At 34.8% G+C, this 144,179-nt stretch overlaps 3 long non-coding RNA genes across 4 annotated transcripts in view; 2 read left to right on the forward strand and 1 right to left on the reverse strand.

Moving 5' to 3' along the window:
• The first annotated feature begins 511 nt into the window (after positions 1-511).
• Positions 512-92,388, forward strand: LOC116231063 (uncharacterized). 2 transcript variants are annotated; one of them, XR_004167349.2, is made up of 7 exons: positions 512-554; positions 54,318-54,448; positions 65,983-66,084; positions 66,731-66,826; positions 81,656-81,723; positions 89,513-89,628; positions 91,640-92,388. It is a non-coding gene; the product is annotated as an uncharacterized LOC116231063 (long non-coding RNA). The 2 variants fall into 2 exon arrangements; XR_016466424.1 differs by having other exon boundaries at positions 89,513-89,618.
• Positions 92,389-95,428: 3,040 nt separating this feature from the next.
• LOC149918182 (uncharacterized) lies at positions 95,429-98,187 on the reverse strand. Its single transcript, XR_016466428.1, has 3 exons — positions 98,147-98,187; positions 97,274-97,366; positions 95,429-96,109 (listed from the first exon to the last, which is right to left on the reverse strand). It is a non-coding gene; the product is annotated as an uncharacterized LOC149918182 (long non-coding RNA).
• A 26,172-nt stretch (positions 98,188-124,359) lies between these two features.
• Positions 124,360-144,179, forward strand: part of LOC149918183 (uncharacterized) — a 22,763-nt gene continuing 2,943 nt past the window's right edge. The window contains exons 1-2 of the long non-coding RNA XR_016466425.1: positions 124,360-124,422; positions 137,014-137,100. This is a non-coding gene — a long non-coding RNA (uncharacterized LOC149918183). The remainder of the gene's footprint in view (positions 124,423-137,013; positions 137,101-144,179) is intronic.

Raw genomic sequence — 144,179 nt, forward strand, 5'->3', positions numbered from 1 at the left:
GGAAAAAAGAAAGAAAAGAAAAAAAAAGGCATTTTTAAAAGTTTTCAGATTCTACAGAAGTTTCTGGATGCTTGCATTCAGCTGGTCTGAAAACCAGCTGAATAGAGGGTGCCAATTACTCCCTGCTTGTTTGCTCAAAGGAAGCTGGAAAAAGTGCGTGCCCTAAAACTCCACATGTAATTGTCAGTGTTGTTTATTGCTGGAAGAAAGTTATGCGTGTGTGATTGACACAGGGAGAAGAGTTATTCAGGGAAACAGCATTATTAAAATAGGATAAAATTATTAAAAATAGGCTGTTGAACTTGCTATACTTAGGGGAACTGTTAGGTCAGGGTTTGAACTGGTGATTGAGCCCCTGCTAAAGGTGTGTGGCTGGCCCAGGGAGCAAGGGCAAATTGTTTGCACCTGTGCTCTCCACCTGATCAGAACAGGTGGACCAGGGTTGAGCCAGTCTGGGCTCATTTAAGGGCCAGCCACTGACAGGAGGGTATCTTTTAAACATGGGTTGTTTCTTGAGAAGGAGTGCTGTATAGACAGAGATCTTTACCAGTTGGGTGAGTTCTATTCTTCTTTCTATATCTGATTATTGGCCTAACCATGAATATTTTGCCTGTTGTTGCAAAGAGGCTGCCAGAAACAATTTTGCTTCTCTGGAAGCAGAACAATATATTTATATATATTTTTCTAAGAAGTTTCTCTGACCGCTTGCTATATTCAAGACATCAAATCATTCTGTACTGTTAATTGCAGAAATCTTTAAAGATGTTCATGGAAAAATATGAGTTGAAATGAAAAAAAAATAACATTAAAAAAAAAACACCATTATTTCTGTATTCTTATAATTACAATTTGTTGTATTCAGAAATATGTACATTATTTTTTCTAGTGCATATATAGCATTCATCCTAATTGTTACAGTTGGATTCAAAAGTTACTTGCTTTTAGTAGAGACTGGACAGCATTCCTTACTCTTTCAATAGTGTAATTTTGTAATTTAAACTAATTGTTTGGAACTGAGAGGATATAGGTTGGTTTTTTGTTTTTTTTTTTTCTGTTGTTAGTAATCCTTTCCTCATGTATATCTACTTTTATGAACTCATGGGAGATCTTTAAATGGCATTCTACACTGCTTCATAATTAAATGCAGTCTTTAACTGTTCTGCAGCTTCTAGAACTTTAAAAAAATATATATATGAATTGAAGTACTGAAGCAATTATTGGTTTTGGAAAGAAAGATGTATGTTTATTTAGATACATGACAGTGCATATTTAATGACCCAGAAATCATTGGTCTGATTCTATGTCCTTAGGAAAGCAGAATAAATTCTCAACAACTTTCTAAAGAGGATTATATCTAGTATTGAATTAAATTATCTTATTACATGTATTTGTACATATAAAAAAAAGTAGATATTCCATATTGTTTTGTTGGAGATCATTAGGTCTTGTAGTAGATGATAGATGGTAGATGATTAGTCACTTAGACTACTACTCATGCATTATATCACAACTTGTTGAAAGGCAGAAGAATGGATAGGTCCTGCATAATGGAATGAAATGAGAAAATCAGTTCAGATGTTTCCTTTACACATAGGGAAGTAGACAATTTAAACCTTGTTCTGTTCAGCACTTCACAAAGGCTGGTCACTAATCGGTGATTGCTGCGATTAATGGAAATATTTTTCTTGATCTTAAGGAGTTTTGTGTCATATGTTGAGTTTAATAGATCCCGTATGAGTGAGTCAAATTCATGAGAGAGAGGTATTTTGTATATTTTGCTAGTAGCAAGTAGAAAATTCTTATTAGTTTTAGAAATTTTGCAAGATCAAACAAGAAATTTGAGAAAATAAGGCTTACTGAAATGGATACTTTGAACCTGATACTAGACTTTTTCTTCCTTTCATTGTGTAGACAATGTTACTAATCCACACCCTCCATAGTTGTGCAGGGGTCTTGCATGTATTGCTTTCTTGTATGTTTTGTCTAATGCGTTCCTTATTAAAATGTTTTGATATGATTTTTAATTCCTTGTAATTTGTTTGTTGGGAAACATGGGTACCTATTAATGAGTGTAAAAGAGTGGCTGTTGCAGAGGGAAGGCTAGATTCTCTTGGTGTATTTATTATGAATAATTTTGATCCCTTTTCTGTTTTCTCAGTGTTCAGGCTAGCAAAGCTGCTAGTAGAATACTAGAAAATACTACTATTTCTTTTTGTGTGTGTGTGTGTGTCTTAGCCTTAATTATAGTGGAGGAAATAAAAGCTATCTTCATATCCAATAAATTAAATGCAGAGGCTTGGGAGTAGAACCAGATCATTATTATTATTGTGTTGTTTTTCTTTTTAAACTTTGATGCATTTGTATTTTACTTACAAGACTGGAAGTGGAAGCTTCCTACTGTTGTGCAAACCAAAATAAATTTCTTTGTACGTTGTTCGATAGAGCATTTTGGTATGAATATGAGGTTTAGGTGTTGATGTGTCAACTTGTATGTCTGTATTCTTCCAAATGATTATTCTTATTTAGATGACAGCAACAATTTATCAAAGGTATAACAGATTGAAAATAACGTGAGTTATCACGCAAGCAGATGGTGCACAACAGTAACTATGGTTAATAAGGCATTTTTCCCCCTGAAATACTCATGTTAGCAGATGTGTCCAGACAAGTGAGGAATAACAAACCTGTCTGAAAGGCAATTTCATCACAAATTTGGTCTGAAATGAGCTATTGAGTGTGATTAGAACATCTTTGAGGTAAGTTCCTTGCATATTACTGAAGCTTACTGGTGATTTTAGTGGTTTGGCTGTGTAGAATACAACCAGCGAAAATGTGCTGTAGTGCGTAGTGAAAGAATGAGTGGCATTGAACCCAAATTTATAACATGAGAGATTTTTAAGTATGAGGAAGAACTCTTTTATCACAGGGAGGGTGAGTACTGGTACAGGTGCCAGAAGAATTATAGCATCAGTATTTGGAGAAGCATTTATTGTGTTGAGCTGGACAAGCCCTGAGCATCCTGATCTAGCTGGTACTGCTTTGAGTATTGAAACTGAGTTAACTGGCTTTCCGAGTTGATCTCTCTCTTGAGTGAGCCTGTGATTTAAAAACAAACAAACAAAAAACCCCACAAACCTGTATGCTGAATTCCTCAGCAACACTGACATGGAAGTCTCTAATTTTGAAAGGTTGAAAATAGAGTTGGATTTTTACACATTTGTTTTGAAGTAAGGGCTGTGTGTAGGAGTTTTGAGTAAATCATACAGTAAAATTAGCTTTCAGATTTAGAGAATTTAAAACAAAAGCAACTTCCATCTGATGTGAAATGTCAATTCAAAATAAACTCAAACACTGGCTATAAAATGTTGAAATATTTTTGATGTGCTAAGTTTTTGCTCACAAGCTTTATGTTCATTAAGGTAGCACTGTCCAACCTTTTCTTACTCTACTCTGAATCGTGCATCACTTGTCTTCCTGTAACTGCCGTAACAGTGGAATGAAGGTATCATGAACTCCCTGTCTATTGTGGCAGACTTTAGAGAAATTTAATCCAGTTCTCATATCTGATCTTGATTGTATTTCTATTTCTTTGTAGTCGGAGGAATGTATTAAATTATGGACCAACCTGGTTCTACTTTGAGTTTTCCTTGAATGTCTATAGTGTTTATTGTGAATTCTTACAACCACTTAATCATCTAAAGCCCAAAGTACATATATGAATGTGAGCTTCAGTCAATAATAAGCCATTATAAATCTTTGAAGATTGCTATTAAAGATGTAGTTCTCTATCCTTTAGTTTTCTGAAACAAATTTCCTCATGTTCCCTTACACAAGCTAGTGAATAGTGTCAGGTTTCTTTGCTAGGAGACATGGATGTTCTAAGGGTTAGCATTTAAATGAAAGCAAGAGAGTTCAGTTATGTATTTTGTGTTCAGTGGGTGATTACATAAAGGCAACTTAACGTGGTCATTTAATTGTATAATAAGTCTGGATTGATATTGATCATGGATAGCAAAGGCACCTGAAAATGCCAGAGAATTCTATTGGAAATCCAGAGAATAGGTATGAATGCAGTTAGAAGTAAGGCAGAGAAGAGTATGTTGGTATGATTTCTTGTTTGTTTCTGAATTCATTGTGTAGGCTAAAACGTAGAGTGATTGCTTTTGAAACTCCTTGTAAGGTTACACAATTCTTTTTTTCTTACTACTTAAATTTTTTTCAAGATTTTATTTCTGCTTTGTTGTATATATTCAAATTTATGTAATTTGAATATAATATTGAATATTAAGTCTGAACTCTGATTTTTCTGAAGTTATGAAAAATTTCTTCTAGTGATTGACTGTATCAAGGCTGATCGTATAAAAACAGCAAAAATAAGTTTGTCACTTCTATCATTACTCAACTATTGACCTTAACAATAATTTGAATAAATACCCTTCTCTCAGTATCATTCCTATCATTGTATCTTGAACTTGTAGTAACTTGTTTGTCACCAGTATGGAAGCTGAAGTTTTTTTAAAACTTATTTTAGGGTTTGTGAAAAGTTTGTATTCTTATCTGAGTTGACTCCATTTCAGTAAACTATAAACAAATCTAAAACCCAAAAAACTCGGTATCTGTAAAGATAGGTGGCAGCGGATATAGTTGCCCTAAACCAGTTTTGGATCACAGAATCAAAGAACTGTAGGAGCTGGAATGGACTGCCAGAGATTGAGTCCAATCTCCCTGCAAAGCAGGTCCTCTACAGCAGGCTGCACAGGCAGGCATCCAGGTGGGTCTTGAATATCTCCAGAGGAGGAGAATCCACCAATCTCCCTGGACAGCCTGTTCCAGTGCTCTGTCACCCTTACTGTGAAGTTCCTTCATATGTTGATATGGAACTTCCTATGCCCAGGCTGTTCCCTGCAGAGCTCCTCTCCAGCAGGTCGTGTCCCAGCCTGTACTGATACTTGTGGTTATTCTTTCCCCTGAGCAAGACTCTACACTTGTTTTAGTTAAACCTCATTTGGTTTATGGCTGCCCAGCTCTCCAGTCTGTCCAAGTCTTGCTGAACAATCAAGAACACTGTCTTCTGGTGTGTCAGCCACTCCTCCCAGCTTTGTATCATCAGTGTACTTACTGAGTGTGGGCACTATCCTCTCATCGAGGTTACTGGTGAAGATACTGAACAAGACTGGACGCAGCACTGACCTCTGGGGAACACCACTAGTCACAGGTCTCCAACCAGACTGCCTCACTGTTTGCAACCCTCTCATCTCATCCCAAGAAAGGCAGTCACAGTCTGGTAATAAAGAAGAAATTGCTTATCCCTTCATGAGAATCAGGGCTCCCTAAGCTCCAGAGGAAGCGATCTCTAAATAGAGATGATTCCCATGTGGCTGCCAGCCCTTAAATGAGGTTAGAGTGAGGTGGACCCTGGGTTTCACAGGTAAATTGCTTCCACCTGTGTTCCCAGGGCTGGCTACACCAGGTGCTCAATTACAGGTTCAGGCTATGACCAGATAGACACTGTATAGAAACTATTATTTTAAATCTTGAGAGAAATACAGTCAATGAATGGACTGAGGAATTGAGCGCGTCTTGACATTATCAATTTGACTGAGCTGTTCTCATTTCTACAGTTGCAGCGCTATTTTCATATGCTTTTAAACAATGATTATAACTCTTCCCAGCGTTCATATTGTTAAATATTGTGCTGCTTAAAATCCACTAATCATCCTCTTTAATAGTTTGTTACTTTAAGTGACATTTGCTTAAATAATAGTAACTGATCTATTTTACTTAAGGAGAGATATTGGCATATTGTTTTGTCTTTGTGATTCAACATATCGCTTCTTGAAAGTGTGCTTTTGTCAATGGTTTCCAGGCTGGTTTGGCTCGGTTGTGTGACTAGTGGGTGGGGGGACCCACAGACCCACACCCCAGGAAAGGGGAAAAGGAGAAAGAGCTGGATCTGGCTCTGGGCATCCTGATCTAGTGGTTGGTGACCCTGCCTGTGGCTGGGGAGTTGAAACTAATAATCTTTGGAGTCCTTTTTAACCCAGACTGTTCTATGATTCTATGAAAGGATAGAGAGATGGGCCTAAAAACAGAACAGCAACAATGGTCTGGGGAGAAACAAATGGATTTACTAAGTAAGATATTGAAATGCAAGGTAACACAATATAATACAGTATAACACGATATAATTGGAATTGAAGATAATAAATAAAATGAGAGGAAGTGTACAAAAACTGAAGTCCTCACTCTAAGTAAGCTGAGGTGAACACAAAGAGATAAGACAGGAAATTGGAAGAGGGGGAGGGGGATGTCTTGTGATCTGCAAACAATTTTTATCTTTCCCCCGAGCGGAAATGGTAACAAAACAGTGAACAGTCCTCTGGGAGTGTTGTTGTTCTCTTCTGGGATAGGTACCTGGAACTGGAGTGTTAACTCTAGCTTCTTTAACTCTCAGTGTACTACATGATGTTATGATGTGGAATACTGATAACCAAAATCATAAAACCATGACAGCATTTTTTTCTGTTGCTCTTTTAGAGAAGTCCTCCCTACCTCAGGGTGTCAGCAAACTTTGGATACTTCATCTCTATAATTTTTCTGTTGCTGAATGTCTTTGTTCAGTACAAATATGGTCAAGACTATGTGACAAGTGCTTATTTCTTAGTCTTTAGCTGATAATAATCAGAAGAACTATACATAATTTATGGGGTGATACAGGGAGTGAATTGGGAGTACGTGGACAGGATGTATTGCACACAAGTGTTATATGAGCTTGGCATTCCAGGGAGGGTTGGGTACCTTGAAAAAGGTAATAAGACTGTGAAAGGCATTGAAGTTAAAATAGGACATAGAGCAGAATAATTTTAAAGTAGAAATTTAGTAGTGAATTATGTTGTTTATTTTAAAATTTCAGTGAGGCAATATGCCTTGATAATCCAATGAGGGGAGAGAAATAAGGGGCAGAAGGGGAGATAATGCTTAGAAGCATTTCTACAATGTTTTTTTTTTTTAAAAAAAAAAAAGTGAAAGAGCAAGTCCATGTCTTTAATGCCCACTGGTGATGGAATTGTTCATTGGGAGAAAAAGGGGTTAAGGCAGTAGAAGTGGACAAACATGGATTTTCATATCTTATGTTTGTTGCTGACCAGTTCTTTAGTCCAAAGGTGGACTTACATCACAGTATTTAAGGGTTTGTAGTAAGTTCTCAAGAGTAGTTTCATTGCTTTCTGTTTTACTTGAGTTTAAGCATGCTCAGGGATTACTCCCGTGTGTCTTTTTCTAAAGAAGTTGATTTTAAAAAAAGGCATTTAAAAAAAAAAAAATTGTTCTCACTGATCAAGTGAAATCCTAGATATTTTAATTTCAATTTTGTTTTATATTATTGCTTGTCTCTTAAGTTGTAAATAATTCTACTTTGGAGTCCTTTTACATGTATTACACTCTCCAGGTGATGCAAAGGGCTTTTCTATGTGGATAAAAGGAAAGTTAGATGAAGGTTTCCACCTGGGAATGTTTTGTTGCCAGTTGGTGGAGTTAGTGACCATCAGTCAGATCTGTCATCTATTTATTCTTATTGGGCATGCAAAGCACAAAATGTGAAGGCATTATACTGGTTCAGTGGGATTTTACTGGACTATCCATTAAAGTCTGTTTTAAAATCCCATCAGAATACAATTCATGCTTCAAACAAGGAATGTGAATCATCCAGCGGGAATACAGACTTTGTTTCAAGCTTCATTTCTTGAACTGAGAAGTCTCAACTAAAGCTTTTATTTCTAACTGTACAGAGCAACTGACGATTTTCTTCTTAGAAGCTATGAACTGTAACTATTCACATGTAAAATGTCTTGGAGCATCTGAGTTGTGCTTTAGGGGTTTCTTAAGTTACAAGTCAACATCTCCTCTGTGCCTTTTTTTTTTTTTCCTCCCCCCTATACTTTGGCATTTTAGGCTCCTTGATCTACAGCATTTTTGCAGTACTTTTTTTTTTTATTATTGAGGAACTCAATTGACTGACATACTACAAATGTGTGCACTCTCTGATTGAAAGCATGATTTCTCTTCATTGTAAAGTCCCCTCTAGATTTCTCTCATCTTCACAAAAATATTTCCCTGGCTTTGATGCTGTTTTGGGGTTTTCTAATTAGGTCCACAAGCAGTAGTGATAGAGTCTAGAGAGGATATTTTGCTTTGCAATCAAGTTGGTGTAGTTCAGCACAGGCATAATTAAACAGCTGTATATAATCTTTGCCTCATATGGGCACTACTTTATTTCCTAATTTATGGAAAAAAAAAAATCACATTTTCTTCCAAATCTAGAAGCTAAGCCATCTGTGTGGCATTTCCCCCTTCTTGGGCTTATGTTGGTAATGTCTAGTTTCTACTCCTAACCTGCAGTCTTTAGTCCTGGTCTCTCAGTTCTTTATTTGTGGTCACAGCAGCCCACTGATCAGTGCTTTTTCTTTGAGAGACTTTTTTTTGTTTGTTTCTTTTTTTTTCCCCCTCCCTCCCATATCTTTCAGTTACATTCCTTCTCTGAATTTCTCTCATTACCTTCCCTGGCTGTTTAGTCCAAACAAATAGATTAGGTAGTTTATCCAACTACTTACTGCACGAATCACCTCCTTTAGTAGTAGAATGTACTCTGAGATTACTTTTTTCCATTCCAAGAGGAAGTTTGCATTGTTGAGAAGAACGCAAAGTCTACTTTAACTCTTATCTGAAGGTAAATCTTTCAGGTATGTGTTTTGTAATAACTCCAGGATCCACACTGTACAGCTGGAAGTGTAAATGTTTGCTGATAATGTATGATCTGTATATTCAGCTCATTTCTATTTTTGGTATGAAAATCCACTAAATATCTAACCTCATGTTGTGGTGTTATTCTGACACACAAGTTTTTTGTTCTAACTTATACATGATGGTTTATCACAATTTTTTTTTCTTTTGAGCAATAGTGTATGAGGATGCAGATAGCCATTTTCAGTCCCTTTTCTTTCAATTCTGCTCCCTTGTAATTTACTTCAAAACTGCATTAGAGTCTCAGAGTGCCTGAAATGTTTTACTATTATGTTTTCAAGATTAACCTACGTGAAAGGTGCATCACTCTTCAGTTTTCAGTTTAAATACAAAATCAAATCTGTGAGGATGGTAGAGTATGTGATGACTTTGAAATTGAGTTTGGGATATATTCTATTGTTAGATATATTTTATTGCAGATAGAGTATGATATTAGCAGAGATGAAGGAGAAGATTCCTTTGTTTTTTGCTAGAACATAGATAATTTTTCTTTTAAAAGAAGTACTTTGTCTTTTCAGTGCAGGTGAGTAAAAATAACCAAATGAGTAGCTGTTACCTGATGATAATGTTTTAGATCAATAGTCAAACTCCAAGTTTGAATTGGCAGAAATATTAAAATATGATAGACTACTTAAGTGACAAGAATTTCTTATATGAGAAACAGCCAACTCCTGTCCTTTCTTGGATCTCATATGTCCATTTATTACAGAGTGTAAATGAATGCTGTAGCTGGGTAACAAAATCTCAACTAAAACATTACTTGGTTTTTGTGTACAGTACAGAGTCTTTAATACAGAGTTCTTGTGAAATCTTAATAACCTCCTATCTGAGGCTATCATGTACCTGTTGTAGTGAGTAGCTGTGAATGTTTCACTTCTGTATGCTTCTGATGGCTCTTACTGGCAAGCATATTTGCCTAATGCTTTGCTTCCTACTTTAATTACCTCCTAGACTTTTCTTACCTGTAGCAGTATGTACTGATCACAGTTATTGGAGGTAGACATCATGACTTCACATAATAAACTAACCCAAGAAAAAAGTGGTTAAAAAATCAAAGTTTAAAAAATACACTTCTAATTGCTTTACCAGCAGCCACTGTTTTAGAATCATCTTCTAAAAACAGGAGTTGAAAGAAAACCTACTCTGTGGCCATTAAAGAGTTAATGGAGAGGTCTGAGTTTGGACTGTAAATATACTAAAGAGGTGAAGAGCAATAGAGAGGTTCAGCATCCCCTATATACGTAAAGAGTAAAAGTAATACAAGACTTGAAATGTTAAGAAATATTTAAAACTACTGAAGAACAAAGCTAAGTCTTGATTTAGATACAGGAAGAAAGATTATTCTTTAAACTGAGTTGATCTGTATTCCACTTCATATTTTCTTTTCTGCATTACTTATTACAAGTATGACTGTTGTGCAGCTAATCTTTTGTGTGTGTGTTTATATAGTGTGTATATAAACATATGCACACTGTGTGTGTGTGTATGTATATATATATTGACAGAGGTATAGATCTTTTTGTGTGTCCATAAAACATTAAGAAAAGCTGAGATTTTGCTATAGCATTCAGTTACTGTTGTAGGGATAATCCCAAGAAATAGCAGCAAGGTCAGGGGATTGTCAGTTTGAAAGATTTATGTTGCAGAACTGCTGCTTTAATTGGTACTAATTAGTCTGTCTATTAGTGAACTGTAAAGAAGCCAAGAAATACTTTAAGTGATGTCCTTCAGTGTGATAAAACCATGTTCATGCATTTGTACTCCCTCAGACCTCAATGACTGTCAGCCACACATTCTTCTCCAAAACAAAAAGTGCCAAAAGCTTTTATGGAATTTAACTGGCAAAAAAAAAAGAATAAATTTGTCATAGGCAATAATCCTGTAGCTTTGCATGACCAGACACTTTGTCCTGCAGAAGGAATATATTCATTTAAGAGGAACTCATTTGGGTTTTTCCTTAAATATCAGCAGCTTATTCATGGAAAATGAGTGGCTCAATATAGTTGTGCTTGATGTTAAACCGCATTTTGCTTCATTATCGTATCAAAATAGGAAATGAGACATCTGGAAACTTTTATGTTGTATTAATGACTTGGAATTATAGTTAAAATGTGGAATTAGTTTTCAGGATGTAAAACCACAGCTGTTTGCTCTTCAGAATCATACATTCACATCATGAACTGTCTTCTCTGTTTTTTTTGTTTTTGTTTTTTTTCCATATTATTTGCTTTCCTGAATTCTGAAGAATTGAAGTAACTGAAGTAGAATTCAGCTTAAACTACTAATTTCATTTGACTTTATTATAAAATTGCTTGATAGGAAAGGCCCAACAAATGTAAATGTATGTTCCTCTTAACTTGTGGCAGACTACCTTTTTATCAAATGATAGTCTCCTGGATTTTCCAATGTGTATATTTTAATAGTTGATTTCAGCAACAGATATCTATTGGCAGAATTTATTGTTTTCTACATTTATTCATTTTTATAAGATCAAATATTTGTGCTTGCTATTGTCATTTGTATATGAATTCATGTGTTCTTTATACTATATAAAAGGCTGTAATTTTCTTATAATGATTTAGTGAAATATTTGAGAAGACTAAGATAAATATATGTCATTTTTAATTTGATTTTAAGTCTGTTTTTCACTAAATCACTACTACAGTAACGTACGTATCTGCTTTTTGTTTCCTGAACAAATGTCTGGTGACCTGTTGACTCTTCTGAAGCTAACTCGTTGAAGAATGTGAGTTATCCTTGTGCTAGTGTCTAATATTAATAAAATAATATTGTAATATTGAAATCATCTTCCTCAGCTCTCCACATTGCATTTAAATAGTCATACTTTTTCTATGGAAAAAAAAAAAGTTTTGTTTCCTTCACCCTCAAGGCATGAAAACATCTTTTGTAAGATTCTGATTTATAAGCATGTTTTTTTAATGGTGTGGTTCTAATTACTCTTTGATAAGCGTAGCAACAAGTTCCCCAAGTTGCTTCAGATGAGTTTGTGATGTGTTACTTTTCAGATCATTTATTATACACTTCCAGAACTTGCATTCTATAAATAATCTAGCCACTAATGATTTTAGCAAGCAGTTGAAATGCCCAATTGTTCTGCTGAGCCAAATCATGGCTTTCAACACAAATTTCCTACAGACCAGGTGGAAGATATAGCTAGCATTTGAAGCCAATCTGTAATGACAGTGTAGTTTTTAAGCAATACTGTTTTTGTCAACTTTATGAAATTTAGACCAATTCAGACCGAGATTTTTTTTTCTCTTTTGCTCATCTTATTTAAATGATGGTTGCAATTTCTGATGGCTAATGTTTTTGAAGTTTGTTTCTGCTAAAATTAGTGCAGTTTTGCTTATTTATGTAAATATAATTATAGACCTCAAGCATAGCCTTAAATTTTAGGGATCTCCCAGTGAAATTACTGAAGAGTTTTTGATGTAGTCAGTTACCAGTTGTTTAAACTATTCAAAGTGATTAAAGTGACAGCTCCTGTAATTTTCTTTGCTGCGCTAAGTAGTCTGTCTTTGGGTACTTGCAGGTGTAGTATAGAGAAATTGTCTGAGCAGCTAGTGATCAGGTTAGAAAAGCAAAAACCCAGGTAGAATTAAATCTAGCCAAGGACAAAACAGGAAGAAATTCTATAGTTATACCAGTAGTAAAAGGAAGACTAGGGAAGATGTGAGTCTCTTCCAGCAGGAGACTGGAGACCTAGTAATGATCAGTATGGGAAAAACTGAGGTACTCAATCAGCCTTCACCAGTGAGGGCTCTAGCAGTGCTGCTCAAATTGCAGAAAGCAAAATAAGAACTGTGAGAAGGAACATCTGCCTCATGTAAGTGAACATCAGGTTCAAGACAGTCTAAAGAAGGTGCGCAAGTCCATGGGACTCAATGAGATCCATCCATGGATTCTGAGGGAGCTGGCAGGTGAAGTCACCAAGATGCTACCCGTCATATTTGAAAGGTCATGGCAATATGGTGAAGTTCCCGCTGATTGGGAAAGGGGAAACAATGCCCATTTTCAAGAAAGGGGAAAAAAAAGAAGATCCACGGACCTACAGGCCAACCAGTCTCAACTATGTGCCTGACAAGATCACAGAGCTTGTGCAAAGTGTTTGGTAATGTCCTACATGGCAGCCCGGTTGCTTAATTGAAGAAAAATGGATTTGATGGATGTGCCACTCTCTATGTAAGGAATTGGCTGGGTGGTCACGCTCAGACTTGCAGTCAATGTCTTGGTGTTCAAGTGGAGACTGGTGACAAGTGGCATTCCTCAGGAATCAGTGGTGGGACCAATGCTGTCAGAAGGTCCAGAGGAGGGCCATGAAGATGGTCAGAGGGCTGAGAGAGTTGGAGTTCTTCAGCCTGGAGAAGAGAAGGTTCTGAGGAAACCCAATAGCAGCCTTCCAGTAACTGAGAGGGGCCTAGAGAAAAGCTTCTTATAAGAGTATGTGGTGACAGCATGAGAGGAAATGATTTTAAACTGGAAGAGGGCAGATTTAGACCAGATACTAAGAAGAATGTCTTTGCTGTTAGGGTTGTGAGAAACAGAAACAGGTTGCCCAGGAAGGTTGTAGATGCCCCCACACTGGAAGTGTCCAAGGCCAAGCTGGGTGGGGCTTGAGCAACCTTTCTAGAGGGAGGTGTTCCTGCCTATAGCAGGGGGAAATAGATGATCTTAAAGGTTTGTTTCAACCCAAATAATTCTATAATTCTATCTGCCTAAGATGTATGGCCTAGCTATGTGTTCATTGTTGTTTGCATTTTTTTTCTCCCTTATGATTATTCTGATGCAACTTCAGTACTCCTAAATTCTTTGCAGTACTTGCCATAGTTTTAACGTTAGCAGTGAGTATTGTAGTATTCTTAGAACATTCAGCAGCATGGAATATTCATTGAAAGACTACATATATAGTTTTGCAGACAAATGTCATATTTCTTTCTACAATATTCTGCTAGGAGAATTTGGCTTTCAGTCATGCATGGTAAAGGGAATTTTGCAGAAGAGAATTGGTGCTTCATTTATATTATTGAAGTTATTCTGTTATTTTCAAAGTAAGAGTCACTAAAAAAGTGGTGATGTTTATTTGAGTGAAATACAGAGAGAGAAGATACAGACTGTATTTTCAGAGGAGTTTAGGAGTTTGAATGCATGTTTAAGCAGCAGTGTGAACATCTGTTTTTTTCATGGCAGGAGATTTTGAAGACTTTGTTCTCCAGTTTTTCTTAAATCTTGTATTTGTAGTGTGCTGTGGAATTTGAAGAAATACAGCTTAAATAACAAAAATCTACTTTCCAGTGTCATCTGTGGCTTAAATCCTTTTACTCTGAGCCTTGCAGGCTATTAGTTTTTGGTTATGTTTAATCTCTTTGAACTAATGGAGATAGCCTTATAGCTCACTGAGTTATAAGAGAAAGAACTATCTTAGATTAAAAGGGCATTAACTATTTTTTTTTTTTTCCTATATGTACTTGTATTTTGTTGTTGTTTTTTTTTTTTTTTATGATGGTTTAGCAAAACTTTTCTGGAACAAGAGTGTTTTTGATCCTAAAAAAGAACTTCTTACTTAGGGTCAAATTATTAATCTTTTATATTTCGTTGAGCTGTTTCATTCAGCTAGACAGGAATGTCTTCTCCACTAAGGACTGAAATAGAAAGGACATACCCCCTGCAGGATGTAATAGATTCTTTGGTAAAAACAAATGCAGAAAATGAGAGTTGTGAGAAATACAGTGGTGATCATTGGCTATGGTGCAAGGAATTAACTTTTAGGAAAACATGAAGATAATGAGGACACTTGAAACCGTTGCAGGGCATATTTATTGACAGTGACAGTGGTTTATGATTTTTAATGGAAATATGTTGTGGAGGTGGAGGGTAACAACAGCAGAAGAGCCAATGCTTGCCTTCTGGCCTTATGCTAGAATCCAGAAGAAAGGCTAGCAGAAATCTTGAAGCAGCCTGCTTCATCGCGTGTTGGATTTAAAACAAAGCAGACAGGAAGTTTTTGAAGATGTTTTTGATAAGCTCCAACACTGTTATTTCATTGTACACGTGTCAAGAATCTGAAGGGTAACGAGTCAAAGGAGCTGGCAGAGGGACTCTGTGAAAGACACTGGGTTTATACTGGTGTAAAGTGAGAACCTGTACTGGGAAAGTGATATTTCTGGTATATTAATTTGCTGCTGCAAACATTTTCCAGATCAAACAGAGCACATTGAAGATAATGCTCTTAGAGAACCAGTCGTAAATTTTCCAGTTGCAATCTGTAGTTTATCTGTTGTAAGAAAGGAAAATGGGATCAGATTGATCCAAGAAACTGGACAATAAGCGCAGCATCCTACGGCATGGATGAAGAAAAGGCTTAAAATAATTATTTTCCTTTTAGAGTTCTTTTGAGATCTGTAGAGATGTGTTCCCTTCATAAGGGCAAAGATGGAACTGCCAGTAAAAGTTCTTGGTAAAATTTTGGATTCTTTTTAAGCTGTTTTCTTCAGATGCTGCTCACCAAAAGAATGCTGCATATCACCAAAATGGCACAATAATGATATTTGTATTTGCAATGAATTTCACATCAAATGAAAGAGCATCAACTCTAGCAGCTTCTCTATGGGCTTCAGAGTTGCCTGTTCCTAATCTGTCATGATTCCTTCTTTTATATTCAGTAGAGGATGAGGGATTAAAAGTATTCTGGGAATAAAAAAGAAAATACTTTGACTGTTTTTCTCCATCTTTTGAGAGATTAATATTATCTTTCTGTTTAGAGGTAGTCAACTTCAAACTATTTTTTTTTCTCTATTGCTCTGCGTTGCTAAATGAAGTAGAATGCAAAGTGTTTGCTTTACACAAGTTCATATAGGTTGTAAAGAAAATATCTTCAGATTAAACTCTAAAACTTTCTTACTGAGGCAGCTGCCATGTGTCATAGCAACAAGAGGACAAAAAACGTGTTTGGCAGGAGGATAGAGTACTGAAAGGTTCATGTGTAGAGAAAACCTGGAGTTAAACTGAGGGCTGGCATTGATTTATGCTTCTGGTGGTGTGACATTACAAAAAGTATTACCAAAAATCTGTACAATGTAACTCTTCAGAGTCCTTTTTTCTTTGCATGGTTGTTGCGATGAAAAATTCAAAGCTTTAGACATGCTTGCCACATTGGTGTCCGTGTTTTATCAGAACTAGTCCTGATAGTATACATTTCCATAGAGACTTTGAACTCTTTTTCACGTACAGTGCACTTCTGAAGTTTTATCTTTTCCAGTAATTTTCTTTGTATAAAGTATATAACTGTTACTAATTAGAATTGTTGTGTATCAGGTCTGACTGGTGAAATATTCAGTAAAATGTAGTGTCTAATATTTAAGTATTTATGAGGTTCCTTAATTAATCAGTAATTTATACATATAGATTAATTGCTATCTAATAGTGTATTATGAATATTCTACCTTTTTTTAGCTGTGTGAGTTATGTAGTTTTTCAGACTGGAATAAACATAGAAAAAATTTATTTGCTTTTCTTTACAAATTTAACGGGTTTCTTTGTCTTGCTCCTTCACCTATAGTAGATCAGCACTAATAGTATGACTGGAATCTAATCCATATTTTCTTAGGACATAAATATATTGTTTAAAAAAAAAAAATCTTGATAAGAAGAATAGAAGGAATTTTTTTTTGCAGATGGTAGTTGCTCAGTTAAGTCTCATTCTATATTTCATAACCCATTTTTAAATAATAATAGTAAAATGCAATTTTCTTTCTACATCATTAAATTATGAATTATGACTACTCAAAAGATTATTTTTCTTTTTTTTTTGTCCATTTGTGTGTGTTGTTTTTTTTTTTTTTTTTTTTTTTCCCCCCTCCTACCAGTGGAAGTCCCAGACTAGATGAATTTTTGCCTGTAGAGCTAGCTGGTGCCTTGGGGCCTGCTTTAGAGAACATAACCTTGAAAGGCTGCCTCACCGAGAGAAATTGTCCTACACTTTGAGTCTTCTGAACTTTGAGAAACCTGTAATTGTAGATTTCTGAGTTTTCAGACTATGAAAGGATTATGTGCAGTGGTGTCTGCAGAGAAACACAATCTAGGATAAATGCAAATAAATGTGTATGGGAATTGTAGTGAAGTCATGTCTCATGAAAGTTTTGTAATTATTCCATTTGCCAGAAAGTGAGAAGGTTTTGAAATACACTGCAAAGCAAGTTAATTCCTGACACTTTTGATTATGTGAAGTAACATCTAACTTAAAAGCAAATTACCTTAAACTAAAGCGTCTGTGTCAAAGGTGTCTTCATTTTGTACTTTTTTTCCCCTTTACCATTATAGTATGCTGATACAGCTTGTAATTAAAGGGGTGGACAAAAAAAGGTTAATTTTGAAAATTTATATATGTAAGCAAAATAATTTTAGTTTCCTATTCAATGCTTCAGTCTTTAGAGTACTAGAAATAGTGTGATTCTCTTATGAGCAGTCTAGTATGTTGTTAACTGATTTTAATTCTTTTGGGCAATTGTGACCCAGAAGAGAACTCTGAACCTGAATATCAATGCTGATGACTTTTACATTTGTCATACTGAGTTAGAAACTTCTGATCATTTGAGACCAGATTAAGCTACAGCAGACTTTCATGCATGTTAGTAGTGTTTCTAGTGATCTAATAATTTCTATTCAGTTTATACTAAATGCTTGAAATTTGAATGAGTTAGTGGAGGCAGTTCTATGGTGTTTTGTCTGTAGTTGGTATACTTTTGGCACCAATTAATACTGTTTTTAAGAAGACCTAGAGTGAGAAAATGCATGGATCGAAAGAACTATCCTGAGAGAGATTTTATCTGTTTTGATAACTGTTTTTTACAAAGTTTGAAGGAAAATCTTAATTTGAGTCACTGAAATTTCAGGAAGATGTTCTAGGTAGAGATATGGAAGGTGCAAAGAAGCAAATTCTTCTGTCTTTTGTGTGCAGCTCTTAGCACACAGGACAGTTAATGAGAGATATAGAGGAAGGATTTCTGTGAATTTTTTTGGTGCGGTTGACAACACCTCTGTGTTGCCTGGAACTGTGTGGTATGTTCAACAGCAGAAGTGTGGTGCCCTGAAGATTTTAATTCTTGAAGTATGTTAGTGACATTAGGACATGTCCATGCCATAAAACCGAACACAGTGATGTTGCTAGACAAAAAGCAGTATATGGCAGGTGGAATGCAGCTACTGCATTAGATTAAAATGGTTATTTCACTTTGAGTTTATGTGCTCTAATAGAAATATAAATTTACTGATCCATTAGGAATTACTTTAAATAATTCTGTATGGTGCTGTTGTATATTTGCAATGAAAATTCTTGCTATTCTGATGCCTTAACGGTAGTAACCTTCAGTATAAGTTTATCTGAAGCTAAAAATGTAGTCCCATTTCTTCTGAGTAACTTTTCACTGATGTAGAAGCAATTATATTTTCCTGTGGCTGAGGTTATGAGGCTCTGCTCCTTGACAAGGATATCTAAGTGCAAAAAAGGTGGCAAAGAGAATTGTTAAACTGTAGACTACCAACATAGCAAGGCTTCTGTCATCCTCTAATAAGCCACAGAACAGTAAGTGAAATTCTCACTTGACTAGAATGGAGAGCTGAGCCTTCTCAGTTGTTTCCTTCTACCATGTTTACATTATAGATGCATACTGATTCTGAATATTTGCTGAAATTTTAAGTTAGGTTAATTATTGTGTGGGGAAAATAACATGAAATATATGTATGCTTTCTTTTCCAAGAACATGTTTTAGATGATAAAACACCTTGCTGATATGTTTATGAGAGTGCATTTCTTAATGCAACTTCACTATATATCTTTTTATTCCTTGAATATTCAAGATTTGTATTTTGGGGAAATATAATTTTCAAGCAAAAATGTTATATAATGTTACAGTAAAAGACTAAGAAATGCAAAAAAGTTTCAAATAAAATACTTTCAGTAAATTCATCTCTGTACACACGTGAAATCTGCATGTAGGATTGTGTCATTTCATAAAAGAAACAGGAAACTTATCAGTGTTTTCAAGCAGATTCTAATTACAATTTCTGACATCTGTAATGCATATTATATGAGAATTGCATATTAAATACTGAGATGCATGAAGCTGAGAACTTAATGAAGCTAAAAGATAAATATATTTTCTTCAACCTGGGCAACCTGTTGTTAAACTTATTAGTTTATACGTACAAAACACAAATGTGTCCTGTTGTTTTGTACTTACTTTTAGGAAGATAAGATATGACCAGCAGTCAGAAAGTAATGAAAATCTCTACTGAATACAGCTGCAGATTCTCATGCAGAGCAGGCTCTCAGCAGTGAGGCCGTTTGTATGCAATTGCTATGCCTATTTTTCTGAAGTTAAGAATACAGCCAGTATACACTACTGATAAATTTGGACAGTGTATATAATAGAATACTATCTTAAAAGTTGCCTGAAGTGATGGGGAGAGATCTTTCACAGAATGTTGGTATTGTTACGTGGGAAACAATTTTTCTGGTATCTGTGAGAACGTGGTCTTTTGCAATTTGTTGCTTGTCTCTTACATTGGGGACGTAAGGAGGGTGAAGAAGTGGCAGCGCCATTGCAGGTAAGTCACTGAAAGCACTTCATATGTTAATATTTCTGTAACTAAATGTGTAGTCTTAATATTATTACACAATACCTAGATTTATGAAGTTATTGTTGCTGACTTTGACTTTAATTACTGGAAATAGTGTTATTCCCCTAAAATTTATATTAAGACGCTTTTCTTCTATTAAAAAATAATGGTCTAAAATGTTTTGACTGTAATACATTACAAAAGCAAAGTAATTTTGTGGGGGGGGGAAACTGTATGTTGGTATAAATAATTATAGAAAGATGGAAATGAGTGACAACAGCTAGCATCTTTATTATCATTTTTGACTTTTAATTTTATCTTTGTTTGAACTTTCATTCTTTATTTCCTTTCTTTTCTGAATCTGAAACACAAATCATTGTAACAGCTGAAGGGAACAGAAAGTTGTTATAATGTCCTCATTTTCAAAAATCCCTGCTTTTCTCACTTATTTTTAATGTAGTGTAGCTCTAAGATAGTTGCATCTTACACAAAACATAAAGATATAGATTCTCAACTTCATGACTCTTTTTATCCATCTGCATGCAGTTCTTATGTTTTTCCCCACTCACGTGGTGTTATTGACACAGGTTTCTCTACATGAAATTTGTGAGTAATTTACAATGTAGAATTCTTGAATATCAGAGGAACACACTGTTTTTTTTTTTTTTTAAATGTTCCATGTTACTCCCTGCAGACAACTGGCCAAAATAATTCTATGATGGCTAGATATATTTTTTTCAAGCCGTATTATTTTTGACGAGTTTTCTTCTATTTCAACGTGAGAATTCCTTTTTTTATTATATGCTTTGTAGTAATCCTGATTTGTTCACAGCTACACATTCAGTAAACCCTAATTCTCTCTATATATCACCTTGCAAACTCAAGAAAGATAAGTTAATCTAATTTTCTCTTGTACAACTCATCATTTGAAGAATATTAATTGTAGCTTTTTTGAAGTGATATCATTAATTTTTATCCTGAAATGCCTTGTTTGAAAGAAGTACCCCTAGACAGTCTGTCTTTGAGTTGAAGTAATATCATGGAGTTCTAAAAGTAGTGAAGTGCTAACTTCATATTTTCAATGAAAAATGTTATATTCTGCTTATATTTCTGGTATATTTATATATATATATATATATGGCATATATCTAGTGTATATATATATAAATAAAATATATAAATTATATGTGTGTATATATATACATATATATATACACACATACATACATATATAAAACCTGTGCTGTAACTGTGATGTGCACAGTGTTAGCAAAAAAAATTGCAGCTACCTTTCCTGGAGACCATATAATTGTATCAGGCAACCTATTGAGATAAGCACAACCCAGAATGCTATTTATTGTTTATTTTTAAGTGGAGAAAACATGTTTTTGTTGTTCTCTGTAAAAGGCTGCAAAAGAGCTGCTGTTATTGCCAGCTCTCTCAAGGGTATGTCATCATCCAATTTGTGGCTTTTTCAGCTGTGAATGGAGTTCTTTGAAAAGTGATTGACACCTGAGTAGTTGGGTTCAGTGCCTGTAAAATTGAGAGTAATTTAATTACACAGGTAAGAACTTGCTGGGAAAATATTGAGATAGACAGGAATGGAGCAATGACACTTTTGTCACATCACAATTTTTTCCTCTCTAATTTATCTAGAGATTTTATCATAAATCTTGCTTTGAAGTAGACTACTTAAAGTAATTGACAGAAATTGGCTGCTTCATAGCTCTATTTTAGTATAGGCTAGATTGCTGAGTTTTTGGACAGTTTTCAAGATGATGAGTTACTTTGCAGAAGTGTCTTTTGGGAAGTATGTGCCTAAGTAATTAGTATTTTATTTCTACTGCCAATCCAACACTGTCTCTGTCTTGCAAATTTTAGGAACTGAACTTGAGCTTAAGCTTGCATACATTTGCAAGGATGATATGTACAAATGAAATGGGTTGAAATAATAGGACATACATTTTAACGTGATGTATGAAGTTGCCTCCATCATTAGACACATGATCAAATTGGCACAGTACAGTTCATACTTCCAGGGTTGTGGCATGATAAAATCCTTTGATCTAAATCTGATAGCCATGCTAGCTCTAGAGATTTTTGCCCTCTGAGCTTGTGTTTTCTGAAAGGTTATTCCTTGACCATATCTAAATTTAATTCAATTTCTGGTTGTATTTGGCTTGTGAGAAATAATGTGGGGTTGTGACAGTATACTGAATTGTACTGCTTGCTGCTTTCCATAGTTCCTTTAGAAGCTCAGAGAAGATTTGAATGATATTCCCAGTAAATAGCTCTGTTTCGCTGATGTAATGAAGGTAAAAAGTTCTTTGTCTTCACCTTATCTGATTATCTGTCAAAACAGTTTCCTTCCAGAAGCAGGCAGCTTCTTCATTTTAACATGATTGCCGCTGTTCTGTGACTTGAGAAAAGGCTGGCTTCTCCATCCACAAGAAGCAGTTTTGAGGTGACACAAAAATACTTTCATTTCTTCCCGCTCTTCCAAAGTTCTAGATGCATAGATCTTTGGATCAGGTGGGGGGCAATGCCATCCAGAAAAATACTACAGATGTCTTTAGATTCCAGAAGTTGTATACAAATTAGAAACATTCTAAAATTTACATTAAAATAAGCTCTCAAAAGACAGGTGAGATTTCTGCCATTACACCTTAACCACCTCTCAGATGGTTCAAAGGGTATGTACAGGCATCATACCAGAATTAGAGGAGCAATGGATATGCTTTAAGAAATGTTTGCTTTGAAAGCCTTAGGAGTGAGGACTGTGCTGGAGCAGATATCTGCACTGCAGTCCATAGAGAACCCCATGTCAGAGCAGGTAGATATTACCTGCAGGAACTGCAACCTATGGAAGTGACCATAGAGGATCATATTCACCTAACAAGAACTGCAACCTGGGATTAATCTATGCTGAGGCAGGGGAAAAAAAGGAAGAGGAGAGGAAGAGAGAACACTTAAGGACTGACTGATCACCCCCACTCTCCTTTGTCTAATTGTCTAATGGGAACAGGTAAAGGAGTTATGGATGATGGAATGAAATTCAACCTGGCATGATGGGTCGAGGTGGGAAAGGTACTACAGTTTTTCTCTTTGTTTCTCAAAACTCCCATGTCAATTCTATTTTGACTTTCTTAGTAACTGGTGATTGAGCTCCTTGCCTTTATCTTGACTCATCAGCTTTTTTGTTGTATTATCTCCCCTTATCCTTTTGAGGAGAAAGGGCAGCAGATTGGCTAGGTGAACATCTGGCAAGGCTGACTCACCCAACCTTTTTGGAGAGAAGTGAGCAGGGAGGAAGCAAAGAAATTATTATTATTTAATACTAGTCCTCATAGTGAATACATTCCACTTCAGTAGGCTTAGTTGTAGTCACAATTTTAATTTTGGTAGTCGTAGTTTTCTTTTTGTTATATTTCCTGGAGAGTCTTTGAGGTAGAGAAAAAACCCACTCCTCCTGAACAGGCACATATAATTGGAAGCACAGCTGGTATTTACTGTTCTCTGCAGCAAGAGAACTTTTGACTCCCAACAGATGTACAGCCCCATAGCAATCAGTGTATTTATGTGAAATTATGATAGTCATTCCTTCAGTTACTATACAGCAAAAACTAGTTATTATGTGACACAGATGAGACATGGATAGTATAGTTAGTATAAAAGAAATTTTTAGATTTTAGAGGATTTCACTGCAGTGAGATTTTTTTTTTTTAATTTTTTTAAGATTCATAGCTTCTGCAGCCAGCTCATTATTAGTTGTTTTGCTGAATGGTAATCAGATGAATTCCTAAGCTCTAATTCTTTCTGTCTCCTGCAACTTTCTTACTGTATATTGTGAGGGCTCAGTGGGTAATAAGAGGTTAGAAACAAAAGGAACTGAGCAGAAGATCTCAGTCCTTAGAGATGGCAACTATACCGTGAGATTGCCTTTCCTCAGTTAATGAAGATTTATTGTAGTCCTGGAAAAAAATGATGCAGTTAATTAACCATTAGCTGTTTTGCTGACATGAGTACCAACAAATAGGTCTTTCTTTGTAGTTCAGGGTCATTTTGGAGGTTTTCTGGACAACTAAATGATTCACACAATTTGGGAAAGCTCTTAATTTCTTCTGAATAGTATTTGCTTCAAAAACAAACAACTACAAGAAAACCAACCAGTATAGCTATGTGAAATGCTATAATGGAAATTCTACATATTACATAATGTGCAATCATGCAGTTTTCATCAACATAATAAAGTATACTTCCTATTTAAAATTTACTGCTATTTCTGTGAAAACAGATGCTGCTACTAAGCATTTTTCTCATTGAAAAAAGATTTTAGAAAGTAGCTCAAAAATTGAATCTTATATTTTAGTGATGTACCAAAAAAAAAAAAAAAATCACATCAATGGGCCCAGTGCATTTCATTGTAGAAATCTACCATGAACAGTTGGCATTCCTAAAATATATAATAGGAAGTGGCTCATTATTCTGAAGTTCATCACAGCTGTAGACAGAATAAGAGGATTAATATTTATGCAAAGGCTTAATCCCATGAAAAGCTAGAACTTGATGGAGATCACCTTTATCACTTCAATTGGGAAAACTTCCATGATAAGTATTAATATCTGTAATAAACTGTGTTTTGAGTCATTTTCTTTGAAGAAAATGTATAATTGTTAGCAATTTTTCTCCTAAGTGTTGTACACTTTAACATACGGTGGCCCTTAATTATTTGTGCATTTTCATGAATACAATTAACAAAATATGAATTTGAAACTTAATCATATATGGAGAAATATTCGCATATGATTAAAAATTTAGAACAATTTTGTCCTACCCATCTTAAGCATTGTGAGCATATAAATGCAGATAGATCCTCTGTACCAGGACTTCCCTGTTACGTTCTTCCAAATTAAGATTCTGAAGCTATGAACTTATTTGTGTATTAATAAGCTGGATAGCAATCTTGTGCGTTGTAGTACGTTGTTACCAACTGGTAGTGGAAAATAATCAATAGCGATTCAGGGCACAAAAGGAGGCTAAAAATGGAAGATTATTTCCACATTTCAGTGTGATACTGCAGGATTTTAAGTGGATATTCCTCCAAAAGGAACAAGGTAGATTGAAATCAAACCTTTTATCCCATTTTTGTTGTTGTTGTTGTTTCTTTTAAATTGAAACATAGCTGTTGACATAAACTGGAAAATGTAGTTAATTTGGTCAAATCAGGTTACATAGTCTAAGTAGTGCTCTTTCAGAATCAGCTCCATGACTGTTTAATACTTATCAAGTATTTACACAAGGATTAATTTTCTAACTCTGGTACAACCTTTCACTGTTTTCCCACAAATAAAGAACTAGTAGATGAAGACTTTCAGACAAAAGGAAGAATCAGAGCTGTTTTGATTTCTTTAATGTTGATGCGGTGACCTACCAATTTTCCATTTGAATTCAGTGAGTGTCTAGACCCCTTTCAAATTCCATATGATAAACATATCCCTGGGGAGATGTCAGAAAAAGATGTTGATATACTGAATTGAATATAAGAAAATGTCAGAACTGCCTCTGTGTCTGTGAGTCACCAGAGAAAAGGATGTAGTTGTGATCATGGGAATGAATTAGGTCCTTCAAGGAAGATAAAGAGAATACAAATGGCATTGCAAAGCATTATTGCACAGAGACTGAGTTATTTCTGATTTAAGCAGGGAATACTAACACAGAATACTGTGCCAGTGTAATTGTACTGCTTCTACCATCAAACTAGGTAGCTTGAATATCCCTGCACACCACTGTTTTGCCATTTGTACTATTTTGGGTGACACAAGTGTCAGAGATATCTAAAATAATTCATTGTCTCAGTGGCTCTGTGCCTTCATCAAAAGGACGAGGATTCTGATTTTTGACTCAGGTTTTCTATTTTTAGCACAAGGAGTTGGAACAGTTGAGTCCTAAGGGAGAAAAATGACTTTGTTATATTCAGCCACAACCTTTACTGATTGGAGGGCATATATGTGGCAGATACACAGAGGGATAAATACTCAAAATTATGAAAGGCCGCAATCGATTTGGCTGCAGGCTTCATCTTAAAATAACCTGCAGTAAATTGATCCCTATAAAGCAAAAAACATAATAAAATTGAGCAACCTGAGCTCATCCATTAGTTCAAATTCCTTCCGCTATTCGTGCGGTTAATGAGCTGGATGACTGTTCTCTTAAAATGGTATTCGCAATTGCTCTGTCTCTTTTGGTGTGGCTACATTACTACTCTAGCTTTACCTTTAAAACAGTACCAGTGTTTTTCTGATGGTTAAAGTTTATGCTACCTATCCTTCTAGAATGATACAACCTTACATGTGCTCCTCTAGTCCCCAAATGAATCAAGGAATTGGAAGAGTAACACAGTACTGTCACCTGATGGTAAGAAGTGATGGTATTGGAGGCCTAGAATTTAACTATTTTAACGTGAAGAAACATTCTGAAACTACTCTCAAAGAAAAAAACACACTAATCTGGAAGCTAGAAATGATGATGATGTTTATGTTTAAAAGAAGTGAAAGAAGTGCTTCCAATTTTGAGTGTTATGAGTCAAGAAGTCATGCTTCTCAGTTGTGTTAGGAAGAAAATAATACATCTTCAAAAATCTTGTTTTAGTCTTCCTGGTTGTACTTACTGACCTAAATGACTTAGATGCTTTATAATTTTACCTCTTCTAAACTTTTATAGTAACTTGCCTTATGCTTCAAATGAAAAAAACAATGCCCTCAATAGTTCTACAATAAATCTATAAATATTCAAGCAGATGTTTTTTAAATGATGAGATTTACTTACAGAAATTAGTTGATTTTTGTATTGAGTGGAAGGCAATTAAATAACATTGTCTAATACGTACAACAAAAGCAATAAAATCAATTCATTTCTATGTAGTTATTTTATCCTTGTATTCTTACAAAAACAGAGGAAGTTATGCAGTCTCAAAATGCTAAGTTTGCATAGTTTATGTTTTGATACTTGGGGTGCAGAAGTATTTAGTTATTCAGTACCAGAAACTCTTGCATATGTTTGAATCTTAAGAGCAATATTGTTTTTTAAAGTAGAACAGCTGGCATTTCTTCCTCTTGCATTTCTCAAATGATGTAACTGATTGCCTTTTTGTTTTATGAATCTGACTTTTTCTACTACTCATCTATGTAACAGATTATTTATTCACTGACATGCTCCTAAAAAGTAGGAAGATGCTTAAGGTGGCACTAATGTACTTGTTTTGACTTACCTTCCTGATGAAACCTATGGAAGAGCAGAATTTGTCTTTATGTGAATCCTGGGAATAAATGTTACTTATCTACCAATCAGTGGTGCATACAGGATAACTTATTGTAGGTTCTTTCCCAGTTCATTATTGCAGATCTGTAGGATTTATGCTGCCAAAAAGCTCCAGACAATTTTACTGTTCCTAATATTTGCTGTTTCTTCCTCCTCCTTGTCTTCTTTTTTTCTCCTTTCTTCTTAGGATTGGGTTCTGTAACTCTTCCTGTGTTTACTTCAGGATATGATTCTAGTAGATACAATGAAATGGATTTCATTTATCAAATCTATCCAGACATAAAAGCTGGAAATTGAATATAAGAGATTGCAATGTGAAGAAAAGTTATTGTAGATACTACAGAGCAAATTAAGACTTTTTTTCCACATTTATTAGAGAAATGTGAAAAATCATTAGGTTTTTCTAATTAGATTCTACTAGTTTGGGCAGGATTAACGTTATACTGTATAGAGTTTAAAAACTAGAATATCTTTAGATCTTTTACAGGTAGAACATTAAGATCTGATGCAGTCGTTAACTCATGAATTTGATCACAGTGATTGAACAAGGCTTGAGCATAGCATCTATAAAAACATTCTGAGGTTTTGAGCGGATTTTCATTGGACTGCAGTGCATTATAATATACTTTGCGAGTAAAAAAATGCAGGTTTAAATAGATACAGAACTCTGTTAAAAGTCCTTTTTCATGCATATCCTGTGGAGGCCTGTCCTCCTTCTGTCCACAATAGTTTTACTTTATTAGAGTGAGCCAATTCATTTAAAACATTGCTTTTTGTCTCACTGTAGAAGTGGCAGTAAAGCTCACTTGGAAAAAAAAATAAAACAGTACAGCTCCAAAAATTTCCACAGGGTATGAATTTTGGACTACTTTAAATTCCAAACTGATGAATATTTGGGTTTACAGAGTCCCAGATACATGGTCTGATAAATGAAACACTAGATTTTATTTTTCATTGCTCTGCTCTATCACAAATTAACTCAGACTTTTTTCCCACAGTGGTGTAGCACAAATAAATATATATTAAAATGGGCCTTGTGGATTATGTAATATAGTTTGATAACACGTAATTTCTTTATAGTATTGTTTTGAGGATATGGTTGACAAATCTCTGAATTTGAGAATTTGGATGAGGTAGATACTGATTGATTACAGGAAGATTTGTGTTACCCAGCAAGATTTACTTCATTGTATGTTTTTTTTTTTTTTCCTGAATATTCAAATTCTTGTTTCTTTTTGGTTTATGCAGTCGTTCTCTCTGCAAGCAGGTGTAATGAGAACAAAGTGGCACACTTTCAATCATGCTTTCATAGTATTACCTCTTATCTGCATTGCTACCTTTGTTTTTTCAATTTAGGAGGAGAAAGATGAGCTGTAAATGTGACAGAACCACAAGCTTGTTGGAACAAATACTTTTCCTGCAACTCGCATATAGCCTCAAAATCCTTAGAATAGCTTGCAGATCAATGAGCTATATGAATTAATTTTGGCTTCTAAACCTTTTGCACAGGCTACCTGTAGGGAACAGTAAGTTAATTCCCACTTCAAAGCATCAAAATATCTGATAGTTTTTCTATGGAAGTATATCCTTATGTGTATATATTCTACTCTTAATGTATTTTCAAAATACAATTTAATGTATTCTTTTAGATGAATTTTAAAAAGAAGATAATTATTTTTTACCTGGTAAAAAAATTACTACATGTAATTTATGGGGGCAGATGTATGCTGAAATCTAAGATGGTAATCTCTGAAGCTCTTCAGCAAAGATAAGCGACCTGTCTTCTTCTTTGAATTGTTTATAACTTTGATGAATTTCTTACAACAATTGGCATTTGATGTTATCATCAGGGAAAGGCTCATCAAAGTATGGATAGCAGAGCATGAAGAAAAATAACTTTTTATAGTGATAGTTAAGCATGAGGACAGTTTGTGTCAGAGTAGTAATCTCTAAGCCAAAAATCTTCAGAAATCAGTTTCCAGGTCTCCAGTTAAGAATTAAAATTAGTTTTGATTTTCAGCCTACCTGGCAGTCCATTAAAAGCTGTCCTGCATGCCTCCTATCATATGCTTTCACAGATTTTCACCTGCTTTTGTGGGCGGTGTAAAAATAGCCAGAGTAACTTGCTTCCTGATGGCTCCTGCTCATCTGTAGTATAACACTTCTGTTCAAAAAATCTGTGACGAAACCCTCAGTGTTTGTCACAAACTCAGTCTGTTTGAGCATCAGGATACAGGTTACCTCTCTGAGTCTTGATGGTTTCTTTGGAAACCTACAGTGCAGAGTTAGGCATGCTCACAGTCCTTGCTGTTGGAGTGATTGGTTCCTGGCTGTGCCTCTGCAACACAGAAATTAAGAGATTGATTCCATGAGGTTTGCTTTTCTTACATTTACTTAGAAAGGCAGAATTAGGTTCCTCACAGAACACAGACCAGCTACTTTCTTTTCCCATTACTTCTTGTGAAGTATCTTACGCTTACCCACTCATGTATTTTAAGTTAGCCAATTAGTGATACTGTATAAAATACCTCATCTTAAATTACTCCCTTCTTGAAAATGGTATTCTTTAAATCTCCTGATGAAAACACTCTTTTTAGTGTTGAATAATTAAATTTAATAAAGTGTAACTCATATAGTGACTTTCTGCTCCATTTGTGCTGCTTCAATATGGAAAATGTAGCTGGTAATAGTTATCATAGTATTTAACTACTGATGATCTCTGTAATCTTAATTTCTACTTCACAATTGGTGTAAGTTTTAGAGGGCTCTTTTTCATATGAGCCAAGGGAATGAAATTGATGTGATTTAAAAGAGAGGAGAGTGTGGTTATGCTGACTTCATTGTTTACCGTTTGTTCTACTGATGATGAGAACCAGTATTTTACTCTCTTTGGTCAGTTGTAGATTTTTGCTTTTTAAACCCAGCAACTGGCAGCAGTAGTAGACAATGCTAGTAATGAAGTGATAGGGTGAAAAGGAGCATGACCGTGTAAGACTGATAAAAGGCAGGCAGAAGATCTTAAATGGAGATCTCTTCTGGTTGGAAAAGTAAGAAATAGGCTGGGGGAGGAGAAAGAGAATAGGTCTGTGAAGTCATGAAAACAATGAGTTAGTACGTAGAGGGTCTCAAATGAAGTAGCAAGCCATAGATTTGGAAGAAAAGGGATATTCCCTTGCACTGTATAGTTAATCGGTGTAACTTTTTTGCAACAAGATTTTGAGCAGACCAAGAACTTGTATAGATTCAAAAAGCATCTAGATACATTGCAAGAAAAATTGTCTGAGGGCTGTTAGAAGTGAAATAGAGTGTTTGGCCCAGATAATCTACAAATCATGAATTATTAGGGACTGGGAGAATGTCCTGAAGGCTATGTGTTGCCATGCCCCTGTATTATTTCATAGAAGATTTTTTTTAGCACTGATAGAAGATAGATGACGAAATGAACTTCTGTTTTGACTTGAAAGTAGTTACTTATGTTTTTATTGGTTATGATGCTTAATTCTAATAATAAACAGTTTTTCTGTGAAGCCCATTGAGAGGGAAAATGTTACCTGTTAGATGTCTAATGTAGTAATTACACTGTAAATGCAAGAAAGTTATGAACACGAGTTCAAAAGAAAGTATAACTTCAATTATGAGTTTTAGTCATTGAATAAAGATAAATGGATATAATAAAAAAAGCTATATGAAATTGAGTTTACTAATTATTTTTTCAAAGCTTCCGTTTCATTCCTTAAAAGTTGGCCTTTAGCACTGCCTTCTGTGGGAGATTTTTTATCTATAAAAATCTGGGAAATAGGAATATGAAGATTTTTGTACCACATTTGTGTTCAGTATGCTCAGAGGACGCTGCCCATTCTATGCATAAGATCTAACCGCTGCAGAGGGAAGAGATGGATTCTTTCTGTTTTGATCTTAAAAATATCACGTATGTATAAGTTTGTCATTGCTTGTTTTATGGCTGAACAGATATCCAGCAGTCTTTTAATTCATCCTTTATAAACTATTTGAACACTGTGGAAGTGCATTAAAAAATGATACTCTTTACTTTAAGCATCAGCATATGTTTATTCTTTGAAGTTGCTTATGGGTTTGACTTTACCAGCATGATAAAATATAACTGACAATATTTTGAACATCATGCTGCAGAATGACCATTTCAGTAATTCTTTCTAATATCTTTGCGTATATGAGGCTTTTTAATCAGTTTAATTATCCTCTTTGAAGGCTCCTAGCGTTCTGTATTGACTGTTATAGTCAGCTTGTGTATACTCCTCAATGATATCTTTCCTGGTTTTGTCTTCAGAGTTGTCTTGAAGAAACATGTGATTCTGGCTGTAATTGTTAGCTGCAGCGAATGTAGCATATTTTTGCATGCAGGGACAGAAAGAGGGTCTAACCATCTACTGATAGATGGATGTTAGGAAATACAACTTCTCTGACAGAGTGGTCAGCTGCTGGAACAGGCTACCAGGGGAGGTGGTAGAGTCACTGTCCCTGGAGGTGTTCAAGGAACATTTAGACATTGTGTTGAGGGACACTGTTTAATGAGAACTATTGCTGATGGGTGTATAGTTGGACTTGGATGATCTTGTAGGTCTTTTCCAGCCTTGGTGATTTTATGATCTCTATGGTAAAGGAAGCATGGGAGCAAAACTTCAAGTGAGAACACAAAGATCGCGTAACAAGATCACTTTTACAGGTGATTTAAGCTTTAAACGTGGTCTCAAAATTCATGAGATGGGACAATGGTGAGAGTCTCAGTGATTGTAGTGAATAGTTATTTTGAGCCATTAAGCTTTGGTAACCCTAAAATAAGCTCTTGCTGTCCCATGTTGAAGTCACTTTCCCTATTTGAAGCATGTTGTGTGAGCAAGTTTTCTTCATCTCTACCACAACGAACTCTGAGTGAACAGAGGAAAAGAAGGACTAGAAAATGGTGATGGAAAATAGTGTTAACATTAGAGAAGAAAAAAAAAAAAGACTTAGCAGGAAAAAAAGTGTCAAGGAAAGATGGTATGAAAGAGAAACAAATAGAACTGATAGTATATTCTATTTTCCTTATAAGAATGCAACAAAAAAGGAGGAAAAAGTTATATAAACCTGTTTTCTTAATAACATTGGTTCAGCTCTTACAGTGAAATTTTTTTCCCGTAGCTCATTGTGACAGTTTGAACTGTAGCAGATTGCATAACGAAATACTAACTCAAAAGAACTTTGGTTAACACACTGAAAGTTGCAGGTGTCATAGATTAACAAACAGGCACAGTTCAGACACTTCATTGTAGAACCATAGAATCATAGAATGTCTAGGGCTGGAAGGATTAAAGATCATACAAAGTTCCAATCCTCGTGCTGTGGCAATGTTGCTACTCACCATAGAGGCTGCCCAGGGCCCCAGCCAACTTGCCCTTCAGCATCTCCAAGACTCAGGCATCCATACCTTCTCTGGGTACCCTATTCCTGTCCCTCATCACTCTCTGAGTAAAAAATATTTTCCTGAATATCTAATCTAAATCTCCATCTCCTCTCTTTTAGTTTAAAATCTTAGTTTGTTTTCCATCAGAATTTATAAGTAACATTACTTTAAATAAGAGTGTGAGACAGAATCAAGACTTCGTAAAATGAAACTTTTAAGGAGATAAAAAATAAAATTGCTCTACTATGCACTTTATTGCAAGCCAGGAAGTTCTTCTTCACTGGTGGTTGTCAGTACACTGCTTAGGCTTTATTTCATAAGCTCATACTGTCCTAATTTAAACTCTGACTTCCTATTACAAAGTACAAATCAGAAGATTAAAAACTAACTCCAATAGGTTTTTTTTTTTCTTTTAATAGGAAGTGACAGTTTAATTTGGAAGAGTTGAGCTGAAAGGATACTTACTCTTAGTAGAGAGTGCCAGCATCAGCATCTCCAGAGTAGTTGAAAATGAAAGCAGAAACATGAATAATTAACAGATAAGCTCAAGCTCCTTGGATGTTTTGAAATTATTTACTTCAGAAAAGCTTTTTCCTCCAGTGGATCTCAGTTCTGTTAGTCAACCTGGTTACAAAGAAAGTATTATTTAATTTTTTTCTCAAGGATATTTTTTTCTGAGTTAATTGAAAGAAACTTATGTCATTTGGCTGCATTTTATTTCTTAATTTATTATACTTGTGTTTATGTCCAAACATTCAGTAACTCTTAAAAATAGATATATTCATTTGAGTTTGTTTTTTTTTTTGGCTTCCTTATCTGAAAAATACACATCATTTAGCAATAAGAAATACATGAGCAATTGTAGCCTTGTCAACAGGACAAGGCTACAGTTTTACTCTAGTGTACAGCTTTGTGTTACAACACTGAACTCTTAAACATCTGAGTTAACATCTGGAATTATAATGAGTATTCAGAAAGCTCTCATCATGACAGCAGCACTATTTTTGTGTGTGTGTTTATACTGCCTGTTATGTGCTGTGCAGCAGCTTTACAAAGTAGGATATAGTTCAACCACATACTGGAATCAAAGCTGCTAGTTTCCATATCAATCATATTAATATGCAAATTCCCCATTTTCAAAAGTTTCATTTATGTATTCAGTCTACAAGAGACTTTGCTAACTCAGCTTTTGATTTCAGTTAAGAGATTTGTTTAGAGCACCTTAGTGGGTAAAATGTACGTTATTTTGTTTTTAAAAATATACTGCTCAGTATGTTGGGTGGAAGTATATTTTCTGTCCAATTCCCTCTTCTCAATACCGTAACTTGGAAATCTGAGGAAGGTATGCCCTTAATACGAGGAGTGAGTAAAATTAATTTTGGTCCTACTGCTATGACTTGCAGTTTAAGTGAATTTCCAGAAGAGTTACCAAATTCAACAGAAATAATTCAAGAAATAATAGTACTCTTTTAATGGCAATTCTAACAAATGTTACTGTGGAATGATTTTTGACTAAATCAGTATTGTCCTGCAGCCTCAAATGTAAATAAATACGTCAATGTTTTCAGCAAATTAGCGTGAGATTTCTCTCAGTATTACAATGTACATGAGGACGATCAACATCCTGAGCAAAGCTTCTGCCGACAATATTAATCATGTCATCTATACTCATAGAATTACTTAGTTTGGAAGGACAGCAGGAGTTCAGTTAGAGTAAGCCTCCCACTATGAGTGATTCCAACTATATTATCTTGTTTTGAGTATTGCTAAGAATGAACACAGTGCACCTGAGCTGCTGATTCCTCTTGTTATAAATCTGTTCCAACTGAAATAATGCTACTCATTCAAAAAACAAGATTTAAAGGATAAAATGAGAAAACCAAACAACTCAGGTGGATGTGGAAAGGTGGCTGGTTTTATCTGTGGCATAGTCTTCTCTGTCCTTTATGAAATGTGAATAAAGTAGCATAGAATGTCCTTATCTTTTATCTCGCAACAGAAGGTTTCAGGGGAAACACCTTCACAAGATGAGTTATCACTGCTGCTTCACTTGTGGTAGAGATAAACTGATTATTCTGAACAAGAAGTCCAGCCATCTCTGTACTGACATGCCAAAAATGATATAAAATAGTAAAAAACATTAATTTCACTCTATAGAATTAAATAATAAAAAAAAGAGTGGCTTTGTTATGAATACTTTTTAGCCAAAGCTTGATGAATATTGTCAGACTTATGGTAATTAAATTCAGAAAACATGTATAAATATCAAATCCTTATTTTCTGTTGAAAATATAAATATTTTTGTAAAACTTTGTATAAAATTTTGTCAAAGCCAACTCATCAAAGTTGGCACTGTAGAAATAAACACTTAGCATAACCTTTCTTCCAAAGCAGGAAAATGAAGTTTTAGCTTTATGATAAGCAATATTTTTCTCTCTTGCAGAATTATTGTAATCAAGGAAGTAAGCCTAACAAGTTATTTCGGTGAGGTATTATGAAATCTGTATCAACAACTGGTACTTTCAGGCTGTAATTATCCTGAGGCACAGGTGTCAAGGAAAAGAAAAAAACAAAACTGTAAATGTATGATGTATGTTAGTAGGTTAAAGCAGTGAAGCTCTAAACTGTGCTAGTACATTATTTCACTTCTGAGATGGAGTGAAGACCTCTTTTCCAAAGTACAATTACTGAAGTATAGAAGCTAGAATTCCTCTATTCTGTTTAGGTAATGCCATAATGAAATCAACTATAGGGCTGAAGTTTTATCAGGCGTTTTAGTCCATGTGTCTTGTCTTCTCAGACTCTCATTCCAGTTATATCTTATTATCATTCTTATTAACGCAAGGAATACAGTGTCGCTCTTCTCCTGTTTTTGTGTCATTGAAAAGGTTTTTGGCAAAGTATGGCCCTTGATTCCTGTATTTTCTGAATGTTTTCAGTTTTAACTTTCAGGATGCAGTGACAACTTTGCTTAGAGACAAGGATGACTTCCTTCCTGGAATAAATTTTGAAATACAGGCAGTTAAAATCTGTATACCTTAATTTGAGTTTTATCTTGTTCATGTCAATTGCATGAAGTTCATTAGCATTAAATAAAAGCAGAATGTCTCCACTCTTTATTTGCCATAGAAACTTACAGCAGGATGTTGGTTTTATTTTTTGGGACTTTACTTGTAATCCTGAATTCCAGTATATTTTTACAGGGATAAGCTATGATGTCATAAACAAAGGGCAAGTGGCATTTTAGATGTAGCGGAGCTCTGGAATTTAATAGAAAGAGATATTTGAGAGGGGAATAGGTTTTTATATATGTTTAACAGGATTTGGGTTATTTCCCTTAATACAGGGTTATTCAACAGACTAACTTCTGTTTTGATGATTTTTGTTTTACTTGTTTATAAAAGCCCTTAATTGAACTGCATGTTATTTTATCTGTAGTCTAATTACAAAAAAAAAAAAAAATTACCTCTGTTCTTTTTCACTGTTTTGCTATGCATGCTATACTAAACAAGAATCTGCTGAATCTGAATCTCTCCTCTTAAATCTGTCTTGCTGTGAGCTGTAGTGGAAAAAAATGAGCAAGATCATGTATATCCTTGTACTGAAGTGACATCATAGACTCATAAAAGGGTCTAGCTTGGAAAAGATCTCGGCGATCATCAAGCCCAAACTTCAACCTATCCTATGAAGTCCTGTCACCAAACTATGTCCTTCAGAGCCACATCCATACAGCTCTTAAATACCTCCAGTGATGGGGTCTCTGCTTCTGCTCTAGGAGTGCAGTTCACCAACTTCTCTGTGAAGAGTTCTTCCTGGAGGCGACCTGAAGCAGTGATAATGCAATGTTTGTGGCTGGGTGGGGAAAAGGGTGCTATAGAAAGTATCAAGATGTAAAAATGAGTAATGGCCTTTGCCTCCTGCTACTGTTTAATTTTTCATTATACCTGTTTTTATAGGTGAGAATGGAAGAAAAGTGACAGGAAATAACTTAATGTGTGCTGGTTCACAGGAAGTCATTAAAAGCAGATGCAAAACCTCTCCTGCTACAAATCTGTTTTCTGGGGAATGTATGTTGCATGAAACAAGGGAAATAAAAAGATGAAATGACCAGGAGTAAACAAGGGTTTGGACCTTTGTGTATGCACCTTTGAGGCCAGGTAGCGATTCTTAGTGGGTTTTATTTCTGTTCTGTGAGGGTACTGGCTTCATATTTCCTTAGTCTGAGTAGTTTTCACAAAATTCCTGCTTGATCCATACAGCAGTTGTGCAGGAGAATCTGTCCTACTCCAGAGTGCTGTGTGGTAGCTAGCACTGGATGCTGAATGTCGCATGGTACCAGCAGAGAACTTGCCATGGGGTGGTCACGCACCTGTAAAGACCTTTATTTGAGCAGCAGCACAGTTTTCAGTAGTTCTGTTGTCATGTTCGGGCATGTGTCTGTGCAAGAGGTGGTAGATACATCAAGGATATTCTAGTCTGGAATGTCTGTCAGAGTAGTAGGCTGAAGGTCTTTAAAATCTGTTGATTCATGAAAAGTGTCATTTTTTCACTCAATAACATTTTATTTAGATTGAAACAAAGTAGTTACAGTGTGTGTCACAGGTGTATAGAGAAAGGAGTGAATCAGCATGTTCCAGCTGGAAGGGAATTCAGAGGAAAATAGTAGATACAATATGAAGCACTGATTAATGTAATGCTTCTTTATAAAATAGTTCCTTCTATATGCGTATTTTAAACGGTCCTTACGTAGTTGCATTTCCTCTTAAACTCTCTTACATGATAACCATGTTATCTAATTCTCAAGAAGCGAGCATATGAAATTAATATATGATGGTAGAAATCTTTCTAATTTTATGGACTTTTTTTTTTTTAAACACTTGATGACTGCTGTAAAAGGCAAAGAACTGACACTTAAAGGCAGTAATTATGCTTTCTTAAACTTAAAAATATTGTAGGAATCTTTGTGTGTGTGTCAATAAATTAACTTAGAGCTTCTAAAATCCTTATGTTAGACTATGTATTCTTGATTTCCTAGAATATCAGAGGTACAAGCTCTATTATCTTTGTAAAGTCATCAGGTAAAAACCTGAGTGAATTTATACCAATGCACCACCTCAACTACCTTAAATGATGCATCTCTCGGTAGTAACTGGTAGGCTGTTATAACCTTAGTTAAACAGTACCTCATGATTGGAAGAAGAGTCTGATTAGAAAGTCTACTCTTTCTGAACATTTAATGAATAAAACACATTACTTTGAAGGGTTTAAGAAAGGATGTTTAATCATTGGTATTAGAATCATGTTGTCACACTGAGGACTGGAGAATTTGAAATTATTCTTTTGAAAGCTTAAACCTTTGCGTTATCTTTTTTCTTTTTTTTTTTGTCATTTTTGGACAGTGTGATTAAAAAGAATCTGTGGAATTCCTCTAAGAAGTTATTTACAGAATGCTTAAGCTACAGAAGGGGATCTTGAAAGGAGAGTGCACAAATTCAAACACTGAATGTACTTTTATGTTACGGGCAGTATAAAATCAGTATTTCCTTCTGTCCTGGAATGCAAAAGGAAAGCTATGTTTTTAAAGATAAAATCCATGAATTGAATATGAGATACCTAGAGGAAACTGCTGATACAAGTATGTTTTGTGTGAAAATAATCTGATAGTGAGATATAAGGGTCAGGAACCTTTAGGAAAAAGAATGCAGTAATATATCAAGGAAATTTTGGTGAACTGTTTGGTTTCTAATTTATAGTAGAACTTTGGAGAAAACTATTTTCTTTTCACATGCACCTGTAATAATTCCTGCAAAACAAAATATCCAAATTATAGGAAAATAAAACAAAATAATATGAATTTCATGCTAATGATAACTTAAGGTATCATGGCCTGTAAGATTAACTTACTAGAGAAGAACTATGGCTTTTCATTGTCTCACAATTATACTTGAAATCTAAAATCATTGCTGAAGACGTAGGGAATATTAGATTGCTTTCTGAGTGGTAGGGTTCAAAAATAATGAATAAATATAGCTCTTTTCATTATTACCTGCTAAACAGCTTGAGTTGAGTTTTGAAAGAAAAATATACTTTTGGTTTCTTTATGAATGTGTCCCTCAAGGGTAATCCAGAATAAAATGTCTGCAGAAATCTGATGAAATTTTGGGAGTCTAAGTAATTCCCTATCTTGCAAGAATGCTTTTGTCAGGCTTGTCAGCATGGAAGCTGTACACAAGCTGGAAAACATTGATAAAACATGACAAAGAGCTTTTATGTGTGTTTGATGTGTCATTCAAGTGTAAACAAATGCTGCAGCATAAAGCAAGAATATATGACAAGTAGATGGGAAAACTGGAAATGCCTTCCCCAGAACAACAAAATAAGCAAAAAGACCATTTTAAACCTACTTTCCTTCTGCACTGTACCTGAGAATGCTGTGCAACACAACATTTTTTGCTTCTGAACTAAGGCTCGTAAGCAATGAACAATAACTTTCAATGACAATTTCTGTTTTGCAATTAATAGGAGCAAAGTCAGCAATTCTCTAATTAGCTGTTCAGAGAAATATTGGCACAGGTACAATGCAATGGAATTTTGTATCATGAATCATATGAAGAAAAGGATGGATGTATTTCTGACATGAAGGTAGTTGCTTCTAAAGTGCTTACTAAACTGAATTTATTTACTTCAGAATGCAAGGAGTGAAAACATTTCTTCTGATGATATTTTTAGAAAGATTTCTGACAAGTACTGAACTGGCTTTTTTTTTTTTTTAGTATCACTGACTTCATTTGTGCTTCATTTCTGCTTTGGGGAAAAATTCCTTGAATGTGAAGAAAAATAAGAAAAGGAAAATAAGATATTCTTTTAACGTAGAAGGAACTGCACCACTGTGAAATTCACTAATCGTTGACAAAATGTGTGCACCAATGGCCAATAATAACATGCTTCTTAAGGAAAAGTTGTGATGTGCTGTAGTATTTTTTTTTATCAGTTATATTGAAAGAGGAGGTGGATAGGAAAAAAAGCCTTAAATTCTAGCAAGTGTGAGCATTTCTTCTCTCATTTAATATCAAATTATTCTGTAAAGAGACTGATGCCCGTGGATCATGCCTCCATATCTCTCCAACCACCCATCCTGTCTCCCATTGAAGTATGCATTAAGCTCATCTATTGTGAAATAAATCCTCACAAATCTCTCCAAAACAGACTTAGAGGTGTAATGGACTGAATTAAAATTGAGAAAGGGATATATATATTTTTAAATACTAGGTAAAAATACTTAATCCTGATGAAAGGTATTAATACCATGCCTGAAGCAAAGGTAACTTTGAACTATAAATAATGTAATACATTTTAATCAGTTTTATTGCAACAATTTTATCTGAGAAAGAAATTATCTTTAAAGTTCTTTTAAAGTAACTTGGAAGAAGGATATAATTCACTTGAATAGTACTGCAGTGGTAAATTCTCCTTAGTTTGGAATCTGAGCATGTTAGTAACTGCACATTTTGTTACTTTCTTTATGAAAAAAACAACTAAAAAAAGTAGTTACTTAAAGTGACAGCAAATGAAATATTATTCCTCTAAAATTCTTTGTCAAAAAACTGTTGACTGAATATTTATTCCAAAAGTTATGTGATTTACTCTATCAAAACTTAGTCTCAAGCAGAGAACCAGCACAGTGTTATGGAGCATTGAATCTTGTCCTTGCTTATGTTAGAAAGACGACAGCTAACGCAGTTATATATCACTGTTGATTTTGATGTCTGATGTAGGTAGCTACAAAAGTAATTCCTTCTATTATTTCTATGGAAAATATCACAGATAAAAAGAGCATGATAACACAATTTAACAGAGTGAATTCTCAGCTACACTGTACTATTTTTCAACATAATCAACACAGTCACTGCCTTTCGCTATGTATTTTCACCAGTGAAGAACAAGAGCCTGCATGCTATGCTTGTAAAAAGCTGCACCAGTGTAGATGACTCATTGTCATCACTGTTGAAATGCACCACACATCTCCTGTTTGGTCTCCTTAAACATTAAGTAAACATTGTGGAGTATCACTGGATGCAAATTTTTCTGCATGGAAGAGTTCAGAGACGTGCCTTTTTTTCATATGCCCTTCCATGTTAGATGCCATTTGATCAGGGGTGAGGGAGAACACAACAGTGAGGAAGCTTGTCATTTCTAAAGTGGAGATGAATGGGACACATTCTTTATTATCCAGTTTCTTGTGTAATACTTTGCATTTTTGAAGCAGTGATGAAAAAATGTTAAACGTATCCATGCTTTGGAACATATGATAGATTTGCATAGCTGCTTGACTTCATTTCACAGCATTATATATGATTTTAAATAGTATTTTAAAATATTTTTCATCATAGAATGTTAGTGTTTTATATCAGCTAGAATTCTGGAATAAGTGTTGCCTAGTAGACTACAGAAATAAGTTCAGTATAAATACTGTGTATGAAATCAGGGTGTAGCTGAAGAATATAGACAGTATTGTTCTCAATTGCTTGCTCTTAACACTAGAAGCCTGTATATGTACTGCAGGCTCTGAAATTAATTTGATTTGAAGAAAGAAGAGTTCTGATGTTGATATTCAAAATCAATTTTGATGCTAACTAAATTCACACAATTTCCCTCATCTGGTAGAATTGAGAGAAATGAAGTAGGAGACTGGAAGTTGCCATGGTGTTAGTAGTTTTTTGGGAGTTTCTGAGTTATTCTAATATTTAGTGTATTAAAGCTAATCTTGTAATGATCTATATATTTAGAATTAAGCTGTGTGGGCATTTTTTTTGTTTGCTTTTTTTGGTGTTTATTGTGAAAGTAAAAATTCTTAGCAGCACAATACTTTACAGGAAAAGTATGTTACAGAAATATTCCTTGGAGTAGGTGGTACAACCACAGTGCTCATTTAATAATGCAGATCAGATTTTTGGAAGTACTGTGTAATACCATAAACTGCATTGCTTTCTACAGTTGGTTAGTTTATTTTTTGAGTTGTTTGTATTCAAGGGCACTTTCCTCTTTTTAATACATATTTTTAAAGTATTAATAAATAAAATAGATAAATTCAAATTCTCCCAGCTTTATATGTTCCTCTTCTTGCTGTGCCCAGACCGAACATGGATTAGTAATAGATGCTAGTAAGAATCGCTAGTGATGTAGCACTAGTTCCTGAAGCCAGAGTGAGATAAAAGCATCATGCATATTATAATGCATTTTGGTGGGATTTTCTGCTGTCTGGTAGATGGGCTGCTAGTATTGCAAGAGCCATGCAAACATGATGAAAGAAGCTGAAAAATTTTTAATAGCTTCAAGGTACTCAGGGACTGGGTCATCCCTTGAAGGTCACCTCCAGCTAGTCATGAAGACGAAAGTCTGCTTGGCCTGAAATGCATGCAAGGAGAAGTTAAGTGTGACCATAGGTGATCATCTTTGTATGCTGTTTTGTCATTCACAGTAAAACTGTAGCTTCATTTGTAGCTGTGAATGTAAGTCTCTAAATGTAGACTGCCGTGAAATTCTCCAGTGTTAGACAAATTTTTCCTTTTAGGAACTTTGTAGTTTAAATGAAGTAGGTTATCGTTATGGCAGAGTACTTTAAGAGGAACAGCCTACTTGTAGTAGAGGGAGCTGGGGGAATAGAATAAGAATGCTCTGTTATTTCTTCTTTTTCAGAGTATGTAATAACAGTTGCAGCTATGATACTCTTTAATGTTGGGTTCTCTAGATTGTCTAAAAGTAGGCATCTGCGGAAAGTGGTAAGATTCATGTGGTCCTTAGATTTCTCTTAATCCAATGTGTTTTATGTGAGTCTAGGACAACCTCGCCTGTGGTAAAGTCAAGGATAAAGGTGAACAGTTAGAAAAGTTGTACTTTTCACAAGCTGTGAAAAGGATAAAGTGATGCACAGGATGAGGTGTATGTTCAATGTCTCAATCACAGAGAAATACTGCAACTCTTGAAAAAGACTATACCAATAATAGTAAATATAAAGGAAATCTACTTTCAGGTCAGTTGTTAGAACAGTTAGTACCACTGTCTGTGTTGATAAAGATACTGAAGAGCACCAATCCAAAGAATGACCTTTTGGGGGATGGTCTTTGTGACCAGCCTCCACCTCGCCATTGACAACAAGACTCTGACTGTGACCATCTAATCAATTCTTTATCCACAGAATAGTCCAGCCTTCAAATCCAAATCTCTCAAATTTAGAGATAAGGGTGTGGTGCTGTGATCATGTCAGACCTTGTTCAAGTCCCGGTAGACAACATCAGTTGCCTTTCCTTTGCTCACTGATGCTGTTATTCTATTGTAGAAAGCCACCAGATTGGTAAGGCATGACCTGCCTGTGGTAAGGCCATGCTGCTGTTTCCACAACTTGTATGTGCCTTAACGTATCTTCTAAGAGGATCTGCTCTGTGATCACTTCACCTGAGGTGAGGCTTACTGGTCTGTAGTTTCCCTTCAATTCATGTCACTTGGCCCTGTGGATTTGTACACATTCAACCTCACAAGGAGAGCATGGACTTACTTTGCTCTTAGAGCAGAAGGGATTTTTATTCCCTGATCCGCAACTCAGGATCCCCAGTTCAGGGATATGAGATGTGAAGGAAGTAATTCTGCTGACTTTTCTTTCATTTGTATTTTAATGACAGCTTTTCACAATCATTTTAATATAAGCCCATCCCAAAATAGATACCTCAAATAATCATTGTTATTGAAATCACTTCTCTTGGAGGGAGGATACAGTTTAACGTATCTACAGTGCAGACTTCATAACACAGCAAATGCTGACTCTCCCATAAAATGCCAGGTAGTATCTATAATAAACAGAATTTATCTAGGAACAGTGAAAGGCAAATATTAACCTTGATAAATGAGGTCAAGAAGATGAGATACAACACAGAATACAAACAGTGAAACACTACTTTTCATTTATAGTATCCCAACCCTAAAAGGGGAAGGAACTCATTAGAAAGTTTTGAGCTTTTGTAAACTCTGTAACCTTCTAAGTAAACTAAAGAAATTTTATTCCTTAGGAACATTTTTCAGACCAGATATTACCCCTAATACAGTTAATCCCTCCCACTTAAATGTTTGTAGCACATAGTCTACTTGGATGTTGTTTCTCCTTATGTATTATTAGTGATTCTGAGAAAAAGGTGGATTCTCTTATTATTGCTTTATTTGTAGTCATTGTAATCGACACTGAACAAACTTTTTGAATGATTGTGAAATAGCATAACTGATTTTTTTACAGGTATAAAGCAGCCATAAAATATTTTCTTCTTATAAGAGAGCTTATTTCTTGAAGTATTATAAAACATGGATTCTTACCTATCTTCTAGTAAAAAACACTATGCTACCTGTTATAATAGAAATTCAAAACAGCAAAATCCTGTGTCAAACAATTTTATAGAAAAAAGCCTTTGTAACAAAGTGTCAGTGATTATTGCTTTCATTTGTAGTCAGTTCAGGTGCCAGAATAATTCTAATGGAGTTTCACTTATTCCAAAGGAAAGGCTTTTTCACAGTTTATGCTAAGGACTTTATGGATAATTAATTGTAATAGACACCTTAAAACTGAAAGCACTTTATTTGTGCTATCATGGGCATTTGGGATAGTGTACGAGTATTTGAGGTAGGATTTCTTTTTATATGTTATGCTGGAAATTAAATGATGGCTAGCTTGCATATAAGTCAGTTTGGCTACTGCTTTTACTGTAGCAAGATATTTCCCACCATAAAGCCACTACTGTTTAATTGTGCAAGATGGACTACAAAACTGCTGAAATCAAAGCTTTCAATGAAATAATTGTTTAAATAAAGCAAGCATGTGCACCACAGCTATTACCAAAATAAGTTCTTAAATTGGAATTTACTCTAGAATTTTCTGAACAAAAGTTTTGAGATACAGCAGTGGGACATAACAGTTTTTGTAAGGGTTATATTTTTAATGTAGACAACAGAGTATTTGTTAAAATGGTTTGAGGATTTTGCATAATTTTATCATCTGTAGTTTATCGTTCTGCATCCTTTGCACTTGCAGTATTGAATTGATTCCTCTTCTTACTTTCCTTCCTTTGTCATAATCATGATATATTTTTTTCTGAGCTACTTTTAGCCTGAAATGAGTAAGTCTATGACACACTGACTTCAGATTACAAGCAAAATCTTCATTTCTGTTTTTCATCATTAATCTAAATGCATTTATTATCCAGTGAATAAAACTACTCAAGAACTAGGAAGATTAGACCTGATTTCATTATTTTAAACGTACGAGACAGAAAGTACTTCCACTTTTTCTAATGCTACTTGCTAAAGAAAACCAGCTCTGACACATTAATTTCTAAGTTGACTGCCAATGTTCTACTGCTGTATGTGGAGAGACTAAGCATTCTGCCATATGACCTATCATTCCATTCTTGAAGAGTGGAAAGATCTTTGCCTCTTTGTTTTGAAAGTGTTGTGGTTTTAATTTTGCAATATCTTGCTCACGATGTGCTGCAGTCGGAGTTCACTCCAAAAACACTGTATTGGAAGATAACAATCCATGAGAACACTGTGTAGGCAAACTTCACTAAATGAATATTGTTCTTAAATGCTGGACTGGAAATGAACAAATTGACTTACAAAAAAAGTTCTTTGACTTAGGTAACAGAACCCAACGTTGTGTAGGGAGTGAGGTGTAGAATAAATCAGGAAACCATATTCACATGCAAGAAAGCTATAAAATGATAAGATCAATTTATCATGACAGAAAACATTTATAAATTCACTGAGTTTGCTATATTCTCAGAAGTTTTTGTTGTCATAAAACCAGAATGCAGCTGCAGGACTCCTTGTGGAAGGGCTGATTACTGTGATAAAAGCCTGACTGCTACAGTTGCCAATTATTTAAGAGGCTGTAACAGTGCTAGTTACCCAGATACAGAGATGCTGTTGGCAGGGAATTGAAGCTGTGTCATTGCCCATCGCATCTTCCTTACAAGTACTAAGTGGACAGATGAAATGATGAAATGTTTTTTGCAGTTGGTACAATGGAGTGCATGCATTTGATCTCAATATCAACGGGTATTAGATCAAGTACGACGGGAGATAATCTATGATTTAATAAACAATTTATTATTGGAAGGTTTTGTAACTTACAGCAGCAGTCTAGTGATGGCTGAGTGATATATTCAGTGGAAAGGCTAACAAGAAATTAATTTCTAAAAAGTGAATATCTTCCCTTCTTGCTACTAGAATAAAAAACCAATCCAAACAATTAATTGGATGTAACAGAAGTTTCAGTGGTTTGCAAATAGAACAAATAACATGTAAGTAGCTGCAGTTATGGGCTAATTCTATTGTGTTACCAGTTTTACTGGTGATTTCTAGAACCATGAAAGAAGAACAGCTAGGAAGAAGTTTTTATTTCAGACATAAGTATAGTGTCTCTGGAGCTCACTTAAACTCTAATTAATCCACAGGTCAGACAGATCAGGATGTTTTAAGGTGAATCTGTGGACAGCTTAGAGGTTTTTTTTTTGTTTTTTTTTTTTTTACCTTTACAAACACAGTTCTGACTAACTGAAGTATCTTGTTAAACTCCCTCACTTGTTTGCAATGTCTTTCCAACATCAGCCTATCTGAGCTTTCATAGCCTCTGTTTACATTGTTTTATTCCTGTCTTTCATGATTTTAATGAATAATAATCATTAACAGGACATAAACTTTAGAGTTGAATTTCTGTGTCTTTAGTCTTTAGGCTGCACTTCTGATGGGTGGTGGATTAAAGGGGAGATGTGTAGGGAACAATTAGTGGGACAACTGAAAGTACACTGACTTATGTATGCTAGTTTGTTGTATTTGGAAGACATTCTGCTTATGTCATGAAGTGACTACAGTGTGACATAACAGTCTGGGCCTGTTAGCCTGCCTACTTATCTGGCAAGTAGTGAGTGTAATCTGCACCTGAGGGCTACAGAAATTCCAGGGTTGGAAAGGAGAAGATAAAGATAGGAAGGGCATTCTATTTTACTTCTTGATACATTCTTCTGAAAAAGGATTTGAAAGCATTCTATGTAAAAGGCCTTTTGCCAGTGGTGTGTATGTAGCACATTACTGAAGAACAGAAATGTCTGAAGCTTCAGGGACTGGGCTGAGAGGCTCTCAGAGCAAGAGCAATGTTATACAGGCCAAGGGAACCACAGAAGTGGTTATTTGAGCATAATCAAATAGCTTGAATAAACCTTTGCTATGTAAGAGGGGAAGTGACACCTCTGAGACACAGTAATCTCAAATTCTGAGTGAGTTCTTCCCTTGGGTGCAAAGAAGCAAGCAAACAGTTGTCTCTTGATGATCTAGTAGATATAAGATATTTTGAGCTATACTTTAGAAAAAGAATGCATGCGCACTTCAACTATGAAGTGTTTGTTTAGTTGATTATGTCTGAAAACGTATAAAGTTTGCACCAAGAATGCTTTGCTTAGTATCCTGAAAGGGGTGGTTTGTTAATGAGTCTTAACGTTTGCTTTTACCTTTCAATTGACGGTCCATATACATTAGGCAGAATAGAATTCTAACAATCTGTATTCACTTTCATTTATTTATTTAAATTAATCTTATTTGTGATTATCTAAATTATTTGTCTTTTCAGACACCTTTCTCCTTTGTCTCTTGATCAAACCATATCTGTAGCAACATTTTTCTCTTTAGGAAGCTAAGTCACTGAAACTTGAGAGGCTTGAGTCAGCCGATGAATGTGCATTATGTGATTGCAGCTTACAGCACAGCAGGAGAATTTGTTGTCTGGATGAACAGAAAACAGACTTCTGCAGTTAGGTGCTTTAGACTCTACAGCGCATATCTACTGTATTTTCTCAGAAGTTATATACCACCTAGTTTTTATTCAGTGAACAAGAAAGATGAAACATTCTGTCCTACCTTTTAGGTGCTGGCTTGAGATCAGATTGAGCAATTCTTTCTAAAGGTAGAAGTACTTCTGGAAAGCATAGCAGGTAGAAAGCTAAGGGAGTTTAACCTCATCCATGTGGAGGTCAGTATAAGGAAACAACTAGGATGTGAAGCATCTTCCCAAGCCTATTCAGTTTTTATGCTATCAGGGAATGCTGTTTTTTATTGTTGTTGTTCAAGATCCACAGGTCCTCTGGAAATGTCTTTTGGGTGAGGAAGGCTGTTTGAGAAAGCAGGTGCTCTGCAGTGGTGACCTAATGTCCTGCTGATATTAATGGAAATCTAATTATACTTTGATTTGACTACCTTACCCTGTTAAGTGTACTTAATTTATGGCCCAACAGTAGTTTTAGAGTATGGAAATGTCATATAACTACATAGGTTGCTCTGAAAGTAATGCCTCCAATTTATGGAATCCATGGAAAATATAGATACAAAGAGCACAAAAACACTACTTGATAGAGCAAATTCTCAGCTACAATACATTATTTTTCAGCATAGTCCGATATTTGCTATGTCTTTTCTCCAACAATAAATGTGAGCCTGCATGCTGTGCTGTAAAAATCTGCAGCAGTGGAGGTGTCTCACTGTCTCTGACAACACTGCTGATAAGCACCACCTCATTGTGCTCACATCCAGTGCTTGGGTCTCCATAAATATTCAGCAATCACTGATGAATATCAATCACTGCAACTTTTTTTCTATGTGGAGGTTTTTGCTGGCACACCTTTGCTTCATACATGCTTTCATGTCAAATGCAATTCTGTGAGACTGTCCCACTGCTGCCATGTGTCAAACAATAAGAAAATGTAATAGAGTACCAGTGGAAATGTTCAACGTCTCCTGCCATACCACTTCTGATGATGTGGGCCAACATAATAAATCAGGAGGCCTTACTTTTGGAGTACCCAATGTAATTGATCAGTTCCTATGGTAACAGAAGCTTTATACGTAACTAAGGTGATTTATCTCTTTTCCAATAATTATTATGAATATCCTTTTATCTACTAGCATCACAAATTACAGTGCATTGGATCATACTTCTGTAGCAGGATAGGTATTCCAGTTATGGTATGCCTGTGAACTGGAGGAGTAACTGTATGACAATTTTGGGATATGACACCTCAAGATTTCACTTTACTGCAACTGTGGTTGTGACATTTCATTAATATTTGTTCATAATTCGTTAACCAGCATAACAAAGTTTGAACCAAATTGTAGGAAGATGTGATTTGCAAACACATTGGATCAATTATTCACTTTCTCCAAAAGTGTAGCAAGTGGGTGTGATTTAGAGGCCAAATATCAGTAAGCTCAACGAATGCATTGTTCACTGTAACTTTTGAGGAGGAAATAATACTTCCTTGTAAATAGTTATAAAACTTGCAGTCATAAACCTGTCGTGTGCTGTTAGCTAATTCAAATAATTCTCTGTGGATAGTATTTTCAGGTTATATTTTTGGTAAATTGCAGCTTTTACTCCTTTAGTGAGATGGTAACCATCCCTTCCTCTGTCATTCACAAGCAAGGCACGTGAATAAGTTCTTTAAGAATGTGCATGTCTTTGAAATGAAGAGATGTTATCTTACACTATGTAAATTAATTTGAAAATTCAATTTTTCAATGCATTAACTAAAAATTAAAAAAAAAAAAATCAAGGTTAAATTAGTACTCAAAGCTCTCTGCAATCCTGAAGACATAAGGCTTGCATTAACACTTCTGCTTTTGCCATTTTCCATTCAGTTGTTTTTACAGTTGTGGCCTATAACAGTCACAGATTTTCAGTTCTTTAGCTTCATCTAGAAAGCTTAATGCAAGCAGCAGACAGCTGAATGAAGGATGATGTCATGGTTCTGGCCTGATTTGGCGTGGTTCCGTGACTAATGGGATGGGGTGACCTGTGGGTCCATGCCCTAGGAAAGGAGGAAGGGGGAAGATAGGGAGGTGGGCCCAGAGGAGGAAAACAACAATGGCAACAAGCTAAGGGAGAAAACTAAATATGATTTTGGAATTCAGAGTAACATAATATAACACAGTATAATTGGAATTGAAGTTAATAAATCAGATAAAATGAGTGTGTGCAAAAAATCAAAGCCCTTACTCTAATGCTGAAGGCGAGATGGCTAGGGAGCATGCACTGCGGAGATGAGCAGAAGGGAAAAGGGAAATCGTGTGTCTACCATCAGTTTTATCTTTCCCTCTGAATGGAAAACAGAAATGGAATAATGAAGTCTTTTGGGAGCTGTAGTTCTTTCTCTTCTGAGAACAGGTACCTGGAACTGTGGACATTCCACAGAACTGGAGCATTAACTCTTTAACTCCCAGGGTACTACCTGATATTATGGTGTGGAATACTGATAACAAAAATCATAAAACCACGCAGACAAAGTATAGTACAGTAATTTAGCTCATTTCTTCTGCAGTTCAGAAAATAAATAAATTCATGGCACTCTTTCTGGCAGTGTAGAACTGGACAGTGAACAAAATACCCCATAAATCACAAGTGTTCTCTTCATTCTTTCTTCAATCATCTCACCCATCTTCTTGCTTCTCACCTCTTTTGTGTCAAAGGCAGAGATGGAAATAAAGGTACAGTATAAGCCTTTGAGTGCTTTTTTGATTGTTCTGTGGTTCTTTAAAGCTCTTTATTTAATTTTGTATACTGACAGTGACAAAGGAAAAAATTGAGTTGGTAAGAAATCTCCTTTTGATTTTTCAGGCATAGCTAGCAAAACTTTACACTGAGGCTGAGCTGTACATGCAGAAGTACATTTAGGAATGAAGAGCAAATTTTTCTGTGGGATTTTATGGGTGAAGTTTTACTTGCACCAAGTACTCTGAACACCTGATAGACTGATTAATTACTAGTAAAATCTTTGAAAGTGTGTTACTGCTGATGCTATTAGAAATATTGTACAAAAGCTTCCTTCCCTGTAGCCATCTGGAAAGATGACACACTACTGAGGAGAAAACATGGAGAGATACATTAAATAGATTCTGATAGCCAGAGGTGGAGGAAGCCATTTGGAGAATGAAGCATACCTAGGTTACCTGTTGTTAGATAGCTATAGTTAAATGGCTTCATACCAGGCCCTTACAGTATTTTCAGAAGATTGATGGTGCTCCTGTGTATTCTCAAAGTTATTAAATAATAATTCTTAATTATTAGTGCAATTGTGACCGTGTTAAAAAGAAGGTATTATTAAGATCTGGTAAGAAAAACTATTTTATTAATACTCTGTGAATAACAGTCTCAAGTGATTTATCTCACTTTAATAGTGCAAAACAGCACACAGATCTGCAAGGTATGCTCTCATTATTAAAGTCTTAGTGCAAATATTTAAACCTCTAATAATTGAAAGACTTGACATTTATTAGAATGTAGATTCGGGAAAGGCTTAATAATGCTTTTCATGTAACTTGACAGCACTAAAAATTGTACATTAATTCTACTTTTGGAATGCCTTAAAGGAAAATTACAAAGCAATGAAACTTTCATTTGTACTTCCACCTTCTTCCGAGTCTCAACTGAGTTGTGCTGTGAGTAGAATTTGGTCATATATTTAAAACAAAAACTGGATATTGAATCTTAATGTAATTTTTCCCCTAGTCAAAGTGTAGAAAACTCATATAAATTCATTTTAATAGTAATTATTTTTGTGACAATTACTGACCTATGTTTAGAAACAGAATTAGTATTTAGTGTCCCCAACTAATAGATGGGAAGGTTTAAAAAAAAAAAAAAAAAAAAAAAAAAAAAAAAAAAAAAGACACTTTAACCTGGACAAACTCAAAGCAGAATTGTGTAAATTGAAGTTTAGGATAACATCCTTCTGCTCATTCTTTTCTTAGAATAATGAACCTGTACAGAGTCTTCAAAAAGTCTAAGGTTCAGCATTCATGGTATTTACATGCCTGTACAAAGCAGGAGTAACAAGGCCAGGAGTTACATTCAAGAGCACAGATTCCTTCTTTTCTACTGCAATCAATACATGTTGATTGGCATGTAAATTTGATGTTTTTGGCAGAATACCAATTATTATTTTCTTTTGAGAAGGAAAAATGTATGATTTCATTGAACAAATTTATTGAGTTTAATATACGAATCTGGGACTATCATTTTTAATGTATTTTGTGCAAGCTCTGGAACTGAAGGATTTTAGGTTTTCTCTATATCTCAGTGTTAAGTCATTACTTTCAGTGAGGTTGTTCAAGGCTTCCTAGTAGTGAATGCTGGATATTCATCTTGAGGAATAATAAGTGAAATGAGTAAAAGCTTGAGCTGAATCAGTAATATTCTGGGGGCTTAGGGAGGGGCCAGTGGTGTTTGAGGCAGGAGGATTTTTGAGACATGAATGCTTGGAGCTGTAAACCTTTGAGACTGAGACGTCTATGCAGTTACTCATGGAGAGAAAAGTCAGGAGTAATCAATGCATCTTCTAATACATTCACGTCCACCTCCTTCAGACACAGAATAATATGAGCTTTTCTCAGACTTTGGAGCCACACAATTGTACAAGAGCATTCACTTATTTTCCAAGCTGCTGAGAAGAGTTTGGAATGGAGGACCTGTACCGTCATATGTTTTCTCTCTAGGTAGCAATGGGAGATTGGAGAAGGCCTGAAAAAAGAAACTTTCTGCTTCTGTAGCCCCTGGCACTGCATCTCCTTGCTTTCATATGCTGATGCCTATGTTGCTTGTGCACTGAACCAACCCTAATAATTCTTAAACAAACAAACAAAAAAACAAAAACAAAAGAAAAAACTTCTGAACACTGCTATACCTGAGGTACTTCAGTAGTTAGTTTCTTTTTAATTGTTACAAATCTTTACAGTTTAATGAATGATGGCTGTTCATGTAGCTATTCTAGACAGTTAAAAAATGCATTAGGGTATTCATGCTTCTTTTTTCCATTTAACTTTAAAAATGGGACTCTCTAGCTGCTTCTTTTCAGAAGAGTACATATTGATAAATGGCAGTCCTTTAATGCTTTCTGACAATTATAGTGATTTTTGCCAATTTGAGCTGACAGGAATAATAATTGTCTGTTAAAATAAACAATTAATGAATGTCTTCAAATGACCTTTCCGCAACTGCTGTCTTTTAGAGTCAACATTAGCTTCTCTATATCATTTTCAGCAATTTTCTGTGGAATCAACAATTTTCTTATAATTTTAAGTGTATAAAGGTAAGTAATGTAACTGACAATTTGCATATAAGTTATTTTGAATAATATTGCTAGTGCTAGTCTAGTTCTGCAACTTACCATGAGCACATAGGTTTACATCAACAGGTTTAACTGTAGGGATAGAAGGAGTGCTAATCTGTGTGAAAATGTTTCATGTAGAAAACTAAAAAGTATAAAGAGTTGTTCTTTGTAATTTATGTCAGCACAAATGCTCATGGAATAACCCAATGGCAACATCAATTTATAAGGGAAAAACTGGGAGTGTATATGAGCAGTAATGTCTATGCTGACCTCCATAGAAGTCTCACCTCATTCTTGCTTTTATAAATTCTTTTAAAATACTCTAAGGCTCTATTCACTGATTCACGTTAAAATAAAAAAGTGTAAGTCTCAAATCAGTGCCACTTCTCTTCGGCACAAGATAGAGAAATTCCTTCTAATCAACATCTGTGGTATGCAAGTATAGGGAATGAACTACAGAGACTACTGGATTACATACATTATGTAGTTCAAGAGCCTTTGGAACAACACGCATTCCTAGAAAATAGAAAGAAAAACATGTTCAAGGGACAGAAGCTAGAATTCAGGAGTGAAATTTCTATCTCAATAGTATACTTCGTGTAGGGTTCATTTAAGCTTCTTAGTAACGCAACTCCTTGTAATGTATGTATTACTGTTTTTCTGTTCCATGCAATTTATACTATATATTATAAATATATACTATATTTATACTTATATATTCTGTTCTAAGCAGTTTATACTTCATCAGGGAAGGTTCTGTTCACCACTATTTGAACATGACTGCAGTATTCCTTTGTCTGGTTATAAGGATGGAAAATTATGAATTGGTAAACCCATCAGCAGACTTTGAAAGTGCAAGGGGAAGAAAATGACATAAGAAAAAATCATATTTCTATGACTTTTACTTTGCCCTTTAATTAGTCTTGAAGCTTAGCAGGTTTTTAGCTGTTGAGGAACAAGCCAAATGTGAAATATTTTTATAAAAATGGCTCAGAGAATTTCCAATAAAATAAGAGAAAACGGCTCATGGATCATACTTGCCTGCTATGTTTTTGGTCAGTAGCAATTAAAATACAAACTGTAGATTATCCTTTGAATGGGAAAAAACTGTAGGTGAACAACACAGCTTCATTCATCAAATAATGGATAAAAAATTCATCCTGCAAAGCATTTGAATAGTGTCACTTTATTCCCAATTAACTATCTGCAGCTTCCAACTCAAAATGAAAATATTTGAAGGAAGCTTTGTTTTGGAAGAAAGCAAATATCTCACTCATTTATTTAGAGAATTGTTCTCCTGAGGCTGATGAGAGTAGCTCGCTTATCTTGTTACATTGTATAATCAAAATTTCATATAAGTGCAAAATAATGGTCAGAGAATTAAAACTTAAACACAACAAATGCTAGCCTTGGGATACTGTAAAATAGGGTGTTCTACAGGAAAATATTATGTTATGAATTTGAAATTACACTTCATTTCTACAGTATTTTGCTATAAATTATTCTCATTAACCTGTATTTTTTCAATTACAAACTAATGGTTCTTGCTAAATATTTTTAGCTATAAATTCATGAGTCTCTTCACATATTTAATTGAAACTATTCATATGTCAAAAGTTAAACTTGTATGTTAATTCTTTCAGAGTAGAACTACAGTAATCTATGTTAAGCAGTTGTTGACTTGTAACATATTGCAATACTATTCTACGTTTGTTTTTTTCAGGGCATAATATAAGTGAAACAAATATAGAATGCATAATCTGAAGTTCAGTGCAAATAGGTTAAGCCAAGTCCTTCCATGGCATGAAGGACACCTCATTCTTCAACAGTAATAAAGCGAACATGTCTCTTAGAAGGTTTCTACAGATTTAACTCCGGTTCCATATTATAGAATTAGACTTGGAAAGACCTGACAGATTAATTTTAAAATTGAAATTTTAAATTTGCTTTCCACACAGAAGCATTAGCAAAGCAATGGCATTTCTTTGTTCAGCTGAAAAGAAGGACTGAAGCTGTTCTGGGATTTCATCATACCTATTTCATCATACCTTCTAGAAAGCAAGTGTATTCTCTGAAGTCTGATAAAAAGGTGAGGCCGTATTCAGTTATTTCCTGTGGTGAATTTTAAGTAAGTCTTAGTTTTGAGCTAATTTAAATTAAGAAACTGAGAATCATTCATATCCTTTCTCTCAACGATATGAAAAGAAAAATTCAATATGAAATGGCTTTTATTATGATACACGCTGTAAGAAACATTCTGCAAATAAATTATCTGCCTGTTACTTTGAGTCTGAGATGATCTTTGATACAGTCCTTTGCATAATATAGCAGACCACCATGCAGCCAAGTACTTTTAACTATCATGTGACTGTTTTGATGTTAAAATGTGGTTACTTGAAATAGAATATTTTATTACGTGAGTTTTAGTTGCAAACCTATTCTTGATATTGTTTGTTGAGGTCTAAATAATACAATCTCTATCTTAGTGTACATTGACTTTTGATGCTTTAAAGACAATTTAGAGTAGAATGGATATTGAGAATGCTAGACGTTGTTCAGAAAAGGCTGTAAAATCACCCAGCTGTCACAATTGTTTTGTTTCTTTCTTTTTAGTTAAAAGCTGTCCAAATAGGTGAATCATTTAAAGTAATGCATGCATAATACCTCAAAAACCTGAACATTAACTGTTGAATATTATGCAAATAAGAATTCAAAGTCATAATTTTCTGAAGATTGGGATATTCAAAATGACAACTGAATATTGGTGTCTTGTGTTTGTTTGTTTTTTAAGTTATCTAGAGAAATATTTTTGAGGTTAACACTTCCCTTTTTCTGCCTTGGTATTAAAGTGCAGACTTCCTCGAATGCTGACGTAGAGGAATTTCTGCACAATAAAGTGATGACACTTATTTTCACTTCAATGTTCTTTTTATTTTTGAAATACAAAAGAGAAGTCCACTTATATTTGCATGGTCCAATTACTTGTTATCTACATGAGTGACTTTAATATAAGAACATGGTGAAGTTTGTGTTCAGTGTATGCAAACAAAATTAAAGCAGATGAGAAATATTGTTTATTACTAAGATATTTTAAATACAGAAAGTAAAATGGTATGCTATGCTGACTTCTTGGCAAATTACTACAATGGACAGATGGTTTTTCATTATCTGTTATACAAAAATACAAGGATTGCAACAGTATGCTTTGTACTGATACTTATTCATCTGCGTGAGAGTAATTTTCAGGCTGCTTGTCCAGAAAACATTCTAAATCTTTCTTTGCATCTGCAGAACATCTGCTTAAGCTAGGATTGTCAGTGTCAGGTGTTTTATTTGCTAGTAAGCCACAGGCTGTCTTAAAATCTTTCCAAAGTCAAATAAATGAGTATAGTATAGAATTTTAGGGTTATCCAAGGTTTACAGTCTAGATGTGTTCCTCACTTTGGATGATTTGTAAAATCTTACTCAGTACTCATTCTACTTCTGGTAGCATATGGTCTTAAAAATTAGCACAGGAAAAAGCAATTTCTCTTTCTAATAGTTTACAAATGATGGGAAAAAAATATGCATTCAGCTTAGATATTTATTTAAACAATGCCTGATAGCAAGACAAATTGTACGCAGTGAAAGGCCTTGTTGTAAACATCTTTGTAGGATGCATGCCTCAGTTAATTACACTAAGGAGGGAGGCAGTGAATTTCACATCTACGTTTACATTTTTTAAAGATACAAAATGACAGTCTCTATTTCAAAGTCTCAGTATGGAAGTCACAGTAGATAACTAGGCATGTTTTTCAGTTCCTCTAGTCATCTTATAAGCAACATACTGGCAAATTTATTTAGAATTGAGAAATGCATTAGAATTGACAGAATCATTCACATCTTTTTTTATCAGTTCCTGCTGACATTAAGTGCAAGTGGCTTGATAGAATGAATATTAAAGAAGAATGGAGTTTTTCAAGTGCACAGGTAGCAGTTCAGTATCTAAGTTTCTTTGACTTTGGATAGAAGTGGAATGAAAACAGACATCGTGCGTTTTGAAAATAAAATTTCAAGGATAACACTTGTTAACACATTTACTAGTAGGTATGGGAAACTGTTGATAGGTCTGAAGATGAAGATATTTTGATATCCTTGCTTTCCTGTGTCATTCTAACTTTGTGACTGAAAATGCTATAAACCATTTTCTTTTATTTTACTGTCTGAAATTAAACATAAACATCTTTCTTCACAAAAATGGAGATGCCATTATTATTAATCTGGAGTTCTGATATGTAATACCCAAACATACATATTCAGCCTGCAAATTTACATTTGTCGCATGGACTTGAGCATGGAAACTTTTATTTTTTATTCTTCTCTGTATACTGAGCTTCACTGATATGTAACATTTAATATCACAAAGAAGTGGCATGAGATTTCTCAATCAGTATTTTGAAGTTGCAAGTTTCTGAGACTGTTCGGAAATCTCATCATAACTATGGTGTAATTAGAAATTAAGATGAAGTAGTTTTATTTATATGTGCAAAATAAAGAACATGATAGTGACACAAACTGGTCATACTGGAGCCACCAGCTACAAAAGGTAATTATTCTACCTAACAGCTGTTTTGCTTGAGGTGTGGATGATATGAGTAGAATTGAGACCATGATATGATATTTGTCTCTATGTACCCACGTCTTATCTTTATAATTAGAAAAGGGTTATTCAGCTTCTTTGAATTTTGTTTCATAGCGTGTTCTGGTATTTGACAGTGAAACAGCTCTTAGTCCATAGCAACATTTCTGCTTTATTCAATATTCTAGTCAGCATGTGCTGAAATGTTAGCCAGTTGTTTCCATGTGTTACAATTCAGTCTTTAGTGAGGTTGTCATATCTTTCATGAGATCACTATGTTTTCTGGAAAGAGAAGAGAACATGTACACATACATGCAACAGTAAGAATGCTGGAAGAAATTCTGTGCTAAAAATTTTGAGTATGGCATCATATGGTCTGGTATATCCCTTTGGTCCATTTAGGTCAGCTGTTCTGGCTGTGTCCACACCCAGCTACTTGTGCACCCCAACCTTCTTGCTGGGAGGTCTGACTGAGAAGGAGGTTCTTGGCTCTGTGTGAGCACTGCTCTGTAACAAGTTGCTAATTATCGCTACCAATTTCATCAAAAATCCAAGCACAATGCAAAACAAAACACCACACTAGCTACAATAAAGAAAATTAATTCTATCCTAGCTAAAGCCATGTTACGTGTGTTCTAGACGTGAGAAAATTTCATTGCCTTTTTTTTTTTTTCTGAAAGTGCAGTTTTTATTTCTCCCTAGGAACTTTACAGGATTTTTCTCTTCTGCTTTTTTTTCAAACCCAAGGTAAGCATAAATGTATTTCCTGACATGTATTACTAAGACATACCCAATTACCCTGCCTATCTTTGGAACTCCTTAGTTTGCATAACGATTGGTATTCAACTCTAATGTGAGGAAGCATACTAAAATAACTGGCTTAGTCAATGATTCTATCAGATAGCTAGTGATCTTCAGCTTGTAGATGCAAGAGCATAAAAATGAAAGTTTTGTTTCTAGATCTGTGTTTTGAAATTGCATCTTGTGCAAAGCCTTGTGTGCAAATGTACTAAATCCAGTACTTCAGAGATGCTCTGTGTTTCATTTACTCTGGTCTTAAAAAGTCTACTTAAAAAGTCTACTTAAAAAGTCTACTTAAAAAGTCTAGTTCAAAAATGTGATTCTTAGATTCCTTTTTGTCCTGGTTTCAGTTTTTGCTAATGTTTCATAAATGCATAAATTGATAATGTTTAGTGCTATGACTGCCACAACTGGTGAAGTCTCCCTTCTTGAATACCCTTCAACTATTGTTCTTCGTTTTTGTACAAATTTGGGTTCTCATTTGGGAGTGCAAAATGAATGTCTTCCTATTTTGGTTGCAGAAATTGTGTACATTTGATAAAATGATGCCATCATAATAGTTGCTCTTAAACTGCCTTTGAAGATTCTGGAATCATTGTACAGATAGCTTCATTAAATGTCAATAATAGCACAGGTATAGTTGGATTTGAAAGGAATTTATATCTTTCCCATTCCATAATTTGGTTGTGGTACTTGTCACTGTAAAGGAAGATGAAGAACATATTAAGAAGTAAAGGGTACAAGAAACCAACCCTTAATTTGTTTCTTCTCTACTTTTCAATTTGTAGATCTGTAATATTTCAGTATAAAATGAGTAGGCAAAATGATGGAAAGTCATTTATTTAAAAAATCATTGTCTGTTGAAATTTTAGGTTTCATAAATATTTTCAAAATTGTAGATGATAATATAAAATAATCAGACTAGAATTTTTTTTAAAAAAAATTTTAGAAGGCTTTACCTAATCTCACCTACATGGTATGTTTCCTTAGATTTTTCTGTTTATGAAAAAAAAAGTCACTGGTCTGATCTGAATTGTTTTATCTTTGCTTTTTTTGTTTTTAACTTTGACTGAAATGATCTTTTCTACCTCCCTTGATTCAACATGAACTTTTAATTTCAGTATGAGCTTATCTTCTGAGCTAAGGATTTAATTACCTACACCTCCCCTTTACAAATAAAGTTGTCTTTCTCATCTTAATTTGATCAAAGATCAGCTTGTAAGCATGTGGAATGAAATCGTTCAACCACACACATTCATCATCTTCTAAAAAAGCAAGCTTTTTTTTCAAGGTATATTATATTTTGTGTCAGGATTTCAAAAAGAAGACATTGAGTAGATGAATAAATGAGTGTTCTACTGTATAAGCAAAATTAAAACAAACATTAGGCTTTTCTCTAATATTATATCCTGTGAAAACAAATCTGTATTTATATAAGCCAAATGATACTAATCCATCGTAACTGAAGTAATTTAGGGTGTTATGTAGAGACTGTACCTTTAGTTGAATTAATTCTTTGAAAAATAAGTATTAAAAAGGACAGAAATGAATACTCAAAACACTATTTGCAAAAATTCAACATTAGTATTATGTTTGCTCATTCGGATAACTATAGCAAAACCAAGGATATTGACTTGAAATCTTTAAGCAGATTTTTTACAGAGAAGATTTTACTTAAAAGCTATTTCAGTAGATACACTTTTTTTTCCCTGTCGATAGTGGAAAATTTTGCAAACATACTGTAGTATTAAATCCGGTACTAATTTGATGCTTAACAAGGCAGGTTAGGAATTACTGGTGAGATGAATACACTAGCTTTCATAATACTTTTCAGACAGTAGCAAATCTATATTGTTTTTAAACTTCAATTTCATCAAGTGGATTTCTAATGTTTGTTGTATCTGCAGTTTGAATGGTGACTTGTAACACTTGGTACAAATAGCAAATTGAAGAGTTTAAAACAAACAAACAAACAAAACATGCTCTAATAGGAGCACCTCAGTGTGTCTGCAACCTTTTATTTTTTTTGCAATGCCACCTTTTAGCTTAAAAATAAAAATATGGTTCCCAAGTTTTATAAGTAATAAAAGAGTTTCGTGAGTATTTTTTCCAAAATGATGTATATAACTTGGAATCGTAATATGCCTCCAGCTTTAACATGCCTAAGTTTACTCAAAACTTTCTTTACCGTACATTTGCATCTGTTGTCCTTATCCTAGTTGTGTTTGGAGTGTACCAGTTGAAAATATTTAGATCTACATTATGTGGAATTCTACTAACCTCTCAAAAAGCTCTTATATATACAGCAGAGATCTTTCCTTAACAGAATGTGTTGCTTTGAAAAGGTGGGATCTGGAGTCCCAAATAAGCAAGAAAATGTATTGTTCATTTAAGAAGCCAAAACAAATAGTTGTATGGCTTTAAGTAATTTCATAAGTCTTAAACATATTTTTTTTCTGCTGAGTAATAATGAGTTGTGTTTTAGATTTATACATAGCTGCTTTGTAGAACTGTCCACAATATTTGTTCCAATCCAGAATTGTAGAGAATGACAATGGTGATCAAGCTTCTGTATCTCTAAATGGATTTTTGTTTGCCCTTGAATCCACTTTTCAAAATAGCTCTACAGAATGTTTGGTGCATTTGGTCTAGAATTAAAAATACTATGTTACTTTGTTCATTTTTGCCCTTAGCTTAAATGGCTGTTTTTGAAAGGCAATACAGTGGATTATGCAAGCTATCTGTATGTGTCATGACTCTACTCATTATGTATTAAAAAAAAAAAACTACAGTGTATATTAGATAAAACAAAAATATTTGAATCAGGCATTAGATATTATAGTACTGCTGTATGTCTTCTCAAGAATGTTTTCCATAGAAGCTGCATGGCTTGCATTTCTCTTCCACTAAAGTTTCTTTAGCCTAATTTAGCAAGATAGTTGAGCAACTTATCAACTGTGAGAAGGTCGATGAGTCTGGTAGATGGTTAAGTACCATCCTGAATCAGAGCATTTTTTCTGATTGTGTGATATGTGCTGCCACATTAGTAACTGAAGATGTATTGCCAGAAAAGCAAACAGTGTCATCCTATCTGGACCACATATTTTCTGTATTGAGAGGAGAACTGTAATTTCTTGTACTGAGAATGACTCTTTGTAGTGAAAACCTGGACACTGAAAAGGTTTTGGCCTAGCTGCTAATTGGGCAAGATGCTACGAATAGACTCGTTCTGCTTTAGTTGCACAACCTTAATGACAGTGTGGTATACATGAAATGCTTATGCAAGGAAAGACTATTAACTATAAAGTATAAAAAACAAATTCAGAAGAAAATAAAAGCTTATCATTTGCCGTCTTGCAATGGTGTACTGTTTTCTTAAATACACAACAGTGTATTTAACAGAATTGTCACAAATTTGTTGATCTTCACAATGCCCCATTCTTTTTATGATTATCACTAAAAGTTTACTGTTGGTGGTTTAATTTTAATGATCATGGCATTTTATCTGCTTATAGAGAAACAAGTACATTTATTTACTCTGATGCATTAGTTAATTCTACATATACATAGAACTGAGTTCTGGAAATTGTGGAAATAAAACTTGAAAATAGACATTAAGGTTACATAAGAAAAAAATTTATAATTGATTTTTTACAGCAGCAGGAAAAGCAACAACAGTTTTTAACCATTAGTTATTGGTGCTTAGCTTTAAGTATGCCTTGGCTTTCATAATGTGAAGCGATAAGACCTTGCTTACATCAGTAGCTTTTTTCTAATGTTAATTTAGTGAAAAAAGAGTTTATGGGAGGAAGTAGTAGAACAGATACAAGTAGAGCATTTTACATTCTGGAAAAACATAGATGTTAAAGGCTAAGTCTGAAAAGTGCTTAGATTAGTTCTAACATAGGAACTGTGTAGAAAAGAATCAGATCCGTTGATTGTCGTATCTTCTTCCAGAACTTTTAAAGCTGAATAAAGTTTGAATATCCCATCACGTATAACCTCATTTCATATAACAAATGTATTAAAATGCATGTAGAAGTTTTTCAACAGACAAGGAATGAGTCCTTAAGGAGGCTGTATTTGTGTTATGTTGTTGTTGTTGTTGTTTGATTATTTGTTTCTTTAATTGTGGATTGATTTTTTTGTTGTTGTTTTGAGTTTGTTCTTTTTTTCTTTTTAATTGACTTTCATTCTGTTTATTTGTGTATACACAAATACATACCTTAATTTTGATAGGTTCCTGGTATTACGGATAGTGTAAAACTAGGATTAAATCGCCTGTACAAGACAATAAAAAAAAAAAAAGGAGAATATCTTATAATTTGAGAAAGAATAGGTTCTATAAGGAAAAATTAACCTTAGCTGTAATAGCAAATTTCCATGTTGAACATGATTAGAAACTAGGATTTTCAGTCTTCAACTGAAGTATGCATGTTTATAGCATGCATGTAAAGAACTAAAACCTTAGTGCTTCATAACATTTTTGCATGAAACAGAATCCATTTTGGTTAAAAAATTACCATAATAAAATACAAGAATTCAAAAAATTTAATAAAGTTAATACATAAAAAATAATTTAGTCAAAACAAGAAATAGGGAAGTATGAGACAGATTTTACCCTGAAGCTGCTTTCTGGCTGTACACCTCTACTGTTCAGCTGTTTGTCCTAGAAAGAGAAGTGTGTGATTCTACTTACAATTTTTTTCTTTACATTACTTTTTAACTAGTTGTTTTGGTACTATGGCTAGGTATTTTAGAAAAAGCGCTTTTTAAAGTTTTGTAACTGAAAAATATGGAAATTCCAAGGGTAACTATCAAATTCAGTGTAACTCAGGATATTGCATGAAATGTTAGTGTCTTTAGGATTATGGTATTTCCTTGACAATATGGTCCTTTCCTTTGAAAATAAACCTTGCACCAAAATTTAATAGAAAAAACAACAAAACTTTAGGTAGAACTCAACACTGTTCCTAGTAGTTCCAGACATATTGTGCCTAAATACTGTTTCAGGATAAAAACACACAATTCAAATTCCACTTGACAGCATCCATGATAGAGGAATAGAACTCCCTTATTTTTCTTGCTGATACTTTCACATGGCCAGGTATTGTGCGTTCACTGGAGAAACCCGTTTATGTACTGCTTTTACCCTTCCAGTGTAAGGAGAGAGAAAAGCTAGGAAAGAGGAGCTTTCTCTTTCCTTGGGCAGTATGTTGTATGCTGCAAATGTGTTTGGTATGAGGTGTTAATTAAAGATCCAACAGAACTGATGAAAAGTATTTTCTCCTCTTCCCTATCCAAGAGAATAATTTCCCCCTGTCTTTAGTGAGTCTGTGTCTGCATTGCCCTCTGGCAGTCACTTAAATCCTTAGCTGACTGAAATGTCCTCATTTGCTTTACTTTTCTCAGTCTACAGATAATATTCTTATTTTTCTGAAATTTTAATACCACACCAAGAAATGTTTTGCTGAAGGAAAAGGAACACAAAACATTATTTCACTTGGGTAATGGGAACTGAACAGATCGTTTTCTTCATGAATTCTGCATGTTTTTTCCATAAAATCATGGTTTTAATTTATTTACAAGGGTGTTATCCCTGTAGAAATAGCTGATAACAGATACAGAGGTGTTCAAATCTTCAATTTTGTGCAGTTAATTGATGAGAAATAATTGTAGTTAAGGCAATTAATAATAGAAATAATTGTAATTAAGATTTCTTAGAAGTCTTTTTAAGAGTTGCACGGTTTCTTAGTGTTTGTATTGCTGTGTACCTATCCTTGCTTCCATGTATAATGTGTTGTGACATATTGAATGCTATATATTTCTCATGTTTTTTCTTTAGGAATTTGACTGAACAGTAACTGTAGCACTTGTGCATGTGAAATCAAATTTATAAAATTAAAATGTGATTAGGATGTAATCTCTTTCACATAAACTCTGGGTAATGTTAGTGTGACGTAAGTTTTACTTCTTTCTAAGTTATGAGTTGCGTTGCTGAAGAGTATTAAGAAATCTTTGATCTTTGCAGTTGGATCTTTGGGGACAACAAACAGCAGGGGATTAAAGAAAAGAGTGTACAGCAAGAATTTCTTAGGAAAATCTATAACAAAAGGATTAAGCAACTGTCCCTAATGAGAAAGAAGCAGCTGAATGTATCTTTTTGACTGAAAGACAGAAAAAAAATTAAAGTAGTTTTAGTCACTGGGACTTGCAGGGTCAGCTGAGTACTGGAGTTTAAAATAAAACGTAATGTTACTGGAAATGCTATTGCATAGATTCTATTCTTTGTCCCATTACTGTTTGCTTAATAAATTGCAAGGGAATTTGGATATGATAATCTCTGTCTCAAGATAAATGCAGTGTAGACAACTAAACTTTCTGATTTCCTGAAGTATCTGAGCTTTTCTCTAAGTCTGTTTACAATCCTCTGTTGCCTGCAAAAAGATTTCTTAAAAATCTCAGAGAGACAACATAGTAAAAAAAAACAAAAACAAAAACAAAAAAAAAAAAACCAACCAACCAAACAACAACATCAACAACAAAACCCAACAACAGTATACTGGAAAATAGTAAAACCTCCTAAATGGCAAGAATGACTACGAATAGGCAGCGAGGCTGGCAGGAACTAGCGCATCAAAGAATTTACACTAGTTTACAATGTTTGCTGTTTTGATGTGTTAATACAGCATGAAACTGAGTCATGTTTCAGCTGACAAAGCATATGGCTGCACTGTCAGATGGAAACATCATCAAGGGACTTAGTGAGGCATTATTCAGTGATCTTCAGATAATCTCTTAAATTAAAAAAATTATTTAGACTATGTTGATAAGTACTTTGTATTTTAAAGAGTATCCTGATTATTTACTACCAACTAACATTAACTTTGAAGTCATTTGAGGCATAGCATAGGTAATTATATTATTGGGCCATGAAAATGCAACACACTAAACATTTATCCAAATATATTTTTTCTTGATCCATCTTTATGCATTGCTCCTGTAGCTAGAGTGACTCTTCTGCTTGCTTTTAATACCTACCACATTCTAAATTTACTATTGCCAATGAATGCAGGTCATAGTCTGAATTAATTTTGTAACTGTGTCTTTTTCTTAAAGACGGTGTTGTTACTGTGCAGGGAAAGTTACTGTGCCAATCCTTCAAGTTTCTGAATTAATTAATTCTTAGTCCGAGTTCATATGCTTATTATCAGTTACTAACAATGATTAAACATTGGTGGTAAATGCAATTGTGAAGCAAGCTCTAAGAATCTGATTCCATCTGCTTTCCCAATTTAATTAAGAAATAATTTTTTCCGTGTAATCTGTGTGTATCAAAAAAATTGAGTTTTTAAGTTTAAAAAAAAAAAAGACTTTTATGCAATATACAGAAGAAAAATTGTTAGAATTTTTTGGCAGCTAAATCTATTACAAGCAGTATACAGTGTTAAATGTGTCACAGTGCTCATTTAGCCATCATTGTCTTTCCAACTTTGTGTTACTACTGTCTGCTTGGGCTGTGACTATTTCTGTGTTAAATCATACTTGAGTATTACTGAAATCCTCAGGGAGGCGTTCCCTGGCTAGGATGTTCTGTGAGCATCTATACTGCAGGTCGACGGAATGTCTCTAGACCACAGAAGGTGGTAAGCATTAATTTCATTATATGCTGTAAAAGATGTCCTTGAACCCCTATTCCACAGATCCTTGCTCTTGTTGAGATGCTTGTGTGAACTCCAATTTATGATAGAATTTTACTTTCTCCAGGCAGGAGACAAGGCACAAATAATTCAGGCTGGATATTAGGAAATACTACTTCTCTGAAAGGGTGGTCAGGCACTGGAATGGGCTGCCCAGGGAGGTGGTGGAGTCCCCTTCCCTGGAGGTGTTCAAGGAACGTTTGGATGTTGTGTTGAGGGATATGGTTTAGGAGAACCATTGGTGATAGGTGGATGGTTGGACTGGATGATCTGGAAGGTCTTTTCCAACCTTAGTGATTCTGTGATTCTGTAATTATCTTAGCAATTACTAGAGAAACTTTGCTGTCTGAACCTGCTCTGAAAGAAGTCCGCTTTTATACAGTCTTGAACAAAAGCAAGGCCTACATGATGGTAGATATAGGGCAGTGACTTTTTAGTCAGCTAAGTCATATGAAAGTCAAATTACTTGTCAAGAAGGTAACACTTTTTTTGTGTTCTTTACAGAAACTGCCATCTGTTAGGCCATGAAGCACGAGAAATATCAGAAGAAAATTCCAAAGTAGCCATGCTCTGAGAGTATTTTGTCCTGAATTGAGTAATGCTCAAGTAAGAAAATATCCTTTCATCTCAGTCTGTCCTAAATTAAGAAATAACCCTGCTTCCCCCAGATAATTTTGAGCAGGCCTGAATAGAAATAATACAAGGTAGCTCATGTTTTAAGGGAAGATCCTTAGATGAAGCAGTACACAAAAAACTGCAAAGACTGAGATGTCTGATGTCCATTCTTGCCTCAAGCTCTCAGGTTTGTGAGCTGTCTTGAGAGCAAGACCTGGCCTTGTTCTTGTACTGCAGCTGTACTTGTCCATCCTGGCTGTCCTTGATGTTCAAGAGTAGGTGCGAGGCAAGTGCTAACTCCACTGACAGAGTCCTCTTCAGTCTCTTCTTGGAAAGCCCCTATGGATGTTCTGTGAAGTGTAAGGGGCCCCTATTCCACTGTCATGCTGTGCTATACGTTAGGGAGTGATGTCACAAGGCCGATAGTGCAGGGAAAATTGAGCTGTAGAGGAATAGCCTTTGGAATCCCTGCTGTTGAAACAGACGAGATATTCTGCCTTCATTGATTCACATCCAGTAAATGTTGTGAGTCCAAGATTTTAATGATAAATAGATTTGTATTTTCTGTGTGGTATGGTGAATTATTGAGAAGTTGAATTGATTTTGTTGTTTCTCTCTTCCTCTGAATTTTACCCAGATGTTATCTGAATGTTGGAAGAAACCATTTAAAAGAAAAATCTTTACAAGCAATTATGCATGCTGAAGCAATCTACATAGCATACAGAAGATTATGGTAATGTAGTTTATATTTGATTTTCACAACCCCCTGAAATACAAGGGTTAATTGTCTGTGCAACTGTGGCATGTGGGTTAATTTGAACAGATTAGATTACCATGATTAGCAATGCCTGGGGAACAGTATAAAATGATTCACTGTCTAAACTGGTTTGCTGCTGCTAGAATGAAAACAACCTATGCAGAAAAATCAAATGTTCATCACTGAGGAAAGAGAATTAATGTAAGATTTGGGGGTTATCTTTTATATGCCTAATTTATCCCAACTAAAACAATTTCTAGATTTGTAACGAACTCAGAAATTGTAGCTGAAACCTTGAAGCACTGCAGAGAGATGGACTATCTGGAATAGTATGCTTTTAAATTACATATATGAGAAGTTGAAGATGCATTTTTTTTGTTTGTTTTCTTTTTGAAATTTTGAAATAACTTAATTTCTCACCAGGTTCTATTTTTATTTCAAGTAAATCTATTGATAATTTGTCTGTAGCATGTAAGTGTTTGTTACTTATGGGTGTATATTTATATATACCTTTACATTTGCCAGTGATAATTTTTTTTTTCCTGCAGTGATCCATACATCCATACCACTGAAGTCTGGTGAAAACTTTTTTAACAAGACTGAAAGATTAACAAAATACAGATAATATTCTTAACAAATATTTTCTGATATTTTTTTTCCATAGCTGTGATTATGACAATCTGTTCAAATTCAGTTTTAAATATGTAAAGTAGCTTTATAGGGGGAAAGAGAAATTTTCCTCGTATGTCTGAATTGGTCAGCTAATTCACCCACCACTCTTTCCTTTCCATCTTTCCAGATCATTACTGCCAGTGAGCTGGCATATGATGATTGTGAATTTCTGCCACCTGGATCATGAGCACATGATAGTATTTGGATTTTAGAATAATTGATTATTATTCAGGTTGTTATATACCATAACCAAGCACAGCTAGTTTTCTCAGATACTGAATACTTCTTTCTATGGAGTTGAATCCACATGATGAGCAGTCACTAGTGCTATTTCCCAGGGGTCAATATTGGGGCCAACCCTTGTTTGATATCTTTACTGGTGATCTGAATGAGGGAGGGAATTGAGTTCAGCCTCAGTAAGTCTACAGACGATGCTAAGTTGGAAGAAAGGGTTGATCTGCCTAAGGGTAGGAAGGCCTTACAGACAGGTCTGGATAGCTGGATCAATGGGCTGAGGCCAATTGTTTGAGCTTTAACAAGTCCAAGTGCCGAGTCCTGTGCTTTGGTCACAGCAACAAAGCTGTTTTTCACCTACAGCCAAATCATAGCTTCATATCAGGTGTTATGAAGAATGTAATCTTTATCCCAGCTGAAACCAGTACATGAGGTTTGTAAGGTTGAGTGAATTATTTATAGAAAATTAGCTCAAATTTGTTTGGGCAGTGTATATGGCACTTCTTAGACTGTTTCTGATATGAGTCGAAAAATATGTTCTTCACCAGGTTCTGGCTTTAGTTACTGCCAGCAGTTTGTAATGGGTTGAAGCAACTAGCAGACTCCCCCCAAAAAAATAACGTGATCTATAAAATGAATGCTTTATTGTCTGTCCCATTTGTCTGAAACTTTGGAGGTATTGTATTCATATGAATGCTGCTTCAATATGTGTTTGTTTTATCTTCATACTAAGGCAACCTGCAAGGTTGTAATTTATCCAAGTAATCTCAGGGTCTTTGAAAATACCCTTGTTTTTTTCCTATTACTTTGCATGGTTCGTTGAGTTTCTTAAACATTTGCAAAATTACTGGATGGTAAAATATTATTCTACCAAAATCCTACGTTAATAATTGATTTTCTTTAGCACTGTATATGTTAGAACCTTATGACTTATGGGATCTTAGAAAGTTCAAACATGAAGTAACACTTTAAAGCTTTTTTTTTTTTTGGTCAGTCCGACTATGCTAAAGTAATGAAAGATGTTAAGAGAAGCCCCTTTCCATAGGATATTTCTTACTATAATATTTTCAGTTGTTTTTGGTTCATTGTTGACAAAATTCTGAGTTCTATGACATGCTCAAAACAATTAAATATTTATGCTCATGCTGCATTTTTAAAACAGTTTCTTTTTACAGAAATCAGGTTTGCTTTCATTTTATGGCGTCTTTTGCAGGTTATAAGATACATTGTTTCTCAACAGGGGAAAAATACCTCTTTGTGTTTGCAAAGGCTTTGTTCAGCTGAAAAAACGATAGATGGAGTATAGCATTCTATGTTCATCACTATTTCTCTTTTATAAGTTCTACTATTTGCAATAAATTTATTTTGTACTAGGCCTGGAACTGGAAACTATGTAATATATAACAAAATCCCAGATTTTTTTTTCCCCTGTTACTCTAACAGCAACAAGAGTATGACTATTATGGTTTGAAATATAAACGAAGTACAATTTTGGATTTTCAGCAGGTACTCAACTGGAACTTCTGCAAGTGAAATACCATGAGTGAAACACATACCTGCTGACTCTACTGCAGACTGCTGCTGCTTTTATTATATGTGTGGTTTTTTGTTTTGTTTTGTGAGTGATTTCTACTGACTTTATGGAAAAATAATTACTTTTTCTTTGCCTTGTAATTTTTGAGGTCCAGCCAGGCATATGGAAAATTGGCCATAGTGTATGGGTAGTGTAGGGGAACTGTTAGATCATGGCTTGAACTGGTGATTGAGCACCTGGTGAAGCAGTGTGACTGGCCCAGGGAGCACAGGCAAATTGTTTGCACCTGTGCTCCCCAGGTGACTACAAGGGGTGGAGCCACACTGGGCTCATATAAGGGCTGGCCACTGAAGGGAGAGCACCTCTTGGACCTGGAGTGGCTTCCTGAGAAGGAGTGCTGCGTAGTCAGATATCTTTCACTGGTTAGGTGAGTTCAGATTTTTTTTTTTTTTTTCAGTTTCTGACTACTGGCCTCCCTGTGAATATTTTGCCTGGTCTGCCACGAATCTGTCAGAAGCAGTTTTGCTTCTTCATGAGCAGAATTTTTAGATTCATTATACAGGCATACAGGTGTACCCAGGATACATAAGGTATTACGTTTGTTCTATGTCTGCAGTGCGCAGGTGATCTACTGGAAGTAACAAGCTGAAATAAAGAAGTCCAGTTAGAGACTCAAATGTTAAAATAGGTGGTGATTAGAATATGCCACATACAAAGTGATTGGCAGTGGTTTTGAATGGCTGCAGTATATATACATTTTCTTTATCTATGCTAATATATATTTTTTCTCCTTATTATTATGCTTTGTTTCCAAGGATGAGGAAGTGCCCTGTTACAAATTTCTGCATTTAGCATTCAGAGTTGCATGTTTTGGACCAAAATCAAAGATTTAAAGATATTATCTTCTATTCCCTTAGGCAAACCATTCCCTTTTTCATCTTAGTTCATCCCCATATTGACACAGAATGGCCAGGGTTGGAAAGGACCTCAAGGATCATGGATCTCCAACCCTCCCTGCCACATGCAGGACCACCAACCTCCCCATTTAATGCTAGACCAGGCTGCCCAGGGCCCCATCCAATCTGGCCTTGAACACCTCCAGGGATGAGATGTTCACATCCTCTCTGGGCAGCCTGTTCCAGCACCTCACCACTCTCTCTGTAAAGAACTTCCCCCTGACATCCAACCTAAATCTTCCCTCCCTCAACTTAAAATCATTTCCCCTCATCCTGCTGTTATCTACCCTTTCAAAGAGTTGATTCCCCTCCTGTTTGTAGGCTCCCTTTAGGTACCGAAAGGCTGCAATGAGGTCACCCCACAGCCTTCTTTTCCCCAGGCTGAACAAGCCTAGCTCCCTCAGCCTGTCTTCATAAGGGAGGTGCTCCAGTCCCCTGGTCATCTTTGTGGCCCTCCTCTGGACCCTCTCCAACAGCTCTTTGTTTGTCTTGTACTGGGAGCTCCAGACCTGGACGCAATACTCCAGATGGGGCCTCACAAGAGCAGAATAGAGGGGGACAATCACCTCCTTGTCCCTGCTGGCCACCCCTCTTCTGATGGAGCCCAGGATACCATTTGCTTTATGAGCTGCAGGAGCACACTGCTGGCTCTTGTTAAGCTTTTCATCCATCAAGACCCCCAGGTCCTTTTCTGTAGGGCTGCTTTCAAGACTGCTCCTTCCAGTCTGTATAGATGCTTGGGATTCCTCCAGCCCAGGTGCAAAATGTTGCAATTTGCTGTTTTGAACCTCATTAGGTTCACCTGGGCCCACCTTTCAAGCCTGTTTGAGGTCCCTCTGAATGGCATCCCTTCCTTCCACTATGTCAACCACACCACTCAGCTTGGTATCATCAGCAAACTTGCTGAGGGTGCACTCAATTTTGTCATTGATAAAGATGTTAAAGAGCACTGGTCCCAAGACAGACCCCTGGGGGATGCTGCTTGTTACCAGCCTCCACCTGGACATAGAACCATTGATGACCACCCTCTGTGGCCTTTCAACCAATTTCTTGTCCATCCCCATCATGGGATCATCAGTTTAAAAAAAACAAAATAAATTAAAAAAAAAAAACAACAATACTGAACTTCTGCAGACTTGGGTAGGAAACTTTTCTCCTGTGAACTTTTCACCCAGCAGGAAATGGTAGCATTCCAAAATGCTTACTTTTTTGGCTTCCATCACAGCTTCAATATTAATAATAACTTCTGCTTGAAAGGAGAATGTCAGGATATGAGTTTTTCACATTGCCTAGAATATATATACTATATATGTATTTAAACAGGCACACACTAATTACTCTATATATTATTGCTGTGTTACTGAAAGTTGTTATAGATCTCTGAATACTGAAAAGTAGAGACTCCTTCCTTTGTGGCCTGGCAGGTAAATAAGTGTCTGCTTATTGCTCTTAGCAGGAATTATGTATTGTTTAGTCACAGTTGCTGGTTGCAGAAGTGGTTAGGTCATGGGTATTTATGAATTCAAATACAAAAAACCCAAACTTCTAAGAACAGATTAGTTCTCAGTTAGGAGAGTGTATGTTTTTTATTTTTATTTTTTTTAAATTTACATCCATATTCTCACAGGAGCTACAGAGAAAGCAGAAAATGTGGATTGATTGAGTAGAGCATTGTTTAAAATTTTATGGATTGTTACCTGCATTTCAAGTACATGATTTAAACAAGCTCTGTAATGTCAACAAGAAGTCATAGAATGAGGCTGAATTTATGTAATGTATTCATGCCTGTCTCTATCATGCGGTTGTCGAAGTTTCCATAGTTTATGAAGGTATTTGTCCTATAGCTTTTGCTTTCTCTTAGAATTAAAACAAAACAAGCCAAAGAATAAAAATATATTTGCTTATAACTTTTAATTTGCTGTCAAATAAGATAAAGAAATTAAATGCTCACATGCCTTGATCTTCCATAACAGCAGATTTACAATGCAGTCGTGTAACTAGAAATGAGTAATATCTTGTAGCACTATAGTGTCTTTAAAGAAAAAAAAAAAGTGTTCAGCTAAGTAGCAGATTAAACATCTTCTGTATTGTGGTTATTGTAAATTATTGTAATGCTATGAAATCTCATTCTCTTTTTATTTGTGTATGTACTTTTTTTATACTAGCAAGGTGGTTTTTCTTTTGATTAACTGTGTCAGAATGCTTGTGCAAGCTCAAGATTTTAAGCCGTTACATTTGTATTTCAGTATCCTTACTTTCATATAGTATTTTGATAAATAATGCATTCTATGTGACCATATATCTGAGGAAAGCATTCTCCTTAAATTTTCTCAAGTATGTCAGTGTGCCTCCTGATTCACAAAATTCAGTCATTTGGGACATATTTCAATTCGTTAATGTTAATTAATAACAAGATTCTTTACTAAATGAGGAAATTGTAACTACCTTACTATAAATGAATTGCAAACGTTTACATAACTATTAAAATGTCTTGTTAGAGAAGTTGTTATATAATTGCTTATTTCATTCACTTTATTAAAAGTAACATTTGGTTTCTTGAGTATTAGAGTCTATAGTGAGAAGCTCATAAAGATAGGAACTTTTAAGCAGTTCAGTCCTTTCTAGTTTTATACTTTGCCTCATTATTTACATCTATACACAACAAGTGCAAAACTACTATCCTGTCAGGAGGAGAAGATTTTCATATCCTTTTTTGCGAAGGCAGAAATCATAGTTGCAATAAAGATCAGAGAGGCAAATTAATCATCAGCAGAGTTCTGTTTATTAAGAGGTAGTACTGTCAGATTTGAGTACACACTGTAATCTCACATTGATTGTGACACATCAGTGGTTGTTTAAAAAATAAAAATAAGAAATTACAGAATTAAGATAAGTACTACTTAAGTTGCAGCAGGGATGAATTTGATGTGAATTTGAGTTTTCTGTTACTATTCAATGGATTTTTGTTCAGTCTCTACGACCATGTCAGGTGACTGGATCACTTACCTATGTTAAAATGTCAATGTAGTTGACATTGTCATTTTCTTAACACCTACCTAGTCAAATACTATTTTTTGCCTTGGTTCCTTTTCCCACTAAAATTACCTTGAACTGCGTAGTGATCCTGAACTAAAAGTAAGCAGTAATATAATTCCTTTGTAGTTCATGAAACCGCATCAACCTATCTTTTATTTTAAAACATGAACAGTTAAAACGGTTAACTGTAGCTTTACCTATGCCAGCTAAAGCAAACTCCTTGAGTGGTTGGAGTGGAAGCTCTAAAAGGCACTGAGATTGCAAAAATCCTGAATCATTTGTTTTTCTAGAGAACTTCTAATATGTTCTCCAGCTAAATTAATTATTGTATCACAGAGCTGCTCTTAAAATAAAAATACTTATGCAAATAAAGTAATTGTTCAGAACTTTGAGATTACAATAGCAAGTACTGTAATGATACATGTGATAAATACTTCAGGAAGAATACTGTCTCAACTTTCTTACATTAGTTTAAGATTTTAGCAAGTCTCAGTAAAGATGATAAAGTACTGATATATATAAATATAATGAGTTGGAGTAGGAATTAGCCTCATAATGCTGTTACTTTTAGACTCATTGTTACTAGCTAATTCATATAGTAATCAAAGTGTTTGTTCATATTTGAAAAACAAACAAAAATGCAGTTATTTATATATACTACTAAGAATTAAACAATTTCTGTAAGTTAATTCCTTAATTCATTAGGAAGCGACCTGTTTTACTAAGTACTATCTAAAAACTTAGTCATCATTTCACTTTTCCTAGATTGATTGATTTTTATTCTGATAATGAGTCAAGCAGCTGTAGTGGTATGATCAGCCATGCAAAATGTAATCAGTTTACTATTAGAGTCCCAATTAAAAATATTATTGTAGAATAGTGGAAAATATTAGATATTTGTAGGTAATAGAGGAGTGGATAAATAATTAAACTCTAAAGTGACCACAGTAAACTCTTCTGACAACTACCTCTTCAAAGACTAGTTTACATGCAAAGATGTTAACAGGAAATCACTACAGAAACAGAAGTTCAAACTGACTGAAATGAGAAGTAGGGGAAATAGCAAATTCTCTGAACAAAAGGAAGAGAAAAATGTGAAAAGAGTTTGGCAGTGCTCTGAATTCATATTTCAGAAATATTCTTCATTCTTTAAAAACAGAAAACAGGTTAGGATTTTATTTTTGTAGGCATATTTCTTGTTATATAGTAATGTTTAAACAGATAATATTTTACATATATTAATATTGTTTTCATAAAAATGTCTATAGTTTTTAAGCGAATGCCCCTACTTACTGAATTTTCTAACTGTACTCCAGCAAATAATCCTAGGCTGAGAGTTCAAATTAGAAATTTTTTCCCAGTTTGGGGTGACGTTCCTCTTATCTTCCGTTTCACAGATATGCTTTATTAGAGAAAGTTATCAGATTTTCTCATACAACTGCTCTTTAAATGGTGGGTAGCTAAGGAATGGAGAAGACTGGAAAAAAGTAAATCTTATGTGTACAGTGAAGTTCCCCAATATTTTTCAGATTTTTTTTTTTTTAATGTGAGTGAGGAAAGTGTTTAAAACGCGGAACTTACAGAAACTAAAATGCTTTTGGTCATCCTGAAATAGTGAAAAAGACTTGGAACATAAATACTCTGAAATGACAGGGCCACTTCAGATTGTGGGTGTCCTACATCCCATGTGGATTTCCTTGTAGTAGCACAATCTAACTCATGCTTACTTGCAGTGTCATGATGATGTAAAATGCCTGTGGCACAAGTTTTATGTCTTAGGAACAAGAGTCAGGTTCATGGAAATTTTCTTGTCAACTGAAAGGTTTAGCATTTTGTAAGCAATATTGTCAGTGACTTCTGTTTTAAAATTGTCAATTCTTTAACTAGTGATTTTCTTCACCTATAGAAGCAAATTTGACTCTGTAGCTTGTCAGAAAATATGAATATTTTTAAAAGTTTCATCTTCAATGCTATTTAATTTATGTTCAACAATGTTGAAGCACTATAAGAAGAATTTACACGCTGCTTTTTATCTGATCTCATATTTTTGAAAGCATATGCACAAACACCAAATTACTTTAGGCCATCTTCTGGCCCAAATGGACAAATAGATTTGGAGGGGGGAGATAAAAATAGAGCAACAAACACAGCAGCTCATACTAAGTGTAGTTGATGCTGACAAACTTGCAAAGCTGAGAATAGGAATATCTACTACTGTGTAAACAGCCACGAAAGTGTGTTGCTGTTGATATTAAACAGCAGAGGAGAAGGGTTGTTAAAATTGTCAAAGTCAGGCAGAAAAACTGAAAACTACTTATAGTAGCCTAGCAAGAGCTCTACCAATTGCTTGTGGCTCATTATTTCAAAACTGGCCATGCTAATTTATGCATAGTCACCAAAGGCATAGTGCTTTTCAGAAAGGTTGATGTACACTGCTGTTTGGGTACTAATGTCTAAGTGATTATCTGAGTTCAAATGCCAGTGTTGCAGCACCTTTTAAATCAGATTCTCTGCAAAGATAATTGTTTTATTTCTTTGTGGATGGTGAGATTTCTTTTTTCAAAAATGCCAAATAACTAATAATAAATAGTTAGTGCTTACAGTCTCGTGTGTGTTCTACTAAGAGCATTCTTAGAATGCCTTTGTGTGATTGATACCTTAACTTCTTAAGATGCAAGATATTTAGTACTATAAGAAAACAAAACAAGACAATAAAAAAAAGTTACCTCTGCTTCTTGTGAGTATAAGTCTGTCTTTTTCTTATAATTTGATATGAAGCAGTGGACAGATAAAAGATGCAGAGTCCCATCAGATAAGGCTTCAGGAGCATGAGGAAATTGTTTAATATAAAAGAAGTGAAGATGATGATTCTTATGAAGACAATTAGAAATTTTGGAGATGCACTGATGGAGAGACTTGGAGGGAAATTTTCTTCAAACTCTTAGTAGAAAGATTTTGGGGGGCTGACCAGAGAAGAAAAGAGAAGTCAGCTGTGAATGTTCATCTGTGGTTTTTTCATGAACATGATTGATAAAGGGATAAATACTTGATCCATAAGTGTGTTGATTGTGATAATGTACCTTCCTGTGCCTTTGATAAACATCAAAAAAAGAAGGGCCCTTTTTCTTGCTGGATTTGAAAGAAAATAGTGATAAATAATAATAATGTTAGAAGTGATTAGTAACATGGGAATGATGTTTTAAAAGATGTTTTAAAAAAACAGCCCTGAAGTAGTTGCAATGAGATGCTGAAGTACCCTATGTTCAACATCTCAAAGATAGCTTGTAGTAAATCCATGCTTGTTTGCAAATAATGCTTCAGCAGTGATCCAGAACTCAGTCCCATATAATTACACATTCTGATCCAGAAGTAGGTATCAGAATTAATTCACTTCACTGTTCGCATCTGTAGTTTAGGATCTCTGGGGCAAAGGAAAATATTTGTGGAATCAAATTTTTATTTTAAGAATTAAAGCATTTTCATTCTTTGACAGAAATACTTCTACTGATCTCAGTAGATTAAATTTTACAGTAAATCTCCAATTTATGCAGAAAATCAGATTAGTTTCTCACCTTTGTCTTTTCTGAAAATGATTTGAAATACCTCAAGAACTGTTAAAATCATGCCGGATTATTTAAAAATCTGGGGAAGCTGGTCTACTGGATGTGTCAGATGGCATGGAATTTCACTTCTTGTTGATTTTATTTAATTGAATTATAAATTGTTAAATTATAGTTAAATCAACACCAAGCTGTTAATAATTATAACTCCATTCTACAGTATAAATTCATTTCAAATAATTGAGGAATTGTAATGACCTTGTTACTTACTCACTAAAGCTATAATTTCACTTTTGCATTCATAGGGTTGGGGCATTGTCTGCTAGAGCAGTCCTCATTATACCTTTATGAAAAATTATTCCTGCCTGTTTTCACAGACTTCTAGATTCTTCTGTTCTTCCTGCTTGCACAAGGAATGGGTCATATTGGAGCATAAAGATAACCTGTAGCAAATATGCTAGTTCAAGTGCTTCCTAGTAGGTGATATTTTATAATATTTGTGATGTAGTTGCCTGAATGATCCATATGGATGGGTAATATCATCTAGAGATTTTATTCAGATATTAACATAATATCTTGTCATCAGATTCAAACTACGTTTCCAGATTAATTCAGACTTTTAACTCCCATGTCTCTCATCAAATAATAACTTTTCCTTTCCCATTTTATGTAACTACTTTAGTGTTCAGTAAACTAGAGAAGGGCAAATAGTAATTAGACTGTCTAGGAGTTAAAAGACTTGAGTTCATTCCTATTCTAACCTTCATGTTAAAAGAGAGTTTTAAAAAGTTTACTTCCTGTAAGTTCTGTCAAAGGATTCACTCTCCTCCAATATGTTTTTACGTACTGTTCTTCTTCATAAATTTTCCTTAGTGTCTTTTTTTAGATTGAAAGCAATTTGCTGTGATAGCCTTTTCTGTTGTAAGACAGTAAGAATCTATCACTAGAAAATCATATATGTATTTTGTTTTGAAGGCAGTGGGAAATAGCATTAATATTATTTATGTTGCAGTTGAGACTCCGTTGGAAAATTCATGTCTTCTAGAAAGGATTGGAGAATTGAAAAGTAGAAGTGTGTTGTAGAGTATCTAACTCCTGCTAGTCGAAACGTCCTGCTAGAACTGGGTGACTGAGAATCACTTCAGTTTGATAGCAGAGAGACTCAAATGCTATTAAATCCCAACCTAGGTGAAAGCCTTGTAATCTGACCTTCCTATTAGCTCTAATTCAAATAGAACATTTTATTAGCTGTTCTCTTTCTCTATTCAAATAACATTTTAAAGTACAGAACTCTGCATTCTTTATTATGGGTAAATGCCTTTCACCAAGATAATTCAAATTGTCTGCTTAGGTAAATCTAGAAATGACTGTTCTTTGTGATCTGGAATAATGTATGTCGTACAAGAACCTGAAAGCACACTGGAAGGAAGGTATAAGGGCCACTTCATCTTAATTGATTAACAGCTCTTATGTGATTCAAAGGACAGTGGTGTAATTTGAGTACGAATGGGATAAACTTGTCTTTATGATCACATTTAGTCAAGAAACTTGTGAATCAGTTGCACGTTAAATATATGGGATGTTTAATGAGCTTTTGTCATCAGACTAAATGTCTTCTTTTTTTTTGTTCTATGAAGCACTTTATGTGATGCAACTTTAAAATGTCTTGTCTGTACCACTTCAGTACAACCTGCAGTTTTTTTTCCACCAAATGGTGGTGTAACTCAGCACATTTTAATGCTTTGACATTTTTTTTTGTATTATCAAAGGCTGTCCAGTGAAGTGCCAGTGGTTTACAGGCTGGTTTGGCCATCATAAAACTATAACATGCAATAATAAGGAAATGTTGTGATGCTAGTGTTAATTCTGAATAATTTTAAACATCGACAATAATTAAAATTACTATTAAAATCCTAAGTTCCTAACTTCTCAAATTGATGCTTCTAAGGACACAAATATTCTAGTTTCAGAGAAATTTGGGTATTATTTTTCTCATCTAGTTTTGTATATAAAAAAAAATAAGAAGAATCACACTGTGTGTGTGCAAGACAACTTATACAGTGGGAAATCTCTCGTGAGTGATATTTACTTATTTAGAAATCAACGTTTTCAAGCAGTATTAGTGAAAGCAGTAGCAGTTCATAACAGTTCATGATCTTAAAGGATAGGTATCACATTTCTTTACGAATTTGTTTTTGCCTAGCTTATATTGGAGTGATTAGCTTTTTTCAATGTTTCAGCCTGATTTTGGCTTAACACTGAATTGTTTTAGCAGTGACATAACTTAGAATATTCAGCAACTGCAGGAAGAGTTCACCAGAGAAAGCTAGAACAAGTTTTCAAGGGATTTGTTCTTAGTGCTCACTGCAATATGAGTTATGTAATTAAATCCCTTAGTAATATTGGGAGATCTTGAATTCTGAGGAGTTGGGCATTAGACTTTTGAGCTGGTTCTATTATTCTTGGTACAGACTAGAATGACTTGTGGAAATACTCTGCATATATCATAAGACATCTGAAATAAGCAAGTCCTAAAAGATTTAAGAATGTTGAATGTAATTCTGAAATTGTTTTGGTCTATTCCCTGTAGATTTGAATGTTTTTGAGACTAATTACATTATGTACTGGGGTTTAGAAGAAATTTGGAAAGGATGTAAGGACTTTGTAGAGAAAATGATTGCCTATCAGTAAAATGATCATATCGTGTGATATGTTTTGAAAGATAGACCAGAATTCCTTTCGTACAATCAAGATGTTAATCGCTGGCAAACTTTGGTTTTAAGTAATAGGTTGTCCGTCAACAATATTGTACCAGAAGATGGAGCTGAAGAGCCTGTAATCAACATCTGTGCTGCACAACAAAACTAAGTTTAATATTGTTCACCTGAGTTTTGTAGTCTCCAATTATGAGATCAAAAAAGAAATTGCTGTGATTGCAGCAACTTCAGCATTTTATAGTCCTGTAACCTTAAAAACAGTTAAAACAAGATGAAACCAAGATAAAAACAGATACAAATTCAAACTAAGCAGTTAATGAGCATGTTTCAATGGAATACATCCATACAATAATATTTAGATAATGTTTTTGTTAGAAATATGCACAGAATTATTTAAAAACTTGGTCAAAGAACTTCCATAGGTTAAACTGAATGGAGTTGTATGCGTTTAATATTGTTCATACCAAAATATTTGCAGAACCGTGACATTATTTAGGTTGCAGACTCTCATCCCTTACTTTTCACAAAACTTTTACACAGGATGACTCCGTATAGCGAGAATATGCTATGGAATTTTAAAGAAAGAGGGCTAACTCCAATTGGTATCAAAAGATTATGAACATGTCTATGGCTGATGGCTCTTGTAATTAGTATTTTCTGGCATTCTATTTTATAGCTTTGTTACAGAGCTATAGTCATGAAATGTACACATTCTGTTTTTGGAGTTTCTAAACAAAATGAAAATATGTAAATCTTATTAACAAAGATGACAGCATTTTAAAACTGAATCATAGTCATCTACAAGCATAGGAACTTCCCCTCTCGCTCCATCTAATGCAGCAGTAATTAAGGATTAACTAACCCTAACACAGAAAAGTTAAAATGTCCTTTTAAAATCATTTCCTTTTCTCACTGTAGCAACATGCCAATAAATAGATATGTAAAGAACAATATTTGGCACATTAGGTTGACTAGAACTGATTGAAGTCTTCCAAAAATTTCTCTGATTTTCTATTTTCAGTACAAAAAATGTTTGAAAAGCACTTAGAATATTGAAAGTACTTTTTGATATTTAATTTAAAAAAGCAGTATATTCTGTCATTCTACTTATTCAGTGGAAACAAGCTCAGGAAAGAAAGAACTTTTACCTTGTCTGTGAACTTGTACATTTTACATTAGGTAATTTTGCTCTCAGCTGTGATGGAAATCTTGCTGCATCATTCTTCTCCTTCCAGCCTGCTGTGTGCTCCACCCACAATGCCAGTCTACCAAAATTATTAGGCCAGAGCTTTAATGGACAATTATCTAATGAGTTCCTCTAACAAGTAACACTTTGACTTACATTCCTTCTGCCAATAAAATTTAACTGTGCAGGATAACAGTTCAAGTGTTCTTTTGTTCAACAAAAGCTAAGATCATAAATATTCCTCTGCTTTCCAAGCTGATAGTATAAAAATGCTTGTATTTTCTTTGTTAGTAGATTAGAAATGCAAATGGAGAGAGGTTCACCTGTCTCAGTCTCTATAACCAGTAACAAATATATAGTAAATGATTACTTATTTGCCCAGAAAGTTTGTGCGTGCCCTCTGCCCCAAAGCTTTCAAGGCCAGGCTGGACGGGGCTTTGAGCAACCTGGTCTAGTGGGATGTGTCCATGCCTTTAACAGGGAAGTTGGAACTAGGTGATTTTAAAGGAAAAAAACCAAATATTGTTTTTGAGATTACTGCTGGAATAATAGATAGCTATTTAAAAATTTTGCCATGCTTAACCTTTTTTTTTTTTTCATGTAGAACTTCTTTGTGCTTTGTAATTATTGTAGACTTTGCCTCCAATAAAATAGCAATGGTTCCAGTGTCACTATTTGACCTTGGTTTTTGAGTCTGACATAGCAACATGTGGGTCTGAGTGGATGATGTGCTATTGTAGATTTTTGAGAGGATAACTGCTTTGAATTCAGTAGAACTATCACAATTTGGAAGTGAGGTAATGCAGTGATGAATCAGTATAAAAATAAGATAATAAAGGGTAGAATCAGTCTTACTTCTACTGCCCATAATCCTTAAATACCTGTGACAATAAAAGTAACTTCCTTGCAGAATTCTTTCATAAATGGATGCACCTGAGGAAGAGTCTGAAGAAGGAAGAACGCTCAGAAGACAGAATTGTAAGTACTATGATTAATGTTCAGCAAGAGTGAAAGAGAGAAGTCTTTTCATAGGCATTTATGTCTTAATATATTTCTGGAAATATTTTATAAATCAGCTATTACACAGGACGTCCTCTATGTTATAAAGAAGCGTACTGAAGAAGTGCTGAAGAAAAGCATTTGTTGGTCATACTCAGAATCTACTCACATTCTGAATCCCAACATTTTTTTAGTGACTTTGCTAAAAGACTTAAATGACAGAGTTTTTATAACACTGTCTGTTTCACTCAGTTATTCCATTAGATTCTTAAATGTTTCAAGCGTTTTTTGAAATTAAGCATCTACCACCTCTCTGGAAAGCCTGTTCTGGAGTTGGTCCACCCCCACAGTAAATAATTTTTTCTTAAAGTCCAGTCTGAATGTCCCCTTGTGCAGCTTAGTGTCATTCCTTCTCATTCTATTGTTATTTTTTCACTGCTTGAAAAAGCTTAGTTATATATCATACAAATCAAGATTATTACAGATAGCATATTTCTCTTGAGGTATTTTTGAAAACTAAAGCTTGACCATATGGTCTTTTTATGCATGGAGTTCTCAGGTAAATCTGAAGACAGCTTGTAGAGGTAGTAGGCCTACTGTAAATTTACACAATAGGTCTATAACTTACATCTGGTTCTTTCTGACTGCCTTTATTCTGACTGCATAAAGTTCTCCACCTTTTTGGTTGTAATAAAGATTAGTAATGAGCAAAAGATTGTTGCAGGGGTTGCAGAAGCCATCTTAAAGCCATATCTCATTATTTTGTATGTAGAAAATGATTTACTTACATTTTAGCACGAAATTGCTTTCCATTATTTAATGGTATTGCTATTACATTAATTCAATTGAAAATCAGTAGTCTCAGTCATATTTCTCATGGGCCTGATTTCAGGGTCTTGTGTACAATCTGAATCTTAACCACATGACTAAGCGACTGCTGTAGTGAAACTGTCTATGCCAGCTTCCTTTGTGGAAGAAAGTCGTTGCATTATCGAATGTATTTAGGATCACTTAAAGGGATGTCTCTCAGAGCACTAATACCATTAGTAGGATTGGGGTCCACAGAAAATACAATTAAAATAATCTTTTATGAAAAACTAAGAAAGGGAAGAATCAGGTCAATAATTTTCCAGTTTAGAATTTTAGTTGGTTGAATTAATGTTTATTGTATAGTGTCATATTCCTAAGGATGTTACTCTAAAGTAAGAACACAGTTAGCTTGTGACCTCATTATAACTGGCTTTTACGTTTGCTGTTTTGCACTTTTGTAGTTGAGATAAAATTGAAGGAGGGGAAAGCTGATCTCAAAGGTGAATAGATAATAAATCTTGCAGGGAATTAATAATCTGCTGAAGCTCACGTTGCTTTATCTTATGTCCTTTTTGTCAAATTGTTATATTCTCCCAGACACTTTCTAATTAGCCTCTTTCAATCTCCTTCTATCAGTTCTATTGGTTTCATTTCCCTGTACTACACTTAGCACTCGCATTTGAAAGCCTGTATTTTTATGCTTAATGCTTCTGCTGCATAATTAATTTGTCTTAAAAGAGACTGTGTATGCATAAACCAGATTAACATTCTTTCAGTCTCTTAAAGTCTGAATTTATTTTGGAATATTGTTAAGAAAAATTTTCTCGCTCTATTTCTGTCCTCGAATGTAACTCCCTTGGCCATATTGAATCTTTTTTACACAGAGAAGAGCAAATAATTCAGTTACTGCTGCTAATTCTCCCAGAGCGTCTTTACTGATGCTGTACTGTTCTATGTAACCTGACTGTATTTTTGAAGTATAAAGATTATAAATAACACTTCTGTAAAAAGGAAAAAAATGAAAAAGAAAAAAAACAAAACAAAACCAATACAGACTAAGCTAAATATACCTAAGCCAAATATCCTCTCCTTTTCGTAGACTCTCCTCTAGCTCAGCTTCATTCTGTTTTTCCCCTTCTCTGCACAAAATAGAAGAAACACATACGTTTTGATGCAATGCCCACTGAAGCAGTAGAATTTTCTCTGATTTCAGAGACCCAACTACCCCTTGTAAATCACATGATGCTTTAATTGTATGGAATCATAGTTTTAAAAGTAGCAGGGTAGCTTTTTCTTCTCTACCATAAAGAGTGTGGCAGTAAGTTTTTGTTTAGTTCTGAATTTTTGGTTGTATGGAAGTTACAGCTTCACATATTTCTTTTGATATCCTATCCTGCTGTTACATTTCACTTTGTAGTCTTCATTTTAACTCTTTCTTTTCAATAATGACTTTAGGTAGTAGTGTTTTCTTAGTTTAGAGTCGGTGACTCTGTTGCTTAGTCAAGGCTATAATTATATGATGAATGAGAAGTGATTAAATAATTTAAAAATTATTCAACAACTCTTGTTTAAATGTGCTTTGCACTACAGGATTTAGAATATTTTGATGCTTACATAGGCCTAACCTATAAAACAAGGAAAAGGCCTAATTGCTCTGTGCATGGATTATTTATAACTAAGTGGTTTATGAAGGAATAAGAGTCCATAAAAAGAATGCCACTGAGTATTAAAAGCAATCTGTTTGTCTCTTTTTAACAGGGATAAGAATATTAGCTCATAGATTTCAGAAATACATCCTTATGTATGTGACGATTGCATTCTAATTTTAAAATTAGAGTTAAGATTAAAAGCAAGTGTCAATTAAGAAACCTTATGTATCAGAGTGGAGGCCTTGCTGGAATTTTGTCTGTCTTATTTGTTCAAAAACTTGGAATGTATATGCTATTCAAAAGGGGGGCTTTCTCATATTTTTCACTTACTTTGATGCTCTTTTGGTGAAAGTAGGTAGGTTCTAAAGGTCTCAGCCTTGTGAAAACAGATTCGAGACCACTTGCTGCCTAGATTAGACAGTCATTTCTTTCAGGGGAATGGAAAGTTTATTTTACTGTTTCTGCTGTTTTAAATATTGGAGCCAATCTCCTTTCTCAAATCTGTAGTATTAACATTTAAATGCTTATCCTAGTTATTTCTTTATCATAGTTAGGAAAGTAAGAATTCAAGACATGAAGTGGCAATGCGTTCTGTTAAAAAATCTCACAGAGATACCTTTTCTAATTTAAAGGTCCAGCTATTGGAAGATAATATGTGGCTGTCTCTGACAGGCCCTGAATAGAGAGGAGAAACTTGTGAAATACTAACTTCCAAGGAGAAAGACTTGATCTAACTAGGAGGGGAAGCACAACTCAAGTTCTTTTTAACATGGGATTTTCACAACAGTTATGCCTGCATATGTATTGATACGGACATAAGCAGGCATAATTCCAATATGCAGAGAATGCTTATGTCAGCCTACTTCTTTCTCTCTTTTCTCATTTATATCCTGATTCAGAATTTGTCACATTCTCCTTTCTGACCCCATACATCTTGGCTTCTCGGGATACATGGTTCAGCTTCATTTTTCTTATTCACACTAACACAAGATACTAGCAGCATGCATTTTTTATGAAATAATCTTGGATCAGATTTTGTTTCAAGTTGGCAAATAGGGATGTCAAGCACGCTAAATATGCTTAATATTTTTGAATGCGTAAAATTATTTCCTCCTGGTTTACTACAGGTCAGCCAACAGTCAAGTTTAACACCCAAGTAATTAAAGAAATAGTAATATCTCACTATTTAATGGTATGAGCCATTTGAATTGTTATTAATACATAATTAAAATCTGTCTTTGAGGTGATACTTGATCACACTTGAAAACTGCTATGGACACTTGAAACTTAAATTGATGCACCAATACACTAATGCTCACCTTTTGTTAACCTGCTGGTTAGTTAATCACATTTAATTTACCCCTTTGCTGAAGGTATTTCTACTAGGGTACATGCACTTAATAGTTCTCTTGATTCGTAGATTATTTATGTCTTTTGAAAAGCATAGTTTGGGGAGTGTGTGGTGGCTTTCTGAGTAGTAGAAGCAAGAAGTTGGCATTAACTATACAGTCCAATGCTGAAAAGAGGGGGGAAAAAGAAATATAAATCAGACAAATGTAGTACATGACTCTTTTTTTATGTGCATGAGAAATGGAAAGAGCTGTATGGAGAAAGTCGATGGAGTAGTAAATGAATTTTCTGTTCTGAGAAACAGGGTAGAATAACCTCAGAGTAGTATTAGTACTAGAAGATCAGGAAGAAACAATCTATTTTTACTTCTTTAACAAACTATTTTAATTCTGTTTTTATGATTCTAATGGGCAGCACAGCACAATCTATATCTAGCAATGACAACATAAGTGTATCTATATTCAGTTTATCAATTTTATCTATACGTTTTGAAAGCAATACTCTTAACAAAAATTGAGGCGTAAAGTGTGAATGGAAGTATGTTTCCTTAGTCAAGCTGTTTGTTAAAATATCTTTAAAAATGGTGCTTTAGAAGAGCTTCATAAACACGATATGCTTTGCTGAATGCATATATTGATGCAGTTAGTAACACTGCCAAATGCAAATACTCATGTTGTTAGTAATGTTCTCTCCAGAGACCCCAGGAAAAATTAAGACAGTGATTAGAATTTTTTCTTAAAAAAAGCAAAAACAAAAACCAACAACAAAACCCTCATCAAATTGTCCACCAGTGTTGAAAGTTATGAGATACCACATACCTTACTACACCTTAATTTCATCTACCTTGGAATCCCATTTTAAATCCTTTTCATTCTTCTGTTCCTTACATAAGAGGAAAAATTAAAATCCAAGGGAAGATATAATACTAGTGATATGTGTGAAACGCACTTCTCTTGAAATTTCTGTTGACCTGAAGCTATCAACTATATCTAGTGCCTAATCTGTATGTTTCTTTAGATTTTGGTTTGATGTTACAAGTCTGAGACCCTTCTGAGACCTCTTCCAAAGGAAAAAAAAAAACAGTTCCTGTTTGCCAGATATACATGACTACATGAAAGTATGTTACATATAGGTTGGAGCATAAAGCAGTTAGAATACATCTGAGATCGTAAATCATAAGCATTTCTACACAGGAAAAGAGTGACTGTGGGGATTGCATCAGTACAGTCTTCTGTTCAAATCAACAAAGACGGAAGGCTGAATGAAGTGCTCTGAAATAATACTTGTTCGTATGTGTCCCCAGTTTTTCTTGTATTTTACATTTTTTCCTCTTCACATTTTTTTCAGAGAATCTAAAAAGATACCATTACTTATAGAAGCCTGACTGTTAAGACTGAATTACAGATACTCATACAATTGAAAACAAGTAAATAAACAAAATTTAGTTAACAAAACTCCTATTTCATTTAATCTTTCTTTTCTGACCTATGATAGTAGTATGTCATAAATGTTCTAGATGAAAGTTTGTTTTGGGCAATAAAATACCCATGAATTACTGTTAAGTCTTTATGTAGAAAACAAATCCTATGCTGACTGAGTTGTACAGTTTATGATTCAGTCATAGCTGCTGAAGCTTGGAGCAGAGAGTATATTCTAAAAATGCCATGTTATCAGTGGATTGTCAAGTCATTTCTGATTTAGCCCCTGGCTCTAACCAGACTGTCCTGTTTTCTGAGATAGTAATAAAAAGATAAGCCATGGGAGTTAGAGGGGGAAAAAAAAAAAGCCCATTTGCATTCAGATGAGTGATATATATATATTTTTTTTCCCAGCATCTCTTTCTATTTTATCTTAGGAAAATTATCATAGATTTGATCAAAAGCAGAGGGAAAAAGCATAAATCTAAAGACAGGTTAACAGAAGAGTTTCTTATTATGATAACTTCAGTAGATAACTCATGCATACAGAAATGTCTTTCCGCTCACTGAAATCTAGTGTACAGTATATTACATTATTGATCGAGAGTATTAAATGTGACACTGAAATGTCAAATAACTTCAAAACAACCTACAACACAGAATTTCATTTTTATAAGATTCCTCTTAAAATGTTGCTATGGTTCCTCAAATTTAATGGCATATAATAAGTCTCATTTTGCCAGTCGTTCTTGAGAGCATACAAAATGTAGGGGTATATTAATGTGATCATACTATATACACTGAACACAATATTTTCAGCTATTTTCTCAGATATTCTTCTGGTAATAACCAATCGGCAACTTGTTCATGAATTTACATTAAAAAATCTAATAATGTAAATTTCCTTGTATTCACTTAGCAGAATGTTAACCAGTGACAGAACTTGGTAGGATGGAGAAATTTTGGTCTTTTTCATGTAGGGCTGTCCCTTTTCAAAGCATACTTTAGGCTATGTGTAGAAGATTACTGTACGGGGATTAGAATTTAGTGGCAGATGGCAAATGCTTCTCCTTCTTTCTCTATGAAATATATTATTGAAGAGGAAGTCTACTTGTAGTAACAGTTTTGAACAAATAAATGAAAGTGAAATTCAGCAGATAAACACCATTGAGCATAAATAAACTAAGAACATATTTTTATAATGTTAGCTTTCTGTAAGATACAAAGCAGATACTGTTCTTTCAGAAATTTTTAATGAGGTTAATGTGTGAACTGTAGAAGTGGTTGTATCATGGCTTGTGAGGAAAAAACACAATTGAAATTTCTGCTCCCAAATAGTAGTCAGCTGTACATTGCAGTGTATTTTTGTATCCTGCAGTACAAGCATTTGATATTAAAATGTGTTAGAAAAGAGGTCTGAACTAGGCTAAATTAACTTGCATTTTCTGTGGTCTGAGAGGCTGTTTCCTGTCTGTTTTCAAAGCTCAGGTAGCATACAAAGTGTAATAGAATCAAACAATGTTTTGTATTGAAAGAGACCTTTAAGATCACCGATTTCCAACCCCCATGCCATGGGCAGGGACATCTTCCACTAGACCACATTGTGTGAAGCCCCATCCAACCTGGCCTTGAACGCATCCAGGGATGGGGCATCCAAAACTTTTCTGGGCTATCTGTTCCTGTGCCTCACCACCCTCTGAGTAAAGAATTTCTTCCTAATGTCTAATATATGTCTACTCTGTCAATCTGGACATTGATTTCACATATAAGTATATAAAGACAATCTGTAAAGAACTTCTATGGGAGAGATTGAAGGACAAACAGTGTATCACAAGAAGACAGCAGGAAAGATTCTGACATCTATGGTGTTCTGTATTGCTTTAACAATGGACTGTTTGTTAACTAAACTTGGAGTGGAAGGGAGGAATTTATAATGATTGCTTTTTTTTTCTTCCTTTTTTTTTTTTTTTAAACCATTCTTTGGGTAGGCCTTAATCCTTTGTTCCACCACTGAGCTACATTCCTTTTGTTGTACAGTAAAAGAGATTTCTACTTAAGTGGAATTCTCCTAGATTAGTGAATGTAGTTCATTATGAATGTTCTGAGCACAACTTTCAACAACTATACAAACCCTTATTGTATAAAGGCTAAATATATTTGGGTACAAAGTCTAATACAGTTGTAACCATTGTAACCATTAAAATGAAACCACTTTTATGTAAAGGACAGGCATTCTTCCTGTTACTGAGATTCTCTGTAGAACAGTTTACTCAAGTTGAAGAAATATGTCTGTTAGAGATGGATGAGAATGTGCATAAAGGTGATCATCTCAGGAATGGTTAAAAACTTCAGAGAAATATTCTCAGTTCTGATGGTATGAATAACAATATGCTGTCTTGCAGATATAACATGCTTTTTTTTTTTTCTCTATTATCATCTATAATAAATCTTCTAATATTTTAAAAAATGAACATTAAAAAGTTGAAAAACAGTTAAGCTGAGTCAAAAATGAGTTGGCTTTTTAAACTTCCTTGTTTACAGATGGTTATGAGTCTTCACCTCTTAGCAGAGTACTCGGCAGTGCCAGTCTATGAAATGCCAGCGGAAGGCTACATGATCTTGCTTCCAGCAGCTACGCTGAATCAAAGTGAGTAAAAGTAAGTTGCTTTGACTTTTGTGGAAGAAATTATTACTGTTGCCAGAAGGTAGTTGTGCAAAAGCAGGGCATATGCATTATGCTGTTATTCCACAGTATGAAAGGATTTGAAGATAGCAGTCGTATGCAAATGATAGGTCTATGTATGTAATTAAAGATGAGTTCTCAGCTTCATTTATAGTAATTTCCTCTATCAGCTTACGGACTAGGTAGATGAATCAATTGGAATAAAATACTTCCACCTAAAGCAAAGTATTACTGTATTTTAAATATCGGTGATAAAACTACGAATCAATCAAATAAATCTTTCTTTGCCTTTGGCTTCTAGTAATAATTCAAAACATTGCCCAAATCCTCACTTACGATAACATTTCCTTGAAAACAAATAGATGGTGCATTACACAGCTGTAATGTATTTATTTGAAGCAAGTACATATCACTATACTTGACTATACTTCATATATATCTATATGCAGCATTTATACATACATATATACAAAATAAATGTGTGACAAGTTTACACATGCAATATCACATTGAAATAGCCACAGGAAATATAAAAGGTGGTGTTTCCCATCACTACTACATCAATGCTTCAAGATGTTGCTGTAAGTCTGTACACAGCTGTCTTGGAAAATGAACTAGAATGTTCTAAAAATAAAAGCTAAAAAAGTGTTGTTGTTTTTAAACAGACAAAGTATTTGAGATACAGACAACATTTGATATTGTTTCTGCAAACCATCTTAGAGGCAGTTGTTAATAATGCAAACCTCAAATGTGTGTCTGCTTAGTACCTTCAGGGGGGAATTTAGAGAGAGCAGTGTTACAGAAAGAAAGGTTAAGTTTTTTAATAAACTATGTGTAAGCCATATGGAACACTAGAGTCAACGTCGCTAATATTATATATGTAAGTACATACACACAGTTTGCTCCAAAAGTCATGCCTCCTATTTAATTCTGTGAAAACCTCAGCAGATACGAAGAGCACAATAAAATGTTTGATAGTGCAAATTCTCAGCTATAAAACACTATTTTTCAATGCAATAAAAATGTTAGCTATGTATTTTTACCAGTGATAAACAAGTTTGCATGCCATGCTCAAAACAATCTACATGGCCGTCCCAAATGTGGCTTGTCTTTCATGTTGCTGTCACCACTGCTGAAATGCACTATCCACTACCTCAGTGTGTTCACATCCACTGATTGGTCTCCAAAAACATTCAACAAGCATTGACGGATGTCAATGGGTGTCATTTTTTCTTCATGGAGGAATTCATTCACACACCTTTGTTTCATAAACACTTCCATGTCAGATGCCTTTTTATCAGACTGCTTCTCTGCTGCTATCTGTCACACAGTAACAAAATACAGAGGGATATTGGTGAGAAAGGAACTTTCACATACTGCCAATGTCTGTATCTGATGTGATGGGCCAATGTAATAAAATAGGCAGCATTACTTTTGGAGCAGCACTCGTGTATATGCTGCAAGGAAAAAAAATTGCTGCAGCGTTAGCAGAAAAATGATATGGAGATAAATGGCTTGTTGCAGAATATTGAGCAAAAAATTTCTCTTGCAGTTAATCTGAGAAATCATGGGATATTCCAGTAATCTGGATTACAATAATTTCTTCATTTGCTGCAATTTAAACTTAAAATGAAAAATGGAAAAAAAAAAAAAAAAATGACAGGTTCCATGGTCTCTGATTAGCAGACCTTCTGTTACTGTACTACACTACCTGGATATTGCTGTAAATAGCTTGCATGTTTTTCTCCTTTGGACGTGTTCTTGCATAGTTACGATCTAAGAATTTATTTCTGCAATAAGCTTTCTAAGCTGTGAATTACCTGTTTAATCAATGTTAATTTTCTAAAATGGAGTAGGAGTTGGTGTTGGAAACCCAGAGCAATGCATGGAGTATAGCTGTAGTTCTAAAGGTTAGCTGTAGTCTTTGTCTTTAGACTACGCTACCTAAATAGCATTTTTGTTTCTAACTTCAAGTATTTTTACAGGTTGTAAAATTTCACTCCTAGATGAAAACATATACATACTGTTGGCACCTTGAGGATTACGTAAATGTAAAAATTTAGTTATGCTTAATTCTGCCTTTTGTTTTTGGAGAAAAAAAAAAGCTATGTTTGCTGAACTGAGATTGCAGGTGTCTAGGCTCTAATTTTAATTAATGTGTGAGCTTGGGAAACATTTCAGCTCTGTGCGTCACCTTGCTAATTGGGATAGTGATAACAATTCACTTCTATTAGAGTTTTTAGGACTATCAATAAAATGCACTGTAGAAGAAAATAGCGGGTTTTTGTTCAAGTTTTTTAAACTCCTCATCGAATAATTCTAATAGGTAAATATTCTATCTGCTCACTATATATGTATTGCATATGCTTAAGTATTTTGTGTGTCTGGATGTTCAGTGATGTAAATCTAGGTGAATATTCTTGTGAATTAGACTTGTGAATCTTCAGTTGAGAGCTCAAAAGTGAATAGACTATTAGGCTACAAATTATTCCTTCTATCTACTCATTTCTGAAAGGAGACTTACTGCATTTTTTATGTACTCTAACAAGTGTTTTTTTTATTCTTTGTTCTCTGTGCTCCATTATTATTCCATATTCTTCAGGTTATTCTTATTTTTATTCCTTGCTTTCTTCTTTAGTCATATCCTGACATTTATACCAAACAATAATCTCTTCAGTGCGTCTGCTTGAAACCCTGTTGAATCCTTAGTGCTTCAAGGGAAATCACAATCACAATCTTGGCAATTGTGCAATGTATTGTATAATATTAATTTTATAATGATAATCAATAACACAAATGATAATCAGTGAAACAAATGATAATCATTCTAAACAGAGTAGCAAATCATTCATGTGTTTATTATTGTCATGTTACCTTAAATAATTGAGTAATTTTGTTCATTGAAAATTCCTTCTGGATAAGACAGAAATTCATTGATTGTCAGAAAAACTGAGCAGTGAAAAGGCTTTCCCAGAGAAGTAATGGAATATTCCTCATGGGGAAGTCCCAGCTCCTTCCCAATTTCTACTTCAGGGTCTCAAGTGAAAAGATCAAGAACTACAACTATAGCCTTCTTTTCAACAAAATCTTAATTTGTCTCCCTTTTAACTTTCTTATTCAATGACACTGAGAGTTTGAGGATGTTTTTGGTATTATCTGAACCATCTTCCTAATTCTATTTTTTAAGAAGATGATCAAGATTTTGCATTGATATTTCTTTGGACAGAGGACTCTAAAAATAAATTTCGTAATTAATGGTGATGTTACTTTTGAACTGAACCAAATTATAAATTATCTACCTTGTGTCCTAGAACCTGTTTGACAAAATAGTTTTATTAAACAACTTCTATTTGGATTACATCTTAAAAATTATTAATCCTTTATTACTGTAGAAATATTTTTATTTTAGAAATGTATCTCAGACCACAGACTGTCTTTAAAGATGGCCCATGAAGGAAGTATACTTCCAGCAAAGCATTCTCAGAAGTTCTTAGCTCTGGTAAAAGTAGTTCTCTCTAAATTTCGATGTTATTTATTCATGTGATCCTATAGTATTATTAGAGGTTGAAGTGTAGAATGAAGATTTTGTACTGTAAGCAAGAAGAAACTATTTTGTTACTTGAGGAATTTTATTTAGGAAGAAGTTTACAGTAATCTGACTGTAAGTTTTAAGATTGTTTCATTTTCTTATTTAATATCCTCATGATTTCTCTTCTGAGATTTTCTAAAAGACACAGTTGTATGTTCTCAGCGTTTTGAGACTGCATATTTTGAAAATAATGGACGACAAATTGGGCATGGAAAATTTATAGTCAATATGGCAAGAGGCTCAGTTTTATCATGAGTTGAAACTGATGTTCACACATGACATGACAAAAAGGTGTCCAGCAAATACAGATCACTACATTGTTGTCATAGTACTGTTTTGATTAACTTTATTACAGTTTTACCTGTCTTCCCAAAGAAAAACAATAACAAACTAGGAACATTCTTCTTCTTTAAATTATTATTTTTTAACCCCTTTGCAGTAATTATTTAACTATTGTATCTATACAAGGAAAAGAATAAAGAAAAATTCGCCCTATAGCTATCTTTGAGTTTTACAGAATGAAGGTAGCTTTATTTGAACTGCTGTGTGAACATTTTAAATTTACTTTGTGCAAGTCTCTCAATGGAGGTGTGATCAGCATGGTATTAAAACTTTTAAAAGTTTTCCTAATACAGGGCTTCTGGCATCATTATAAACACATGTTGAAAGTTTAAAGATAGTACATAAAGTTAAAATGGGACAGGAATACATAAATGTTAAATAAAAATAAAAAGCCATGACTTAATCCTAGCTAATTGGTATGCAGACAGAATGAAAAGTGTGGATTCATTCCACCAGCTCTTCTTCATTAGGTGAAATGGCCTTGTGGATGTAGATGGAACTGGATCAGTTGGCAGATGTGCAGCTAAGCCACTAACGAAAAATATTCATTAGCAGAGAGATTGCAGATGAACAAGAAAGTACACCCACAAACACTTTTCATACACTGAGATGTCATTACAAATGTTCTTTTCCTTTTAAAACTTCAGTATTTTGGATTTATTTACTATGTTCTCTAAATATCAATCTTCTGTATTTTTTATTGTTTTTCCCAGCTTTGGTAGCTTATGTGGAAGGAGATAGCTTCTGTGCAGAAGTAGAATCTTTCTCAAGACAGCCTGTTTTAAACATTTCATTTGTTCTGTGTAGGTGGGATTTCAATATCGGTGTTCCTCAGATTAACAAAAAAACAACAACAAAATAAATCAAAAGAAAACCAACCAAACAAAAAACACCTATAATATCATGTTTTAATTGCTTTTTCACTAAAAGGAAACATTTTTCTTCCCCTTGGTTCTATGACTTTCTTGTATATTCCTGCCAGAATTCTGAGCCTTTTCAAGTTCCATGTGGTGAAAAGTCATTGCTATGGAGAGCTGAAGTCAAAAAGGATCTTTCCTGACTTATTTGAAAAAGTAATTTACATGGGAAATATTTCCCATCAGATCAGAAATAGACCTTTGATTGTATCCTACATCTGTGAAATAGGAAAAAAAAAAAAGGGGGGAAAAGGAGAGGGAAAGATAGCCATTCCTCTCTTTTTAAAGATGGGTATAAAATTGCATTTGAAAGGTGTTCTGATTCTTTCATGTGCAGTCTAAGAATTGCAGTTTTACAGGTCTGTTTATTATTTAGTCCATAAAAATCAGCCATTTTGGGACCTTCTTAGGCCATTGAAGATGATCAAATGCTCTGTTCTTCCTTTAATACTGTTTGTTTATTGGGGTTTGATTTTTAGTCAAAGAAATAGAATTTTTTATGTTAGCAGTTAAACAGTTGTTGCATGGAGCCCATTTCAGGTTGATTTATTCTAGAAAAATAGGTAGTACATTAGCTTCCACGCTACCTGGTCATGCTGCTTCTGCATCATGACATAGCATTCTTATAGGCAGTATGGGTGTCTGTGACTATTCTGAAGTCTGTAGTGTTCATGTGCAGTTTGCAGTATGTGTTTTTCAATGTTAAATACATAGTGTAGGCATTATCACTTGTGGAAATGAGTAATCTTTGGAGCAACTTGATCTAGTCCTCCTCCCTCTTATGCTTATGTTTTGCTACCCCAAAGGCAAGTTAACCACACTTGTGTAGAATCAGGTTCTACCTCATATGATAATAAATAGTAGATTATGCCCTGCAAAATGAATCTTTTGTTTTTATTTTCCTTTACTCAGATTAGTGATTATTTATTTTAACTGGTAGTATATTAATTTCTTCAAGTTGAGGCTATTTCATCTGTGGAGGTAATCAGTAAGAGATTTTCCTGACCTTATCTTGAAACAGTTGTTTTTCTCATTTTTCCTATTTTCTCACCCTGTCTTCCTAAATAAGAAGCTGGGTGGTGGGAGTTTGCTAACAAGGGCCATTCCATGCCAATAGCCATGTATATTCAGCCTTAGAGAACTGATCAGGATTTTACTGTTGTTATAGTGTAACACTGACAGGTAGCTCCACACCACACAACTATTCACTCCTCCTCCCCAGGTAGGATGGGGGAAAGAATTTAAAAGATAGAAGTACAAGAACTTGTGGGATGAGATGAAAACAATTTACTAGCTAAAGCAAAAACCACACATGCAAGCAAGTCAAAACAAGAAATACACTTATTTTCTATCAGCAGGCAAATGTTTAGTCATTTCTTGGAAAGCAGGGTTCATCGAGATAATGGAAAGACAAATGCCATCACTCCAAATATTCCTCCTCCTTTGCCCAGCTTTTATTGTGAAGCATGACATCATATTCTGTGGGATCTGTTTTGTCATTCTGGTTCAGCTGTCTTGGCTGTATTCCCTCTCAGTTTCTTGTGCACCTGCAGCTCCTCACTGACACATGAGAAATGGGAAGTCTTTGGCTCTGTGCAAGCGCTGATCTACAACAAAATAGCAACATATCAACTTCAATGAGAAAAGTTAATCCTGTACCATCCAAAACTAGAACATAACTAGAATGTTATTTCTTAGCAATATTTGCCATCAACATGTGACATAAGTAGATGATAAATCCAATCAATTCCAACTCTTACTTTCTTTCAGTTTATCTGTTCTTACAGTACTCATGTGACCTAAGGACTTGTTTCACACCATACTGATGAGAAGAAAAATTACCAGAGAATCCATTTTCTTATTGCCATTCCTCATGCTTCATTCTGATTTCCCCTCATAAGGCCCTCTCAGGTTATTTACAGACCATTTGAATAACACCTTAGTTACTCTTTTCAGACAAAAGTAATTTAGAAAACTGTACAATAGCTCTAGCCTTGTAGTAACACTATTGATGTTTGCTCTGCACCTTAACAAGTGCCTTGAAAATATTGAAGCAATGTAGAAGAAAAATTTTACAGAGGAATTTGGAACTAATGAAATGCTCCTTTGGAAATGAGTGGATTAAAGGTCTCTGAGCACTTCAGACACTGATTTACAGTACTTATGGGGAATCCTTTCATCATCACCTACTCATCCCAGTCATACAGACATAAAATTAAATCACACCATCTGCTCCACATTTGAATGAAAGTGGGTACACTTACCATTTTGGAGGTTTGCCTGGGTTTGGCTTGCTGCAATTGTTTGAGAAGATTAGGATTCAGAGAACGTATTTGTCACCATGCAAAGCAAAGATGGATTTAGCTGAGATCTAGGTTTACTGATGTTTCCTTTTCCACTCATTCTCACTTCAGCTGTTTGGTGAATGTGAAGAATTATCCTTAATTTATAAAACTATCTTTGAAATGATCATGACCTTCAGAATTATTGAAGAGTAGTAATTGAAGTTGATTCATTGCAAAGAGTGAAAGTATAGTTTCCGTAGATAACTTTCATTTGTGTAATCAAACCCAAGAACATACACAGTTTTAATGTGAGATCCTTCCTGAATGAGACTATAAAGAATATAATATTTATGCTTGCAACATACTGTCAATAGAGTAGAACAGTTTTTATAAGCAGTTTGGAAAGAAAGAGATTTTATCTTTGCTAAACTTCTACTAACAAAATTCATTAACCATCTCTATAGTGGAAAATATTTTTTCACTTACTGAGACTTTGTCAAGTCTTGATGGTTAGTTCTTACTGGTCCTAAGACAAGTAGGATTTCTCTGCTTCTTAAGTGGAAGGATGAGCAAACAAATCTGAGTTTGGAAAAGATTGGTGCATATGACTTTATAATGCGCCTTTGAAAAAACTCAATAATGATGACTATATAACATAGAAAATAATATTTAATATCAAAGTATTTATATGAATTTTTAAATAAATATAGGAGAAAATAATTAAGGGATTTTTTGGGGAAAGCATGGGCTGGATTTTACATTTACATTTTACATGGTAACTTCAAATTCTTCTTTTTTCTTTCTGCTAGATTTGTTCTGAATCGGTTCTAAACTTATACAGAAGTATGATATCCAGTTTTTTTAATTACTTTCCTTCAAATAAAAGTTTCCTTATTTGGTGTTGATATATTTCCTTGAGTGAGCAAATTAAAAAATGGGAAAAGTAAAAACAGCATTGTTTTGATTATAATACAGATTTTCTACTGCTGAAGTGACCCTTCTTGAGTATTGCTGAGCATTGAATCAGGTTAAAACCAAGCAGATAACACATATTACTCAGGAGTTAAAACTACAAGAAAGGAAACCAGTGAAGTTCACTAAAATTCTGGAGAAATGAGAGTAAAAAATTGTGCTATTTTGAATTAATTTATCCTTCTGTAGTGTCTTACCAGCTGTAAACATCTGAAAAAACTCCAAATACATCTTCATTACTCCATATGTGTATAATCAAAGAATATTAAGATAGAGTATAATTGAGGAATATTGTATAATCAAATAATATTAAGATGTTATAATAATGAAATAAACAAGAGAGTTAGGCAAAGCAAGACAGAGAGAATAGATAGGATGGATGCTTACCTGTATTGTGGGCTCACTCAGGAAACTCCAGTGGAGTGGATCTCCAGAAGAGAGATCCTTCCCCACTGGTAGTCAGTTCTTAAATGGATCTAGGAGAGGTGGAGCCAGGCTCCACCCCTTCCTGCAGCACAGGTGAATTGCTTTCACTGTGCTCCCATGGCTGACTCATTGCTCGCCTCAGGTGATTAGTCAGAGGTTCAGGCCATACAGTTCCCATACAATATGTCATACTGAATATTATCTGTTATTGTAATTGAAATTTATTTATTATTATATTGAATACATCTGAGGAATGTTTGTACTGGCAGTGATGGTAATAACGTAATTGTGAGAGATGAATGAAACAAAAGTAGTTATTTGCAAAAATTAAACAGATATATGCATTGCTTGTATAGTTGTGTGTTCCAATTAGTAATTGCATTTTTTATAAAACAAAACTAGATTTTTCCCCAGGTGTTTAATTATCTAGTACATATATAACTGCTTTGAATGAAGCAAATACAAAGCAGATTTAAAGAAAAATATTACTGGCTAATGTATTTATTTTTATTGTAGACTATTTACAAGCAAGCATATATTTGTTTTAAATTTCAGCTACCTTCAACCTCATGTCTAATGAATATTTCAATTCAGACTGATGGTTTTTAAATAAAAAATAGATATAAAATTGTTCTCCTAATTCAGAAGCAAGCTATTTTTATAGATGTTTATTTTTCTTATTCAAGAAATGGCAAATATTTATTTATTCTGCTACTTCAACATTCTCCACCATCATTATTTGCAATGATCCCTGCAGTGATAAGTGGTCAGTGACCCTAGTGCATGGTGAACCACAGCAATCTCACAGAGTTGCCCGTTATTCATCACAGCGCTAGAACAACAGCGACAGCACAGTGACATTTTGCTAAAAGCACACATTTTTCCCAGTAGGTTATTATACAGGTGGAATAAAATCTTTTCTTAAAGACCATCCACATCTTTTCTCCCTCTGAAAGGTCACTATTGTTTGTTCTTTCTTATTTTGTTGAAAGATGAAGTTAAAAAAATGAAGAGAAAACTTCAAAACTACAAAATGCTAGTATTTTTGTGTGTCTCCATTTACATGCTCTGACTTGCTCTTGAAGAACTCAGAACTAGTTTTATTTACTTTTTGTCTTTACTTGCTGTTGATTATCTGAATGAGAGAAATGAATGTTGGTTCTAATTGTTTTCTGTATTGTTTTGGTATCGCTTCAGAATGTTGCCAGCACTGAAATCATTGTTTAACAGTAGTTAATTAGTAGCTTTTACATCTTTGAAATTGTGAAGTTAAGTTGTGATCTTATCTCCATTTAGATTTGTATAAGTAACTAATTTTTTTGGACAAAGTACTGAGAAATTATTTTGGAGTTTCTCAAGGGAAATTTCTTTTCTGAAACTGAGGTTAAATACATTGTAATAAAATGCAATCTGCTGCAGATTGGGTTCACTGCATCTCCTCCTGTTACTGTGCACCTCATAGATGAGACTAGCTCTCCTTTCTGTTCCCTCCAGTACTGATCAGAGTGGGGAATAATGATTACCTAACATCATGGCTCTGCTTTTGCTAATGCAGCTCAGGCTACAGTTGGCCTTCCTTGCCACCAGGGTACACTGCTGATTCACCGCATTCAATTCTTTGTTGACTAGCACTCCCAAGCAATTTTCTGTAAAGCTGCTTTCTAGCTAGTTAGCCATATAGGCATGGGGCAATTTTGCACCCGATACAGCTCTATGCATGTGCTTTTGCTGAACTTCAGATGCTTGTATATTCATTTCTTCTAGGCTATTAGAATTGATTTATCTCAATAGATTTATCCTGTGGAATTTTGATGACTGTCCCTTAGCTCCCACCCACCCACTTTGCTATCATTTACCAGCTTGCTGAGAGTGTGCTCTGCCTCACTGTGCATGTCATTAAAAGGTATGTTAATAGGTATTGGTTCCGGTATTGATGCCTTAGGGATGCTGTTAACTTGCTGCCAGTTGGATTTCTGATAGCTGATCACAACCCTTTGAGCCCTGCTGCCCAGATATTTTTCCACCCAACCTATTGCCTGTTTTCTTTTTTTTTTTTTTTTTTTTTTTTCAGTTGATATCTCACTGATTTTGTTAAAGGACATTTTGGAAGATCTGATCTGGTGTTTTCGTGCTGATGGTGAAGCTATATGCTACTCTCTCACTCCATCTCCATAAAGGAGGGAGGGGACAAAATCAAATGAAAGATAGCTCAAGAGTTGAGATAAGGAAAGGAAAATAACTCACCAATTACCATCATAGGCAAAACAAACTCAATTTAGGGACATTTGGTATAATTTATTCCTTATTGCTAACAGATTAGAGCAGTGTGAATTAAAAGCAAACTAAAAACACCTGCCTCTTCATCCACCCTCTGCTATCTCCTCCTACTCCTCTTGAGCAGTTCAGGAGAACAAGGAATGGGGGCTAAGGTCAGTTCATCGTGCTTTGTCTCTGACGTTCTTTCATGGTTACTCTTCCTATACTTCAGCATGAATTTTAGTTATATTTTTCATGAGTCAGTTGAGCTCAGCTTGAGTGCAGATTGCATAGGTGACAGCAGAATGCTGTGGAGGGTTACAATGCAGTACTAACTCTGCCCCTCATGCCAGCCAAATATATTCAATCAAATCAAAATGAGTATATTAAGCATTATGTGCATTTGTGATGCTTTGTGAGTAAAACTCAGTGATTACTAACAGTTTTTCAACCTGCCTAATGTCTCAAAGGAAAACGGAACCCCAAAAAGGAAAAATCAGAGAAAGAGTGTTAAAAAATGGGCAGATTACTATTTTTTTTGTCAAGACAAATAATTTGGCGCTATGCCTAATTTTTAAGGAAATCATGTCAGTTTTCAAATATTGCAGTTTACAAATACGTTATATACAAAAATGTATTGCCAAATTTTATGCATATCACGGAATGTTTCATATAGCCAAAACAGCAGAACTGAGCAATATTTTTTTTAAAAGTTACAATTCAGATGGACTCTATTACGCCTAAAAGCTAGTTATGTGATAGTAAATCTGATTGCAAAATAATCAAAACCACTTACTGATGGTGAGTTTATTGAGAAATATATGGAAAACATAGCAGATATTTGTCTTGATGAGAAATGTTTGGTTTTTTTTTTTATATATAAAATCAGCTTGTCTCATCAGACTATAGCCAGGTGAATTGAAGAAATAGGAAATTCTATCAAAATAAATTTGGAGAGAAAAGCAGTTATTTTCAAATATTGTGCTTTGGTGTTATGAAAGTGTTGATACTACAGATATGGCTCAACTTGCCATTTCTATTAGAGGTATTGATAACAAATATAAAGGCACTGAAGAAATGTCTCTTTGATGCCATTAAAAGATACAGCTAAATTCCTTGTTTTGTATGAAGCAGTAAAATTTACATTAAAGCTATTTTCTTTAAAATTTTTGGTATAGCTACTGATGATGCCCTGGTGGTGGTTGGTAAGTAAAAGAAGTTTTATAAAATTAGTAGAGAATGATGCGGTTGCCACTACTCACATTTGATGAAATATCACTGCATTTTATGTAAAGAAAAATTATGCACAAAAGATTTAAAGATGAATAAATTTGTGTCAATAGTTATCAACCTGTGAATTTCATAACTTGAATCATTACAATTTACAGGAATTTCTTAGAAGTATGTGTGCTTATTACAGGGACATCATTTTCTTTTCTGAAGGAAGGTGGGTAAGCTGGGGTAAAATGCTAAAAAATTTTTGTGATTTTTCAAATGAAATTAAGTCATTTATGAAATCAAAAGGAATATTTGTGCCAGAACATGAAGATAAAAAAAATAGCTCCTAGATTTAGCATTTTTTGTGGATTTGATTGCTCATTTAAATGAGTTAAACATATCATAACCCGTGCAGCCATGCTTTCTGTTTTGATAAAGGAATTTGAGAATAGATTTCAAGATTGACCCCCTCCCCTCGCCCCCCCCCCCCCAAAAAAAAAAAAAAATCAACTTTTTGGCATATTTGCAACTCAATTTTCAGTCTAAATAGAATTTATAGAATTGCAATTAGACACTCAACTCAAAGAAAAATTTGACCATGTCTCTTTACAAGACTTTAAATAAGACCTATCTTACCAGAGAGAAATATCCCTTGCTTCCTGATTATACCTTATTCATGACATCACTTTTTGACAATAAGTACATTTCTGAAATAGTGTTTTCAAGGATGAAGTATAAGAAAAGTAAAATTTCATCAAAAATCTCTGTACAGACCTAGACAACCATTCTTCACTCAGTGCAGCCCAGGCAAGCCAAAAGACTGTGGATGGTCTAAACAACATTCTCTTAAGGCAGCGGATAGATTTTGCACTTGACAATAACCTGCTATTCATCAATCAGCAGCCATCCAGAAATAGAACTGACACGCTTGCATCAGCCTGTCAGTCAGATAACTAAAAGTAACAATCTGAAAAGTGTACCATCCCCACTTAAGCTCTGGATAGCTCTCTTGCTATGCTAATGCTGTGATAACAATGATGGGGAACGAAGTAATTGGCCACTGAACGAACAGTGTTTATGGTCCCTTCCAACTCAAAGCATTCTCTGATGCTATTCTATAGTTCTATTTTTAATCAGACTGACTTTTAGAGTTTTCAGAAGTATACTTTCTCTCATAGCTGAAGCACGTGTGATTTGTTCTAAAAGGGTGACTTTTATTGTTGCTTTGGTTTCATAGAAGAACAGTCTGGAGAGATTTTCCTTATTCTAATTTCATTTGTATTTTATGTATTGCAGCTTGATAGACTGACCTTTACAGGTTGCATGTTGTGAAGTGTTGCTACAAAGGACAGTTGGTATCAAAATAGGTTCTTTTCTAGCTCTAATTAAAAGTATTGAAAGAAAGAAGCTACAGAACTCTGTATTATTAGAAACTTGTACTTAAAAAATTTATATTACTTCCCTTCAGGTACCTAGGAAGAGAGCGTCAACTGAGCTTCTGAAATAGTACTTAGAGTTCATTAGTTGTCACTACAAGCGATGTTCAACTTTGAAAGACGTCCTTTTTGTTTGAAATACTTGTTCTACTTTAGTATTATAATCTTATATCCTAGACAGGTAATACTGGTATGGCCTTGCACGTCTACTTGTGTTTTATATTAATTGTGTTAAGATTGGAGGATTATAAACCCAATACAGACAAAAATTCAGTATTCTTTCTGCTACAATGTACTTCTAGAAAAAGATAAATACACTTCTTTTTAAATAAAACTAAAAATTAACCTTATATACAAGGAAATTCTAGGAAGAAGTTAACTGTTAAAATAAGTCTGCAGAAAAATCTGAGAACATTTAAGATTGAAAGCAATTTACTGTGATGGCTTTTTACATTACAAGAGAGTGAGAACCCATCACTACAAAATCATAATATTATCAAAGGCAGTGGGAAATAATGTGCTAATTTTATTTATGTTACAGTATACATTTAAGTGTTACCCACTAGTTTATACAGAAATTCCAATGATTCATTAAGGGAAGTGGCTGTTAGAGTGTTTAAAAATATCCCATAAATACATTTTTACTTCAGGTATTAACCTAGTACATATTATGTTTTTTATTCTATCCATCTGTATACCTTAAGATACTAGAATAAAAGTTGAATGTATTAGTGGAAATGTAACTACCCATTCAGTACCAATAATAATACAAATTAGAAAATTCTTCTTATGCCAGTGCAACAGCCTTTATATTTCTTGTCTTGTTTTCATCTTATTTATTTTATATCTTCTAAGACTGAGGCTTCTCACTGTGTCTTCATAATAGGTAACTTGTTGGATCAAGTCAAAGCTTTTAAACAGCTTTATTAGTAATATGAATGCAATTTTGTCTCTGCCCATTTTCCTATCTAGAATGGATCTATAGAGACTGGCAGATTTATCAGTAGTAATTTTTATTTGCAATCATCCAGAAAAAAACTGCTTACTTATCTTAGATATATATATTTTTAGGAATATGACTGGTTGTATTTCATAACTAACAACTGTGGAGACATTGATTTTCTTTAACTGAAGATGCATATATTTTATGGTTATCATTTACTTTGGACCTTTGTGACAGTTACTATCTTTGTGGCTGCCTTGGGTATGTAACATAACATGATGAAGTAGATAAAACGTGGTTTAAACAGACAGCAGTTCAGTGATTACAGCAGTAGCATATCAGCATTCTTCCCACAACTCTTGTTTGTTGCTATTTGTAGTGGGCCTGGAAGTCAGTCTTCAAGCCACTTGGTCCCATTTTGCTGGCAGTCCTGCATTCTGCTCTTTCATAGGACTGTACGGTAAGCTGATGCTGTATAGTACCAGAAACTGGAATCCTCAAACTTCTATACCACTTTAGGAAAAGTGTCTTTTAATAAATATTCCTTATATTTTATTGAGGACTCTCATGAAAAAAGCACCTTCACTGAAAATCTAGCCAAATAAGGAAAGAACACAATATACCTTGACAGTGTAACTTTTTATTTTCTTTCTAACTCCAAAGCAAGGAGGGGTCACAAATGTGATGAGAATAAAGCAGAGCATGTAAGTCATCCTCTAGACCTGGAGTTAGGAGTGTGTAATAAGAGCATATGGGAGCAAAGTATAAATTTCTCTTTGGTGAGTTCCTTCTCTGTATGTTTCTGATGATGATAAAAGACAAAAGTCTAGAAAATGTGTCTCAGGGAGTGCATTTCTAAGCCTTCAAAATTTTTTGAACCTCAAAAACAAGCAAATCCTCTCTATTTTTTTATTCTCTTCTATGATCTTTTGCGTTCAGTTTTCCAATGTTTTTTTCCTTCAGTGTTATTCTGCAGACCTTACCATTGAGTCTTTACAAACTTTTGATTTCTTTTTACATTACTTTGTTTATCTATATTTTGTCTTCCCCCTTTAGAATATTTTTACCGTGCAGTTCATAACTCCTGTTTTCCACTTAAACTTTCTTCATTTCCTTTTTGGATTTTTAAATATTTCTTTGACACAGATATTTCTTGCTTTCATCCAGTGTTGAATTCAGCCTCTGTTGCTCTATTTTCATTCTCATCTGATGAAAACCACTCTCAATGGTTTTACAGTTGTAAGCATTTTAGCAATGTATGTAAGGGAAAAAACTATCATTATTAATTTTTAATTCTTATAAACTGTGGACCAGACTAGCATGTACTGAGCCAATGTACTTGTTGATGTGATGTACTTGTCTAGGATGTACTGAGCCAATAATAGATTGGAAATATCATTCCCTCATTCATGTGAGGGAAATTCTTGTTTCCTAAATGATAAACTATAAGAATAAATAGGCAAGTATAAGAAATGAAAGTGTTAAAGTGTAGCATATATGGGCTATTGGAGCAACCCCCATAGATTCATTAAAATCAATTCTTAGGAATAAATAGATATAGAAGGTTTGTGTGCGTCACAGTTCAAATGTAATGCAATTTAGTGCAGTAACTTCTTTTCTAACATGAGTTTTCAGAAGAAGAAAAGAAAGAATTCATTTTGAGGAACTCCATTCACTGAAATCAGCCAAACCTCTCTTCTCCCACATGAGGCATTTAATTTGCTAGGCAAATGATTTTTCAGGCTAACTACACAATTTTCTTCAAAAAATAATGCAGTGTTGGTTGTACTAACTCATTTTTTTCCACTCAGATGTCCAGTGATCAACAACACAAGTCTTACATATACAAGTGAAAAATAAATGTATTCATTAAGTCAGTGACAAATGAGAGCATGACAGCATTTAGAGGAAAATAACATATTTGTATACACAAATAAACTTCATAGTAGCAACTTGAGTGTGTTCTAGTTCTAAAGAACCTGGGTGTGTTTTGCATTTCTCTGAAGGGCTGGCACCTGCAAGATAGCAGACTATATGCATCAGTGATCTGATATGGTATAGCAAATCTCGTTTTCCTTTGGAAGTTTTTTGCATGTATGGCTATCAGAATATAGGGATTTTTAAAGAGCTACAGGTGCTATGGTTTTTTACCATTTATTCTTCAGCTTTCTGCAGCAAGTGTAAATTATTTTCCTCCAAGAAAACAGATTCAAAAGTTGAGCATATCATATGATGTTCTCTCAGATCTAAATCACTGTTGGAAGACAGGAAGATAGGGTGAGTCAGAAAATTCATTTTTGTCTGGAATTTAAAGACAACATGAGTATGTCTGTATGCTTGATACTAAGCAAGCTGTTGCCATTTAATCATAATAACTGTCTTTCTCTAGACAGCTAGAAGAAAAGAAAATGGAAACAACTGAAAACTGGAACAGCTACTGGAAAAAAAATAGGTGAACTGTTTGTCATTAACAGGCTGGAAAGAACATTCAGATACTTCCTGTATGGAGTATCAGAACTTGTTACCACATAGTCTCTAATCAGACAAAGAGAAAGAGGAAGGCAGATTGGGTTTTCTTGCTTTGCTAATGTGTCCATGGAAAAATGGCTTATGTTTACACAGATACTTATAAGAAGCATTCTAGAAAATTACTCAATCATGTTTCCCTATTTTCCCTAGATTTGTAAATGTAATTTACTGTAACGACGATTTCTGCAGTTGTACTGAAATAATAGCATAGAATGGGTTTTGAGCCAGTTATTAAATGTAGTAGCGACAAACAGAAAACAGAAGTATCAGTTCTGTAAGCTCACTATTAACTCCAAGTCTGGACTACTTTCACTCAGGTAATTCTTTCATAATGATTAAACTTCACAGTATTCAAGTATTCTGAGAATATGCAAGGTATGAAATTTAAATCAAGCAAGACTTACGTAAGACTTTAATGTCACTGGACTACTTGGGATAAGTGTGCTTACAGGCATGGTAATTCAGTTAAAGCCATAGCCTCCAAACCAGCCTATACATAAAGAAAACAACCCCCTCCCCCCCAAAAAAAAAGAAAATTCAAGGTTCAATAGCTTTGACAAATAGTTGTGCCAGAGTAAAAGATTAATACTGAAACACCCATGCTTCACTTAGACTATACACTATTTTAGTTAACTAGTGCGGGAGAGGAGTGTTTTGTTTTGTCAGTCTGTAAAGTCATATTCTATACAGTATCATTTGTCAGAAGTCCATTTCACTTTTACAGTCCTTCTGGTTTCTTATTTCTGAATTATAGTTTTGTCTATTTCCATTACATGGGGAACTCTTGGTAATAAAAGAAGTATACGGTACATAAGGTATTATATTACTGATTGGATTTTTTTTTTTCTGATTTTGTTTTGTTTGTTTATTTGCTTGGTTTTTTTTTTTTTTTTTTTTTTTTTTTTTCATAGAATCATAGAGCAGCCCAGCTTGGAAGAAATTCTGAAAGATTATAAGGCATGTTGTTTCAATAATTATAATTACCTTTTGTTCCTCTCATTTCTTTTATTTCTCTTGAGGAAAAGTGACTGTAGTTTTTTGTTTCTTTTTCTTTTCTTTTTCTTTTTCCTTTTCTTTTTTTTTTTCTTTTTTTTTTCTTTTTTTTTTTCTCAATTGCTAATCCTGCTCAAGGGCTAAACCAGGGAAATAAACATTTTCAATGAAAACGTATTCTTATTTGCCCCCAAATTAATTAAAATACAGTTATACTAGTCTCAGGTTCTTAATTTAATTTGTAGAGTTTAAAAACCATGTAAAGTGAAATAGCTGCCTTTGTGATAAGTAGTCCACAGGCTTAGTTTGGAGATTTGCTTTTAAACAAAGCTTGTTCCCTCTACAAATCTCACTTTTTAATTTTTTGTGTGGATGGTTTCCTTTCAATCTATATATATAGGAATAAACGTTCCATAGAATTTTTAATCTGGACTGAATGTGTTTCCTAGAGCTTGAGAGTATATCTTCTTTATTTTTCTTAAGTAATAAAGAACACAGAATTCCTCACAGTCCTCCCCTCTTGTCTGGGGGACAGCAATCATTTCTGCTAGCCACAACCGAGCTGCAACTCTGAAGGGCAGGGATGTTCAAGTAGGGTAAATAAAAAATAATTTATATAATTTGGACTGTTTCAAACCTAATACACTGTGGAGTTTAACATTAGAATAATGTTTATCCTCAATTCTAAGTATAGTGACAGTCTTAGAAGGTTTTGCTGTTCAAATGTTCCAGTCTAAGATATATGTGAGGGGTTTACATGGGGGATGAGCAGTTTGTGAGATTTGGCCTTTCTCCTGAGGAGTCTTACAGTATTATGCAGAAGTGGTAAGAGGTAGATGGATGTGAAATTTAAGAAGGATTTGAAGATTAGTAAATCTGTCTGTGTGAGGAAAAAATATTCTGATGTCATGAGGCCACTACTAAATAAAGTATTGGAATAGGCTCTGAAAAAGGGTGTTTCCATTGCATATAGCTTTTCTGGCATGCAACTGAGGCATAAGATTCACTGTGTCTAATAGGATTGTAACAAAACAGAATGCAGACATTTTTCTTGTAATTTAGTGAGGCATCTTTTGATCTTTGATCATCCCTGAGCTGAGAGCTCATGGTGCAAGGCTGAAAGTGAATGACATGCTCTAAAAAGATTTTGGTCTTTGTGACCTTTGGAGGATGAATAAAATATAATACCTTTGCTCATTGGAATTGCATATTTTAGTTTTATTTCACTTCTATGTTTCTAGACAGTGCTAAAAAGGCATGTTATTTCCAGATGGAAATGAATGGCAATGCAGTCTGAACTAATTAGTGTAGACTACTAACTTAAAGCTTTTGTAAATGGAATGAGAGAAAAATATGTACTGTTTGAGAATATTCATTGTACTCTTTGAGGAAAATTAAGTGTACATTTTTTCTTAAAGATATTTAATGAACAATGTATTAAACAGAATGCTCCTGACATAAGCATTTTAGTGAGTGGTCTGTGAAGCCATAGCATGAGATGAATCCTTACATAGAATCATCATAATCATAGAGATTTTGAGTTGAAAGGTACTGTTAAAGGTCATCTAGTCCAACTCCCTTGCAATGTACAGGAACACCTAAAGCTAGATCAGGTTGTTCAGAGCCCTGTCCATCCTGACCTTGAATGTCTTCAAGGATGGGGCATCTACCATATCTCTCAGCAGCCTGTTCCAATGCTTCACCATCCTTATTGCAAGACAACAACTTTTTTATATCCAGTCTAAATTGCTCCTCTTTAAATTTGAAACCATTCCCCTTGTCCTATCACTGCAGACCCTGCTAAAGAGTCTGTCCCCTTCTTTCTTTTCTAGTCTCTCTTTAGATAATGAAAGGCTGTTCTCAGATCTTTCCGGAGTCTTCTCTCTTCTAGGCGGAACAATCCCAGCTCTTTCAGCCTGTCCTTGTAAGAGAGGTGTTCCATCCCTATTGACTCCTGTCCAGCTTGCCATCTATCAGTATCCCAAGGTCCTTTTCGATAGGGTTGTGCTCCATCCTTACATCCCCCAGCTCGTACTAATAGCAGAGATTTCCACAATAATTATGCAGTTTTAACAGCACCAATCAAGTCTTTAAAAATCAATAATGTGTCATTTCTTAACCTGCCTGCAAGGGAATTTATGCTGCCTTAATATAAAGTTGATGTGTGGGCTATTACTTTTCAGCCTAGTTGTGCAGATAGACTTTCCTATCAACAGGACAGGTCATTCCTCAGGTAAGAATTGCCTTGGATAAGCAGTTGCAATTTTAATTTCTTCTTCAATATACAAAGTGAAAAATATTATTGCTAGTCAAACTGAAGTCTGTTCTAATAAATACAACAAACTACTGCTATTAACATTTCAGTTACAATGATAGTCGCACTCCCAGATCAGACAAAATAGTCTAATTATCACAGTAGTCTTAGTAATAGTATAGTTTAAACTATATGCGATATTGTCAGTTAGTAATGCCCATCCACTTCTTCCAGTGGTATGCTTACATTCCAGTGTTCTTCTGGCTCCTAGAGTGACAGTGTTATTCGAGTAGAGTGGGAGTTGCAATGAATCGTCACAGACCTAACTTAGTTGCTGGGAAGAATATGATCTTTATGGTAAGAAAATATCTTTCTGTACAGTTTTGTGTCTACATAGTTACTTAAGTATTTCTAGTAACACAGTGTCCCTGCTTACTTTTTCTCCCTTGATTCCCACCTGAAGTTTTCCAATCTTTGCCTCAGGAACCTCACTAACTCCCATTTGCTAAGGGCTGTCAATAGTTGTGCGATAAGTAGCTTTTACCATTAATGTTATTAAGAGAGCTAAGGTACAGCTGCCTCTTTGTCACTAAAAAATTGTTACTACAGCTACAACAAGCTAAAACCGACTAAGACCAAGAAAAGCCCAGAAACTTGATTAGGTCTGCAGTGCTAGTACAAAGCTTGTAATATTTTACAAAAGCAATGACAAATCACATTCACTGGCTTTTAGATGCTGTAAATTTAGGACTCCTCAAGAAGTGTATTAACTTGTAAAAATAAATCTAATCAAGTCAGCCTTAATTTTTCAGCTGAGAAAAAATTTTCTGGATTCCTTACTGTCACATGTGACTTCACATCTATTTAGTAGTTTATAAATGTCAATCAATATTTTGCATCTTTAGGAGTATTATATGATCAATATTAATAGTAAATTATTTTCTTTCCTCTGTCCCTCCTTCACCAGTGACTTTAAAACTACTTAAATGTACATTCAAGATGTAGCAGCTTTCATGTAAGAAACTGCAATATTACATAGGTTGCTCTATTTATTTACATAGAAAGTACAACAGATACAAGGAGCACAATAGCACTATTTGATAGACCAAATACTCAGCTACAAAGCAGTAATTTTTGACTTAGTCATCACCATTGGCTGTGCATTTTCATCAGCAATGAACGAGAGTCTAGCATGCTGCTTGTAAGAATCTGCACTAGCAGAGGCTAGCAGAGGTGACCAGAGTTGTTGTCATCACTGTTGAAATGCACCACGCACCACCTCACTGTGCTCACAGCTGCAGTTTGGTCTCCATAAATGTTCAACACGCACCAATGAATGTTGGTGCATTTTTTTCCACACAGAGGAATTCAGTGACACACCTTTTCTTCATACATACTTCCATGTCAGACACTGTTCTGTCAGACTGCCCCTCTTGCTGCCATCTGTCACATGACAACAAAATGTAACAGAATATTGATGGAAAGGTTCAACCTTTTCTACCATATCACTGACATCTGCCTCTGATGCCACAGGTCTACATCATAAAATAGGAGACATTACTTTTGGAGCAACTCTCCTAAAATCTATCCAAGCTTAGGAAAGTACATTTTCTTAGATATGGAATACATAATCCTATGTCACCTGGAAAACTTTCTTGTGAAGCTTTTAACAAAGACATAGCTTTTAGGTTGCTTGAATAATTGCCTAGCTTCCTTAACTTAAAAGCTCTAGAGTAAAATCACCAGTGTTTAAAAAAGTGATCACTGGAATAAACATGCAGTCATGATGTCTGATTCTTTTAAAAACTGCCTTATTTTTCCCAAAATAAATATTTAAACTAAGTTTTTATATCAGAAACTGATAATTCAACTATAATCAAGGCTTTTTTGTTGGTGACAAGCATTTCAAAGACTATGTTTTTTTCCCAATTACAGCTTTTCCTGTTCTATTTTCCCATAATAGGTACATACCCAACACACACTATCCTCATATTTTCCCCTGACTATATCCTGTTACCTACCTTCTGCACACCTTTGCTTTCTCATCCGAAGTAATGACTAAAATGGAAACCAAGCAAAAATGGTCTTACTGAGTTTACTTCATTAAAATAATTCTTTTTCTAATTTCCAAAATCCACTTTATAGTCTATCTTTGGCTAAATCCTAGTGCTGGAATATACGTAAGGTAGTAAATCTTTGTGAAAATACTGTGCTGAACCTAGTGTAAATATATAGAGAAGAATTCTAATCACTGTATTTCTATGGAAAAATTCAAATTGAGCCTGTGAAACAGTTTGCCTGATAGTGCTAGCTGGCACCTGTTGTTTGTAACACTTAGTAACCTTATTTATTTATTTTTTCCAAAATGAAAGAGAACTTGCTGACTGATTTGGTCATGAAATTACTGTAACTTAATGTTGCCATAGTTGGGCATTCACAAATGACTAGTTCAACCTTTACACTCCATTTATGCATAAGATTATGCATATGCTGTTGCTATGGTGATGCCAATATGATACAAGATTTGTTTAAAAAAAAAAAAAAATAGCAGATTTTTTAGTCTTCTCAGAATACTTGCTTTTGCAAGGAAAGCTTTCATGAATTGTAATCTCCGCTGGAAAGAGTCCAGCGGAGAGCCACAAAGATGGTGAAGGGCCTGGAGCATCTCCCCTATGAGGAAAGGCTAAGTGAGCTGGGTCTGTTTAGCCTTGAGAAGAGAAGACTGAGAGGGGACCTGATCCAGGTCTATAAATATCTAAGGTGTGGGGGGCAAAGTGGCGAGGCCAGACTCTTTTCAGCAGTGTGCGGAGACAGGACAAGGGGAAATGGCCAGAAGCTGGAGCATAGGAAGTTCCGCACCAATGTGCGCAAGAACTTCTTTACGGTGAGGGTGACGGAGCACTGGAACAGGCTGCCCAGGGAGGTTGTGGAGTCTCCTTCTCTGGAGATATTCAAGACCCGCCTGGACGCCTACCTGTGCGACCTGGTGTAGGGATCCTGCTTTGGCAGGGGGGTTGGACTCGATGATCTCTGGAGGTCCCTTCCAACCCCTACGATTCTGTGATTCTGTGATTCTGTAATCCGACAATACCTTTTATGTGAGGGAATGTTACATTGAAAATGGAAAATCTAGTATTTATTTTCAACAGAAGTATGTTCCCTCTGGCAGAATTTCATGATCTTGGAACTAGTTTTTTAACACAGCAGCACTAGTTCTGATAATTTCATTTTTTCTGTATCCCTCAGGTAGATTATGAACCTTAGAAAATCTTGGGAGGGTGAGGTGGGGGCTGGATTTTGATTTTTCTGTGGCATTCTGTGGCATAAGAACAACTTATCTAAGAGGTTAGGACATACTGTCATGATTCATTCTTTTATTCCCCAGACAGTGATAGGAAAATCTTTCAATCCCACAACCTTGTCTCACAGCACAGCAGCAGATACTTTCTTCCCAAAGTCCCAAAAAAGACCAGAGAGCCTATTTTTCCTTGTTTGGCATGTGTGTCAGCATTTTCTTTTTCACTGCTGGTTTAGCAGAACATACCTTCTAAATCACATTCCAATAGTTGTTGATCTGTTTCTGTTTCTACCTATTGGAAAGAAGGAGCACTTCAACGTCTGTATTTTCTTTTCCATAAAGCTTAGGAATTGTGAGTAGCATCTGTAATATTGGAATATTTCTCATGGTATATTTCAGTAGTCTCAAATCTTTCCTTTTTTGTTGATAACATAAAGCAAACATAAGGTAGTTTGTCCTCCATTTTTATTCATTCTTGAACTTCAAGCAGTTAGGCTTGTTGGCTTATGAAAGGTAACAGGAAGAAAACATGATTTTTAATACCCTTAGAATATGTGTGCACATATGTGTTAAAAAAGCAATGCATATTCTGGTAACTGGTATCTTGGTTTTGCAGTATATGCAGAGATTGATTTTTAAAAAGTTTACACAAGTATAGTTTATTACTTGAATACCATTTAAATGCTGTGACTACCACTTACTAAAATATTGGTTTTGTATGATTGAAGAAGAGAAGAGAATTTCATATCTCCTGTTTTTTTGATATCTTTAAAAAGAAAACTTTTAAAACTTGGCTCTCTCCCCTGGATATGTAGTGGAATCACTTGATCTCTTGTTTATCATGCTGGAAACACACTTTAGTAGATCTCCAAGGTATGGAACACACCTCAGCTTGCTCTTTTCCTTGGTAGCATCTTAAAACCTGTCATGTAGAGTCAAAGGGACCAGTTATTCATCTCATCACTGCAACACTTACGCTTTAGCAGGCATAAGAAAACTTAGCTGTTTTACCTTCTCTGTGGCTTTCAAAACAGTTTCCCAGCTGGCTGTCTGTAAAACTTCTGCCATTCTGGGCATCTGGCTTTGTATGTATTTATATCTCATTTCTCTAAAACATCAGGAGGCATTCCAATTACAGTGTGGCTGAACTACTTACTGGCTGAGCTACAAAAGAAGACCATAAGAAATTTATAAATAAGTCTTGAGCAGCTGGCTGCCAGCTTTATTTTCAAGTATCTTTCTCACCCTGCATGTGTTGTAGAAGTCAAAATGTCCATTAGAAAAGGTTGCCTTTAAAAAAAAAAAAAAAAACAAAAAAAACCAATAACATAAACAAACAAACTCCAGAAAACCCCAAAAGCAGGAATCCCATGAATGTATTGTTAATGTTTCATTATTATAATCAGAAATAATTTAGCATGAATTTAGATATATTTTATCTGTGGGTTGATGGATCAAAAAAAATACAAAATTTGAATACATAAAAGAAAAAGGTACAGGAAAATGTAATTATCTTTTCTTCCATCCCCCTAATTTCCAACTGTCCTATGTATAAAATGGATTGGCACAAAGAATCAAATTAATGGAATTAACAGATATATTTCCTTATGCAGAAGGAGATGGGTAGTGAAGAGGGCACTGATTTCTGCATTTTAAAGTTCTGTGACAGTTCTATGAAGATTTTAATTCCCAAAACTAAGGTCTGAATTTTACCCTCAAATACTTTCAATGGGAAATATTTTCTTAAGGCTTTTTCTATTCCTGTATTACTATTCATTTTTGATCTATGAAATAGTGTTATTATGCTCTTTGTATCTATTGTTGTTTCCATGGAATTAAATAGAAGGCATTACTTTCAGGAGTATCTATGCATACTATTTCAGGTTGAGCTGACTACAGTGAAAATCCAGATCTTTGTCTGCACAGATGTGCCTTTAAGCTGTTGAGTTTTGAGATCTAGAATTAGTGTTAGACTGTCTCTATACTTTGCTATGTTCTAAGGGCATCTATTCAACAAAATATTCTTCAGCCCTTTATCTCTTCAACATACATTGGTAAATCCTTCTGCACCTTTCTTACTGTTTTGTTTTTGTTGTTTTTTAAACAGTCTATAGTGTTCCTGTAGAACAAGACTTAAACCAGTGGAAAAATGCATAACTTGCTAGTATTTTTAATCAGCACCTATATTGGTATCTTTAAGTCAGATTGTTTTCAAACAGTTAACTGTTTAACCAATTGAATGTTCTAGCATAATCAGGCTCATTATGTTCAAGCAGTTGAAAGTTCAATACACAAAGAGGAGGATAGCAATTATCTTCCCCACATCCTTCACATGAACCACAGGTGGTGCTTGTGCTCAAGACTGGAGTCCTGGATAATTTGTATCATCAACACAATTCTGTTTTTAGCTTCCTAATGTGTTTTAGAAGAAAAGAAATCAGCACTGAAATGATTGAAGTCTATTTTTATGTTAATCCTCAGACTGCTGTGAGTAGGAGATGAATGTGATTTCAGCAAATAAAAGTGAAGCAGTTAAGATTCTGAGCTCTGAAAATGCAAGACAACTGCTTATTCCACATATTCATTAAAACCAGATCCTAGCATATCCTAAAAATTAAAAATGAGCTGTGAAAGAAAGTAAGTTTGCAGCTAAGGCAGAGAAGGAAAGCACAACAGCAGTAATACATTTTTCTTTGTTCATTAGGAACAGGTAATGTCACAACCAGTAATTTGACATTTTTAAAAGAATCTTTGTTTTCTAGAATTTGCACAGGCCAAAGAAGTAAACTTACTTCAGCAGAACCGTTCATGGTAGTGTAAAATTTACCTGAGAACCTGAGAGTGAAGGAAAGATGTATTGAATTGGTATGAAAATTATATTCATGAGACTTTTTGATGACAGAGTTAAAAATAGTTTATTTCTTGAATTCAGCTTGACTTCTAGGTTTAGAATTGTTTCTTCATTGATTATTAAAAATTCAGTCAAAGTAGAAGACCATCAATAGTATTTTCCAGAACATTGTCTAGATTAGGTGTAGTTAGAACTGTATTACATAGGTTATGAAATTCGTACTAGAAATGCTCCCATTCTGAAGGGACTATAGCTTTCTTTGTCCTGATATTGAGCAGGAGTATGACTTATTAAACACCTAATGTATTGGGGGTATTACAGGCTAAATGCCACATGCTCGATTCCTCTGAGCAGTGTTTAGAAACAGAAAAGGACAGTAGACTTTTTTTTTTTTTATATATTTTTTTTTTTTGAGACCTTAAAGGCTTAAAGGAAGTGCATGAGTACACCATGGTTAACCACCTCAACTGAAGTGATTTGTTCTTAAATCATCATAGCAGAGGGTGAATACTGTAAACAGCAATGTAGGTATAAGTATTACTCCTTTTTCACTAAAATAATTTCATAATTCTTTTTCTAGTGGGAGATTTAAACCAGCTTTATTCATGTAGTTAGTGTGACTTTTTTTCCAATAATAACTTTTTCAGTTGTCACTTTTCCAGCTTAATTGCAGTGGAATAGTCTACTTATATAAAGGTCACATACGCTACTAAGCACTGTGGTCCCCAATGCATTTGAATGAGCATGCTAATGTTCCTGTTGTGTATAGGCTAAATCATAGCCATGTGATAATTTAAAAAAAATTTCTTTTACTAAAAAGGAAAAAAAAAAAGTTTAATTTGGATGTGCTTATGTTTGAAACTACTCTAGATGCGATAGCTGAAGCTTTTTGCTGTTTTAGAACTAGAGGTTTTGTCTGAGTATTAGCTTAAAAAATTTACCCTTCCATTACAAGTATTTGAAATACTTTGCCTTGATTCAATTAGAAACTAATGAAATTCAGTTTCAAGACAAAGCCTAGATAAATCTAAAAAGAGAAAGATAATAAAAGAGACAAAAATCAGAAGTCTGCCTTTTTGTTAATAAATCTTCGCAATCTGTCCTCTTCAAGAACCACATGTTCCAGTAATATTATAGGATTATGGACAATGGATGAATTACACCATTGTCTGGCTAACTATATATACAGGAAAAGATTAATGAAGTCAGGTAAAAGGTTGAACAAATTTAAAACAGGAGATTTTATTTCAATACACTTGTAGAGAGAGAACCTTCCCACCAATATTCCAGTATATGTAGTTGCTGTGTGACAAACAGCTGCAGAGGGGCAGTCTGACAGAATGGAGTCTGACATAGAAGCACATACGAAGCCAAGGAATATCGCTGAATTTCTCCGTGTAGAAAAAATTGCACCCATTGACTTTCATCAACACTTGCTGAATGTTTCTGGAGACCAAACAGTGGATGTGAGTGCAGTGAGGTGATGGGTGATGTGTTTCAGCTTCAGTGGGACACCTTTACTGGTGCAGATTCTGAGAAGTGCAGCATGTAGGCTCCTGTTAATTGCTGGTGAAAATACCTAGCTAATATGTTGAAAACTAGTGCTTTGTACTTGAGTATTTGCGCTATCAATTGTGCTCTTTGTATCTGTTGTAGTTTCCATGGTAGTAAATAGGAAAAATTACTTTCAGAGCAACCCATGTACTTCATATGTTTATGTGATCCCTTCTGCTGATAGAAACTCCTAGGTGACAGTAGGTGATCATTGGAAGTATGGAAAAATTGCAAGATATGTAAGATATGTGTAATTTAAACATTATTTTTTAGTAGACACAGATTCTTGCTTGTAAATATTAGTTTAATGTAGAGATCAAAGCACAAGAAAAAATTAATCATAATTAACAGCATGTAATGATTCCTTCTGTAAATTGTCATTGATTACACTGAGGATTATATGCTCTTCTGGTTAATGATTCGTAATGCAAATATGAAAAAATGAAGTGCATACAATCTGTTATTTTCTGAACACTCTCAATTGAAGACATTTGCACAAAATGTTTTTCTGTTAATTTTAAGTGCATTTCTTCTTCCTCTGACATACCTATGATATTCAGTATTCAGTTGACGAACAAAATGCGTGATATGCTAAAATGAAGAGAGCTTTCACAGAAAAAAATATTCCATGCTGTGGAAGTCTTCTCTCTCAGCACCTATTAATTAAAGACCCTTCTTGTAATTGGTGGTTATTAATGTTTTTAAATATGTATGTGTGATTAGGAGTGTATAAATACCGGTATTCTGAATGAGCTGGGGATTTTAAGAGGTGTACCAGAAAAGAATCTGATTTAATGTCATGAAAAACCAAAGCCCCTGATCATCTGAGAACAATGGAATATAGTTTCTTGGCTTGTACCTAGCATCAATCACAAGTTTAATTTCAATTAGTAGGACATTTCTCTGTAGTTTCACCTTGTCTTCAGTTTTTCTTTCTAACCTATTTGTTTTTCAGATGGATCATTTATCTTACTAGAAATTCATCCCACAGTCTTCTTTTATTCACATATAGGGGGTTCCTAGACACAAATGAATACTTTCACATGGGGATTCCCATCAATTCCAAAGCTGCTTTCATTTATTTATTTATTTATGTATGTATGTATGTATGTATTTATTTATTTATTTATTTATTTATTTTTGTTCTGCTTGAGTTATACTCACTGAGGAGCAAATTCATTGGTGAGCACATACCTTATCAGAATCATTTGCTGGGATACCCCCACATCTACAGAAAGAGAATTTTATTTCTGAATTTGGAAGAAACACCTCTCCCATGTATCTTTCCCCATAAGAATTAACGATCTGAATTTATTTCATTGCATAAAGCTAGTTAGTATATTTTCCATTTTGCATGACAGTTTCTAGCACTGTCTGAGGCTAACACAGATGTGTTAAGAATACAAATTACCCCATGTTCTCAGGCAAAAAGACACTGTCAAAGACTGAATTGTCAAAAGAAAAACTGTTAAGACGTGTTGATAAGTAGATTTGCAACAATCCCAGTGACCAGATGGTGCTCATAGGAAACTTCGAAAAATTAATTGTTTTGTTTTTAGGCTGGTAGCAAAACATATGTTTTCTATATTTAAATGAGGATACTTTTACTGAAGAATTTCAAAGTAATTTTGACTTTTTGTCAAAATGGTATTAAAAAAACTATTAGACAAGATAATACAGCACTAAGGATCAGTTCAACATTGTGATGGCATTTTAGAGAGCCAGTCTGAATAGAAGTATCCAAACTTCTTTGGGAAAACAGTCAATGACAGCTGCATCCTTCTTCTGTTACTCTTTTATTATTTAGTCCAAAACTTCTTCTCTTCCTTGTCTTTCCTATTGAGCATTGTGAATCTTGCAAAGCATCATCTTGTGGCATAAGCTGGCCAGGTGTTTGGCCATATGGAAGACTTAAACATATATTAAAATATTTAAAAAAAAGAGGTAAAGCAGACAGTACAGTTACCTAAGAAGTATATTGGAGAAAAAGATGTTTTAATATTTTCTAAATTATTCATTTGAACATCAATCTTGATGATACCTAAAATAGTTTCAGATCCACAATTCTTATCTTAAAGAATTCTAATATATTCTAATTAAATTGTTGTTTTATGTGTCAGATCACTGTTTAGAAGGCTGTGAAAACCTTTTTCATGCTTCATCACAGTTTTCTGTATTTTAGTTTTTAAAACACATTTAAAGACTCATAAAACAATTTCTTGAAAGCCCTACTACAGTAATTTACATCCATCCTAGTTAAGTTTGTCTCTTACTCAACTTAGTACCGTGTGCTATTATATACGCTAGAGCTCACAAACAAATGTAAGCTTTTGTCTGATTGCACTCTAGAGCATGGGTGTCCATCCTTGCCTTGGCTTGCCTGGGCTGCACTAGGTGAAGAGGAATTGTCTAGGACTGCATCTGCAAAGGTTACTCTGAAAGTGATGCCTCCTATTTCTTACAATGGAAACTGCAGAGAGCACAAAAATGCTATTTGACAGAGCAGATTATCAGCTGAAGAATAAAACAGGAGGCATTACTTTCAGGGCAGCTCTCAGAAAACAGATAATATAGTTAACGTATAAGTTACAAAGCTTATACTAATCACTAATGTGTTTTTGTTTTGTTCTGTTTTAAATTAAAACATAAAAAAAGAGAGCAGCAAAACATAAAACTAGTAAGATCTGTAATGGATTCACAGTCTGGGAATGATTTCCATTTTTAGTGAGGTTTCAAGAAGTTCAGCAGAGATCTTTGTTGAAATTTTACTTTCTGTGCTTCATCCTTGAAAATAACTGTTCACAAATGTGTGTACTTCCAAAAACTGATGGCATGAATAAGGAGTGATTATGAGGTGAGGCGTGTTTCTATCTGGTAAGATAAGGCTAATAAAAGTCTTGTGAAGAGAAATAATCAGATTTGTGCTTGCAACTCTATATATTTCATTTGAATATTCTCAAGTAACTTTTTTTTATGTCAACTGAAAATGGAGTTGCAAATAAACAAAAAATTGATTTTCCCCATCTTGAAACCTGTTCTCAAATTTCTGTATCAAAAGAAAAAGTGTGGCTGCATATTTTTTTTTTTGCTGTTTAAAGAACTGTTTTTTAGCCAATGTATTAAAATTCATAAACTTATTTGCTGTAACTTAAGTTAGCACTGCACTGCACACTCATCATGCTCTTATTTCAGCCTATATGGGGTTAATAGCACATTGTTGTTTAGTTGGTGCAGGGTGATAGTTGCATGCCTGGGGAGGGTCACTGGGCAGGGCAAATGATGGCAATGAGCAGGGGGGTGGGCAATGAGCAGGGGGGTGGGCCAGCTGTGAGCTGTGCTCAGCCATGTGGCCTGTGAGATGTGAGCTGGACATGCTTGCTCTAGTGGATGACAACCCTACCTTTGATGGGGGGACTGGAACTAGATGGTCGTTAATGTCCCTTTCAACCCAAGTCATCCTATGGTTCTATGGCTTTATTTATTATAATGGGAAGAAGAAAAAAAAGAAAGAACAATCAGAAAGACTGTTCTTCATAACAATCTGGCTAAATGATATGGTATTACCATCTTCCCTTCATTCCAGTGCTATTGCTAAGTCTATTAGGGATGAGATGCTAAGTCATGTATACTTATAAGGACTTTATAAGGACTTTATCTGAGTCATCGCTAAATTTTGTTTTTCAAACCTTTACATCTCTGATCCTTTTTATATGGAGAAGTTTATATTCTTTTCTTCAGAATCAAAACAGACCCATGCTGTTCTTGAGCACAGGAGATGTCTCACTGTTTGTCTCTGGATTGTCCTCATTATGTCTGAATATACTGAATAACCCTAGAACATGTTAAGTAACCTGGTGAGGATTCATGATTATGATTCTATGATTCTTCAGGTACAAATTTTTCAGTATTTGGTTGAGTGCTAGAGCAAAAGTAAACCACAAAAAAAAAAAAAAAAAAAAAAAAAAATCTACAATTTATAAACAGGCAACTCTCTTTACTTTTTTTCTATCTTCAAACTGGCACAGTTCAACTACAAATTTTTTCAGAGAGAACATTTTGTCAATATATACACATAATTACAAAAATATAATTTAACTCCTAAGAAAATGTAGAATTACAAGCAATGTGCCTGGAGTATTCTGAGCTTATTATTTTCCCTGTGAATTACATGTGAGAAGATTCCCTTTATGAATATTTTAAGAATAAATAATTTTACACAGTTTATTAAAGAAGAGTTATCAAAAGTTTGTTGGAATTGCTACACTTTGCTCTAAGTAACATTTTCAGAGGTGTTTGGGTAATGAAGCCATTCTTGCCAATAGTAATAGAGTTTGTAATGAGTATTTAAGTCCCAAAGGTCTTTTTTCCTGTCCACTGTTTAATTATGGTAACAAAATTATTTCAATCCATACCTAATTATAGATTTAGGAAGAATTGTGTGCTTTATACTCAGTGTCCTTCATTGTCACAAGGTAGTCTTCAACTCCAATTAAAATCAAAGGAAATGCAAACATAAATAAAAAAGATGGCATGCCATTTTACTAAAATTTTGTTGAAGTGCAATTTTACACAGACAGTGAGTTTAGAAGAGCATAAAATCAATATAAAAATCAGGTTAAGGATGAAGGGAAGTATCATTTTTTTATTTAGCCTCTATTTCACTTCAATTTCTCTCTTTGTCTTCCTTTGCTGTTCTCACACTGACTCCTGTTTTGCCTCTCCTTTATTTTTCTATTATCTCGTGTTCATTGTGCAATGTAATTGAAGATACTGTTACATTTTTCTCAAATAGCTGATCTTAAACAGATCTCACATCTTTCTCTCAGCCGTGAAGATCTGTTTCTCTTGCACATGCAAAAACATGCAAAAAAACCCCAAATATGTTAGTTGATCTTCCTTCCTTCTTCCATTTCCTCACAAGAGAGGGCTAAAATGTTTCTGATGGATTTACCCTTGAAAGATAAATGGGAACATCCAAACCTTTGTGAATTGGAAATCAATGCACATAAAGGAAAAAAAGTAGACAAATTATCAAGCAAATAGTTTGCACAGTTATTGAACTCCAGAAAAAAATAAGGCCATTTTATTATCCCTAGTTAAGCTGGTAAACTGCCGTGTGATCAAATCCATCTACATTCTCGAGTCTTACTGACTTAAGTATATACCGATAGAAGCTTAGCGCTTTTCATGGTAGTATCTAATTATTTTTTTAAATGTAATCAGCAATAATATTTTCCTTTGCATTTGGAATGTTTGTTCATGCTTTGTGTGCAATTTTTTAAATCTTTTAAAGCTTATACTGATATTTCTTCACATTGCTGTGCTAAAGTTCCATATTGGGAACTATATTAAGGAAAATATTTGGAGCACATACAGTTATATCTAGTAGGACTCTTTGGTGATGAATGAGTCCTGTAACCAATTTTATATTGGACCGTTAGCTGTTCTTTTGCATCATAGAATGTGATTTTTTTGTGTTGGTAAGGCCTGTATAAAGATACTTTTACTGATGTGGAGGAATATGGAATGAAGTAGGGAAAGAAAAAGCAAAACCAGTCAGATAGGGTACTGGAAATGGGTTAGAAATGGGCTAAATCTGGAAAATGTGCAATACTATTATGTCATTAGCAAGGTAATCCACATGTCTGCCAAGGGATAGTTAAACTGAAAGTGACAGAATCTTTTTATTTTTATCTGAGTCAACAAAAAACAGTATTTCATAAAAACACACACTGTCTTTTATGAGCTTGATATTCTAGCATGTTTCTTCTTTCTTCATATGGATTATTTAGTCAACTCTTTTATTAACTTGTTGCATTAATACCTAAAGATGGAAGTTTTCAGTAGAAGTGGATAACACAAAGATGATCATTATACCAGACTATTTATTATATAGGTTATACATGATATACAGGGATGAATAAAAAACTGAATGACAGGGAGAGAACTAAACAGTTATGGAGAAAATACTTTCCCAAACTAGCATACACAGTTCAAACCAATGGCTACTCAAGTAGGAAATCTACTCACATTTTTCAACCTTTAATATATATTTTTTTAAAAAAAAGACTCAATCCTCAATAGTCATATGTGAGAAAGGTAGCAGATCTCCCAGTGAGGTTTGTGACTTGGGTAGGCAGGGATGATGGAGTGAAAGATGTTAATTTTCTCAGAAAATTTAAGGAAAAATGGTTTCCTCTGAAATACAGCATACATCAACCAACAATGGCTGTTTTGTTTAGAACAACTATGGGAGGCAAGACCAGAAGAAAGAAAATAAAGAAAATTCTTAGATATCAGTCGTCATTTATTGGAAAAAACAACACAGAGTTGTATTTCGCATGAAAATACTCTTTATTCTCACTTGTTCCAAGAAATTGGAATTTAAGTCATAAATGCCATTATCTGTGGATATCCCCAAATTATGCGTATATGTAGATATATATATGTGTGTGTGTGTAGCAGTGTAGATTCTAAAAACGTAAGCTTTTTTTTTTAACTAAATGTGCATCCTTCACTAATTTTGATTCTTGAGGTGATGTGAGGGAGCAAACTCATATGCTATTTCAAAGCAATAAGAATGGAAAGAAAGTGGGGGGATTATACATTTAATAGCTTGAGGCTTGACTCAGAGTTCATATATTGATTGTTTTAGAACCATCATCGGTTCTAATTTCAGAGGGATATTTGATTCTTTTTATCCACTATGGATACGGAATTACTGTATATAGCAGTAACAGAAAATTTCCTTGCCTATGTTAAGCACTCGTGTAAAAAACAGGCTATATTTTATTTGGATTGTCTTGTAATGTTTTAAAAAAATGTATTTCCATTTTTTTTAGGGGAAAAGTTTTGCATTAAGCAATAATCAGACAGGACTCAACATCAGCAAGGAAAAGATCAGTGTAAGTTCCATTTAGTGATAAAGAAACCTCACATTATTTTCTCACCTAATGGAATAAATTACATGAATATGTTCATGGAAAATTCTGTTGGAATCTTTTTTATTGCCATATAGTTTTTCTTTGTTCCTGCTGTCTTTCTCTCAGCTTTTTTTTTTTAATTCATACATAAAGTTAAAATTTTTATCTTGTCTTCATTTATTTCTATTTCCAGTGGATATGATATTTCTGAAACTTAGTGAAATTAGCTTTTTAAAATCTGTAGTATTTTTTTTTATTATTCTTGGTAATTTCTATGACAATTTCTATGACAAATATCAAGTGTTTGTGCAAATGCAAGCATACACAAAGAAAACTTAATCTAGCTGTGGAAGAAACACTATCTAGGAGCTAGATAGTATCAGTATATCAGTATTGGAAGGCTAGTGTGACAGATTCTAGTGTGACGGATTATCTTGAGGTATTTCTTAGTAGGTGTGAATTTATTGTGAAGTTACCAAAACTTGAGACTATACTTTAGTCCTACCTAGAAAAAAACTGTTTGAAAATGCTAAATTTGGGACTTATTAATATAAAATTGCCTGGAGATTTCTGGATTATTTGCAGAGATAACTTTGAACTGCGACTTTGGCTTAATCAATATATTCATGAGCCTTAGGCTTTTGTGCTCTTGTTTGTTGCCCCACTGCACTATTTTTGTGACTGGATGTCAACTTTGAGAAATGACCTGCCTTTTCATATGACTTTAGGAGTGTGTGCCATACTTGGGAAGATTTTCATTAAACTCTCTCTACTGTAAAAGTTGTCATAAAAAGCAACATATTTTAAAAAGAGGAAAAACAACAATAAAAGTTTTTGCAGCTTGTAACAACTTAAGGGACTTTTCAAAGGTGTCATATTGAAAACTTGGGGGTACACAGGGAGAAGATAAGAAATAAAGGCCAACGGCTGGGAAATGCTTTTGTTAATTTTTATATTCGCTTGTAAAGGAAAAAAAAATAAGCAAATAAATCATAAAGATATGTAATATTTTATTCATGACAGCAAGAATTTACTGTGCAAATTGGTGATCTGAAGGAAATAAAATAGGAAAAGAACCTGCTATAAAAGCCAGAATGGCTGTGAGAGACCAAGAAGGCAACGATGAAATAAAGGCGGATGTGGTTGTAGAATTTGTCCAGTAAGGTATTTCCAGCAGATAGAAAAATATTAATACTGTTGAACAAGATTGGAAAGATCTCATTTAGGAAGCAATATGCTTATGAGTCACCAAGTAATAAGAGATGGGGGCTGTAGAGACACAGAGGACCAAGAAGCAGAAGAATAAAAGTGCTTCATAGTCTTAGGCACAAGCGAGACTGAAAAAAGGATATTATATGTATATTAAAATTGTTTCAGAAGTATGACAGAGAGAGATGAGCTTTGGAAGGTATAGGACATATATAAATATGCTTCAACCAGCCATAGGTTAATCTGCTCTGAAAATTAAAATTAAATTTCTAGAAATCAAATGCAGCAGAGTTTGCAACAATTTTCAAATAGGAGCTTTCAAAAAATTGCAAAAATTACTAGTCACTGAGGTCACAAGGCACTCAAGAAATTTTACCTTTTACTAATAGCTTTTTTTTTTTTAACCATATGCACTTAAACTTTTATCAGCAATGCTTCTTGTCTGCTCTTGGATATTACAAATACAAACACTCATGATTCAGTTGTTTACAGTCAACACTGAACAGGCATAGGTAAATTACCAAGTGGTTACCTTGTGTCATTAATGAAAGATTGTGATGTCATGGTGTATTCTTGTTTTATTATGTTTGTTTTAAATCACTTCATTTAGGGACAGGGGAGTAGAGTTCCCAGAAGGAATAAACATCTGCTACAGATGTTAGTCTGAACATTTTCATTCCATAATGTTTTTGTTCTCTCTGCTAGTAGAGTGAAAAAAGCACCACAAAGGTACATGTGGGATGATGGCTTTGGACCTGTGTGGCAAGAGACTGACATCAGTGTACAATATTACAAGCTTCTTTTGCCAGATCCAAAAACATCTCTTCTGTTGTAGCTCACAAACAGTGAAAGATTACATACTTCATGAACAATACAAACTACAGTTAAAATGTAAATGAATTTCACAGTAGTATCAAAAAATATTTTTAAATGAATATATGTCTTGAATCCATATATTTATTAAAAAAGTAACAACTTCCCCGTCCCCCTCAGCCCCCAACTTTAATGACTATCAATACCTTTTGTGATAAGTTTTAAGTCCTAATGTTAGATTTCCATTCAGTTTAGACGACTGACTTCTGACTTGTATGTTTGAAAAGATGAGGGATTACATTTAACTATGATGACTGGTATTAGGTCTACAAAATGTAGACTTAAGAGTTCTCTGTCACAGTTCTCCATCTTTTTTGTTCTGAGATCTTACTTTCAGGTATGCTTATAACTTTAAAGTGAAAGAAAATGCAAGCACTGTGTCCTCCCCTCCTTACCTCCTCCTCACCCCCAGCTGCCTCTTTTACATATCTTGTTTTCCTGCTATTTTGGTTAAAATAGCTTAGCTATTTTCTGAAACACAATTAACAAATAATTTGTATTATTCATGCTAATAAAATCATATAACTATTTAATCCAAATGATCCCATATTTTCTTTATGTGAGAGAAGATGCTTGAGATGAGAGGAACTATCTTTCACCTGTATAGGTTTTCCATCTAAGAAATTTGTCTGTCAGGTCTCTAGCATTTTACACATCTTTACTAGAAACATACAAAGTTTTGTAGCTGATGCCTCTGAAAATGCTCTTGGCACTAAGCCTTCAAAAGAAATATGAGTTCTGAGTCCACTGTTGCTGTTACCATTCTTCCCCACTGCAATTAACTTTCCTTCAGGGATTCAAACAAAGGGAACTTTGCACCTTGAGTTTCTCACTTGCTCTGTAACATAATAGTACCTGCAAATGGCAGCTGAGGGTTGGTATGAGAGAAAAGTTCATTCTTTCCTGACCTGAGCAGCTGATGTTTGGTGGTCATGCTGTTGTTAGTTCTTGATTATAGAACATACTGGAACAGTAAAACATTGATTACTTTGGACTCCACAGCTCGTATTGAAAACTTCAGGGTTCCCTTGAATGTGGACTGAGGAGAACACAAATGAAATCCATTAGTTACACACTGAACTGATTTATAGTATTTAATTAATTAAAGTCCGGTTACTTAGATATACTTTTCTGATTTTATGAAAACAGAGTTCAGGACGACTTTCTAGATGGGTGACTGTCTAGTGAAACATTCTGTGTCTAATATTTTAATAATCCCTTCTGCAAAGTGTTTATAGGAAAATGACTAAGAAGAAAAATGAAAGTGATCTGGCTTTTTTTTTTTTTTAATTCTTTTTTTGAAGTAAACTCATTTTCCGTAAAGTTTTAATCATAGTGATGAACACTATACAAGGACTGGGAATTACTAGAAGAAAAATCAGGCCCTTTCAGGAAATGAAATGCCTCTGACTCAGCTCTGTATTTAGATATGTGGTGAACAAAGGGTATTAAAGTGAATAAAGTGCTGAAAATTTGTTCACTTACCAACCACAGACCATGTAGATCTCATCTCATTGTACACATAAACATACTCACATATTGTACATTCAGATTGCCTTTAATACATCACATTATACAGTCATGACATCTTTACTGTCTTTATTTGCTAGGTTGCTGTAACAAATGAGATAACATCACTGTTCTGCCCCTCTGCTTTTTTTTCATCACACAAATTATGAAACAAAGTGTTGAACACACTAATTTTAATATCAGAGAGAATGTCTTTTTTTTTTACTGTGAGGCCATAACACAGTCAATCAGAAAAAAAAATCAGAAAACTATCTAAGACCACATTCTTTAATATCTCCTTGGTTCAGAGACTCAACTCTTTCTGTTATCTGAATAAAAATTGCAAGGCATGGGTATCTGTATAATCAAAGAATATTAAGATGTTATAATAATGAAATAAACAAGAGAGAGAGGCAAAGCAAGACAAAGAGAATAGATAGGATGCTTACCTGTATTATGGGCTCACTCAGAAAACTCCAGTGGAGTGGATCTCCAGAAGAGAAATCCTTCCCCACTGGTAGTCAGCTCTTAAATGGGTCTAGGAGACGTGGAGCCAGGCTCCACCCCTTCCTGCAGCACAGGTGAATTGCTTTCACCTGTGCTCCCATGGCTGACTCATTGCTCGCCTCAGGTGATCAATCAGAGGTTCAGGCCGTGACTCCCATACACTCCACCCCTTCGTGAACCAATAATCAGGTTGACTGAAGGGTAAGCTTTTCCTAATACAGAGACCAGCTATATCACGACGCTTATACAATTTCCATTGTGATGCATGTTGGTACAATTCAAGACAAGTGACGATTGGTGAACGTTGATATTCTTTTATGGGCCAGTGCTCGATGGAGGCATGCGGTCATGAGGTGCAGGTCCGTCTTATGTTCCATCAGTCCCATGTAAGCCATCACCGGCTGTTGCATGTGATCTGACCGTAACACTGGAATGCTTTGATGGCATTTCATTCCTCCCGGTGATCTTGAAGGCTCAAAGACTCACAGATGTTTCTGTAGGGGTACCAGGAGGGGAAGGTCTGCTCTCCAAGGCAAGATACAGGCCATATTTCTGTCCTGGGTCAACACTTCGGCTTGTACTGGGTAATGTCCTGGCCGCCCATACCACACCTTCTGGCCTGATGTCTGCGGCTGCATAACTATATCAGGCACCAAAGGAGGTGTCTTGATCTGCCACAGGGACATGATGGGGGTCCCTTTAGCAATGAAGATTGGAGTGTTGACCACAATATCAGTAGGCCACGTACCTATTACTGGAGGAACTACTGAGCCTCCCACCTCCAACAGTCTCCCCCAAGGTGCAAGTAGGCCACACCACTTTGGTCCTACCTGCACCTTCCAAGGCCATTTTGTTCTATGAGTGCCTGGTTCTAAATTCTCAGGGGCAGGGAGCAGAAGATTATTTTCATTAACAATCTGGGGTCTTACCTGATGATCAGTGTCCACAATTTGGATCCTAAGCAGGGTGGCCCATGTTGTCTGCAACGTTCTCAGGGCACTGGGTCTGCTGTCTCAGGGTCTTTCATTCAGGTCCCGCAAGGTTTCATACAGTCTTTTCGTCCACCCCTGCAGGGACTGGGAGTCTGTCTTCAGGGCAGCCTTAAGAATACCATTATAATGTTCAATGAAGCCTGCCCCTGTTGGATTATGTGGCAGGTGGAATCGCCATCTGATGTTATTTTCTTCTGCCCAGCACTGTATTGTTGCACCAGTAAAATGAGTCCCTTGGTCGCTCTCAATGACTTGAGGTGTCCCATAAGCAGACATCAGTTTAGTCAGTGCCTTGATGGTATATGCCTGGTTTGCTTTCAGCACTGGATAGGCCTGCAGTAGCCCACTTGCCGTGTCGACGCAGGTCAGGGCATATCTCACCCCCTCAGACCAAGGAAGAGGCCCAATGTAATCGACCTGCCATTGCTGGAGAGCATTGTGTTCTCTAGCAAGATGGGCTTTCATTTCGGGCAACGATCTCCGTCTCATCTTAGAGCAAGCGTCGCAATCCTGGCATGCCTGGACGATGTCAGGTAGTTGTACGGGCAGTCCCCATGCTTTAGCAGCTGCCCACATTGTCTTTTGTCCTGCATGCCATAGCTTCTGATGTAACCAATGGGCGATGTTCTCAGATGGTGAATTCTCAATTCATCGAATTCGGGCCAGTGTGTCAGCTTCATCATTTCCTAGTGACTGGAGGAGCTGATGACCAGAAACATGGTAGACACATGTAGTCCTGTGTTTGACTGTCTAACCACATGTCCTGTATTCCATATGTCTAACCACATGTCTTTGCCCCAGATTGGTCGGGTGTGGGTAGTCCATTCCTGGGTGGCCCACTATGCAATCCAAAGAATGAGCCCTGGTACACAGCCCAACTACCTGTACAGATATTCAGGATACCATCACTGGGATCCTTGGTTATAACCATCCACAAGGCTCGCAGATCTGCCCATTGGCTGCTCTGACCATCCCCCTCGTCAAACCAGATTGTCTCGGTCTAAGGATGCTTTGCTGAGGCTAGCCAGTGTAAATACCCACCTTTCCCCCAAAATGAATAAAGCTCTTCAACTTTCTGTTGCCTCTCAGAGCATACTATATACAAACTTACTGGTGACTCTGCTGATCATGGAACATGATAGATCTTTTCTGAAACCCTGAATTCCGAGTGAAAGCTTAAGAGTATTTGCTAGCTATGGGGTAATGATACAATCAAAGCTCACAGATGTTAAAAATAGCAGGAAATCAGGAATATGAGATAACCACTGAGTGTTATTAATGAAAATTGTCTAATATTTAGTTTAACACAGTTAATCTCCAAAAAGTTATTATCTGGGATGTAATATAATTAATGCATGAAGGTACTCATGCCTGGAGCTTTATGTAATGTATTTTTTCTTATACTGTTTTTGTGTGTTGTTTTCAACTATCGATACAACTTTTACTCTCTCTACAATATTTATTTGTTAATTGTGAAATGCATTTCTCCTATAACTTAAACACCCCTTGCCACACAAAACAGACAAAAAATCCCAAATTCTCATATTTTCTCTTTAACAGCCTAAAGTTTAGACAATCAAGATTAAGCTAAATTTTCTTCACTTGTTTGAGTAGCCTCAATGGTATTTTTTTACCATTTCTGTGAGTAAATGTGATTAGCATTTGAGTTCCAGCTGTAAAATACAATGAACAGCCTCAGTTCCCAACAAGTAAAAGTCTTATTCAGAGTAATCTGGAATGACTATTCAGTAGTATTTCCCCTGTGAACTTCATAATTCTGAACTAAGAACATTAGACTTTAAGTTCAGTCCCTAATTAATTTCAGTGGCTTCCATCTGCAAATGAGCCCTTATCATTCTTTATCCCTCATTATGTAATCTCGTTCTGCACGAGAGTCAAAAGAAACTTTCATGAATAAGGACAGGTTAAAATCTCACTGTGGGCTCTTCTAGCGTTGTGGACATTTATTATCTTGTGTAATTGAGCCAATAGATAATAATTTTTATTTCACCATCAGATAAGTTTCCAGTTCCTGAAAAGAAACTGAATAGCTTACAAAAATGCTCGCTATTTCTGTTGCTTTAATTCTATTAGAGAAGGTGACTGGCATTTGAGGAAAAAAACAAATGTTACATTAACATATTAACTAGTGCTAGCACTATCAAACTTCCCTTACTTTTCATTATAAAAGTGGTGAACTCAGCTTTTTATGGTAGTTGTCAGCATCCTGGAATGAGGGATAAGATATTGAGGATATGGTCTATTGGACCATTTTCAGTAGGTGAAATTTAGCATAATGTTCTCAACAGAGGAAAAGGATTCTTGAGAGCAACTCTCCAATGCAGTTTATTTGATTTGATTTTAGAGAGGAAGAAAATGCATGTAGATTAGAAAAATGAACAAGCACAGGGTTTTTGTGATATGTTTTCTGCTTTTTTGTACACTGACATTGTCACAGTTGGATTTTGATCCCTGAGGTGGACTTTGCTGCAATATTATGGAGTTATATAAAAACAGTGAAGCTACTGAAGTGCAATAATGCTTATTTCATGACTAGACAGTATCTCCATGGAGACAAAACATACCTGTAAGCAGGAGAAGATTCATTTCTGTCTAGAATCTTCTTTTGAATCCTTTTCTCTGGAGAAGACCAAAGGAAAGAGAACGAACACCTATGTCTATGAAAGTGTCTACTTCATAGAAAGATCCCAGGAGAGTATCAAACACTATGCTATAGAAAGCGGAATGCGTGGAAATTATCAAAAGTCAGGTGGATTGTTCTGTGGTATATGCAACAAATTTTATTGGTGTAACTTAGAAAACAATACAGGCAAATCTGTGCTGTATGCTTCAACACTAGATCACGTATAGTAGCGTCTGCAGTCAGTAATGAATGAGTAAACACTGTTGTGGGTAAAGGAGTAATACATTTCCATCTGAATTGATTAGGCTATTACTATGTACAGTAACCCAATTTTAGTTTCTTATAGTTTTAGATGTTATATGCCCAAGTTGTCCTTCTGATTGAAGAAGGGTAAAATCTTATGATAAAGGTCATAAGTGAGAAATTTATGTGAAGTACTTTGATAATAATGCAAGTATTCTGATTTTGATTACATCATATTAACAATGCAAACGTTTAAAAAAATTGTCTGTGTCACTTAGGAGCTAAACAATCCCATTGGATCTGCATAGACTGCATGGGTTGTTGTGCTGTTGCTTTGTACTGAAGATTACAGCAACTTAGTTCCATTCAGGCATCGTGAATTTCTCTTTTACTCAGGAACAAGTTGAGAATGATTTAGCTACCCAATGCAAACTGGAAACTGAAGCTAACTTGCATTTTCTTCTCAGATGGATAAGCTGATTCTTTCATGTGTACTCTGCATTATGAGTTATATTTTGTTTTGCTTATTTTGAACATTATTGTAAGTCTGTATTTGCAGAACTCTACCTCTGCACAATTTAAAATGAGGATGATTGTGCTATCTGGCTATTCCAAAATATACTTTGAAATATATGTACATATTTTCTATCAATAAAATTTAAGTTGCATATAGAATCAGAGATACAAACTGTGACTTTTTTTTTTTTTTTTTTTTTTTTTTTTTTTTTTAATTCAGGTTATAACCTAAATAGAACATTTCAGGTTTAGATTCAGAATACTTTTCATCTTTAGTTTCAGTGTACTTCAAAGAAGGGTTATAAAAAAATGGGAGAGCACTATTAGGTAGGAATTGATGAAAGAGTTATTTGGTGTGTGGGAATCCTGTGCAAGCAGTTAAAAAAGTCTTTAGAAAAGAACCAATCTTTTTGTGAAAGTTGTATTGATTACACAGAGAAAAGTCCATTTTAAATGCTTTTATAGTGCTGTATTGCCCAAGGAAGTAAAATCTACTATACTTGGATTATGAACTTTTTGTTTATGGACTCCATTTTCTTAGTAGACAGCTGGAAGAAACAAGCATTGTTATTCCTTCTATTAAGCAACGTTATTAAAAAGTCTATTTTTCTATTTTTGTACTGCTGATATCTTCAAAACATATGTGGTTTGCCATGCGCTTCAGCTAGACCCAGTGTACGTTGGCTCACAGAATGATTTTTCAGGACAGTCAGTTTTTCAGATCCAGACCCTTGGGGCAATGTGTGTACAACACTGGATAAGATTTGGGCTGCAGCTCCTGATTAATATTTTTCTAATTACTCAAGTCGCTGCAGGCATTCATCCAGCTGTAGTTGATTTAGTTGTGTTAGGAGCATGACTGAAATACAGCTATGATTAAATATGATGTGAAGAAAGCTACCCAAAAAACTATCACTCATTAGCGTAAATGCTGCTGCCTTATACAAAGAAATTGCATATCTCTTTGGCCTACAGAAATATTTAAGCAAAAAAAAAAAAAAAAAAAAAAAAAAGAGGGAGAAGAAAGAGTAGTTCTTTCTTAGTTCTCTTAAGCTGGGCACATATTAAGCTGAAATTGAGAATGTGATCTGAGTTTGGAAGGTTTGTTCCTTTTTAAGAGAAAGCTACAGGAAAATCCCTCTTTATAGGAAGAATGACAGATGCTGGTGCTATAGTGGTAGGAAAAGAGCATGGCAAAATTTGAGTCTCAAAAACATAGAGTGTCTCAGCTTAAATCAGCAGTGACTGCAAAACTCAAGGACTGTACAGATCATCTTTTTGTGTGTGGTGGTTGAGATCAGAGTCATTGGGGCTGAACTAATTCTTGGAGGCTGGAAAAGGTGAATTGCATGCATACTGTGTGTTCACCTATTTCTTGTTTCCACTGATGGGCCTGACATTAACACATCATTGATGCTGAAATGATGTAACCTGCTTCTTCTAGCAATGTTTGTTTTTTTTTCTTGTCCTCAATTTCTGCTCAATGCAGCTGAACTTAGTACCTGCAAGTTCTTTAACTCCCAGGAACAGTGCAGTTGATTAAATTGACTCAGAAGAAGTGTCTTCAAACAACACTTTTTCCTTCCCTCAAAGCGTGTAGAGAAAGAGTGAAAATGATTAAAAACAAACAAACAAACCTTACTTTCCCCTAAATCTTTGGGGCCTACAGTACTTTTTGCTACTGAACCAAGTACTGACCCTTGTTTCTAACTGTGAGAAACAGACTGTGCTGTGCACAGCAGGTTTTCTCTGTCCTCTTGTAATCCCCTTCCTGACAATTCTTAATGACTCCTTGAAATTTTTTTTTAGTAACAGAATAGAAAGGTATGTGAAAAAGATTTATTGCCTGTAATACAGAAATTTAGAGTATTCATTTGTACAGCAGTGCTATAGTTACTCTTTTTCCAGACCTTCCCTTCTCATGCCAGTTGTAGACAAACACCTAGAAAGACTGAAAATGCCTTAAAGCACTCTCAGTTCTGTACTTTTTTAATCACCCTTTTCAATATAACTGAGTGGTAGCTTTAGCAGTAGAATTATGGCAGGTTAGTAGATATTTAAAATAGTTTAAAATTCTTTTTTAGTAAAACTATTTTTTTTTTAGGGGAAAATAGAAGATTATAGGAAAAATTTAATGAGGATGTAAATTATGATGCAGGGAAATGACAGAACAGCTATGAGTTAATAAAATCCCTGTATCTTAATATGTAGGTGTACCACCTTTCATGACATTCTTGCTAGCTATGGATTGGCATTTTTCTATAGTAATACATTATAAATATGATCTGAAATATTAAATATATATATATATATCCTAAAATGGACTGTGTGTTTGGATATGGGAACTGTTTTTCTCTCAAAATGGATTTATTTATGAGTTTCATGCCTACCAGCAGAACTTCAGAGATTAATTTGCACTAGTGACATCTTAAAACATTTGCCATGCTTTAATATTCAGAAATTCCAGAGCCTTTGTAGTAGCCAGTGTGGGAATTATTGGTTTTAGGGAAAGATTGCTCCTGATTTTAATTAGCTAATGTGTTCTGAACGATAAAAAATACATAATTCTGTCTCCCTAAATGGATTGTTCATGTTTGCTTTCTGGTATAGGCATTGTTGGTGAAACTGCCAATCATTCTAAGTGAAATGATGCAGAACCTGGAGCTCAAAGAGCAGGCTGGCTCAGGTGTATGGAAACTATTTTCGCACCTTTCTGATTTTGGTTTGCTTCTGTTTGTGAAGTACCCTTCACTGTAGTTCAGATAGACATCTTTACACAGATAGGAGTGAGAGATGTAACAGAGAGAAGCATTCTAGACACTGTGGACACTGCTGCTTTTAGAAGATATTTCCTTATCAGATAGCCCCTCCAGACCTCATGCCTTCTTTCCACAGGGGAGGAATTCTCTCAGAGGTGTCTTATTACTTTGAAAGAGAGAAGTGAAATATAATAGAGAATTTTATTAAGTCCCTTTTAAAATCTAGTCAAGTTGGGTTTATAAAGTCAGAGAATTTTTGTAGTGTGTTTTTTTGTGCTTCTCCTGTTTTTGTTTTTTAATTTCATTTTTCTTAAAATCTACTGCAGTGTTATTCTCCTCTTGATATAAAGACCTCTTATGTCAATGGAAAAGTACTTTCATGGTGTGCTTTGATTTGTGTCCCTTGTATTATACTGTAGCTGAAAGCATTCTCAGCTGGTAATCTGTTTGAGACTGCATTGATACTCATACATACTTAATGTTGCTGTTTCTTTAACTTTCATTTTGTATAAGGAAAAAAGGTGCGATATCACATGTTTTGGCAGCCAACTGTAAGTTCTGCCCTTTCCATTTTTTTCTTTTTATGTCACAATTTAGCTTAATTTGAGGTTTCTGTCTCACAAGGACACCTGAGGTATTTCTGTTGTCTAAAAAATGGCTGCCTGAAAGGGGGAATGGTATTGACAAACTTTAAATGGTTCTGTTTGGCTTAAGTGAATTTTAATTAAAAAGCAATTGGAGTTCCCTAAAGTAGCCACTGGGAAGGAAGGTGATATTAGTGACAAATTGAGTGGGTAATTTCCAAATGTACCTACAAATACCAATCTGACACAAATTTGACTCCTTCCAGGCTATTCTAGCTGAAACTAAACTTCTTTGACCTTCATCTATATTTTTGCATAATGTTAATCCTTTTCTTATAGGTTTAGACTGATATGGGATTCTTCAAATAAATATATGAACAGTTATTATATGCTAGGTACTGTATTGAAAACGAACTATGTGTTCATAGGAAATGTTAATGGCTCAGATTCCTTCTGAGCCTTTCATGCTTCTTCCATACTAAAAAAGAGAAAGCATGTAGTTTTGAACAAGAAGAATCTCACTTCCTCTCCAGTGCCTGGAAATGGACATTCCCTATGGCTGCTCATTGTAGCAGGGCTGCTTAAATTTTAAATTCCATGCAGGTATGAACATCAGATTTCAGTGATTTAAGTGCCTTTTAGGTTTGTCTTCTCTAGACAATTTTTTTAATCAAGAAGTATTTTTAAGTAATTAGTTGAAGATAACAATTCTTGTTCCTCTTGTCTCAAAACTTCAGGTCAGAGTTTGGTGTACTACCCACAAGGAAGCAATGGCATGCATGCTGCAATTGAAAAAACACATTGAAGAGATGAAAAGCAGTAATGTAAGTAGTAAGACTGAAAAAGAAGAGCTCTTAGCTTTTCTCTGAAAGTTTTCTTAGCTCTTTGGCAAGATTTTTGATAGATGAAAAGCATGTAACTGAAAATAAAACTTTTATCAGTAAGTTTGATTAGCTACGTGATGATAAAAGCTTTCTTACCCCTCTCACCTACTCTATTCACATATTAAATTATTTTCAATATACAACAATCTAAATCTTTGAACAGAATATAAATTGTATATAGCCATGCCAATTTATACTAACTTAAAAAAATAAATCAGGCACAAAGCTCATTAAACTGATTTGTAGGAAATGGAGAATTATCAGTTGTAAGTAGAATGCTTTAAATACAACTTAATTCCATGTGTGAATCCATTAGTTATATGGCTCTGCTACTATAAAACTATTTTGGCTTCTGTTTTAAATCAGCATCTTTTTATCTCAACTCTTATGCCTTAGAAGCTGGCCTTTTCCCTTTGTCTACATTTGTAGTAGAGATGATAAATAATTCTCCATTTATTTCCTTGCTTACTGGTTGTAAGACAGGCATTTGAAAACTGAGTTAATGACTTTTAATTGTACACTTAGAGGCACATTTTCTCAGTTGAGTTAAATTCAATATCTTTGGTTATATGGAGCTCATCTGAGGAAGCAGGGTTTATTCCTCAGCTGTAGTGAGGTGGAACTGCAGGGCATCCAGCAGCAACCTGGTGAGCACCTCCTCACCCATAGCAGCCACATCGATTCCCAGGCCTGCTTCCCTGCCCTGAAGGTCAGATCACAGCTGCAGATTGGCTCCAAGGCTAGGGGCACTAATGTCTGGTGAACAGTTCAGCACTTGGAAACAAAGTGCACAGAGTGAAATAACATGGGTGCCAATTCCCATCTGAGCAGCTGGGCTGTACTAAAAGAAATCTCTGAGGTCATTGGTTTTGTCATAGAAGTTGATTCAACATCAGCAATTAGTGCAGAAATTAATGAGACCACTGGCATCTATGAGACATCTTCATCCCATATTGCTTATTAATGTTTTGAAACATTTCCTTTCAATTACTAGTAACATGATGTGTGAGAAAAATCTGGAACTACATATGAAGTTTGCTGTCTTTCTGTCTCTGATGCTCCTTTGGAGCCAACAGTGTGGTTTCCAGATTTCAGTAGCTGATCCATTTAGAGTCTGAATTTGAGATCATCAAAACCAAAACCCGTAAATTAAAACAGAGCATCCTTGTGCAAACCTTCAAAGGGGCACAACTGACTGGCTCTTTCAGCACTAAAAAGCCTCCCTATCACATACTGATATCTGGATGTTCATAACCATAGGAGTCAAAGCAAGTTCACCAGCATTCCACTGGTCTTCTCAGCTTTAGTCAGCTTTTGCAGAATCATGGAATGGCTTAAATTGGAAAAGACCTTAAAGATCATCTAGTTGCAACATCCTGCCATGGACAGGGCTAACACCAGATCAGCCTGCCTAAGGCCCCCATCCAACCTGGCCTTGAATACCACCAGGGGTGGGGCATCCATAACTTCTCTGAGCAACCTGTGTCAGGGCCCTATCACCCTCTTAGTAAAGAATTTCTTCCTAACATCTAACCTAAATCTCCCATCTTCTAGTTTAAAGTAGTTCCCCCTTGTCATATCACTATTAGAGCGTGTAAAAGATCACTTGTCATTGCGCTCAATTGTGAGATAGATTTAGTTCATTTCTGCATTCCCTCAGTCTGAGAATGTAAGCTTTTTCAAGTTTGGTCACAAAATGGTATTTGTGATGAGTACTTACATAAGCATATGAAATGTTCATTGTGAAACTAAAGCTCTCACAAATGCTTTCATGCTGCGTTGTTTATACTGGGATGTATAATGTGTGCTTCTGTTTGGGAAGATGTCTTAGTAGGGTCTTCCCTGATGCTCTGGGAACTCTGACATCCGAACAGATTTTTCATATCTGATTGCTCTGAATCATGTATAGCAGGGACTTGAACACGAGCCTCTACAACTGAGGCAGTTATCTTGATATTTTGATCCTCAGCATTAAAAAAGCACATAGAGGAGCCTCCTCCTCCTCGTAAGTAGTTACTCTTTCTGATTAACCTGTTCATAATCCAAAAATAAGTAGAGGTTACCTTTTTTATGTTTAAGTAAAATAAATGTTTCTGGTGCTTAGGAAGCATTTTGTACTTTCTGTTGATGGTTAGTCTTATTCTGCAGTCACTGATTACTTTGAAAAATACTTCTGAGTCAAAATGTTGTTCTATACTTTATCCATTTAAAAAAAAGTTGGAATTATACTTCATAAGATTTTTATTGTGGTGTTTGAATAGGAATCGTGCTTGATGCCTTTAGTGTCTTAGTTATATGCATCAGAGACAAAATGCATTTTCTGAGCTCCAACTGCTTCTGAATAATCTGTTACTTGATTCTGAACCAAACAACAATTATCTTCTTAAGTATTAAGATACTGTATTTAATTATTTTATTTGATTCTCAATAATGATCTTAATTCTTCCACTAACTGTAGCATGTATCACGTCCCACCTGTGAAGTGTGGGAGGGGTGACCAGATTTGGAAATTCCCCCAGATAAATTTAGGTGAAATGACAATCAAGATCCAAACATAATCATCAACTTTAATGAAAATGTCTGTACAATTATCTTAAAAATATTGGCACTCTTACAATTATATCTATATAAGCTGTGAAGTTAATATATGCAAAATTATTTTTATATGCCAAGTTATTTTTATATGCAAAATTATTCTATGCAAGAAATTGAAATAATCTTGGCTTACTTAACAAATTTAAGAGGGAAAAGAAAGAGAAATAGGGGGTGGGGGATTAGAGATAAACAAATAAATGGGTAGAAAGGGATCACTGGGTCTGGGTTTCAATGCTTATGCAGCCAATGAGGAATCTTAGTCTGTAAGTGCTCTCATTCAAGTCCAGAAGTTCCAAAGTACCAAAGTCTCAAAGTTCCTCTCAGTTCAAAGTCTTCCCAGAACCCCTCTTTTTCTTTCTTTTCCCTCTAGCATATGTGAGTGAACATGTGGGTATGGCTAGCTCAATGATCGGATAATTTATCTTGCTTTTGTTTAGTATGACATTCAGGTGATGACATACAGATTTTTTTTTTAGAAGTTCTGCCTCTTCTCCAAAGTTTTTATTACATTGAATAATGAAAGAACATGAATGAATCCTTTTCTTCCAGTGATCACCCAGCCTTGCTGGGTTAGACTGGAGATTCTGTAATACACATTAAAGGACATTCCCATATCCTTACCAGATAAATTAATTTGAGTACAACAAAAATGTAGTCTTAAAAAACTCCCACAATGGGGAAGGCACAGAAAAGCCTGCAGACTAAATTGAAACTTTGTTTCTTATGCTGGTTGCTCCTGATATAAATATGCTGGGTAGGACTGGGGCAAAAAAAAATTTCTTGCTGATCTCAGTAAGCACATCAAATTTAGCTCATCCATACTGCTACTGTTGCTCTGCTTCCAGTGTACAAGCCAATTCAATTTTCTTTCACTAATACAGATTTTTATTTAAAAAAAATTAATCCATGTATTTTTTCTTATCTTTTTATTTCATTTTCATTTTTATATGCTTTATAAAAATGAATGTAGTGTAAAAATATTTTCCTGGTTTTAGCTTGTCTCTGGGAGATGTTAATGGATTTATTTATAACAGTTTTAATATTTATCTATTAAAAACCTTCAGTAGTCTCAAGTAACTGCAATATTAGAAAATTGAAAAGATGTATTAGTATGTTCCTCTTTTTATATATCTATTTTTAATTTATACAAAAGAAGCAGACCAACTGCCAATCTCCCATTCGTATGTGTGGATACAGAAATACACAGTGTACTGCATGTCTGACAGTATTACGTACTTACACTGATACCACAATGAAACTTTTACATTCTGGAATCCATATACTATTTCATGTTTCTGGGTAAATCTATTCAAACTGAGACAATTTTTATGTTATTAAATTTTTATGTTATTAAATAGATACTTGATTTGAAAGAGATGAAGGAGCTCGAGGAAAATTGCATAGATCTGAAGGAATGTCAATAGAAATAAGAAACTAAATTTACTAAAGAAAAGGATGGTACAGAAATTAGGACAAAAGATTGTGTTAACGATAATGATTGCTTAGACTACGGGACTCTTTAGAATAATTGAAAAATAAGATATCTGCTAATTTTGCAATGATAACAAGTTAGCCACATTCAGAAACCAAAGGCAGATAATTATTTGGAAACATTCTTGTTCCAATGGTAAGTATAGAGGTTTTGATATAGAGATATCAGTTAAAGGTAGGTTGGGAGATGAGATTACCATGATATATGTGTGGAGGAAAAAAATGCATCGAAGACTAAGAGCAAGGAGTTGTCCTACTGAAAGCTAGAGGAACAGTGAAACATTTTGCAAAGGTTGAGTTAAAAGAGTGGTGACAGTCATAGACAAAGGACAAGCAAGAGAGAAGCCAGGTTGGTAAAAGATAGAACAAAAAGAAATATACAATAGGTAGAAAATTTAAAGGTGATTGACAGACCAGAGAGCATGAAAATATAGTAATGGATCAGGGACTGATAAAGAGAAGGTCATTGCAGACTGTCAAGAGCAGTTTCTGTTAGCAGATGTATTTTGGTTGGTGCTGATGGAAAGGGACCTCAGGCAGGTGCTGTGAACAATGAAAGGTGAGAGGAAAGGAGTGATATTTAGTCCATGAAGCAGGGTTGAGACTGGGGCATTCATCCTTCTATTTAAGAAGGCCAGATATATCATACAATGTCAGTGAGGAGTACCATATTGTAAGAGAAGAGCTAATTCTAGTGCACTCAATTTCCAAATTGCATTTTATCTCATACGGAACAGAGAGTTTATAGCAAGATCAAAAACATGAGTAGAGGAGTATAATTGTGGGCTGTATTCACTGATTTGCTTTAGCGTTCATAAGACTTTGCCATGTTATCATCTGTACTTCAGTACAGTGTATAAGGGTAGATAATGCATAGAACTTGCTTTTTCCAGAGTGAGAGTGTGAATTAAAATTTTTGAATCCTGCAATCCATGAACGTAAATTTTATATAAGTGTTTAGATATATTTGTCATCTAAAGCTTTTTACTTTAAATAAATGCTCAGCATAACACAACAGTATTTCTATATAAAACACATTTTTATATTTCAAATTAATATCTCAACACCTGTGAAAGCAGTTCATTTAAAAACTTTTTGTGGCCTGTCTGTTTCTATTTCATTATATACTCTAGATGGTAAATGATGCTAAAAGTAAAGTGTGTCAATATTTGATTTTGATGCTTCATGTTTTACCATTGAAGATTTCAATTTCTGTTGAAGATCTGAAAGTAAATAGAAGGCTTCCCATCAAGGCATACTGTGGCTGAGCATGCTTAGTTGTTTGGTTTATCCATCTATAATGTAGGTTCATCAACGTTCAATGTAAGTAGTTTATAAGCTGGTACTACTACTTGATCATGTGTAACCATTGCAAAGGTCTGAAATGAATTGCTTCTGTATCTTCATTTCTTAGTTATGATTTCCTTCGTTTCTTTTTTTTTTTTTTTCTTAACCTGCTAAGTTTATGGAGAACTATCATTATTGTTCTTTTTTTTTTTTTTTTTTTTTTACTATTAAGTTAAGATAATAGATTGCAGCAAGACTCTTCTATCACATCTGCACAAACACTTTCTTTACATCCAATCACACTAATCACTCTTCTTTATGTAATTTTCTAAGGTGATTAGAGAAGTAAGATGCCAGAGCTATATTTGTCCTGTTAGAAGATACAGGACCTCAAAAAAAAAAAAAAAAAGCTCTTCTGTAAAATGAATTTTTATTATGTAAGCTGGGCATGGATTCAAAAACTCTATTACACTTTGAACATAAATGTGTTAAACTGGAATAACAAAATTACAGCAGACAATAAATAAAATTCCAATGGTGCAGTTTTACAGCCTTAGCAAAATTAAATCCTTATAATCATGGGAATTATCTTAATATCACTAATGGAAGAATTTTTCTGGGAAACAGACCAGACTGTCTCATTCCAACAAATTCAGATATCACCCATCATAGTTCAATGAGTGCCATTCTTCTGTCTGTTGCAAATTTCCATATACAATTGTTGTGATGGAAGCATCAGATAACCATAGCAAAACCCAGTAAGACATATTCAAAGAAAATATTTCTTAGTTTATCGAAGTATGTTACTACTCTTTTAAAAGATGTGTGGGTTTTCAATGTTAAAACACAAGAAAAAATCTTCATCAGAGAACAGTATGTTAAAATAATTAAAAAAGGATTATTATTGGTAACGATGCATAGTTAAAACTCTTTTATCAGCTTTTACTGATTTTGGTTTCTCTGCACGTTTCAGTATAATACTTAGCTGAATGAAATTGGATTTGAGTGCAAGACAAGAACAAGAGCGACAAAATTTACTAAAGAACTGGTGCAAAAAGAACACCATGTCTGGTCTCTGGTTCAGTCTAAGAACTGGATGTACTGAATCAGATTCATATGTTTCAAATAAGTGTGAGTTTCAATCCATCTAGGTTTGTTTTGTATCTGATTGACACGCAGGTTGTTGGGATTTTTTGTTCTCTATCTTCAGGAGAGTTTGAAATCTCAATAATGCATCTAATGCCTAAAATATCCTCTAGAAAACAAAGTCAGTGAAGCTCAAATTGCTTCTCTTGACCTGTGGTAGAAAAGATCTTTATGGCTGTGCTAATTATGGTATCCCTGGTGACAAATGCAGCCTTAGGAGCAGAAACTACAGGATCTGTACTTCTAAACTGCAGGATCTGTACTTCTGAAAAGAATTAATTCAGGCTATTTTGCACCCAGAAGGCACGATATGACTCAAATTCATGGAGCTGAACCCTCTTACCCTCTCAAACAGGATGGTTGCATCAAGGTTGCCAGAGGGAGCAGTCCCTGGGCTGTGCTAGTGTTTGTCTTATGCTCAGGAGCTGTTTTGGAAAGCACTAATTGGTAACAGCCAAAATCAGGCCAGGGATGTTGGCACAGCATAGCTGTAGTGTTCA

The sequence above is a fragment of the Phasianus colchicus genome, chromosome 4 (assembly GCF_987193195.1).
Source record: "Phasianus colchicus chromosome 4, bPhaCol1.hap1.1, whole genome shotgun sequence".
In the NCBI taxonomy this organism is placed as follows: Eukaryota; Metazoa; Chordata; class Aves; order Galliformes; family Phasianidae; genus Phasianus; species Phasianus colchicus.